The sequence below is a fragment of the Muscardinus avellanarius genome (assembly GCF_963383645.1).
Source record: "Muscardinus avellanarius genome assembly, chromosome: 17".
In the NCBI taxonomy this organism is placed as follows: domain Eukaryota; kingdom Metazoa; phylum Chordata; class Mammalia; order Rodentia; family Gliridae; genus Muscardinus; species Muscardinus avellanarius.
In genome coordinates, this window is record NC_137803.1 from 27,617,092 (window position 1) to 27,761,270 (window position 144,179).

The following is a 144,179-nucleotide window of genomic DNA, read 5'->3' on the forward strand; positions in this document are numbered from 1 at the left end:
CCTCTGGGGCTACACGCCCCCCCCCCCGACCTATTTTTTTATATTTTATTTTGAAAGTGGGTCTCACTAAGTTGCTGAGAGCTTCACTGAGAAGCTGAGGCTTTTTAGTTTGAACCTGTGCGATCCTCCTGTCCCAGTCTCCCAAGTACTGGGATTACAAGCGTGCACCACCACACCCAGCTAGAAAATGCCTGTTTCTAAACTGGTCTGTTTGGACCAGTTTCTTAAATATTTTGCAGATAGGTGGTGAGATTGTAGTTCATGTTAGCTGGTCAGTTAAGCTTTCTTTTTTAAATGTTTTAATATAAGGAGGGTCCAGCTTTGGTCTGAAGTTTGTGTTGGCCATTTCTGCTCTAAACCATTAAGTTTTGCACTTCAAGTGCAAGCATGTGCAAACACACACACACACACACACACACACACACACACACCCCTTTGCATATAGAAAAAAACCAGAAAGCCTTTAAGAAGAAAGAAAAATAGTGCAGAATTGCAAAATATGAAAAGAGTAAAGCTTTCTTTTTTGTGGTAATGGGGATGGAACCCAGGGGCATTCTATCTCTGAGCTATACCCCCAGCCCTATTTTTAATTCTTTATTTTGAAACAGGATCTCACTAAGTTGCAGAGGGCCTCACTAAGCACCTGAGACTGGCTGTGAACCTGCCATCCTTCTGTCTCAGCTCCCAAGTACTGAGATTAGAAGCGTGCACCATCATGCCTGGCCAAAGCCTTTTTTTTAGTGGAAATGCAGATATAGATGGGTAGTTGAGGCCCTGTATGATGAGTTTTCTTATTTAGCATTACTGGGGAGTGTAGGCCTTAAAGAAGTCTGTGCTGTATGAACCTGGAACTGCCAGCCACAAGTAGCTATTCAACATCTTGAAATGTGACTACTGTGACTCAGGAACTGAATGTTAAATTTTACTTAGTTATAATAAATTTTAATCTAAATTTACATAGTCATATGTAGCTAATGGTTGTTGTATTGGGTAGTACAGATAAAGGACATTTGTATCACTGTAAAAAGTTCTGTTGGACAGCGCTAGTCTAGACTTGGCTCTTGAACTTTTATAGCCTTAAGACCCTACTCACAGAATTTGACATGATGCTAGCTAGCTGCTGCTTCTGGAGAGGCAAGACCAGACTGGGAGTTCACATGGTTGTTGGGGTACTTAATACTGCTGATTTGAGTCTGGGTTTGTGTAGTCTTGGGTAATTTTTTCTGATCTGGGAATGATGAGCCAATATGTAAGTTATATGTGTATGAGCTCATTATAGAGCTACAGATTCCACAAGACTCATTAAAGGTGAAGGGAATAACTTGAATGTAGAAGCGGTGATCTGAACTAAAGACTTGCTTGTAGAGTTAAATCCAAACTCTTACATGAGGGCCTAAGTAGCTGAGGCTGGCCTTGAACCTGCAATCCTTCCTTCTGTCTCAGCCTCCCAAGTGCTAGGATTACAAGTGTGTACCACCACACCTGGCATAACATACTTTTGTTGGCACACATCATAATATAGTTGAAAGTGATAGTGATAGACACGCACACAGCACTTGGTGAGCTTCCCCCTGGCTCCCTCCCCACTCCTGCCCTTCCCCTTGTGTGATTGGCATTGGTACTCAAATATGTACTTAATATCAGTGGAAGTGTTTCCTTCATTAATTCTCTCATGCCACTGGGGTTTCTCCTCCATTATCTAAGGTCCCTCTTGTTGACATTCTGTAAAGGTAAATACATGAATGTTTTTTTGTTTGATTTTGTTAAAAGGTACATTGCCCATTATTCTATAGGCCAACTTATGTTTCTAGTTGATGTTTTTCTTACTAACTTACAACTTTGGGAAGAACATAATTACAGTGAGAATTGAGAAATTTATTTTTTAAAAATTAGTTTCTAAGTTGGGCGTGGTGGCGCATGTTTGTAATCCTTGCGCTTGGGAGGCGGAGACAGGAGGATCGTGCAGGTTCGAAGCCAGCTGTACTGGCTTAAGAGACCCTGTTTCTAAAAATAAAAAAGTATAAAATAGGTCTGGGAGTGTAGCCCGGAGGTAGAAGGGCTTCCAGGAACACCAGTACCACCGCCCCCCCCCCCCAAAAAAAAAATTAGTTTCTATATGTTTTGATTTTTTTTCCCCCCAGTACTGGGGATGGAACCCAGGGGCATTGTACTTCTGAGCTACACCTCCAAACCCCCCCCCCCCTTTTAAACTCTTTATTTTAAACAGGGTCTCACTGAGTTGCAAGGGACCTCACTAGGCTGTCTGTGAACCACGATCCTTGGGTCTCGAATGCTGGGATTACAAGCTTGCACCACTACACCTGGCTTTGATTTTTTTTTTTTTTTTTTTTTTTTTTTTTTGGTGGTACTGGGGTTCCTGGAAGCCCTTCTACCTCCGGGCTACACTCCCAGACCTATTTTTGCATTTTTATTTGGAAACAGGGTCTCCTAAGCCAGCGCGCGGGGCTGGCTTCGAACCTGCGCGATCCTCCTGTCTCTGCCTCCCAAGCACGGGGATTACAAGCGTGCGCCACCACACCCGGCTGATTTTTTTTTTTTAATGCTGCTTATTGTCCTGTTTATGAATGATTTCTTTGACAACCACAGTTGTGAAAGTCCAGGTCTTCTCTGATGCTGCTTTTTCTCTACTTTGTGTAATGTGTTTTAATGCAGATTATCTATAGTCTATACAGTGATTTCTGAATTATTTGTAGGTTTCCTATGAGGCAGTTCTGTCATATGTCAAGTATTTTATGTTGAATATGAAATACTTATCTTGGGCCTTGTTTTGAAATAGAAATTAATATGGTATTTGGGGAATCTTATGTATTTTTCTGCAATTTAAAGATACTTGAAACTTTTCTTCTCTCCATATCTTTAAAAAGAACAGTGTATTTGCCTTTTATATTTTAATTACTTTGTGATATTTAACTCTGTGAAGTACTTCTTGCAAGACTTTCTCATATTCCCTCTTCCACTGTCCTGCATGGACTTTCAAGTTTAGAAGTTTTCTCAATGACTATACAACTTTTATCAGTGTTTGTCATTATTACTTTCTTTATCTAAATTTCTTTAATACAAACTTAATAGAAAAGAGACAGATTAGGCCCATTCCTCTTATTGCAAACACATAGAAATGTTGGATAAAATATATGACAAGTTCTCTCATACCTATGTTTGAAAGAGAGAGAAAGTATATTTGGGAATTACTAGGGGGAAAAGATCAGTCAGTGTTAAGTAAAAGCTCCTTTGCCTGGCTAGGTGGAGGGTTAGGCCAGAGATTTGCAAGTTTGAGGCCCAGAGAGGGAGGGAGGGAAAGAGGGGGAAGGAGTAAGAATGAAGGAGAAAAGAATAGGGAAGAGCAAAGGAACTCACTCCAGGAAGCTATACAAAAACAAACATAACCTTTTTTGGCATCATTGAAATATGAGATGGTAACACCATTCAATAAAAGGAGACAGTACTTTAACAAAACCTTTTTTCTTTTTTTGATATCATTGAAACATCAGTTTTGGGGAGACAAGCTTGAAACATCTACAGTGGCATTAGAAAAACACTGGTGTTTAGATGGACTTAAATATCATGAAGGTGAAGTAGACAAAAAACAATAGATATGCTAGACATGAAATGGTAAATTTTTATATATGTAATATTGCAACTAGCATTTGGAATGGTAAATTTCTATGTGCAGTTAAATATCTCTGCCAGCTTGTCCCTTGCCACTTTTCCACAGACAAGCAATGTTACCAGGTTTTTGTGTATTCAAATATGTGTAACCTTGTATGAATATTGCTTTATTTATTTATTTATTTATTTAATATCAGTACAATATTGAGTGCCTTTTTTGGGGGTTGCATAGTATTCTTATGTCTATCTTTCCCCAGAACCCTACTGGTGGACAATTAGGTTTCTAGTCATATGATATTAAAAGCAAATTTTATTTTGTATCTGTGCAGTATGTCTCTTAGATTTATAGGACTAAGTCAGAGAACATGTGAATCTGTAGTTTATTTTAGGGAATATACTTTTTCACTTTTTGAATCGATACTCATGCACATAGTACAAAAATTCTAAAGTAAAAAAGTGGGAAATAATGAAAAGTAAATTTCCTCACATCTACCTGTCTGTAATTAAGTTTTTCAGAAACATAACCATTGTTACTATCTTCTTGTGTGTTCTAGAGCTGCTCTGTCCAGTTTGATAGTCACTAGCCACATACAGCTGTCACTTGAAATGTAGCTATTCTGAATTGAGGTGGGCTGCAAGTATAAAATACACCCCAGATTTCTAACATTTAATACAAAAATTAAAATGTAAAAAGCTCACCAATATTTCTGACACTCGATTGCACGTTGAAATGATAATTTGGGTATATTGGGATACATTTATTAAATTATTAAAAATAACAATTTTATCTTATCATGGACTGAATGTGTTCCCACAAAATTCACATGTTGAAATCCTGACTCAGAACTATGGTATTGGGAAGCGGGGAGTTTGGGAGGTAATTAGATCCTGAGGATGGATGGGGTTGGTCCCTTGTTAAGAGGCCACGGAGCTCTTGTCCTCTCTCTGCCTTGTGAGGATAGGACAAAAAGGCAGCAGTTGGCAACCCAGAAGAGTCTCTCCCCACAACACAGCCAAGCTTAATGCTCTGAGCTTTGATTTTTGGTTTTCAGAACTGTGAAAAACAAATTTTTGTTGTTTACAAGCCACCTAATCTGTGGACCTTCATTATAGCAGCCCAATCTGAGAAAAGCATAATTATTTTTTATTTTTTTAATATGACTAATAGAAAATTGATGATTACATATGTCGTTAGCATCCTATTTCTGTTGGATAGCACTGGTCTAAAGAAATTCCATGAATGTGTAACCATGTACAAATAAGAATTCCTCTTACTCAGACAAAACTTTTTTGCATTTTAATCTTAGGGATCAAATATGACTTTTTAAGATGTCGGTAAAAAGAGAGGTGTAAGACGGTACCTACTAACCTTCACACATTTACCATTACCTAGGTTCTCCTCCGTGAAAGTAATGCTTTCATTGATTTTATTTTTCAATGTTTGTTCACTTTGGAGAGAAGCATGATATTCGTGGCTCCATGTTTTTGAACCTGCTAATCTCCTAATCTTTCTTGTTTTACTCCTCTTTTCTTTTGGTGAAACATATCTTTGAGGATCTTCCTATTGAGAGAATATGAGTGGTAAATATTTGGATATATCACATGCTTTAAAATGACTTTATTCTTTCCTAGCTGGGTCATAGAAGTTTAGGTTGGGAGTTTTCCCCCAGAATTCTGAAGGCTTTGCTCTGTTGACCTCCATTACCATGTTACTGTTGAGAAAACCAAAGCCATTCTGATTCTTCTCTGTGACCAATGTTTTTCTTTCTGGAAGCTTAAGGCTCTTCTTTGTCCTCAGTGTGCTGAGGTGTCACTGCCACCTGCCTTTACATAGGTGAGTTTCCCCCCCTGTACTGGGTTTTAGATGGGCCCTTTCCATTTGGAAACTTCCATTCTTTTTTAGTTCAGGAGATTTTTCTTGACTCTCTGACTTCAATTTTCTCCATTTCTGATGTCTTTTTGGAACTCCCATTTGGATATTGGACCTCCATAATTGGTCTGTCAATTTTCTTCACCTCTCTCTACTATTTTCCTTTTTCTTTAGTGCTACCTTCGATCCACACCCTCAGCCCTATTTTTTGTTTTTTATTTTGAAATGGTCTTCACTGAGTTGCAAAGGGCATTACTACTTAGCTGAGGCTGTCTGCAAACCATGATCCTCCTGTTTCAGTCTTCCAAATCCTGGGATTACAAGCGTGCACCGCCATGCCTGACTCATTGTGGTTTTTAATAGGTTGTTCTTTTCACCTGCAACCCACTGATGAGTTAAGTGATGAGTTAATTGTCGTGAAGACAATTTTAAGAGTAGCCTTCTGAAGAATTGAAATAGGGATATATAACTCAAAGTCAGTGGGGATGAGGGACTGGAAACGAGAAAGCCAGGTGTGTAGCCCAGAGGTAGAAGGCTCCCTGGGTTCCATCCCTAGTACTACCAAAAAAAAAAAAATGATTGTGATAGGTACTTCAAAGCAAGTGTTGGCAATTTCTGTACCGTACAAATCATATCCTTGGACCCCAGTGCAATTAAGTTAGTAACATAGCAGGAGGATAGGAACAATAAGCCTCAAATTCATAGTTGTATAGTAAAATACATATTTTAAAATTTATGGAATGAGGAGTAACTCAATGAAAATTAGAACAGAATGTTGAAAACACTATCAAATTTGTGATAGGACTGAGAATGTAGCTCAGCGGTAAAGCACTTGCCTAGCATACACAAGGATTTATCCTTAGCACTGCAAAAAATTATTACGAGACGTCAGAAACAATACATTTGCCTGTATGAGAAATTTAGAACTGTAAATATTTGTTAGTAAATAACTAAAAAATGAATAACAATATAATGAGTTAAATTTAGAATGTAATGACTTTGAAAAAGGAAGGAAATAATTGCAAGTTAATAAAGAACAACTAAACCAAAAGTGCAGAGTTTAAAAGACTTTGTTTGCTAAGATTGATAAGGGAGAAAAAGAAGGTACAAATGTATGTGGTACTGGAGTTGAACCCAGGAGCATTCTACTGTGCTATACTCCTAGCCCCCTTTTTGTATTTTGAAACAGAGGCTTGCTAAGTTGCTGAGGCTGGCCTTGAACCTGTGATCCTTCTGTCTCAGCCTCCTAAGTACTGGGATTAGAGCCATGCACCAATACATGTGGTCAAATTGAGATCTTAAAATTCAAGAATACATCAGCAGCTCTATTCCTTTAAATTTAGAAACAGGTAAAGTGAACAATATCTAGCAAAATAATGATTTAATATGAATTAGAACTGGGCTACATGTATTTTAAGAGTTTAATAGTTAAAAATTGGGATTTCTGGGAAGATGGTGGCAGCCGTGGCAACAATAGCTGGCAGTGGCCATATAGGACACATTCATCTGAGAAACCCCAGACATTAGATTTTGGTTTAATATGTGATTGGGACAATATATAGAGACATTTATAGCCATGACTTCCTAACTAAAATATAAGAAAGAAGAGGCAGACCAAGATGGTGGGGACGGCGGTGGCAGCGGCGGCCAGTATTTGGGAGAGGTAGATAAAACTAATCTAATCCGCCTTGGATTGTTGGAGAAATCTCCTCAAAAAAAAAGACTGCTCTTGCCCCACATGCTCAGGAACTCAGGACAACATACGATGTAAGAAAAATGTTGGGGTGCATCAGATGAAGCCCTGCATAGTCTGGTTGGCTGGTTCTGTGGGTCCTGGGAGCCAAGGGCGCTCCTGGCCACCGTGCTCCTCTGCGCAATGCTGGGGCTGGGTGCGCTTGGAGCAACAGAACCCACTTTCCATGGTGAAGCTGTGGGCCTCTGCTCTTGGCCTGGAGATAAAACACATTGCTACTAAATACTTGGTCCCCCAACTCCTGCAAAAGACACTTACTGTTTTCTTTAATTAAAACCTATTGAAGAGGGAGGAAGATGGCGGCGGCTGCAGTTGCAGCTGCAGTGGCAACCAGGACCGCAGCGGTGATGGTTAGTAGCACCTGAATAGGATATACATCCCCCTGAGAAACCCTGGACAACAGATTTTGATTTAATAGCTGAATGGGACAACACACAGAAACATTTCCAGTCATCACATCTTATCTAAAATATAGGAGAGAGAGTGGAAAATGGCGGAATTAGAGGCAAGACTATAGCGTGACACCAGCCACTGCAAGAAAAGTGATTTTTGGAGGATCAGAAAGCAGATTGCGGCCGGGCGTGGTGGCGCACGCTTGTAATCCCCGCGCTTGGGAGGCGGAGACAGGAGGATCGCGCAGGTTCGAAGCCAGCCGCGCTGGCGTAAGAGACCCTGTTTCAAAAATATAAAATAGGTCTGGGAGTGTAGCCCGGAGGTAGAAGGGCTTCCAGGAACCCCAGTACCACAAAAAAAAAAAAAAAAAAAAAAAAAAAAAAAAAAAAAAAGAAAGCAGATTGCTCCTGCCACCCATGCACAGGAATACATAACAACAACATACTCTAGGAGAGACCAAAAAGGTGGCAGCAGCGGCCAGTATTCAAGAGAGGCAGACAGATCCAAACAAATCCACCTTGAATTTTTGAAGAAATCCCTCCAAAAGTAGACTGTTCCTGCCCCACATGCTCAGGAACTCCGAACAACATACTATGTAAGAAAAAGTTTTGCAGAGACGGACTAAAATGGTGGTAGTGGTGGCGGCCAGTATTTGGGAGAGGCAGACAGATCCAATCTAGTCCACCTTGAATTTTTGAAAATATCTCCCCAAAAGTAGACTGCTCTTGCTGCACATGTGCAGGAATTCTGGACAGCATACTATGTAAGAAAAATGTCCAGGGCAAGTCAGAGGGAGTCCCACCCATATTACTGGGCTGATTCGCTGCGCAGGAGGTCCTGGGAGACCTCAGCTCAAGGCTGCTGCGCTTTGTGCTGCGCTGGGGGTCAGGGTGTGCTTGGAGCAGCGGATTCCACTCTTCATGGTGAGGCTGTGAGCCTCCACTTTCAGTAGGGAGACAAAATCCATTGCTGCTAGGGAATTGGGCTCTCAGCTTCTGCAAATGACATGTGCTGTTTTCTCCTTAAAAAAAAAATATATATACACACACACACACACACACACACACACACACACACACACACATATAAGCATATATAGAGAGGGGGAAATAGGAACCTCTATAAACATCATGCCCACAGTGACAGTAACCAGAGCCTGCCATGGGGCGGGGCCAGGTTTGGAAGCCAGCGAGGCCAGGCCTGAAGCCTGTTGTGCGGCAGGCCTGGAACTGGGGCCTGCTTCACAGCAAAGGGGCAGTGGGTTTCTTCAACTGTGTGGCCAGGAAGCAATAGAAGCTGCCGCTGCCTCACCTAATCTCTCAGCCGATTTCCAGACCTAAGTGACCTCTATTTAAAAAAAAAAAAATTGGTTGTGAGTGGATCATCCTGTCAAAGTTACTCACCTTCTGGCTTTCAGGTTTTTAGTAAGTGGGAATAAGTGTGGAGAAATAGAAGCTCTAATACATTGTTGGTGGGATTGCAAGTTGGTGCAATCACTTTGGAGAAGAGTATAGAAGATCCTCAGAAGAAGGAAAACGAACTTACCATATGATCCAGCAATACCACCTCTGGGTATCTACCAAAAAAAAAAGAAAACCAAAATACCAAACTAATGCATGAACAACCATGTTCATAGCTGCACAGTTCATCATTGCCAAACTGTGGAACCAGCCAAGATGCCCTTCAACGAATGAGTGGATCTCAAAACTATGGGATATGAACACAATGGAATTTTGCTCAGCCATAAGAGAGAACAAAATTATGGGATTTACAGGGAAATGTCACAAAAAATAAGAAATCAGATGCTTTTCTAAATGTGCAAAATATTAGGGAGAAATGGGTTACAGGAGAAATTCTAGATGAAGGGACCCTATAGAGGAGCAATGAAAGTGACATATCTGAGGGGATAAGAGGAAGGATAAGGGAAACTCTTTAAAGCACATGATGTACTTAACATATTAAAGTCAATCAGGAAGCCAAGCATGGGTAGGTGGGAGGGGGAGTGAAGAGGTTAGAGATTGGGCAGGGGCTGATTGGGGGATGTGTGCATGTATATCTCCACAAGTTTTTTTTTTCTCCCATTGAGATGTGACTACAATGCACCAATAAAAATTTATTTAAAAAAAGATGAAAGACAAAAAAGTTAAAAATCTACTTACATTAAATAAAGTATAAAATTCCCCAAATAATATATCACACAGCAATTGAAAACCCCCAGGTGGATGAGAGCTATCAAATGTGAGAAAACAATCATTTTAGCCTTACACAGAATGTTATCAAATAAATCATTTTGCCAAGTTACAATGAACTCAGTACCCCATCACATAGTGTGAAAAGTTCTATCTCATGATGAACATGGCAATAAAAATTATAGCTAAAAGGCTTGCATTGATTAAAAACAAAAAATACCACGACTAATTAGGTGTTGTTTCAGGAAGATTAAGATGATTAAACATTAGAAAACCTGCATTGAAACTTTTAATACATTAAAGGAGAAAATAAAATCTTCATGGATGATATGGAAAAAGCATATGAGAAAATTCAGTACTTGATGACAGTAATAGAAAACTACAAGAGAATTAAGGATGTTATTTAAGAAAAACAGGAGTACATAAATGTAATTCCCCTTTCACAAATTTCTAGGACAGATAAAATTAAAGGTTGATATTAAAAATTAGTAGTTGCGTGGGATGGGAAATGAGGATTGACTGAAAAGGGACACAAGGGAACTTTCTGGAATGATGAAAATGTTGTGTTTTGATGGTTATGTGGATGTAAACACTTATTAGAATTCATCAGACTACTTACCATCTTTACATCTTATCATATGTAATTTATGCCTCAGTACAATTAAAAAATCAGTGTGTGAAAGTCTATGCATAATCTATACAAATTTAGGGTTAGGGTTAGGGGTTAGGGTTAGGGTTTTAACCTAAATTTGTATACCAGCAACAAATTTAAAGTGTATCGCCAGTTGAAATGGCAATACAAATGACAAAATACTTGGGAGAAAACAGAAACATGTATGTATGGGACCTTAATGGAGATTTTTTTTTGTGTGTGTGTGTGTGTGGTACCTGGGGTTCCTGGAAACCTTTCTACCTCCAGGCTATACTCCCAGACCTACTTTATACTTTTGAAACAGGGTCTCTTAAGCCAGCGAGGCTGGCTTTGAACCTGCGTGATCCTCCTGTCTCCGCCTTCCAAGCTCGGGGAGTACAAACGTGCGCCACCACGCCCGGCAATGGAGAAAATTTTAAGACTCATATAATTCAAATTATAAGAAGAGAGAGTTGGGTTTATTTTTTATTTTTTTTTTTATTTTTATTTTTTTGCGGGTCTGGGGGTGGAACCCAGGGGCATTTGACCTCCGAGCCACATCCCCTGCCCTATTTTTTTATTCTTTTATTTTGAAACAGGGTGTCACTAAGTTGCAGAGGGCCTCACTAAGTAGCTGAGGCTGTCCCCGAACCATGATTCTCCGGCTTCAGCCTCCTGAATGCTGGGATTACAAGCATGTGCCACCACGCCCGGCTGAGAGTTGGGTTTATAGGAAGACATAAAGATTCTGGAAATCTAAGTAGTCATCAAGAGGAGACTGGACCATGAGCTGTAATGGTCATAGTTGAATGCTATATATCAGTTAAAATGAATGACTAGGATTTAGGCTTATATATGGATCAGCATGGATTGTTATTTTACTGAGTAAAGAAATTGACATGAACATTAGTAAATGCTCATATAAATGAAAGTGTACAAAACTATAATTTGGTTATACTGTAGCAAAATCTTATATAACTATGGTAAAAAATCAGGATAGGATAGTATTATCTCTTAGAAGCAAGTGGGAGGGAAATAGGATCAGAAAAGTATACAGGGGATTTTAGCTATATCCATCATGTCTTATTCTTATATCCAGTTAAATGCTACAAGATTTGACAGATGGATAGAAGGACAAAGATGTTTAATGTAATACTCTTTATTGTTTATATGACTAAAATGTTTATTTTGGGTGTTGGGGATTGAATCTAGTGCCTCCTGTATACTAAATCACAGTTTACCACTGAGCTACACCTACCCCTTTAGTATAGCTATCCTGTTCACAGTGCAAACCATGATAACCTGGAGAAACAGATTCATTAAGATGTGTATAATTCATAAGGAGAAAATTATATACCTAATTAATACTAAGTCCAAAACAAATGGAAACACTATTTTCATTAATAGAAACATTTGTTGTCACAAATATTTTTAGTTAATCATAAATTAATAATAAGTTAATTGTACTTCGGGTGAAAAATTTATAAGAGATTTGTAGCTTTGTTACCATTCCATATTGTTCAGTCACGGTAGTTAGCTGCATTAGGTATTTTTGATTCCTCTCTCTCTAAACTGTCCACATCCAATTGGTCAGTAAGATGTGAATTATATCTCAAATAACTGAATACTCTCATGAGCACTAATTTATGTTTCAGCATAAATGGGTTCAGCATTTAAATTTGGGCTGGCCTTAGTCTCCTCTCATCTACCACATTGTTTCCTGTACTTTATTCTAGTGATAACCAAAATATTTAGTTCCTAAAATGTTTCTTTAGAAAATATGCTAAACTTTCTGTACTATTATCTCTACAAATTTCTTCTCTGGTGTCACTTTTTTGGTACTTTTCCCTTCCAAAGGTTGAGTTGCTCCCTGTGCTAGGCTAGGACTGTGGCACATACTATCTTGTTGGTTCCTTTAGAGCACACTTTGTGGTACACAGTGACCAAAGGTGTACATTTTGTGCTGGCTGATTCTAGGCTTCTGGTTAGTAGATTATCACATGCACCTGATGGAGTTTTGTGTGTTTTGTCAAGTCAAACCTTTGTATGCTGTTGTGCTTATGTGTGTGTTTTATGATAGTTAGCCACTGTTGCTGCTACTGTAATTGCTTTAAAATTCTCTAAGCAAACCTCACTCTTCCACCATTTTTGCTATGTTGCCAAGGACAGTCACAAAACTGTATTTATTGGTTCCTTTTACACTTTGGGTGCCTAAAATATAGCAGAGTTCTCAGTGATGCTAGCACAGCATTTTTACGTGGATTTACTTTGTCTCTAAAAGGGGGCCCATTGCCAAACTGATGAGATGCATCCTGTTTCTTCCCTTGAGACCTTTGGGAGGGGCCTCTGGATTGAGTTTGAGGACCTGTTAATTATTTTTCCCTTTTGAGGATAGTGAATATGGTAATTATTGATTTTGACTTTTCTTTTCTAGCCAGCTTCACCAAGGCCTGAGTATCTTTAGTTGGAAGATCATTTATTTTTATTTTTATTTTTTTAACAATTTTTTTATTGAACATAAATAGTTTACATTTAAACTATATTTGGTGCCCCCCCCATTTTCCCTTCCCCCCTCCCACCAATGGTTGTCCAGGTTAACCATGTCATATTCATAATTTTACACATATTCAGATGTAGACCCTCATTAATCAAGCTAAGCCTTCCTCCTCTCCTATCTTTCCATTCAAACTTTGCTGATATTTCCCCTCCATTATCTGGAGTCCCACTGGTATCCTCTGTGTTTCCTAGTTTGGGCATATTAGAGGAGGAAGATCATTTTTGAGAATGGTCTTTGGAGAATTCAAAGTTTTTTTTTAATGTGTGTGTTATGCTGGGGATTGAACCCAAGGGTCTGCCTCTGGGATACACTATTTTATTTTTTTATTTTGAAATAAGGTCTCACTAAATTACAGAAAGCCTTGCTAACATACTGAGGCTGACCATGAACCTGTGATCCTCCTCTCTTAGCCTCTCAAGTACTAGAATTATAGGTATACACCACCATGCCTGGCTCTCAAGATTATACTTATTTTAGTAAATGTGTAGCAACCATACTGTCAGTGCCAAATCAGTTTGTGGTAAGTTTTCATTTGGGACCATAAGTTGTGGGCAGATGCCTCTAGGCTTACATCTTTTGGAGAATTAATGACTTCCCTTCTGAAATTTGCATTGTACACTGGCATATTGAACCTTTTAAGTTTGTAAGTAAAGAAATTATTTAACTTAGAAACGTCTTCATGTATTTGTCTAGATACTTTTTACATTTTTTATTGTCATTTATATCTGATGAAATGCACAAACCTTTAATATTCAGTTCTATGAGTTTTAGTAATTATGTAATCACATGTAACTACCTCTTAAAACAAGGTTGAAAACAATATTATCAACCTAGGAAAGTACTTTTTGTCTCTGTTCAGGTATTCCCATTCTCTTCCCCAGTGTTTCTGGGACAATCATTTTGACTTCTGAGATTAGTTTTGCTTTTTGTGGGAACTCATAAGTGGTCTCAAACAGTTTGTATATCATGTGTAGCTTGATGTTTTTGAGATTATTCCATGTTGCATAGTGTATAAGTAGCCCACTCATTTTGTTTGAGCATTACTCCTTTGTATGAAGATAGCATGCATTTTTTAAAAGTTTTTTATATTTTAGTGGTTTCTAGTTTAGGGCTGTTATGAATATGGCTACTATGAACATTCTTGAACAAGTTATTTATTTATTTATTTATTTATTTATTCAATCCTGGGGATGGAACCCAGGGGCATTCTACTTCTGAGCTACACCCCCAGCCCCATTTTTTATTCTTCATTTTGAAACAGAGTCTCATAGAGTTGCAAAGGGCATCACTAAGTAGCTGAGGCTGGCTGCAAAACTGGATCCTCCTGTCTCAGCCTCCGAAATGTTGGGATTACGAGCGTGCACAACCACGCCTGTCATGTTTTGTAATTTTTGATTGAGTGTTGAATGTATATGTATATACACACAGAGAGATTGAAGTAAATATTATTTACTTTGAGAAAATATTCCATTATTTTTATGTTAATCTGATAGAATGTGGGGCTAACACAACTAAAATTTCAGTAAAGGAGATTGAGATTTCTTGTAGTCCTGTGAACTTGAGATAAAGATTCACTAGGGAAAGAACCTTGAGAACAGTAGTTGAGGAAGGGATGACTACACAGTAATGACTTTCATCATTACACCACTCTCTTCCCCCTCTAGACATCTGCCAGCTTCTGAAAGTGGTTAGGTAAGAGGTTGAAGATCTAAACCAACAATTTTTTTTTTTTAAAGCAAAGCAATTCTTACGATATCTAGGTAGTAAGAAGATAAGGACCAGTTTTCAAATAAAGTGTTGCAGAGCCTCACCCTAGAACAGGGACATCAGAGGTAGTGTTGTTCTTAAGAAAACTATAATCTAGCACTATTCTATGATTTTAGCATATAGAGGAAATAGTAAAAATATATGTATGAGATTATGTTTATTGAAGAATGAGTAAGGAAATATGTAGGGTAACCCTAGAAGATGAATGTATAATAAGAGAATAGATTAACAAACTGAATAATAGAATATATATGATAAACTCAAAAGGAGGCAAAAAGGGCATCATTAAACAGACATTCAAGTTAATAATTAAATTACACGCAAATGGGGTATTTCAAGTAAATAGCAAAAATTATCAGATTGGACAAATAATACCTCAACTATTTGCTTTTTGCGAAAGACACAGCTTTTATAAATATAAGAGCCCAGGAAGGTTGAGGGAAAATAGTGGGAAATGATACACTATGGGAATGATAACTAAAAGAAGTTACAGTTATACTCATCAGGTAAAAACTTTAATAAAATAAGCAGTAGTAGTAAAAGAGAACCACATTTTATAATATTATACGATTGACTCACTCGAATATCACAATTCTAAATGTGTTCCCAGGAACACAGTTTGAACATCTGTAAACCAGAATGCATATTTTTTTGCACTAAAGGGAGAAACAGATCCACAGTGATGTATGTGTGAGAGCTTTGAGTATATTTCTCAAAAATTGATATACTAAGCAGGTATATGTAGATTTATACATTTGCAGTTAGCAGACTTGATTTAAGTCATACATAGAATATTAGAACAGTGATGAAATTAACATTCTTTTCCATGTACCTGAAAGTTATATGAGAATTTCTGTGTGATGGGCGATAAACATATCTCAACAGAGTTCATTAGTTTTAATAGTTATGTTTTTTGACTTATTATAAACAGAAACCACCAACAAAAGATAAACAGAAAGATCCCAATTCCTGGAAATTAAATAGTATACTTATAAATAACCTGTGGCTAAAAGAAGAAATGACAGAAATTAGAAGGATATTTGAATTATTTGAAAATGAAGGTGAACTATACTAATTGTAATACTGCTTAAGTATAGTAATACTAGGATGAAATATGTAGCCTTAAGTTTATGCATTGGAAAAGAAAGCACTTTCTTAAAGCAGGTAGAAAAAGAATAGCATACCAAGCCTAAAGATAGTCGAAGTAAAAGAAGAACAAACACAGCAGAAATAGTAAATGGGAAGTAATCTTACCAGACTGGTGTTGTAGCATATATCTTTATTTCTAGCTCATGGGAGGCCAAGGCAGGAGGATTGCAAGGCTTAAGCCATCTTCGGGAACTTGGCAAGGCTCTTAGCACCTAGTGAGACTGTTTCCAATTTTTTTTTTTTTTTTTAAGGATTGGGCTAGCTGGGCGGAATCTCAGCATTTGGGAGGCTATGACCAGAGGATCCTGGTTTGCTGATATCCTCAGCTATTTAGGCCCTTTGCAACTCAGTGAGACAGTGTTTCAAAATAAAGAATGAAAAATAGGGCTGGAGGTGCAGTTTGGAGATAGAATGTCCCTGGGTTCCATCCCAAGTACCATTTTAAAAAAAGGGGGGGGGGGCTGGGGGGAGTGTTGCTCAAAAGTAGAATGCCCCTGAGTTCCATCCCCAGTACTGCAAAAAAAAAAAAAAAAAAAAAAAAAAAAAAATTGGGGGTATAGTTCAGAGATAGGGATAGCACCACAAAAAACAAAAATAACAGCAGTGAACAATGCTAACAGTGAATTCATTTTCTTAAAAGATCAATGAAATTGGTAACCAACTAATAACACTGACTAAAAGGGGAAGTAGAAGGGAGGAAGAACAAAAACAAATACATTCATTAAAAAGAGGAATTTATGCCGGGCATGGTGGTGCACACTTGTAATCCCTGCACTTGGGAGGCTGAGACAGGAGGATCACACAGGTTTGAAGCCAGCCTCAGCTACTTAGTGAGGCTCTCAGCAACTTAGTGTGACCCTGTTTACAAATAAAAATATAAAAAATAGTCTGGGAGTATAGCCTAGAGGTAGAAAGCCTCTGGGTTCTACCCCCAGTACCATAAACAAACAAACAAATAAACAAATAAGAGAGGAATTTAAGCTGCCTTGGTGGTGCAGGGTTTGTAATCCAGCACTTGGGAGGCTGAGACAGGAGGATTGCACAGGTTCGAAGTTGCCTCAGCTACTGAGTGAGGCTCTCAGCAACTTAGTGAGACCCTGTTTCCAAATAAAAATATAAAAAATAGTCTGGGAGTATAGCCTAGAGGTAGAAAGCCTCTGGGTTCTACCCCCAGTACCATAAACAAACAAACAAATAAACAAATAAGAGAGGAATTTAAGCTGGCTTGGTGGTGCAGGGTTTGTAATCCAGCACTTGGAAGGCTGAGACAGGAGGATTGCACAGGTTCGAAGTTGCCTCAGCTACTGAGTGAGGCTCTCAGCAACTTAGTGAGACCCTGTTTCCAAATAAAGTATAAAAATAAGTCTGGGAGTATAGCCCGGAGGTAGAAAAGCCCCTGGGTTCCACTCCCAGTACCACACACACACAAAAGAGGAATTTATGAGCAGTTTTATCAGTAAGGGATGGGGAGGTTGAAGCAGGAATATTAAATAGTTGGGGCTAGATCAACCAGTAGTAGCAGGCACTTGCAACTTGCTGTTGAGTACTTTGAAATGTATCTAGTCTAAATTGAGGTGTCCTATAAGTGTTAAATACTTAGCAGATTTTAGATTTTTGGATAATTTAGCTGAGAAAGGAATTGGAGCTAAGTGCATCATTCTAATCCTATCCACTGGATTTACTGTCAGGCACAGCTAGCCTTGATTTGTTGAGCTCTTATAGAAGGAGCTCAAGCTGTAATGGTGGTTCTTTTCAGGTCTCCACATCAGCTCTTAAATTCTGTGCAGTGCAGAATATTGCTGTGATTAAAAATGTGTCCTCTGACACCATGCTGCTTGATTCAAATCTTAGCATTGGTACTGAAGAGTTGTGTGAGCCTGATGTGTTAGATGAGCTGTGGTCTTCATTCAGGACGCTCCTCTCTCCCTGATCTCTTGTTGCTGCTTCCATTTCTTAGGTGACTCTTACATTTTTTTCCCAGTGAACTTGGCTCTCCCTGAATTGTCCTGCATGTTTTGTTACCATCCATTAGGTCTTTTTGTCCTCCCGTCTATTGGATACATTTATCTGAAAGTTTCACAGGTACATCAAATTTAGCTTGAATAAAACAACAATGTTCCTTTAGTACTTTATATTTTGCCCAGTTGTATTTTCATTCAGTTAGTTCAAGCATGAATCTATAATTTGTAACTTTGTCTTCATCATCAATTAAATTCTGACCATTCTCTCTCCCCAAAGGCTGTTTCTTTCCTTCTCTGTATTATTATTCTTTTAAGATTGGTTTCAGTCTCCCAGTGTCAATTTCTTTTTGACAGAGGGCTTCTCTTCCCACCCTTCCCAGCCAAAAGTTCCTGAGTGTAGTTCACAGGTGAAAAAGTAGTTGTGAGAGTAAACAGGTAACTACAGACATAATAGATGTCCAAAAAAAAAAAAAAAAAAAAAAGACTGCAAGAAGGAATGAATAAATGGCAAAAAGCTGTAATACCAATATCACTTCCAAAACCTTGAAATCAAGTGAAAGACCTAAGCGTCTAACCTGACTTAGCCCAAAGGAACTGTTCTTTAGAGTAAATAACATAGCCCTGGTTGATGGAAAAAGTTATTGGAAGAGGTACATCTACATGTGGGTAGAATAAAATTAGAACACAGCCCTAATAAAAATAATATATTCAGGCAGCAATAATTAATGGATGAAAATATTGAGTGAAAGGGTGATGTTTTTAGTGTACAAATGCATCACCAGCTGATCACCGTTAGCAGTGTTCACATGGCACCCAGACATTGTCCCTGTATGTGTGATATGAACTACATAATATCTGCTGTCAAAAGTTGAAATAAAAGTATATAGAATTAGCCTCCATCATACAGGGTGGAGGAATAAGTTAACACCATGAGGAAGACAATTCTAGAATGTAACATCATCTGGAGAGGAGTTGACTTTTCCTGAACCAGTTTCTTTTTTTTTTTAATTAATTTATTTTTTAAATTGGTGCATTGTAGTCATATATCAATCACATTGGAGTATAAGACTTGAGAGGATATACAAGCACACATCATCCAATTAGCCCTCCTCCAGCCCCCATCCCATTACCTCCCCCTCCCTCCATCCCACGCTTCTTTGGTGATTTACTTTGATACATTTGTTTATGTACCTCCTGCGTTTTAAAGAGGCTCTGTCCTCCAGTATTACATACCCTCTGATTGGTCACATTAGTTGCTTCACTATAGGGCCCTTTCTATAGCTCAACCTCTTCCTGTTGCCCTTTTCCTCCTAGTTATTGCTGATTAAGAGAAGCGTCTGATTTATATTTTCTGCGATATTTCTCTGTGCATGCTGCGTTGCAAGTACCGATCCCACTCTTGATGGTCCCAGTAGTGGCCTGGCTACTCAGTGGACTGATCCAGACCTCGCTGGCTCAAGCAGCGGCCTTGCCTCATGGGAGGCCCCAGTTCTGGTCTCGCTGGCCCCTGCACTGGTCTAACCCCTAAGCTGGCTTTGGTCCCAACCTTGGAGGCCGCTCCTGAACCAGTTTCATGTGGGGGTGGTGGAGGTAGAACCGCTCCATAGTAAGAGGTTTAGGAGGTGCACTATTCAGATGAACTGTGTAGACTTTGTTTTGAATCCTCACTCAAACCAAACAACTTTAAAGTGAAGTTGGTGCTATAGATGATTGCAGGCTATGATAATGGCTAGGGAAGAAAATCTCCATTTGTAATAGATACCAAATTGTACAGAGATGAAGTGACAATGTCTGAGATTTGCATTGTTTTAAGAAAAAAATATAGAAAACCACATTTCACTCATTTTAACATGTTAAAAAAGCAGTGCTATTTGAAAAAGTAAATAGCATGTGTAAAACTTATTTCCAACATAGTCTTCTTAAAGACTTTTACCTTTATTTTTTATACATCTTTATCAGTTATTCAAGAAAGGTGAAATATTAAGAAATGGGAGCTCCAGTCCAGAGAGAGGTGAAGGAAGTTCTAGGACAACAATAACGGGGCAGATCTTTGTTCATTTTGGAGTGGGAAGATACTGGGCTTTAGTATGCAAGGACTCCATTAATAAGAGAGAGTTGGTCGATTTCTGATGCTTATGACTTAGAAATTTAATTGAGCGACTGGTAGAGAGTGGGAAGAATTTGTGGTAGGTGCACCAAAAGCCATGCAAACAAAAAAAAACTTTTTTGGAGAACCCAAAAAAGTTGTACAAGAAACATGCTTATATATTAATTTACTGCTAATCAAGTAACAGTATTATATGCATACTCATTTAATTATAATTGAAAGATAATTATTTTCATAGTAGGAGGAAGGAAAGTGGAGTAACTAAATTCTTATTTTCCAAAGAAAAAATAAATAGATAATACCTAAAGTTGACTATTATAAGTCTGAGACTTAAATATAGACACCAAAAAATAAAAGTGAAAAGACTAAAAGAGAAACTATATTTGGCTTTACTCAGTGTGCACCTTTCTACTTAGATAAAAATGAAAACGCATGTTACAAAAAAAAGGGCCGAATTAAAGGTCTTCTCAAGAGCACAGGCGAGAGTGATGAGCCACGCCTTTTCTCCACAGACATTTTCTTGTAGTTTACTTCATACTCTATATTTCTCTTATACCTCTAGATTTGGCTTTATTGTACTTTCTCTTGTTATACCTTTAGATTTTGCTTTATAATACGTTATTTATAAAAATTTAGAACTTTGGGGAGAGTAAGAGTCTTTTTTTATATTTGCTATGTCCTTTAAATATAGGTTGAAGTTTCTTTTTGTTTTTGCGGGTCTGGGGATGGAACCCCAGGGGCATTTGACCTTGAGCTACACCCCCTGCCCTACTTTTTTTTTTTTTTTTTTTTGGTGGTACTGGGGTTCCTGGAAGCCCTTCTACCTCCGGGGCTACACTCCCAGACCTATTTTTACATTTTTTTAAATTTGGAAACAGGGTCTCCTAAGCCAGCGCGTGCGGCTGGCTTCGAACCGAACCTGCACCTGCATGATCCTCCTGTCTCTGCCTCCCAAGCATGGGGATTACAAGCATGCGCCACCACGCCCTGCATATTTTTATTCTTTAGTTTGAAACCGGGTCTCATTGAGTTGCAGAGGGCCTTGCTAAGTAGCCTGAGGCTGTCTGCGAACTGTGATCTGATCCAAGCGTGAGCCACCAAGCCTGGCTGAAAACTCTTGATTCTTGCAAAAATACTTTAATTTGGTTTGGAAACCAAACTACCAAACTAATGCATGTGTATCTATGTTCATAGCTGCACAATTCATCATTGCCAAACTATGAAACCAGCCAAGATGTCCATCAACAGATGGATTACAAAACTATGGGATATGTACATAATGGAATTTTACTCAGCCATAAAGAAAAACACAAGTCATTTACAGGGAAATGGATGGAACTGGAGGACATTATGCTAAGTGAGATTAGTCAGACACAAAAAATAAGAAATTGGATGCTCTCCCTAATATGTAGAAGCTAGGGAGAAAATGGGTCATAGGAGGAACTCTAGACGAAGAAGGAGATACTATAGATGAGCAAATAAAGCTACCTAACTGAGGGGATGGGAGGGTGGAAGAGAGAAATTCTTTAATGCATATGTACTTTAACAAATATATCAATATCAAGCACTATGCCAAACATGAGAAGGAGGGAAGGGGTGAGAACTGGGTAAGGGCTAATTGAGTTATATGTGCATGTATGTCTCCACCATCTTGTATCCCATTAAGATACATGACTACAGTGCACCAATAAAAAATTTAAAAAGAAAAAAAAGAGTTACTAATAAGTAATATGGTATTGATTGTGTGTGTGTGTGTGTGTGTGTGTGTGTGTGTGTGTGTGTGTGTGTATGTGTGGCACTGGGAATGGAACTCAGGAGCATTCTACCTCTGAGCTAAACCCAAAGCCCTATTTTTTATTCTTTATTTTGAAATAGGGTTTTACTAAGTTGCAGAGGGCCTCACTGTGTAGCTGAGGTTGGCTGCAAACCTGCGGTCCTTCTGTCTCAGCCTCCCAAGTACTGGGATTACAAGCATTTGCCACCTTGCCTGGCTTGCTAGTGATCAAATTGTTCAAAGCATTGATAGATTTTACTTGCAAACTGTCTTGTTTTTAGAAGGGTTTGTCACCAGGTTTATTTAAATTAGTAAAGACAACATTTTCATGGACAAAGAACTTAAGAAAATTCGTGGTTCAAATAATAATTTGAGTTTCTATCTTACTTGTAGTTTGCTTTCAATAATATATTGAAATCATGACTTGATTTCAAAGTTAAGATTTTAAATTATTCTTTCAATGTCTTTTTTAGGGTAGATTCACGAGGCTGCTGCCTTTGGTAAGAGCATGTCGTCCATCTTGCCTTTCACTCCACCAGTGGTGAAGAGACTACTGGGATGGAAGAAATCAGCTGGTGGATCTGGAGGAGCAGGCGGAGGAGAGCAGAATGGACAGGAAGAAAAGTGGTGTGAGAAAGCAGTCAAGAGTTTGGTGAAGAAGCTAAAGAAAACAGGACGATTAGATGAGCTTGAAAAGGCCATCACCACTCAAAATTGTAATACTAAGTGTGTTACCATACCAAGGTAAGTGCAAGGTCTGCATTTGATATTACTGTTGAACATTGCTTATGGGAACCTGAAGGAGAGGCACTGGTTTTTTGTTTCTTTTAAGTCACTTGTAAAACCTGGTTAGTAAAACATGAAAGCTTAACCTGTCTCATTAATTTTTGCTTGAGTTGCAGTATTATTTTCAAGAAAGGACAGTGTGTGAGGCACTTGTTTAATAGTAATTAGAATCTGCCTCAAAGATCAATCTCTTACATTGGAAGAACCTGCTATTTAGTAGGTTGAGGTTTTGGGTATAGATAATCATTTACAGAGAAGTACCACTGTTGAGGAATATATTTTTTAATCAAGTGGCAGTTGGTTTTTAAATATATTTCCATACTCTCTGTGTACATTGTAGCTTTTGAATGTCAAAAAGAAAGAATATTCTAAAATGATGGTTTGCAATGTCATACATGTAGTCTAGCTTACAATGTGTGAAATTATTCTGCTTGTTCCAGTGAGTTTTGAGAGTAGGTGATTGATGCCAGTAACAACAGCCTGTCTGCTTGCAAATGCTCACAGTAGACTACTTCCTCTCTTATTTGGTAGACTAATTTTCCACTTTTTCTACCTTACTTGTTTCTTGTGTATCTTAAATAAGTCACCTTTCATAGTTTATTCTTCTGTTTTATAAATGCTTATGGAGTGTCTGCTGGGCGCAAGGCAGTTTCTAGACACATTATTACAGTGATGAACTAAACACAAAGTTCCTGCTCTCCTAAAGGATAGATATACAACTAAGCAAAGTGACCAAGTTAATATAATTTGAAATGGTAATGAGTCAAGGCAGACAACAAGTGCAAGGATATGATAGAGAATGCCTGAGGGCTGAAAAAACTTTTGGCTTAGATTGTGATGCTTGAGCTGAGCCCTGAGGAGCAGAAGCTAGCAGAGGAAGTCTTCTGAGCAGGGTGGAGGTGGGGGAAGCCAATGTGAAGACTCTCTAGTGGGGAATAGCTTCTTGTATTAGAGTTAAAGATTTACAAGGAGAGGTGGAGTACAAAACTTGGAAGGTGTTCCATGATATAGGGCATTGTAAGGTGCTACGGGAGTTTGAATGTTTGTCTAAATATAATAGACCAATAAGGATTTTTTTAACATATTTTTTAAAAATTATTTTAGCCAGGCGTGGTTGCGCATGCTTGTAATCCCCATGCTTGGGAGGCTGAGACAGGAGGATCGCACAGGTTCAAAGCCAGCCTCAGCTACTTAATTAGGCTCTTAGCAACTTAGTGAGACACTGCTTCCAAATAAAATATAAAATAGGTCTAGGAGTAGAGCCTGTAAGTAGAAAGCCTCTGGGTTCCACCCCCAGTACCACACAAAAAATTATTTATTTATTTATTTATTTATTTATTTATTTATTTGCTGGTCTGGGGGTGGAATCCAGGGGCATTTAACCTCCGAGCTACACCCCCTGTCCTATTTTTTATTCTTTAGTTTGAAACCAGTTCTCACTGAGTTGCAGCGGGCCTCTCTAGGTAGCTGAGGCTGTCTGTGAACCGCGAGCCTCCGGTCTCAGCCTCCCGAATGCTGGGATTAAAAATATTATTTTTAAAGGATTAAAATGTTTTTCATTTTACTGAGATCATTCTTGCTGCTGGGGACAAATACTGGGGTGATTGTGTGTGTGTGTGTGTGTGTGTGTGTGTGTGTGTGTGTGTGTGTGTGTAGGTAGGTATTAGGGTCGATGGAAGCAGGAAATAGGATGGTGTGAAAGTGGTCTACTTGTGAAATGATAGAGACTGGACTGGCGTGGCTGTGCTAGCATAGGAAGTGAATGGATTTGGCATGAGTTTCAGAAGTGAAGCTGACAGGACTTGCTGGAAAATTGGCTAAGAATTAGTCAAGCTGTATTTGTTAATTTTTCATAGTGTAGGTGGTAGCATTTCAGTTCAGGAAACATTAAATGCCTGCTGCATGGCTGATATTGTTCTTCACTGGAGTTTGCTCTTGTTTTGTTTGCTTTCTAGTAAAGGAGATAAACCTTTAAAATTTTTTATAAGGTGTGATAGGTGTTGCAAAAGAAGTATGCTCAGGAAGCTATGTCCAGAGAACACTCGAGGAGCTTTCCTTATGGAAGAATATTGGTGCCTGAATTGAGTATATAGGCAGAGTTAGTCTGGAGAAATGTTTCATTTCAGCAAGAGTAGCACTGTGAATGAAGATTGTGGAGAGTAAGGGGTGATTGGTGAAGGGTTTCCAGCAAGTATGTCCGTAGGGTATAAAGTGAGGGGCAGAAGATGGCAAGGGTGACTCTAGCTATGCCAGGGAGTTCACACTCAACCTGCATGTGATCGGTAAAAGTGGAATCATTGAAGAGTCTTCAGTACAGAAGGCCCAGAAGTCCCATTACTTTTAAGTACGGCATCTGGCTACAGAGAAGTGGGTTGTGAGGCTGTCACAAGGGTACATAGGGAGACCAGTCAGTGAACTATTGCCTCATCTAGGAGCACTCTGGTCCAGGCTGAGATGAATATGGCTTTGCACAGCTTTATCCAAGGCTTGGATTGCCATTGCAGCGAGGTGCTGTAATAAGGAGCCAGAGGGTAGAGCTTTTTTTAAGAAGATGCAGCAGTTTGTGGCCTGGTGGTCACGAGTGACCTACAGAGGTATTTATACTACGGTGATCACCTTAGTTGCATTTCTTTTCCTTATTTTATGTTCTCTTTACACCCTATCCTAGGGATTTCTCTTCATATTCTATGGCTTCTTCATCATTAAAAATTTTTTCATAACCCTTTTACCTGATTGCTAGAAGGGAAGTGATAATTGCTTGTCACCTTGTTTTCCATTATTCAGAGTTTCTGGAAGCCAGGGCACACCTATAATCCCAGTACTTGGGAGGCTAAAAGGAGGGTCATAAATCGTAGGCCAGAGCCGGGCGTGGTGGCGCACGCTTGTAGTGCCTGCGCTTGGGAGGCGGAGACAGGATGATCACGCAGGTTCGAAGCCAGTCGTGCTGGCTTAAGAGACCCTGTTTCCAAATTAAAAAAAAATATAAAATAGGTCTGGAAGTGTAGCCCAGAGGTAGAAGGGCTTCCAGGAATCCCAGTACCACCCACCCACCCCCAAAATAATCATAGGCCAACACAGGATAACTTAGAAAACTGTTTCAAAATAAAATAAAAAGGGCTTGGGGTGTAGCTCAATCGTAGAATCCTCTGGATTCAATTCCCTGTACCATACATAAACAAAAAGTTCCTTGAAGCTTTTATGTTGCTTATATAATTTGGTGTTGTGTTCACGTGTGTGTGTGTGTATGTGTGTACATACATGTACATATGGGGGATTAAATCCAGAGGTGTTCCACCTCCAAGCCACACTCACAGACCTATTTTATTTTTTTATTTTTTTATTTTGAAACAAGGTCTTGCTAAATTGCTGAGGGCCTTGCTAATTTGTTGAGGTTGGCCTTGAACCTGCTATTTTTCTATCTTATTTGTTAGTGCTGATTATTGTGTATCTAAAAATGTTAGTTTTTCGGGCAAGATGGTAAATGGCTGTAATTCTACGTACTCTAGAGGCTGTGGCAAGAGGATCACAAGTCTGAAGTGGCAAGAGCCTGACTCAGAATAAAATGAAATGGGCTGGGGATATAGCTCAGAGGTAGAGTGCCCCTGAATTTAGTTCTCAGTAACCACACCCCCCCATAGAAAATTAGCTTCTTACCTGGTAGTTTGATTGCCATATTTCATGACTCTTTAGTAGAACAGTTATTCATATCTTAACCACTAAATATCCTAACATAAATTTTAGATGAAATTCAACTCATATATACAGAGAGAGTATAAAATGATGGAGAGAAGAAAATGTTTGTTATAAATAAAATAAAATCTCCATTTAAGCAGAATTATTTAAAATGTGATACAAAATAGATTTAATGATGCTCATTTAATTAAAGTTACAGGTATGGTATGAATACCTTGAGTATTCAGAAGCTTAAAAATATAGTTGATGGAGAATATGAGGAATAAATTAATGAATTTTTTTTTTAAACTAGAGTTTTCAGCTAAAAACCTGTTCTGTTGACTTTTAGTGGTTTCCTCCCTGGCCCCTGTACTCTCCGCTCCACTAATACTAGCCTGGGGTTAAGTTAGAGCAGGCATTGTCCTGGCTTTGTTTCTCTCCCACTCCCTCACCTAATGACTTCTGCTGCCTCTGAAAGTTTGGAAGCTGTAGTTAGAGATATATATCACGACTGCTTCCTTCCTCCCACTGTGTGGAGTGACACAAAATAATTCAGGGGTGGAACTTAACCTAGTAGCCATAAGAGACTAAATAATAGAAAGTTTAACCAAGTTTTTTCATCCTGACTTTTAAGACTAGAGAAAAGAGATTAATCAGAATGGCAATTGACACTTAGTAAAGAAGCAAGCATAAGAAGAAAAAAATGGCTTTCAATACATATTAGCTACAGTAAAGCAGAATGGAAACTGGTAAGGATAGATACCATAGTAGGGTCTAAAATGGCAATTTTATAATAATTTTATAATAATTTTATAATAATCATTATACATACATGTGTAGAGATATAGAATTTGTTACTTTCATAAGGGTAAATTACAAGGGCTTTTCTAAGGTGGTACTTTGATGATGTCATCACATTTTTTATTTTTATTTTTCAGCCTAAGGAAACAGACATAAGGTCAGAGATTTCCAATTTTTTTCAGTAATGTTTAAGTAGTAAAAAAAAAAATACAAAACAACCAATCCTAACCCATAGTTTCCTTAATTTAATCATAAAGAAAACAGTCCAACTCATAACACAATAAGAGGAAAATTTTTTACCAGTCTCACTTTTTGTGTGGGTGTAGAACACTGGGGATCAAACCCAAGGGCAGGGGCTTCTACCTCTGAGCTTCATCCCCAGCCTTACTTTATTTCTTATTTGAAAACAGTCTCACTAAGTTTCAGAAGGACTCACTAAGTTGCTGAGGCTGGCTGTAAACACAATCCTCCTATCTCAGACTCCCAAGTACTGGGTCTACAAGTGTGTGCCACCACACCCAGCTCCAATCTCACTTTTAAAAATATATGGAAAAATTATTAATATCAGAAACTATAGTTAAGTGCTCTATTTAAAAAAACAGGAAAACATGACTAGGTTAAGTTTATTATAGACATTCAAGGATGATTCAACTACAGGAAATCTCTTAATATAAGAACCACATATTCTTATTTAGGAATATAAGGATCATCTTGATGAATCTAGAATTCTAGAAAGAATCTAGAAATCTATTAGATTCATTATTCATTAACAAATTATAGGAATTTTCTTAGCTTGATAAAGCCTACATCTAAAAATCTTATTTTTAGCCGGGCGTGGTGGCGCACGCTTGTAATCCCAACATTCGGGAGGCTGAGACCTGGAGGATCGCGGTTCGCGGACAGCCTCAGCTACTTAGTGAGGCCCTCTGCAACTCAGTGAGACCCGGTTTCAAAATAAAGAATAAAAAATAGGGGAGGGGGTGTAGCTTGGAGGTAGAATGCCCCTGGGTTCCATCACCAGACCCGCAAAAAAAAAACAAAAAAACAAACAAAAAAAAATAAAAATCTTATTTTTAATCACGAATCTTTAGGAAAGAAATATATCAGATTGTTAATAGTGGTTATTTATAGTTGCCCTAAAATAGAGATCTCCTGTAATTTTTCCTAATACTTATATATAAAAGTATGTTTTAAGGCTGAGACAGGAGGATCACAGGTTTGCGGCCAGCCTCAGCTACTTAGTGAGGCCTCTACAACTTAGTGAGACCTATTTCAAAATAAATAATGAGTTCTATCCTAAGTACTGCCAAAAAAAAAAAAATATATATATATATATATATATATATATATACACACACACACACACACATACATATGTATATATACATATGTATGTATGTTTTACTTTTTGTGTGTGTGTGCTACTGGGGATTGAACCCAGGGAAATTCTGTCTCTGAGCTATACTTGTAGACCTATTTTATTTTATTTAAGTTTTTTTTTGAAAGAGGGTCTCACTAACTTTTGTAGGGCCTTGCTAAGTGGCTGAGGCTGGTTGTGAATCAGCGATCCTCTTCTCACCCTCCCAAGTACTAGGATTACAGGCATGTGCCACCAAGACCTGTGTTTTTCTTTTATAGCCAGTACAATTAAATGTTTTAAATAGAATTTTTGTTCATTTTAATTCTTATCTACTTAAGGTTATTTGCTTTTTGTATTATTTGAAGTCAGTTTTTCTGTTTGAAAAGGAATTGTTTTTGATTTTCTTTACATTCTTTTAAAATATATGTTTATAACTATTTTTGTCTTCAGAGGCATGTTACTTAAAATGTAGTAGTATGTGTACATGTTTGAAAAAATCAACCAGAGATTATACAATGAAAAATAAAGTTACCACCCACCCATGCCTAGACCCCTGTTCTCTTCTGCAGTTTTCCTTTTCACTGAAGCTATATTACTGATGTCATATGTCCTTCCAGGACAACATGTTTCTTTATAATACTGTTTTTGACATTGGATTTTTTTTTTTTTTTGTATCTTTTAAACTTTTTTTTGTGTGTGTGGTACTGGGGATTGAACCCAGGATTGTTCTACCTCCAATCTATATCCCTAGCCCTTTTTTATTTTTTTTATTTTGAAACAGCTTCGCTACGTTGCTGAGAGCCTTGCTCATGAAGCTGGTCTCAAGCCTGTGATCTTCCTTTCTCAGCCTCCAAAATATTGGAATTACAGGCGTATGTTACCATGCCAGCTTTTATTCTACCACCAGGCTATCATCTTGCTATTGCTGAGGCTGTTCTCAAACTTGAGATCCTCCTGTCTCAGGTGCCCAAGTACTGGGATTACAGGCATGAACCAACATACCTGGCAGTTATTCTTTAATTTTTCTTAAACTAGTGTCTTCATTACTTCAGAAGTGGTTAATTCTTTCTTCTTTTCTGTGTGTGTGTGGGGGGGGGGTGTTGGGGAGATAATATATGTATGGAACGTTATAATAGAGGAAGCTCTGAATTTGAAATTTGATAATGTTTTACGTCTGCTTCCTTAGCACTAATGGGGAGATTCTGGGGATGTATTGTGTACTTTTTACTGTTTTTTCATATGTAAAAGACAGTAGTGCTATGTGAGTACTTTTTAGCAGTTAGATTTTTTGGTGCATTGAAATATTGTGAGGTTTGTAAGCTATAAAGCATTGTAGTCATGTTTAGGATCTATTTAAATAAATATTCAGATACTCCTTCATTTTCCTTTTTTTTCTCTTTTCTTTTTCTTTTCTTGAAGAGAATACACATTAAGTAAGCATTAAATTGTATTGTCTACTTTGCTTAGAAAATGTTTCTGCCTGGCAACTTGTATTATGTATAGTATAGTGTAGTGAAGTGTGTATAACATTATTTGTAAAGTTAATTAGTCAGAACGACGAAACTTTTTTTTGTTTTTTTTTTTTTTTTTTGGTGGTACTGGGGTTCCTGGAAGCCCTTCTACCTCCGGGCTACACTCCCAGACCTATTTTATATTTTTATTTGGAAACAGGGTCTCCTAAGCCAGCGCACACAGCTGGCTTCGAACCTGCGTGATCCTCCTGTCTCCACCTCCCAAGCGCGGGGATTACAAGCGTGCACCACCACGCCCGGTGTAACAACGAAACTTGTAACAAATGCAAGTTAGAACTTGGAGGTTATCTGTAACAGGTACCTTTTATCCACCTTGGCATCCATTTTTAAAGTTGTGTAACTTAAAAAACAACAAGGGACCTGTGAAGCACACTATGAAAGGTACTTTGTGAGAGCCTTGACCTTTGCCTGGTGGCTACATTTTCAGTAATTAGGTTTTTTTGAGAGGGCTTCTGTGTAAGGACCCTAATGCTCAAAGCCCTTTTGTGTGTATGTTGCATTCTTATGTGGTATTTTTATGATTCACCTTATCAGGGAAAGGCACTTACCTGCCCTAGGACCTTTGTCCCTTCATAAAATTACTGGATTATACCCAGATTAACAACAGTCTCTTGTAATTTTAATTTTTAACACTTGATGTAAAAAGCTGTATCTCTTTCTTGTCCAATTAATTTAAGGTATTGGCTAAACCCTAAAGGGAAGAGGCTCAAATTAGTTAAAATAAGTCACAACCATTTTTGTTTGTTTTCTCAATACCCTTTGTCAGTTTTTAGCCTTCACTGGAACCATTCCAGCCTGCCCACACTATTCATTTGTGGCTAACTACATTCTTATTTGGGACAACATTTACTCGGGTTGTGTTCCTTCCTCCTCCCATCTTGTAATAGTGTACTTCTAGGCCCATGTGGTCTGATTGGGCTACTGACAGCACAAGTAACTGTGCCAGTATCCAAAGCCCCTGAGACAGAACCACATTGAACTGTAGTTAACACCAATTTATGATGTCTTATAATCTTATTTTAAATCTTCTTTTGTACTTGGGCTAAAATTAAAATTGTTTCTTTTACTGTTTTGTGTTTCCCCCCATTTAAAAATTGGATATTCTTATTGGCCTACCTTTGAGTTTACTGATTATATTTTTGTCTATTGATACTTTTACTGATTATTTTTTATGTATATTCTGTCTACTGTTAAGTCCATATGGTGCATATAGTGAGGTTTTTTTTTTTTTCTTCTTCTTCTTCTTTTTTTTGTGGTGCTGGGGATTGAATCTTGGGGCATTCTACCTCCAAGCTACAGCCCCAGCCCGATGTTTTAAATTTTTTATTTTGAAACAGGGTCTCACCAAGTTGCAGAGGGCCTCACTTAGTAGCTGAGGCTGACTGCAAGCCAGGATCCTTCTGTCTCAGGCTCCTGAGTGCTGGGATTACAAGTATATGTCACCATGTCTAGTGTGAGTTCTTAATTTTAGATTTTTAAAAATTTTACTTTGTTTTTTTGACAAGATTCCACGTCTCTATTGAACTTCTCTATCCATTTTATCTATTTTCCTGAATTTTCTGGTATAGTTAGTATATTGGTATATTTAGTCTGTCTGCCAGCTCTAATATCTGATTGTCTCTTGGTCTTCTTCTGTTATTGTTGGTTCATTCTTTTGATGATCAAATTTGTCTACCTCTTCTCATGTCTTACAAGTTTGTATGTAATATGTTCCTTACAACATAAAAAATTCAGGCCAGGCATGGTCATGCACTCATGTAATCCCAGTACTTGGGAGGCAGAGACAGCAATTTAGCAGAACTCCTCAGCAACTTATCCTGTTTCAAAATTTAAAAAAAGGGTGAGGGGACTGGGACTGTAGCTCAGAGGTAGAATGCTTGTGGGTCCAATTCTGAGTATTCCTTCAAATATAAATATAATTACAAATAATATTCATATATAAAAGTATGGTAAGCTGTATACAGTGGTTACATGTCTATAATTCTAGCACTTGGGAGGTTTAGACAGGTTTGAGGTCAGCCTCAGCAATCTAACAAAACCCACAATAACTTAGTGAGACCTTGTTTTAAAAGCGGGGGAGGGGCCTACAGGTATCACTTGGAGGTAGAATGCCTGGGGATTTATTCTCTGGTACCTGTCCAAAAACTTTAAATAGGAAATTCACATATAAAAGAAGGGCAAGCTGGGCAACAGTGGCATGGTAGAATGCCTGTGCCTGTGGGTTCAGTCCCTGGTACCAGAATTAAAAAAAAAAAAAAAGAATGATAGTTGCTGTAAATGGTGCTTCTGGAAGAATATTTGATTTTACTTAAGTCATGTAGATAGTAAGAGAGGCCAGTCACGTTAATCTAATTAGGGGTCAAACTGGGTTGGGGCAGAGTTGCCATTTTAATTTGAGGTAGTCTAGCATTGGCTTATACCTCTTCTTCAAACAGGGCTTTCCTGTGATTTCGATTGAAAACCTGGCATGTCCTCACCTAATCCCTCAAACTCTGTGGGAGAGTGTCTTCTACCCTTTCATAATCTGAGTTTTGCTCTAAATCCTCAGCTTTAAAATCTGATAATCGTCTTGAGGGAGGAGACTCATGTGATTGTTCACAGTTCTGTTATGTTCTTTTCTTCAGTAGGGTTTCTTTCCCAGACCTAACCCGATTCTCAGCCTATACCTAGAATCTGCAGATGACTCCCTGGGAGGAAATGGCAAGTGTAACCTGTTCACCTGAAAGTGTTTTCTTTTCAGTTTTAGTTCATCTGGATCTTGTTGCTTCCATAGTTTTCCACTGTCTTATAAACTTTTATTATTCTTCTTTCACTCTGTTTGTTAGAACAAGAACATTGTCCTGTTGTGACCTGCTGATATCTTACTAGGAAGTAGAACTGTAACAATTAAAGTGGGAATTCTTCTGCTATTTATTCAGAGACTAAATCTGAGAACAATAGTTTGTAAGTAAACCTACTTGAAAAATTGAGGTAATGTACTTCCTCAGGACTCGCAGAAAGGATTTTATAGTTAAATCCATAGCTCACATTTAGAGTCTATAAATAAAATAGAAAATTAGGAGGACTCTAGTTGAAAACTACTCTCTAAAGAGAGTAGTATATGTGATGACATTTCCCTTTTTCTTCATCCAAATTGAAGGTCTTCAGAAGAATTGCTCAATTTGACGTGTGTTTGCTGAGGTTTGAGAGGTACCTGACTTTGGTCCCCCCTAAAATGAGAGACCTGCTGAAACTGCCCCTGTAGTAGTCAAGAAGGGGCATGATGGGCATGGCCTGCCTTAGAGCTTATGGGTCAGATGTGCAAGAGCGAGCCCATAGACTGAGTAGATGTTAGTATGCTAGTTGAAGTTACCATATCTTGAAAGAATCAAGAGACCAGCTTGGTGGGCAGATCAGAATGATCCAGGCAGAGCAGCCTTTTCATCAGGAGCCAATAGAGGACAGAGAATCAGTGGCAGGACCCACCACATGTTGCTGTCACATCAGACCCCTCTTCCAGCTGGCCTAGAACCTAGAGCCTTAGAAATAACACCTGGGAGACATGGAGTAGAGTCATTACATGAGATTTTATTGGGGAAAAGAGTGTGTGACCAGTGTGTGTTGGAGAAGAATGATATGGGGTAGAGGAGGAGAGAGCTCATTAAGTGCAGCTTGTTTCATGTATTGTCTACATCCTCCATTTGAAAACTTAGGATTCCAGATTTAGTGGTTGCCAGGACTGGGAGTATATGAGGAGAATGGGGAGGGATGTGATGTGGGCAAATCCACATCATGAAATCTGTGCCATTTTAACAAAGCAAAAGCACTTTCTTTACCCATAATATTTGACCATGATACCTGTTAAATTATCCAGTTTCTTTTATTTTCAAAGAGACTATTTTGTTATAACTAGGATTTTCTCCTATTACTATCTTATTTTTCCCCCCCTCTAAATATGTTAGGTTAGTCTTTATTCTCAAAATGCAGCACTACTTTTAGCTCTGCCTTTGGGTTATTATGGGAAGCACTGTGGAATGGTCATTTTTGTTCTTAGGAAGCTATGATCATTAATGCTTAAATTAGATCTGGAATTTGTAAGATTTCTGATTAAATCTCTTACCCAGCTTTTTTTTTCTTTTTAGAATTTTGCTTATCTATATGACTTTGTCTGTCTGTAAGAGGATATCATTTCTCCCAAGTTTGCTAGGCAAAGAGGGATAAGTTTGTGAAGAAAGATTATTTTTATGTTGAAGAGGATATGAAAGTCTAGAGTTAGATACTGAACAAAAAGTATAATAATTTAAGTAATTTACAGGGTTTTTTTATATAAAAATGATGGCTTATGTAATTTGCATTAACAAGTATAAATAATAGGTTAGTCTATGCACATTACCTAAATAATTTAACTTTTATATACAAAGTACTTCATTAACTTAAAAGTACTATACAGTGTGGGTTGATTCCTGTTCTGTGGAATTCTAATTAAAGAAAATGATCAGATTATGAAATCATTACAACCAAATTCAGGAATTACAAAAACATATGACTTAAATGTTGAAGGGCAACTGGGCAAGGTGACACAAAGTGCCTATAATCCCAGTACTTGGTAGGATAATAAAGGAGATTGTAGATTTGAGGACAGCCTCAGCAAGTAGTGAGATTCTCATCAACCTAGTGAGACTCTTTCAAAATAAAAATAAAATAGGGCTGGGAGTGTAGCTTGGAGGTAGAATGCCCCTGAGTTCAATTCCCAGTACCACCAAAAATAGAAAACTAAGTTAAGGAGCTGGGGATCTCTTAGTGTGTACAAGGCCCAGAGTTTAATCCCTACCACTTCAAGAAAGAAAGAAAAAAAAGTTAGTCGGGCATGGTGGCTCACATTTGTAATTTCTGTATTTGGGAGGCTGAGACAGGAGGATCACACAGGTTCGAAGCCAGCCTCAGCTACTTAGTGAGGCTATCAACAACTTAGTGAGACCCCGTTTCCAAATAAAATATAAAATGGGTCTGGGAGTGTAGCCCAGAGGTAGAAGGCCTCTGGGTTTCACCCCCAATACCACAAACAAAGTTGAATTTCAAAGGATCCCTTTCTGTATTACAGTCTTTATGTTAGATATACATCCCAGATCTTATTCAGTTAATTTGAAAGATTAAAATGATATGTACTCATATTTTCTAGCAGGATTTATTTTATAATTTAGGATACTAATTTTTAATTATTAAAAATATATGTGAGCTGGGTGTGGTGGTACTCACCTATAATTCCAGTACTAGGAGTATCCCAGTACTTGGAAGGCTGAGACCAGGAGGATTGCAGGTTCAAGGCTAGCCTCATTAATGTAGGCTTTCAGCTACTGAGAGAGACCCTGTTTCAAAATAAAAAATAAGCCGGGCGTGGTGCCCACGCTTTAATCCCAGTGCTTGGGAGACTGAGACAGGAGGATCGCACAGGTTCGAAGCCAGCCTCAACTACTGAGTGAGGTTCTCAGAACTTAGTGAGACCCTGTTTCCAAATAAAGTATAAAAATAGGTCTGGGAGTATAGTCCGGAGATAGAAAAGCCCCTGGGTTCCACTCCCAGTACTACAAAATACGAAAATAAAAAATGAAATAGGACTGAAGTGTAGCTTGGAGGTAGAATGTCCCCGGGTTTAATCTCCAGAACCGTAAAAACAAAACAAGTATGTAATCTGTAAATTACATTATTAAAGTAAATATCCTTGTTAGTGTTAGCTTTTTTTTTTTTTTTTTGGTGGTACTGGGGATGGGACCCTTCTATCTCCGGGCTATACTCCCAGACCTTTTTCTTTTTTCTTTTTTTTTGTGTTACTGGGGTTCCTGGAAGCCCTTCTGCCTCTGGGCTACTCTCCCAGACCTATTTTTAATATTTTTATTTGGAAACAGGGTCTCTTAAGCCAGCGCGGCTGGCTTCGAACCTGCACGATCCTCCTGTCTCCGCCTCCCAAGCGTGGGGATTACAAGCGTGCGCCACCACGCTCGGCTCCCAGACCTATTTTATATTTTATTTGGAAACAGGATCTTTTAAGCCAGCGAGGCTGGTTTCGAACCTGTGCAATTCTCCTGCCTCAGTCTCCCAAGTTGGGGATTACAAGCGTGTGCCACCACGCCCAGCTAGCTCTATTTTTTTTAAAGTAAAAAGTTTCTTTTTTTTTTTAAGAGCTTGAAATACTCCAACTAATAACTTTTTTAGAATCTATATTTAAATCTTTTCAATGGTAGCAAATACTTTGTTACTTTTAAAGACAGAAGCATCTCGCATGATCTCAGTAGTGTTTTCAACATAACACTTAATGGTAGAGGTGAAAAATACTGGAAAAGCTTTCTTAATTATCTCCTGGCCCATCCGTCCTGCTTCTGAAAAAGGCTATAACCAAAGAAGAGTGAGCATGTCAATTTTATTCTAATAGGACTATGACTGTGGAATTTATATTTTCGTTTTATAGTTTGGAGGCTTTATCCACTAAATTGTTTAAAGAAATTTTCTGGTGTGAGAAAATACCTTGTTTAAGTGAACTCTTTAGTTTTTATAATTAATCACATTCTATAAATGTTTTATGTATTTGGGATGCCTTATCAACATAATTGTTTTGGATTTGACTTGCTATATTTATATTATCTCTATCTTTTTAGTAACTACGTAAGGAGCAGAATACTGTTAGTATTTCAGAACGCAGTCTCTGTCCTTGACACTTGTGGCATTATGACCTTCCATCTCTGTGCTTCCAGTACTACATTTGTCAAGGTGGGATAACCATGCTTGATTCTTGGCATTGTTGGAGGATTGGCTCAATACTGTGTCTACTACATTAGTGCCTTGTAAGTGTGAACTATATGTGGGATGATTTCCCACATCCAAATGTGATTTTGATGTAAGACTGCTGTTGCCATCACACATGTAGAAAAAGGGCATGAAAAGGTTTATTATGTAATAAATGTGATCGTAATGATAATGAATACATGTTTGATAATGTTTTGGGGAGAGTAGGCTCTCTCCCAATTTGGTCCAGAAATGACTTGAGAGAGTAGTAATAGACTGGATTGGGGTTTCATATTGATTAGGGATTGGGCTAGAGTCTGGGGTAACTGTTGTTGACTTGTGTGAGTGAGACTTGACTAGTTAGAAATTGCTCCAGCACCAGAGAAGGTAGCACCTTCTTTTTCTTATCAGATTGCTCAGATTTGAGGCAAGAGGAAATTGTATGACTTGAAAGCTATGAGCAGTCAAATATCAAAAATGTAGTCAGATTTCTTATTAAACCCAAGCAAGATAAATAAGAAGTACATCATAGTCTAACTGATGAAGAGAAAATCTTACAGCAGCCAGTTTAAAAAAAAAAATGCATATAACATTTAGAACAATGAAATAAATGCTGGTGATCTCATTAGAAGCAATGGAGCCAGATTTTCGTAGAATGACGTTTTGAATGCTGACTTTGCGAAGTCATCACAATTAATGTGTATCTTCTTAATAAAGACCTTTAGAATACATGCAGTAAAACTTGATAAAATTTAGTAGGATATAATCACGAATTCATAATTACAGTTGGAGAATTCAGTTGGACCAAAAAATCCCCATAAAAACATAGAAGCCATACGATACATTATTAACCATGCCTTTGATTGCTTTTTATAGAATACTAAATCAAACACAGTCTTTTCAAGTGTTGATGGTAACCAAAATATGTTCTCTACCAACAATAGAATGAAATAAATTAATGCCAATAAAACATTTGTAACAAATCAGGAAAATAAAACAGTTGTTTAACTCATGAGTTACTTAGGAAAAATATCATTAGAGCTGGGCGTGGTAGCGCAGGTTTGTAATCCCAGCATTTGGGAGGCTGAGACAGGAGAATTGCAGTTCGCGGACAGCCTCAGTTATTTAGTGAGGCCTTCCGCAACTTAGTGAGACCCTGTTCCAAAATAAGGAATAAGAAGTAGGGCAAGGGGTGTAACTTGGAGGTCATATGCCCCTGGGTTCCATCTCCAAGACCTGCCCCCTCCAAAATCATTAAGTAAATTAGAATATATTCCAAACTAAATGATAATAAAAATACAACATGGTAAATATGTGGAATATAGCTAAAATAGTGGTTAGTAGGAAATTTATACCTATAAGTAATTATACTAGAAAGAAAAAATTTACCTATGATTTCATTTAAGTAGTAAAAAAAGATAAAATAGAAACTAAGTAGAAAGAATAATAAAAATAACAGCAAAAATTGATGGATAGAAAAGAGATAGTAAAGATAGTTAACAAAGCCAAAAAAGTGGTTCTTTGGAAGGTAAACTCTATTAGACTGATCAATAAAAAGAGAGTTCACAATCACAAATTACTTGTATCACCCATAAAAGAAAGATTTTTTTGTGTGTGTGGGTCTGGGGATGGAACCAGGGTCATTTGACCTCTGAGCTACATCCCCTGCCCTATTTTTTATTCTTTATTTTGAAACAGGGTCTCACTAAGTTGCAGAGGCCTCACTAAGTAGCTGAGGCAAACCGCGATCCTCCAGTCTCAGCCCCCCTGGGACTACAAGCATGAGCCACCACACCCGCCTAGAAAGGTTTTTAATGCTAGATCCTACAGGCATCAAAAGAATGACAAGTGTCTGGACATGGTGGAAGACTCTTTTAATTCTAGTATTTGAGAAGCTGAGACTAGGTGTATTGCAAGTTAGAGGGCAGTTTCAGCAATTTAACAAGACCTTTTTTCAAAATAAAAAGCAAAAGGTGCCGAGAATTTCAGAGGTAAAATTCCCTGGGTTCAATCTCTAGTAACAAAAACAAAACAAAAAGAATTATAAATGATTATTATATAAAACAACTATATCATGAACTCTGCTGAATATATGTAATGCTGAAATTTAGGTTAAATTATATAAGAAGAAAGGAAAATCTGCATAGCTCAATAACAGTTGAAGAAGTGGAATTTATAATCAAATTCTTTTCCACAAAGAAAACCCCAGGCTCAAGTATTTTTACTGGTAGTGCCAAACATTTGAGGGTCAGTGGTAGAGCATTTGCTTAACATGTAGGAGTCTCTGGGCTCAATACCCAGTACCACAGATTAGAAAAAGATGTGTTCTTCTGGTATATTGATGCACAGGGACACATTTGCCCCATATGGTGGCTTGTGTTTTGTAGTCCCTGCTACCCAAGAGGCTGAGGCAGGAGGATTGCTATTGCCTAGGAGTATGAGGCCGGTTCAGGCAACATATTAAGGTGCAGTCACCAGTAAAAACTAATAAAACAGACATTTGAGCAAGAAACAATAGAAATCTTACAGAAACTCAGGGAAAATTTAAAAGTTGTTTTGAGGTCAGCATAACTTGGTAGTAAAACTTGACAATGATGCATTCAAAAAGAAAAAATTACAGATTAATATTTATCATGAATATAGATGAAAAACTTGTTAAAATAATACTCTAGTGACATACAAAAAGAACAGTTAATCATGATTGAGGTTTATTTCAACAATGCAAAATTTGTTTTTAACTAAAAAACCAATTGGTGTAATTCATTGGATTAACAAAGGAGAAAAACTGTAAGATCATGGAAGGTAAAAGCATTTGACAAAATTTACTATCCATTCATGATAAATACTCCCAGCAAATGATTAATGTAGAGACTTTTTGCTCTGACAAAGGACTTATAAGAAAAATCAACAAATATGAATCTGTTTAATGATAATATATATTGTTTTCCTTAAGATCTAGAATAAGACAAGGATCCAACTGGTCTCAGTAATGCACACCTGTAATCCTAGTACTTGGGAAGCTGAAACGGGGGATCACAAGTTTGAGGCCAACCTCAGATCAAAATAAAAGGAGTTTCAAAATAAAAGGAGTGGGGATGTAGCTCAGAGGTAGAGCACCTCTGGATTTAATCCAAACCACTACCACCTAAAACAAAAGATCCATCTTCGTATCTTCAGTTCAGTTTTTAGTGGAGACCTATTCAGCGCACAGAGTAAAAGATGGCATGTAGAAAGCTTAAAGATCTAAAAGAATGGATCAAAATTCTACTTGTAGATGACATGATCATTTATGTAGGAAATTCTAAGGATCTATTTATATAGTCACTAGAGCAGATGCGTAAATTTAGCAAGACTCTACTAATTCAGTATCTAAAAATCTATTTTTATAAGTACTAGTAAATAAATGGAAGTGATACTAAGAAAATAATTATGTAAATAGAGCATAATAAAAACTGACATACCGAGCTGGGCATGGTGGCACACGCTTTTAATCCCCGTGCTTGGGAGGTGGAGATAGGAGGATTGCCATGGTTCAAAGCCAGCCTTGCTGGCTTTTAAGAGACTCTGTTTCCAAATAAAAAATATAAAATGGGTCTGGAAATGTAGCCCGGAGGTAGAAGGGTTTCCAGGAACCCCAGTACCACCAACAAAACAAAACAAAAAAACTAACATACCTAAGAATACATCTTTTTAAAAGACACAAGATCTCAATATGAAATTCCAAAATTTTACTAAGATAAATTTAAAAAGACAAGGTATAAGGTAGCTGGGAGTGATGGCACATGCCTGTAATACCGTCAGCTTGGGAGGCTGAGGCAGGAGAATTACATACTCAAGGCCATCCCTGACAATTTAGTAATACTCTAACATTTTTTTTAAAAAGGGAGGGAGGTTGAGGAATATAGCTCAGTGATAGGACACTCCCCCAGGACACACACCCAAAATTAAAAAGGCTTTAAGGTACTAGAGAAACAAAAACGTAGGTATATTTTAGAGGTGATTCAGCAGTTGGAATAAGGAAATTAAATGAGTAAATTTTGTGTTTATAGCTTTTACCCACACAAAATGTGCAGAGTATCTAAAAGTCCCATATGAAATCCACTGGCTAATAGGCTTGAAAAACCAGATTTTTGGACAGTCACAGCTACTAAAGGGAATCTTAACCAGGAACAAGCTAAAGGAGAGCTTAGCTTCTACCTAGAACATTTGTTGGGAGTCACTGGCTGACTCGTAAAGCCTCACATGGTGGGTAGGTAGACTTAGGGCAGACCTAAGGATAAAAAAGTTATTTGAATTACTCAAAGACAAGTTTGTGGTTTGAAGCCAACCAAGTTAATTGCCTGCTAAATTCAAAGTTAACACTTACTGGAAGAATGTAACAAAACCTTCAGTCTTCTCAAAATTCAATCCTAATTTCAATGCTGGATTACTTAGCATATGAAGAACAAAGAAAATTGAACCTTTCGCATGAGACTAATGGAGACCAACCATGGGACAACCCACATGTTGAAATGATCAAACAATAAATTAACAGATAAATCATGTTTCTAAATTGGAAATCTCAATATTATTAAATTAAGGGTGCTTAAGTACCTGACTTCAAGACATACAGTGTGATACGAGTGTAATAACAGATAAAACTTATATGGTTAGTATTATTATTTTTTTTAAACAGAGATGCCAGTGCAATTTAGTTGGGAAAGGAAAGTTTTTTGACAGAGTATTGAAGCAGCTGGGTATCTGTATGGAAAAATGAGCCAATTCTCACCTTAAACCATTCAGAAGAGTTAATTCCAAATGAATTAGTTCTTATCCAGAAGCTAAACTATAAAACTTGTATGAGAAAATACACGGAAATATATTTATAACCTGGAAATAAGCAGTTCTTTTTATATGATACTGACAGATAATCATGAGAGAAAGTCGATTAGACTTCATTGGTATTTAAAAACATGTCAAAAGACATTGTTTAGGAGCCAGGCATGGAGGTGCATGGTTGTAATATCAGCATTCAGGAGACTGAAATTACAGGAGAGTAGCAGTTTGTGGACAGCCTCAGCTACTTAGTAACACTCTGCAACTCAGTGAGACTCCAAGCTGTAGCTCAGAGTCTAGTAGAATGCCCCTGGGTTCCATCCCCAGTACTGCCAAAAAAGAAAAAAAGAAAGAAAAAAAAAAAAGACATTGTTTAGAAAAATGAGCTAGCAAGTTACAGAGTAAGAGAAAATAATTGCAAAACCCGACAGAGGGTTATATCCAGAGTTTATAAGGAATGTCTGTAATTCATTAGTGAAAGATAAATGCCCAGTTTTAAGATTTGACAACAATTTGGATACTTGAAAAGATGATGTACAAAGGTCCAGTAAAGAAATGGGAAAGTATGCAGTATCATTAGTCACCAGAAAAATACACACTGAAACCACAAGGAAATAACCTCAGCACACAGCCCTCGGAATATAATTAAATAGACTGACTATACCAAATGTTGGTGAGGCAGCAAGAAACTAGGAGGGAATATAAAATAGTACTTCTACTCTGAAAAAAGGCCTGCTAGCTTATAAAACTAAACCTGTATCTATCCAGTGTCTCAAGAATTTTACTTCTCAGTGTTTATCCAAGAGAAATAAAAGTGTATGTTCACAAGAAGACATATTTTTACTTGAAAGTTTATAGCAACTTTTCTCACAATAGTTGGAGGTTGACAAGAAGATGTCCATCAATAAAAGAATTACTAAACAAATTGTAGTGTATTCATATAATGGAAAACTTAGCACTAAAAAGGAACTATCATTATATACATTAATATAGATGAATTTCAAAATCATGATACTGAGTTAAGGACAACCCCCACCCCCCCAATATTCTATATGATGCCATTCTAGAAGACATTAAACCTATCGTGGAAAAGCAAATCAGTAGGTATTTCTGGGTATGGGGGAATGGATAGTAGGAATTGACTTAGAAAGGGATGTGATCAAGAGTTACACAATTTTTACATTTGATAAAACAAAAAAATGTTAAGATTTGTTTCACACTGTGTAAATGATACCTTAAATGAACAATTAACTAGTTCACTGAAGAGTCTAGATGTCATTTTTAATATATCAAAAAAGATTGGACTTCCGGGAAGATGGCGACCGAGAAAAGCGGGGCTTAAGAGCCCTGCTAACAACCAATTTCCATTACCACAAAACCAGCGCCTTTCATAGCCAGAAAACACCATCAACAGAAAAACAAAAAAACCACCAGGCTCCAGAGAGAAAGCTGACTGAGAACAGAGCTCAGGGCCACAGAGGAGACACACGCGCCCGAGGACGTGGCAGCAGCGCCATACTGCCGGCGGCAGCGGCGAACTCATCGGACGGCTACAGCAAGCCGAGGTGAGCCGCTGCGGAACAGCCAGGCGGGATCTTTCGGTGCAGAGAGGATTTAAAGCTCCCAGTGGCTGAGCTCAGCCCACGCTGCAGGGATTCAGAGTGGAAATAAAAACCAGAGAAGAAAAAATACGCCAGCCTCATGGCCGAGGGCGTGGCCGCGGCGCCATATTGCCACCGGCGGCGGAAGCAGCAGTGAATTCGCCGAATCCAGCACAGCTACATCTGCGTACTCAAGAACAGTGAGTCAAATTGTGGGCCACAGAGGAGAAATCCCAGTACTGTACCTCACTGAGGTACTCACTGTACCCAGTGAGGGAGTGGTGGTGGCAGAGATACCACACCATAGGAGAACGTGCAACCTGGCACCCCCCATAGTTTAAAGCAGCCTCTATTGACTCCCTGGGTCAGAGACTCTGTGATAAAACCCAGTAAAGGAGTAGTGAGGTCTGAGATACTACTGACTCGAGATCCAGAACACCTTAAGTGAAGTTATAGTGACCCAAGGGAAGAACCCAGAGAAGGCACAAACATCCGAAATCATGGGAAAGAGGAATAATACTGGAGCAATGAATGCCGCCCACAACCCCACAACATCAGAACCTGATAAAACAGAAAATCAGAGATTTCTAGAAGATCAAATCAGGAAAATAACTGTAGAAATAATAGAGGTGCTTCGAAAAGAACTCAGAGAGAGCCAAAAAGAGATAAAGGATGCAATTAATGAAGTAAAGGCCTCAATTCAAAGCACAAACAACCGATTAGACCACATGGAGAACAGAATCTCGCTCTTAGAAGATGAGCAATCCAAAAATGAACGCATGGTTTCTAATCTCGGAAAAAATATCCGACAGCAGGAATCTGACATTGAAGAAATATGGGCCCATCTTAAGAGAGCTAACCTAAGAATAATTGGAATAGAGGAGGGAAAAGAAAGTGATACCAAAGGGATCAACAATCTCTTCAAGGAAGTAATAGCAGAAAATTTTCCAAACGTAAAGCAAGAGGTTGATACACAGGTCCAGGAAACTTATAGAACTCCCTTTAGACAGGATCAGAGAAGAGGATCCCCACGCCACATAATTGTCAAAATGACCAATGTGGAAGCCAAGCAGAGAATCTTAAAGGCAACAAAAACAAAGGGCCAAGTGACATTCAGAGGGAAACCAATTAGAATCACTCCAGACTTCCCAAACCAAGTCATGAGAGCCAGAAGGGCTTGGAGTAACATATTCCAAACTCTGAAAGAAAACAACTTCCAGCCAAAAATTTCCTATCCAGCAAAACTTTCTATCAAATTAGATGGAGAAATAAGAAGCTTCCATGAAAAACAGAAACTGAAGGAATTTATGTCTTCAAAACCAGCGCTAGAGAAAATACTCAAAGAGATTAACTACAAAGAAGAAATAGGTAACACTCACCAGAACCAGAGAAACAAGATTTTCCATCCAACAGACAACTAAGATTGGTTATCTGTGGAGATTCATTATTTATGTTAGTCTTTTACCTATCTCTAAATTGTATTGTTTGCCTTTATTGTTGTTAATTTTTAGGATTTCTAGTTAGAATATTAATATACCTTCAGATATAGCATTTGGAAATATTTAATCCAATTCTATTAGTAACTTTTAACTCTGTTTACATTGTCTTTGGATATACAATATTTTTTTTTATTTTTTAGGGAGTTTGTATATTCTTCTGTTTCCTGTGCCATTGAAATCATATCCAAGAAATCACTGCCAATTTCAATGTTGTGAGGTTTTATGACCCAGATTTTCTTCTAAAAGTTTATAGTCTTAAGATTTATATTTAGGTCTTTTATCTATTTTGAGTTAATACTTGTATATGGGATTAGGTAAGGGTCCAATTTTATTCTTTTCCATGTAATTATTATTTTTCAACAATATTTAGTTAAAAGATTATTATTTCCACCACCAAATGTTCGTGGAAACCTTGTCAAAAATAACTTGACAATATAGGGAAGAATTTAGCTCTAGGCTTGTATTTAACTCCAATGGTTTATATATCTGCCTTTAGAACAGTACTACACTGTTTCAATTATTGTAGCTTTATATGGTTTGAAATCAGAAAATATATATCTGCTAGCTTTGTTCTTTTTCAAGATCGTTTTGGGTATCTAGAATTCATATTCCATATTAGGATAGATTTTTTTCTGAAAAATGAATATATAAATATATGATAGTTTCACCAAAAAAACAGAAAAAAATATGCTCTGGTAAGAAAGAAAGCAAAAAGTAATATTGAAATGTTATCTTTAAATCATCAAAAGCTTGGCATCAGACAAATGAAACTGTTATGTGAGATTATCATTTTTAATTTTGGATAAATTGCTATAATACTAGATGTCAACCACTAAGCCAAGCATGGGAAGGAGGGATGGGGAGGGAATGGGGTGGGGATCGGGTGGGGGCTGACTGGGCGATGTGTGCATGTATGTCTACAAAAGTTTGTATCCCACTATGATGTATGAATACAGTGCACCAATAAAATAAAAAAAATAAATTAAAAAAAAAAAAAAAAAAAAAAAAAAAAGATTGATGGCTAGAAGGAAAGTTCGGTATGGCAGAGCAAATAAAAAGCAAATGTTAATTATAGAATCTAGGCGATGAATGTGTGTGTGTGTGTGTGTGTGTGTGTGTGCGCGCGCGCACGCGCGCGTGCGCTTACTTTAACTTCAGCAGATGCTTGGAAATTTCTGTAATACCAAAAGGGAGGTGGGATACATGTTTATTGAAGTATCCATGAAATTGACAAAAGTACTTTGAGATGGTTGGCATTTTTTTCTGACCTTTTTCCATAAAAAAGTTTGCTTGATTCCTATAAATCAGCTTTACAGAGTTTTGCTCAGACTTTCATAATAGAATGGATTGAGCTGGGCAGATGAAGGAAATCTTTGAAGGAAAGGAAGGAAGGAAATCTTGAAGAAAAAGAAGATTCTGTTTTGTAATCTCAGTACTTGGGAGGCTGAGATACGAGGGTTGCAGCTTCACAGCCAGCATCAACAACTTAGTGAGGCCTCTCTGAAACCTTGTGAGACCCTGTTTCAAAATAAAAGAACAAGATAGGGCTAAGGGGGTAACTCAGAGGTAAAATGCCTCTGTGTTCCATCCCTAGTAAAAACAGACATATACAATAGAATGGGTTGTTAAAATTTGTTCATAGGCGTCTTTTATTTCCTGAAAATTGAAGACCTTGGAAAAGCTCCTCTTGATATCTTAGGACATAGATTGAACTTTTTTTTTTCACTGTTACTGATTAGGAAAATTTAGCATCTTTAAAATTCAGCATTCTTTAAAATACTGTTCTGTATATGTTCTTGTAAAATAAGGTAAGAAAAGTACCATAGTGTAGTGTAGTGAGCTCCACTGAAAGGTTAGGTATAGCTCAAGTATTGAGAAACTTTGTACATAAAGTGAAGGTTTAAGCCAGTTAAGGACCCTGTTAAACTGTCTCTGGATTTAATTATTGCTAAATTATGCCTTAATTATGAAGGAATGTAAATCTCTCTAGCTATTATTGGTGATTCAGTGTTTTTTTGTTTGTTTGTTTTTTTGTGGTCCTGGGGATGGAACCTAGGGGCATTCTACCCTGAGCAATACCCTCAGCCTTTTTATTTTTATTATTATTATTCTTTATTTGGAACAGGGTCTCACTGAGTAAGTAGTTGAGGCTGTCGGCGAACTGTGATCCTCCTGTCTCAACATTCCAAATGCTGAGATTACAAACATGTGCCACCACACCCTGCTGATTCAGTGTTTTGAAACAGTTTTTCTGCTACTTAAACATTTCTCAGTCATTTAAAAATATTCTAAGTTTTTAAGAGAAAGTATTAGAATGTGTAGAAATTGTATTTGCAACTACTTGTTTCTCAGAATTGTCTACATCTTGCAAACAAAACAAAATATAGAAAAAATTAGATTTTTAAGGCAAATAAGGTATCATTCTTGGTTGTATTTAATCAATATTCATGTTGTTTTCAATAATGTGATAAGTGAATTACACCAAACATATTTATAGTTAGATACTACTTTAATTTATTTATCTTTAAATAATATTTGTATTTTCTTAAGAAGACATTTCTATTGTAGAAGTTTGGAACCACTGATTTAAGCCATCTTTCTCCAAAAGTGTCCCCTAAAGAACTTAGGTTTTAAAAAAGCCATCCAGAAATAGGTGTCAGCCTTGGTTCGGACCACATTAACTCTAGTGATGTTCAAGTTATTTTAACAGCTTAGCCTTCTCCCCCCCCCCCCTTTTTTTGGTGGTACTGGGGTTCCTGGAAACCCTTCTACCTCCAGGCTACACTCCCAGACCTATTTCATATTTTTATTTGGAAACAGGGTCTCTTAAGTCAGCAAGGCTGGCTTCGAACCTGTGCAATCCTCCTGTCTCCGCTTCTCAAGCACGGGGATTGCAAGCCTGCACCACCACGCCCGGCTCCCTTTTTTGAAAAATAATGATAGTGTTAATTCATGTTAGGATTGATAATGAGTATAAATTAGAGAGGTCATGTAAAGTACTTTGAATAATTCCAGGTACATAGCAAATGCTTAAACAAGTATGGGCAACTTTGGGACAAGTTTTCTGTAGTATATGAAAACTTAGTTGTTCCCTCAGTCCTTTGCTGATTTGCAAGTACAAGGTTATTCCTAAAGCTTTTTCCTTGGTGGTGAAGGTTAGGCAACACTATAGAACTAGACATTTTTTGTCCATTCTTCATGCTCATGTGTAGTGATGACGACACACAGAGTAAGTACATTTGTAGACACTCCTTTTTGTTATAATTATCATAGTTTGATTTCTGAGTTATTTGAAATATAAACTCTTGGTCTTACAAAAGAATGAAAGGATTATTTTGTTGTAAGTAGAAGTAATTATGAATGCATAATTAATGACATTATTCTCTAGAAGTTTGTATTATATTAGTGTATCTGTCATCAAGAGCTTGAGCCTCAGGTAAAGTTTCTTTTGTTGATGTTATTCTAATTTATTAACCCTTTTAGTTTTATTCAGTGGTAAGCATGCTTTAATATTTTTATGTGACTAGCCTAAACTCTTGAAAAAATTAGTAAGACAGTAAGGTCTATTACTTTTTACTCTAACTGTTGCAGTATGTCATACACATGTGACAGGAATAGTCAAACTAGTTTAAAGGTTTATCACATTCTGTCATACGTGCCTTCTCTGCCCAGTCAGTATTTTCTTGAATTTGGTTCTTAATTGTTTTTCTTTTATCTACCGATAAGAAATATATGAAGAAATATACATGTCCATAATGTAAAAAGTATATTATACAAACGTACAATGTCTGTGGCTGATTAAATCAGTGAATAAATATGCATGTCCTTAATGTAAAAAGTAAACATAGAATGTCTGTGTTTAATTGAACCAAAGTGAAAAATGCTAGCCAGGCATGGTGGCGCATGCTTGTAATCCCAGCATTTGGGAGGCTGAAACCGGAGGATTGTGGTTCACAGACAGCCTCAGCTACTTAGTGAGGCCCTCTGCAACTTAGTGAGACCCTGTTTCAAAATAAAGAATAAAAATAGGGCAGGGGGTGTGGCTCAGAGGTCAAATGCCCCTGGTTCCATCCCTAGAGTCGTTAAAAAAAAAAAAGAAAAATGCTAATTTAGATGGATATATAAAATGTATATACTAGGATGTATTTTCTAAGTTGTATACTAGAAACTAAATTTTAACTTTAGTTTTTAAAGATTTTATGCTTAGATGAAAGAAATCTTTAATATGTTAATTTTATTGATACTTGGTATAAATACTGTTAGCAGGGAAATTAGATAAGGATTTCTTGCAGGTTTACTACCAAATGATTTAGTTAATCCAGTGATCAACTCCTACTTTATATGCCAACAAATAATCATTGGTAATTAGTGCCCTTATGATTTTAACAGTGGTTCTATCTTTCTTCTCCACATCTCTTTTTACTCAAGGTAGGCACATAAACAATGAAGTACATTATTGATAGGAGATAACTTAACCTTGAGAAATTATATTCCATACAAAGAATTGTGGGACTTTTCATGAGATACTAACATAAACGTGCTTGCCTTTCTGAATATTTATGCAGGAACAGCATTGTGGATAGTTTATGGCCTGTTACATCTTCTTTCAACATATTGTAATATTCTTTGTTAATTACATTGGTAAATAAATTTTGATCAGGCAGAATTTGTAAGACCAGTTTTTGCATGATATTTTTCAATAGTAACCAATATTCTGAAGCTAGATGGCTAGATAAACTTAGAAAATGTGGAGCTAATGTGTTTGGAATATTACTCTCATTGTTAAAATCGTAAAAGTTTTTAGCCTCCAGCACCATAAAACAAACAAAAATGCTTAATCTCTTCAAGATACATTGTTGTTTTCACATAGAAAGTACTTTTATTAGCTCATCAGACCTATTTTTCTCTATATGTAGTACTTATAAATAGTTTTCTATTCTATAAGTTAATTCTTTTTTTGTGTGTGGTCCTGGGGATGGAACCCAGGGGCCTTTACCTCCAGGCTATATCCCCAACCTGTTTTATATTTTATTTTGAAACAGGGTCTCACTAAGTTGCTGAGAGCCTCACTAAGCAGCTGAGACTGGCTTTGAACTTGTGAGATCCTCCTGTCTCAGCCTCCCAAGCTCTGGGATTACAAATGTGTGCCACTATGCCCGGCTAAGTGTATGCTTTTATTTATTTTTTATTTTTTATTTTTTGTGGTACTGGGACTGGAACCCAGGGGCTTTTCTATCTCTAGGCTACACTCCCAGACCTATTTTATACTTTATTTGTAAACAGGGTCTCACTAAGTTGCTGAGAGCCTCACTAAACAGCTGAGGCTGGCTTCCAACCTGTGCGATCCTCCTGTCTCAGCCTCCCAAGCGCTGGGATTATAAGCGTGCGCCACCATGCCCGGCTAAGTGCATGCTTTTAATATTTGAGTATTGTACAGACATTTTTTGTACATGTCCCTTAATATTTTTTAAATGTATAGAAACAAAATATAACATAAAATTAAACTTATCAAAAGACTAATTTAGGCTGGATTTGGTGGCATATGCCTATAATTCCAGTACTTGTGAGGCTGAGATAGGATTGCAGAATTGAGGTTAGCTTCAGCAAAAGGGCTAGAAGTGTAGCTTAGAGGTAGAATGCCCCTGGATTCAATACCCAGTATTCCCTACCCCTCAAAACTTATTTATATCAGTTATATAATGGACTAAATCCTAACATCAACTTAATGAATGATGTATGCTGCGTTTACATAGTTTTCAGGTTATTGTGAGTTACATAATATATTTAAAGTCTTTTCTCAGTGCTTGACTTGTTGTAGCTAACTTATGAATGCAATTGTTATTAAATATTTCACTGATTCTTAGGTTTATATTTTTTCACCCTGTGGTAACTCGTAAATAAAATTGAAAGTGGTTTTTTCCTTTTAAATGTTATACAAAATAATATTGTATGTTAGAATACATAGTAATATCTTATATTTATTGAAAGTGAATGTATAAGAGGTTTTTATATTGTTATAATCAGTGTTAATAAAATTTTTCACTAATTTAATTTAATATTTCTTAGGAAATAGCTGTAATGGAAGTTATAGCTCACATTCCTTATTAGCAAACTTGGAAACCTGAGACATCTATTCCTCCCCCACCAGTGATTTTAAATTGTTAGGATTTTAAGTGTGTGACTAGGAATATTGTATTCTAGTTTTTGTTATGAAAATACTAATTTAATCACCAAATACAATGTTTGCTTGTTGGTAGATGTATGAAAACCTTTGAGAGCTCAGCGTCTTGTAGGGATTTACAGTATATTTAGACAGGAGCAATCTTTAAGGATTACTAGGCAGTTAAAAATGATGTAAACTCTTCAGTCTTAAAAAATGACTAGTTTGCTTAGGTATACTGAAGAATTAGTAATGAAGTCAAAAGATAGTTAGGAAGGGGCATTTGACATAAATAAATGTAGATGAGCTTGAAGTAATACAGAATAGGAATAAAAAAATCTGTCCTCTTGGTAAGTTTTCTAAGGTGAGAGTCATATCTTAATGCAGTTGTCATGATGACATTTACTTGCATTAAATTCTGTGGCAACATATTCTTTTTCTCCCTTCCTCCTTTACCCTTTTCATTCTTTTTTTCCTTTTTCTCCTTTATTTTTTATGTTACTGGAGATTGAATCCAGGGCTTTACACAGAACAAAAAACAAATGGAACATAGCATACTGTACATATTGGTCTGGACTTGCTTTTTAATGATATTTTAGACACAGGCATGTTCATATCAGTTCACAGAGAGCCTTCTTTATCATATGTTAAATTTTCATATGAAACTTTTTGTTGATACTTGCTGTTCTGATTCTTCTTTGAGGTATTTTGTACTCCCTCCCTTTTGGGATTATTTTCATATGGTAAGTATACAAAATCAGGTGGTCAGCTGAACTAGATTTGGCATTGTATCTGCCAGTATATTATAGAACATTTTAGTTGACTCTAAAGTTCTTTCATGTGGTTCTAAATGCAAATAAGGTTTAGTTTTCTTAAAATTTATTTCCAGTGTGTTTTGCCTCTTTTAGATGGTCTTATTCGGTATCTAGTCTTTAGTGGTCAGCCTCTTTTGATCAACAGTATTTCTGAAGTTCATCAGTGTATCAACACTTCTTTTCAAGATTGTTTATGTTTAAGATCCTTTGCATTTCCCTATACATTTTGAATTAGTTTGTTAATTCCTACAAAATAATTTGCTAGAATCATGACTGTAATAGATCATGACTATATATGATCAAATATATCATAATTTTTATAAAAAGTAGACACCTTAACTTTAATCTGTGAATATATCTGTCTCTATATATCTCTCAGCAAAGTTATAAAAAGTTTTCTCATTTTAAATATTATTTGACCCAGCCGGGCGTGGTGGTGCACACTTGTAATCCCTGCTCTTGGGAGGCTGAGACAGGAGGATCGCACAGGTTCGAAGCCAGCCTCAGCTACTTAGTGAGGCTCTCAGCAACTTAGTGAGACCCTGTTTCCAAATAAAATAAAAAATTGGTTTGGGAATATAGCCCGGAGGTAGAAAGCCTCTGGGTTCCACCTCCAGTACCACACAAAATGAATGAATGAATGAATGAATGAATGAATGAATGAATGAAATAAAATAACAAAATTATTTGACCCAGAAAGTTTTTAGTGTATGGGTCCTATATATCTTGTGTTGAACCCGTTTCTAAGTATTTTATGTGTTTTGACACATATGTAATTTTAAATTATTGCTAGAATAATGGAAATACAGTGGAATTTTAAGACAAATTGCTCTGATGTTATTATTAGTAAATCTACTAGTGAGTTCTAGAGGTTGCTTCAAAGTCATTCGTTCCTCTCCAAAAGCACACTTATTCTTTCCTTTTCTATTTTGTCATTACTTTTTCTTGCTTTATTGCACTGAGAAGGACCACCAGTACAATGTTGATTGGTATTATATCATATTTATTAAAATTATTAATTTGAAAATAATTATTTTTGTGTTGTGGAGTCAGACTTGAGGTCTTAATGCAGGTTGGCAAGTACTTGTCTCTGTCTTTGAACTACATTTTCAGCCTAAAACATTTTAAAAATATAAGTATTTACACTGTAACTTTTTCTTTAAGAACTAATTTAGCTTAGCCCCCTATCCATACATGCCTTTTTATGTTTTGGGGTCAGTTTTTTAAAGTATTTTCTAATTCTATGATTTATTTTCTGACTCATGGGTTACTTAGATATTTATTCTAAAATGTATTGACTTTTTATGGCCCCTGCATGTGGTATGTTTTTTAATATTTCATATACACTTAACGTGAGGATTCTATAAACATCTGTTAAATCGGGGTAGTCAGTAGTATTGTATAGCTCTTCTATTGCATTTAAATATGTATGAGTGTGATCTCTCACACTGAGATTACTGTGGTTGCCTATTTGTCCATGGTTTCTAGACCTATCAAATTTTGCTTTTTTATTGTGTTTCTGGGGATAAAATCCAGGACCTCACTCATGCCAGGCAAACACTTTTGCATTGAGGGTTTCTTTTCTATTACCATCTGTCAATTATTTTTTTCTTTCATGACTTCTTTGCAATTATTTTCTTAATTTTTTTTTTTTTCGGGTTTGGGGATGGAACCCAGAGGCATTCGACCTCTGAGCTACACCCCTGCCCTATTTTTTATTCTTTATGCAACTGGGTCTCATTGAATTGCAAAGGGCCTCACTAAGTAGCTGAGGCTGTCCACGAACCGCGATCTTCTGGTCTCAGCCTCCTAAATGCTAGGATTACAAGTGTGTGCCACCACACCTGGCTTTAATATTTCATTTAATGTCTGTATGCTTTTCAGTTAATATCTCTTGGAATTGTAATTTTTTTTTCTTTCGCGGTACTGGGGATGAAACCCAGGAACATTCTGCCTCCAAGCTACACCCCCAGCCCTACTTTTTTTTCTTCATTTTAAAACAAAGTCTCACTAAGTTACGAAGGGCGTCACTAAGCTGAGGCTGGCCTCAAACTGTGATCCTCCTGTCTCAGCCTCCCAAGTAATGGGCTCACAGGCAAGAACCACCATGCTTGCCTGTCTTTTTAAATTTTGATTGCTTTCCAGATCACAACATGTGTCCTTGGTTTTGTAATAGTGTAGTTGCTTTTAACAACTTTTGTTGTTTGTGCTATTATTGTTGTGGAAGTTATATCCACATACTTATTGAGTTAAAATATTTGCTATGATCAGAAGACCGTTTATCTGTGACTTAACATTTTCCACTTCTTTTAATTTTTTTCCTGTGATTTTGAATTTCCATGTCTTGTCATTTCTCTTCATCCTAAAGAGCTGTGTGTGTGTGTGTGTGTGTGTGTGTGTGTGTGTGTGTGTGTGTGTGTGTTACTGGGGATGGAACCCTTCTACCTCTGGGCTACACTCCCAGGCTTATTTTATATTTTATTTGGAAACGGTCTTTTAAGCCAGCAAGGCTGGTTTCCAACCTGCGTGATCCTCCTGTAATCCAAGCACGGGGATTACAAGCGTGCGCCACCACGCCTGGCTAAAGAGCTTTCTATTAACATTTATTTTAGGCAGAGTTTGTTGGAAAAAGGGTCTCTTAGTTTTTTTCATCTGAATATGTTTTTGTTTTGACTTTTACCAAGGATACTTTTGCTGGTCAGAGACTTCTCTAGGCTGGGAGGTTATTTTCCTTTTCAGTTCTGTAAGGATGTGTCACTGTCTATTAACTTCTATTGTTTCTGATGCAAAATAAAAAGTAGTTGGTATTTGTGCTTCTGAATGTGATGGATTGTTCTACTTTGGCTGCTGCCAAAGATAACAAAGCAGATATGATTTTATTTAGTAACTACTATAGTAGAGGGGCTGAGTTCAATTCTGATTAATGTAGAGTTGACTGGGTATTAAAAAGAGAATGAAGAAATAGAGAGGGAACATGAACAGGAGCAGACTCAGGTAGAGTTAGTGAAGTAAATTTAAAAAGCAGTAGAAGGGCTGTTTAAAAAGGATGCTATTAGCCGGGTGTGGTGGTGCATGCTTGTAATCCCAGCATTTGGGAGGCTGAGACCAGAGGATCGCGGTTCATGGACAGCCTCAGCTACTTATGAGTTCATTTTGGAGTTTGTTTCTATTTTCTTTTTTTTTTTTTCCTTTTCTTTCACGTTATTTTTGATCATCATATTAGTCACTTTTTGCCGATGTGACCAAATTACTACCTGGCAAGAACACCTTAGAGGAGGAAGGATTTATTTCAGCTCATAGTTGCAGAGATTTCAATCCATGGTCAGTCACACTGTTGCTGACTGAGGTAAGGAAGAACATCTGGTGGATGAGTATGAAAGAGGAAAGCTGCTCAGCTTATGGCAGCCAGGAGCATAGAGGAAGAGGCCAGAGACAAGACACCAGCCCTTCTAGGTCACAGCCCCAGTGACCTCCTTCACCAGGTAGGCCCCACTCCCAGGAGTCCATTCAGCATCAGTGGATTAATCCACGATGAGGTCAGAGCCCTCGTGATCTAGGCATTTGCCCAAAGCCCTGCCTCTGAGCACATTTCAGATCCTAACTGGAAGAGTTGTATACCGGCTATCTCCTCTAAAAAGTGTTATTTTTGTTGTCACAAGTAGTCTGTAGTAACCTCAATCCAAACTGTTCTCTTGGATGTAGGGTAGGCAACCACTGAAATTTTCTTTCAGCTTTTCAAGTGCTGCTCTCAGCTGACTCCCCCAGCCTTTCCATATGGGTAGTTCAGAGCTTATCAACCCCCTAACACCCCGTGATTTCATTATAGTAAAACTGTAGGTTTTTTCCTGAATTCTAGTTGTCCCACCTAGCTCAGACTGGTAGTACCCTTGAGCCTAAAGCCACTGAAGTGTAACTCTTATCCAGTATAATGTTAATCTTCCAGAGGTTTTTGTTCCTTTAATTTTTTTCTATTTCTGATCTCTCTCCACTTTGGTTATTACTTTATAGTGTATTATTGTTATTTGAAGACAGTTTAACCTCTGAGACTACTATTAATGGAAGTAGAACCTTTCTTTTGTTAATTACATACTTTTTTATTTATCAAGAATTTATTATGTATTTTAGATTTTAGGATCTGGTAGGTCCAGTCTTTACTTTCTTAGAGTTTTCCTGGTCATCTCTCTTTTTATTTTTTTTATTTTTAATTTTGGTGTGTTATGTTTGGAATAATCTTGTTTAGATCTTAATGATTATTTTCATTGATGTCTTTGCATCAAACATAATTTGATGGAATTGGTAACTACATTACTATTTTGTCTAGGGGGATACATGTTTTTCTCTTACAGTATTTTTAAGTTTTCTAGTTTGTTTATAATGTTGGTTTCATATAGTTTTGGCATGTAATTACATTATATTTGCTTTATATAGTTTGTTATAAATTCTTTTTAAAAATACTTTTTTACATGAAGAAAAAATTTTGCTAGCTAAAGCAAATTTAATGTTTTAAATAAACCTTCCAATTTTGAGGTTGGTGAATAGGTGTTAAAACTGAGGTGTAAATACCTATGATGGCGGTCAGAGAGTAGCTAAATTAGATTTGGCATCTGGGTCTTCTGCTTTTAGATTGATTGTTCTTTTTTAAGACTTATTGATGGAATAGAATTACACATCCTAGGAGATTCAGAACAGCATGTTCATATATGCACATAATATCTCTAGGTGTGAAGATTGCATGGCCATAAGAACTGCTAATTTGATTCTTTTCAAGGCTTATATAAAGCTAAGCTTAAGCTCTCATGCTCTGTTTTATATTCTAGTTCTCATAAAAGTCCCAGAGTAATTTGAGTGAAAAGTTCTTTCTAGTATTGTAATAACAGAATAGCTTCTGATATATACTGTTGTTAATTCCTTCCTTAAATATAGAATTACAATACTAGAATTTAGGTGGTTTTGTTGTGACTTGAACTATACTGCACTATGTGTTACCAGTAGATATTTGATAAATATCTTTTAAATAAAGGAACCATTTATGTCATGATTTAAAATCAGTGTATCTTTTGGATAAAGAGAAGGTCTTTTGTAACCTGGTAAATTTTGCACACTGAAAAAACAAGAGGATCTAAAATACCTGAAGGTAGTGTGGGGAAATTTCTGCACTTTTTTTGTTTTTGTTTTGTTTTACAGTCCCAGGAATTGAACCTAGGGATACTCAACCACTGAGATATAGTCTCAGCTGGCCCCTTGCCTTTTTGAGAAGGGTCTCCCTATACCCAGACTGGTCTTCAATTTGCAATTATCTTGCCTCAACCTCCTGAATCACTGGGATTACAGGCATGCACCACCATCTAAGGCTTTTTCTCTCCCCTTAATGAACTACCAGTTGCTATAGTCCCTAAGCAGGGCATGGCCTCCTGCAGACCAGTGTCTGTTGAAGGGGACTTATATAGCCCTTCGTACTTGTGATTGTGTTACCTAGCCACAGGAAGTCAGTACCATTGCTTGCCATCTGAAATGTTTATTTAGCTCACTAACTGTCTAAGTTTGGGATTTAATCAGTTATTTGGTGTATTTTTTAACATGGTTTTGAAATGTATTTTCTGTCTCCTTGAAATTTTGGTAATTTTTTTGTAGTATTTGAGAATGGGACTTGAGTTTCAAAACTACCTTGTGACTGATTTAAAAAGTATAATTTAGAGCCAGGCATGGTAGCATACACTTGTAATCCCAGCAGTTTGGGAGACTGAGACAGGAGGACCACAGTTCACGGACAGCCTCAGCTACTTAGTGAGGTCCTTTGCAACTCAGTGAGACCCTGTTTCAAAATAAAGAATAAAAAATAGGGCTAGGAGTATAGCTTGAAGGTAGAATGCCCCTGGGTTCCATCCCCAGTACTGGGGGGGTGGGGGGGGGAGTATAACTTAGGACCTGAGAGACATTGGCAGTCAAATGTTTCACTCCAAAACTTTGTATTAAACTCTTCCCTTCTCCCACAGACCAGAAGTTACTTTGAAATGAACTAGTAAAAGAGAAAATAGACAGTGGTATCTCTGGGCTGCCAATATCTGAAAAGAAGGAAGAAAAATTTTAAGGTGGTATTTAGATTAGAATGACTTAAAACCTACTTTGTCTTTTATAAGAAAGCAATGATGATTTTAGTAAAATGATATATAAGTATTGCGGTCAAGTAACCTGAAAACCTTAACTGTAAATATAAGGTTTAATTGGAATTTTTCTATATTAAAAACATTAGTTAACATCTATTTTAAGATAAAGATTTTTTCCTAAAAATACTAATTAAACTAATTATTGTTAGTAAGGTTAATGAGTAGGTGTTAGATCTTTTGTTTTGAGTAGAGGAAATTGGAAAGGACATTATAAATGTAATTTCATTGACGCTAAAGAACATTGGTGTTCACATTTTTAAAACATAATCATAACTTATCTGGAGTCACATGTTCCATTTTATTGGCTTCCTTCATATAGAAAATATAGTAACCATCCCTAAATGCCTGTAAAAAGTGAAGTAGTATATATTTTCTGGGTGAAGGAAGTATTCTGTACATTCTCCATGTTTTACATCATGGTATTTTGAATAACCACGCTTCCATGTTCACATCAATTTTTTGTTTTTCAATTTATGCACAGCACTTGCTCTGAAATTTGGGGACTGAGTACACCAAATGCGATAGATCAGTGGGATACAACAGGCCTTTACAGCTTCTCTGAACAAACCAGGTGAATATTCTGCCCTCTGTCGAATCCTAGAGATCTTGTGGGAGGGGGGTGTTTTGGAAGACCTCTACTGGGTTGCTTAGTGTAATTTTGCCTAGGATGTTTCCTTAATGTAAAATAAGGCATAGCATTTAAAATATCTGCTTGCCAGTATTAAAAATATATTAAATGTTTTAGCTAATGTTTTGATCAATGCAATTCTAGTTTTGAATCCTCTTTAAATTATTGTATCCCCTAAAGATAAGAACTTTGATAATTATATACTCATTTTAATTCAAGATTAATCTGTTGTTGGCCTAATTTTTAAGCAGATACATGACCCGTTTTTGCTAAATTTCTTGTTATCATCTAAAATCTCATCTTTATACTAATACTTAGTTATTTACTGAACCCCTTAAATCACAATTAATAGTAGGCTAACCTGTTTTTGTTTTTTTAATCACCTCATTCTCTTTTTTAAGTATATTGGTATTTTCCATTTCATCTCATATTCATCACCATCTGCATTTATGTGTGAGCTATACAAATATACCTCAGTTATCAAGCAGTTACAACTGAATGAGTTACATTAGTCTGAGTAAGTTACTGTCACATCATTGTTGGTATTTATCATTCTTCACACTACTTTCTTTGTTTGATGTTAAGTTACCTACAGAATTAATGCCTTTTGTAGCATTTCTAAATAAGAGCTTGACCTATCAAAGAGTTGTTGACAAAAAGTTTTTCAAGTATAGCTAGCTATATGATATTCTTTTAAAGGATATTTTTTCCCAAATGATTAGCCTTTCATTGGCATTTGAGTCTTGACATTGCATATTTATAGGAAATACCTGCTAGTGCTGCTGCTTACTTTGTCAGATCCATTAAAGTACACTTTTCTTCCTGGTTCTCACCAAAACTAACTAAATGGCTGTCATTTCTTTCTTTCTGCTCTTAGATTATTAATTTAGCCCATTAAACTATACGTATTTTTTTTTTTAAAGTTCCCTCCTTTCTTTCCCCTTTCTTCCCATTAGGTCTCTTGATGGTCGTCTTCAGGTTTCACATCGAAAAGGTTTGCCACATGTTATATATTGTCGGTTATGGCGCTGGCCTGATCTTCATAGTCACCATGAACTCAAGGCAATTGAAAACTGCGAGTATGCTTTTAATCTGAAAAAGGATGAAGTATGTGTAAACCCTTACCACTATCAGAGAGTTGAGACACCAGGTAGGAAAATTACAGGGACTCCCCCACCCCAATTTTAAAATAAATGTCTGAACCTAAGTACACAGGGACTGTTGTGACCCAGGGAAATTTTACTGTAAATTTTTAGTAAGTTATCTTAAACTTGATATATCTTATTAATGGTTGGAAATGCTTTCTTATTTTTACAATTTTAATGTGAAAATACGTTAGAAAGAAAAATTAGTTTAATGGAATAGTGTACTATTTGACATCAAAGTAGATATCCAGGAAGTTCCACAGATTTGCTATCTGCTCAGAGTGAAACTGACATATTTTTCCACCTCTGTGCTGCAGTATCTGTTTTCAAGCATATTGCTCTTTGAGTGTTTTCAAAAGTACTGTAATGATAATATTTATATATAAACAATTTTTTTTTTTTTTGGTGGTACTGGGGTTCCTGGAAGCCCTTCTACCTCCGGGCTACACTTACAGACCTATTTTATATTTTTTTTATTTGGAAACAGGGTCTCCTAAGCCAGCGAGGCTGGCTCTGAAACAGCACGATTCTCCTGTCTCCACCTCCCAAGTGCGGGGATTACAAGCGTGCGCCACCACACCTGGTTATATATAAGGAATTTAATAAAGCTTGTAGCAAGACTTTCCTTTTAGTTGAGTATGTGCTTTAAACTTGAAAAAATTAAAAAGCTATGCTTTTAGTAAATTCTCTTAATCTGACTTTACAAATCAAGAAATCTTTCTTCAACTTTTCAATGGAGGAAACTTTCTGAAATGTTATGGTGACCTCATATTATGAGAGTCACATTGTACCCCAAAGTATAAGATAAAGTTAAATTTGGAAATTAATATGGTGGCCTGTATAAGTTAATGCCATAATCAGATCTGTTAATTCCTCAGTCACTAATATAATATTAAATATGTGAACTCTTTAATTTTAAAAATTAAACTGCTGCTTTCTCCTTCCTTGTGAAGACTTTTAGTAAATCCTCTTTCCACTTTGCTTCATGCCACTAACTCAGGTTTCTTTAATTCTTGCAGTTTTGCCTCCGGTATTAGTGCCCCGGCACACTGAAATTCTAACAGAACTACCACCTCTGGATGATTACACCCACTCCATTCCAGAAAACACTAATTTCCCAGCAGGAATTGAGCCACAGAGTAATTACATCCCAGGTATTTTTTTGCCTTCTCAATCTCCTAAAGTTAAGTTAAACATTCAAGTATTAGTAAATTATAATTTTACTTCTTGAATTTTAGATATTTAAATCTGTGTAGATGAGTGACTATTTTGTGGAATGTATGAGCTTAGTACATAAAACAATTTTCTTTTGGGGAAAAGTTTTATATTTAATATATATATTTTTTACAGTAGCCCTAATCAAAGAAAAGATTGTAGTAAGTTTGTCTTAGTTGTTGAAGCTTGAAAGAGATGGAGAATATAAATAAAGCAAAGGTGCAGGAAAAAATATTCTCGACACAAATGTAACTAAAAAAATCTATCAGATAAATTTTTTTCTTAATTTGATATTCTTTAAGGTAAATGTAATCTTTAAGGTAAACATTTCTATACAAGATACAATATTTTAGTTCTATAGATATAGGAACACTTACTGAAAATAAGATCTATCAGTTTTATTTCTTGTGAACCTCAGTAATTGTTGATGGAAAAATGAATGAATTTAACCACATTCTCATACCACTCTAATTCTTTTAATATGTAATTATTAATATTTCATAATACAGTACTTGCCTTTTTAGTTTTTACTATTTTTTAAAGAGAACAACTAATACTTTCTTACTTTTCTTTTATATTTTCTTGTTTTTCCTCTAGCATAAACAAATATCAGGATAAGGTATTTCTTTAAGATACCTCATCATGGAAAAAGTGCTTGTTCATTGAAGACAATTTAAAAAAATATCAGAGGAAACAAAAGTATTTTTTATTTTTTATTTATTTATTTTTATTTTTTATTTTTGGTGGTACTGGGGGTGGAACCCAGAGGCCTTCTACCTCTGGGCTATATTCCCAGACCTATTTTATATTTTTATTTGGAAACAGGGTCTCACTAAGTTGCTGAGAGCCTCAGTAAGTAGCTGAGGCTGGCTTCGAACCTGTGCGATCCTCCTGTCTCAGCCTCCCAAGTGCGGGGATTACAAGCGTGTGCCACCACGCCTGGCTATCAAAAGTATTTTTTAAAATAGCTAGGTTTGGGCTGGGATGTAGCTTGCGCTTGCCTGGAAAGTGCACCACCCTGGATTCGATCCCCAGTCCAAAAAGACAAAAAAAAAAGACCCCCCCCCCCTTTACAGATAGAAAGTGGTTTATAATTGTTTTAATGTATTTTTTTTTGATTAGTGTCTTATTCCAAAAGAGGACTTAAGGCTGCTTTTTAGGTTGCTGGCAAATGTAAACTCTTTTTGAGAAGGTTCCAGGAGGTAAGAGGAAAGGGTGGGGTGCAGTATGAAGGAGTAGGATGAGAGGGAAAGAAGAGAAGCTGTTTAAGGGCATTATTCCTAGGTAGGATAAGTCATTCTTTTTCTTTTTTTTTCTTTTTTCTTTTTTGGTGGTACTGGGGTGGAACCCAGAGGCTTTTTACCTCCAGGTTATACTCCCAGACCCATTTTATATTATATTTGGAAACAGGGTCTCACTAAGTTGCTGAGAGCCTCACTAAGTAGCTGAGGCTGGCTTTGAACCTGCGCGATCCTCCTGTCTCAGCCTCCCAAGCCCTGGGATTACAAGCGTGCGCCACCATGCCCGGCTCCTCCTCAATATCTTTTTCTCCTCAAAATTAAAAATGATGGAATTATATAAATGTTTTAATTTTCTGTGACGCTTATTAAACTATTCAGAAACCTTCTGACTGTAAATAGTTTGTTCAGAAAACATGGTGGAAGTGATGTATTAGAAACTTAATATTTTCATAGTGTTTTACTTCTTTTTATGTGGTAATATAGTCTATATTTGAATTGAATTTTCTCCTTCACTTAGAATTTACCAGTTAGAAACTCTAGTGAAAATAGTTTTTATGTAGAATTCAGGCTAGAGCAGTCCTGAATCATGTTACCATAATTTGCCTCATGACATGCTTAGTACAAGATGTAAACCTGCAACACTTCTTGTAATCTGAAATCTGCATGTGTGTGTTCTGATGTTCATTAATCCTCTTCTAAGTATGAATTCTGATATTTGTTAGTTTTAAAAACAAAAAAAAAATGTAGCTACTACTGTCTTTGAAGCATAGTGGTTCAGAACTAAGGCCTCTTTGAAGTTAGTTTTTTGACTCTTGCCTCATATCATGTACATAATGAAAGTTAACCAGGTAGGTAAGAAACATCTAAGAAAGTGTACCAGGAGAGCCAGATCGTATTACAAATAGGTTTTAAGAATTTGTAAGATTTAGCCAGGCATGGTGGTGCACGCTTGTAATCCCCCACGCTTGGGGGTGAAGATGGGAGGACTGCACAGGTTCAAAGCCAGCCGCGCTGGCTTAAGAGACCCTGTTTCCAAATAAAAATATAAAAAATAGGTCTGGGAGTGTAGCCTGGAGGTAGAAGGGCTTCCAGGAACCACACACACACACAAATAATTTGTAAGATTTAAATAAAAATCTGAATCATAAGTTATTAGTATCCAATATTGCATTTTATAAAAATGTATAAATTCTTATTTGTTATTTGGTGTAATTCATGGGTTAAATTTGTTAGCTTGGAGGAAATGTGGTGAGATTACCTTGGAGCAATACTTGATTTGTTCTAAACTTTTATAGAAACACCACCTCCTGGATATATCAGTGAAGATGGAGAAACAAGTGATCAACAGTTGAACCAAAGTATGGACACAGGTAAAAAAAAAAGTCTTTGAAAATTCATAAATAGTCATATGTGTGTTATGTGTGTGTGTGTGTGTGTGTAGTCAGTTTTCTGAATCCATAGCATCCAACTCCCTGGATTCACCAACCACAGACCAAAAATATTTGAGGGGACGAATTGTGTCTGCACTGAACCTGTACAGCCTTTTATTTCTTGTTGCTGTTCAGTACAGTAAAGGACCATTTCCATAGCATTTACTATGTCTTTCTTTATAAGAAATTTTGGTATCCATGGGGGGGGGGGTCCTGAAGTTAATATCCTACAGATACGCAGGGATGATCATACATTTTTGTATTGTTTGAAACTCACAAGAGATAGCCCTGTTAAATTAACATAAACTGTCATGCAGAATAATTGGTAGAATTTTGTCTTACTGGAATGAAGATTTGAGACTATTCACATGCTTTTTGTTCTTTTTACATATTCTATGCTTCTCTTTAAAGTCTTACTCTAAATTTTTCAGAGAGATTAGGGGTAAGGGATGGAGATGAGCTTTTAGTGCTTTAATAGTAAGTTGTGAATTATAGCTCATTATTTACTCAAAATATATTTTACCTGACCTAATTTTATTAATTTATTGGGCTTAGCTATCATAATCAAACATAATGGAGAAAACTTTAAACATATAAAAAATACTGCACACATCAAAATTTTAAAGTAGTTGTTATATAATGGAATGTATAACCTAGCAGAATTAGTAGGTTACCAGTTAAATCCCATTGATGACATAGTGATGGTCCAGTTTGATCCACCCTGTCTGTAATTTAGACATTTTACTATCACACCTTGGAAACTTTAATACCAAAACCCCACAAATTGTACCATCAACCTTTCCGTACATCTTATGCTAACACATTGTGCAGTTGCGATATCCTAAATTATATTAAAATGGATCAACATTGGCAGGGGGAGGTAGGCCTTTAGAATAATCCTGTTATTTGAATCCTTTCATTTTGTGGATGCCCAGGTAAAGGAGATTCTGCTGCAGCTAATCATATTCATGTCTATTAGGAGTGCAGATAGAAAGGTAGATAATCTTATGATTGTTAGAAATAATATGTTGTGTATCTTGATGCAAGTGATATTTGGCTTTCCAAGTGTCTTTTTAGCATGCTTGAATACCAGTGAGCTCCATTCTTGTATTAGCAATGTTCTTTTTTTCCCTGCAATTGGATAGTGCTGTTGGGGCATTTAAAAATGAATAGCACAGCCGGGTGTGGTAGTGCACACTTGTAATCCCAGTACTTGGGAAGCCGAGATAGGAGGATCACAGGTTTAAGACCAGCCTCAGCTATTTAGTGAGCCCATCCACAATTTGGTTTTAAAATAAAGAATAAAAAATAGGGCTGTGGCTGTGGCTAGGAGGTAGAATGCCCTGGGTTCTTTTCCCAGTACTGCAAAAAAAGGAAAAAAAAAAAAAAAGGAGTGGCACAAAAAGGAGCTAAACATTATAAAGAATAGTGAAACAATGAAATGTCACTTCACCCTCACTAGAAGTCTGTAATTAGAAAATAACACTAATAAGCATCGTTGAGGCTACAGAAAAACTGGAATCCTCATGTATTGCTGATAGGGTTGTAAAAATGTTTCAGTAGCTTTGGAAAACTTTGTTTCTCAAAAAGTTAAATATATTATTAACTATATAGCCCAACAATTTTACTTGAAGATCTTTGTCCAAATAAATTTAAATATGTTCACCCAAAGATTTATATACAAATATTTATGTAAACATTATTTTAAAAGTAGAAACAACCCAACCTTCCATCAATTGGTAGATGAATAAAATGGTACTGCTCTACAGTAGACTGTTAATTCAACCAAATACAAAAGTGATAGTACAGCATGTTTAAGATTGCTTCTTGTAATGATGATTCAACTGTCTCATTCATGAAACGCTAAAAGCTGCTTTAACTACCATTCTTTTAGCCATTGTCAATTCTTCTCTCAATGACACGGCAAGAAAAACAGTTCAAATCGGATACCGAGTCTGAAGGATTGCTTGAGCCCAGGAGTTGAAGGCCACCTTAGGCAGTATAGTAAACACACACACACACACACACACACACACACACACGCCGGATGGCCGCACCAAACTTGGTACACACACACACACACACACACACACACACACACACACACACACACACACACAGATGGCCGCACCAAACTTGGTCTCCCCTCTGACCCTGGATTGCATCTACTATGGGGACAGCAAAAGATTATTTTCATGCTCTACTGGAATAGAATGGATGAATGATTTTTTTTTTTTTTTTTTTTTCCCCCAGTACTGGGGATGGAACCCAGGGGCATTTTACCTTCAAGTTACACTCCCAGCCCTACTTTTTATTCTTTATTTTGAAACAGGGTCTCACTGAGTTGCAAAGGGCACTCAGCAAGTCGCTGAGGCTGTCTGCAAACCACCATCTTCCTGTCTCAAACTCCCAAATGCTGGGATTACAAGTGTGTGCCACCACACCCAGCTTAGAATGAATGAATTTTAATATTTTTAAAAGTCAAGCAGAGGACAAATTAGTATAAAGAGCTACATGGGCCATCATCCTCTTTTCTTTTTACCCTTTAAAATATATATTTTTTTTGGTCTTCATTTTTTCATTGGATCCTTAATGGATTAGAAATCAAACTAAATAATCACAAGAAATCTCTAAATTTGATTAACCTTTGTAGTATTCTGTAGTAAGTTTCTTATCAAGTCCGGTTGAGTTTTTATAAATTTATTTGTTCACACAGGTATAGAGAAATAGATGCATCCTAAAATATAAATTCCATAACTCACAATTCATCTTTATATCTTCTAAGTGTACATGGCACAAGATATACAAAGATATAGGCTTGAAAGGTTTTTGAATCAGCATATGTCATTGGATTGAATTGGGTCTTCCAAAAGATATGTTGAAGTTTTAACCTCCTGTACTATAGGAATTAAGATAAAGTCAAATGGGAGTAGGCTGGGCTCCGAATCCTACAGGACTAGTGTCCTTATAAGAGAAGTGACATGCAGGAAAAGAATGAGGTGGGAAGAATGAGGTAGGAAGGAGGCATTCATTTACTGGAGGTAGCACTTGGAAGAAAAGCAATGCCAACGATTGTTAAACTAGAAGCATCCAGGCATGGTGGCACATGCTTGGTAATCCCAGGTCCCAGGATTTAAGAGGCTGAGACAGAATTGTAGGTTCTTTACCAGCCTCAGCAATTTGCTAAGACCCTGTTTAAAAAAAATAAAAAAAATAGGACTGGGGGTGTAGCTGAGAGAGAGAATGCCCGTGGATTCAGTCCCCAATCCCCTCCCCCCTTATTCACACACACAAGAAAAAAGAAACTAGAAATGCAAAAGGCATTAAACAGATTATCCCATAAATTTGAGAGCATTATCATGCTGACACCTTGAGTTTAGACTTCTCCAAAACTGAAATACTGAAGTACTGTTTTTATTATTGTTGGGTTTTTTTTTTTTTTTGTGTGTGTGGTACTGGGGATAGAACCCAGGGGCATTCTAATTCTAAGCTACACCCCCAGCCCTACTTTTTATTCTTTATTTTTGAAACAGGGTCTCACTAAGTTGTGGAAGGCCTCACTAAGTAGCTGAGGCTGTCCGTGAATCACGATCCTTCAGTCTCAGCCTCCCAAATGCTGGGATTTCAAGCAAGTGCCACCAGGCCCAGTGAAACACTGTTGTTTTAAGTCATCCAGTTTTGTGGAACTTTGTTAAATCAGGTCCAAGGAGGCTAATAGAATAAGTAATCAAATTTAGAGAGGATTGTTAATAGTATATGTATGTATAATTCTTTGTAAATTACATATAAGTACTTAACATCATGTATATAACATCATGTATATTTGAAGGCATGCACAAAAGTTAGGTTAAAGTATAAAATTTTACTATTTATAATAAAGCTACATAAAATTTATAATTATTTACTTTAAATTATAAAGCTTAAAATTTTATTAAAGTATAAAAAACTAGAAAATAAGTTATAAGTTTTTCTTGTAAGTTATTTATTTTATATAATAGTAGGTAGAGCTCACAGACCCCACTTAAAAGACCATTTCTCTAACAAAAACATGTAATCAGGATAGTGTAGTTAGACTAAGTTTGACTGCCTGAGTTTGAATTGTTCTCCTACCATATAGTAGCTAGGTTATCTAGGTACACTGAGTACCTAATTTATAAGGTATTAACAGGGTTAATATTTTTTAAGCAAAAGTGCTACCAAATCGTAATAAGCACTATAGGAATGTATTTAAAGAAAGAATTAAAGAAGTTAACCATTAAGAAAAAGTAAGTTTTGGTTGTATAAAATTTGGGGGGGAAATGGGGAATTGAAATCCAGAGACACAAGAAGTTCACCTGCATGGGTAGGGTCTTCTGTGTAAAATAGAAAGTAAGGTTGTTTGTCAAGACTGAGGGATCAGAATCAGGCATGGTGGTGATACATGCCTGTAATCCCAGTACTTGGGAGGCTGAAACAGGAGAATCACAGGTTTGAGGACAGTCTCAGCAATATAGCGTGAGACTCAGCAACCTAGTGAGATTGTTTGGGGAAACAAAAAAGTAAAAACTGGTCTGGAGGGGGATGTTGCTCAGAGGTAGAATGCTCCTGGATTCAATCCCCAGCTCTGCCAATTTTCCTTTAATGTTTTATAGGCTTTATTGGAGATGAACATCTTTTATTACATACATTTCTCGATGGTCTTTTTAGTCCTGTTATAATAATGGATTGTTTTTAAAATTTGAAATTTTCCAATTATTTCTTTCTAGGATATAGAAAAATATTTGGGTCTTATATTTTGATCTTTTTAAAAAAATCCTTGCTAAATTCACCTTTTGGTTCTAGAATTCTATAGATTCTTGAAGTTTCCTATATACACAACCATGTCATCTATTGAGTAAAGATCTATTCATTTATTCATTCATCTATCTGCACTTTTTTTATATATCCTAAGACCAAGTAAAATCTTGAATGAAAATGATAAGAATGAACATTTGGGTTTTTTTTTTTTTTTTTTTTTTTTGGTGGTACTGGGGTTCCTGGAAGCCCTTCTACCTCTGGGCTACACTCCCAGACCTATTTTATATTTTTGAAACAGGGTCTCTTACGCCAGGGCGGCTGGCTTCGAACCTGCGCGATCCTCCTATCTCCACCTCCCAAGCGCGGGGATTACAAGCGTGCGCCTCCACGCCCGGCCCATTTGGGTATTTTTGCTGGTCATAGAAGGAATATATTCTATAATTTCCTGTTAAGTAGATGTCAGTGGTGGATACCTATAGTTTTTTTTTTTTTTTTTCTTGCTCTGATTGAGAGAATGCACTTTTTTGTTGTTTTGTTGTTGTTGTTTTTGTGGTGCTGGGGATGGAACCCAAGGGCATTCTACCTCCAAGCTACACTCCCAGCCTGATTTTTTATTCTTTAATTTTGAAATAGAGTCTTACTAAGTTGCAGATGGCCTCACTGAGTACCTGAGGCTGGCTGTGAACCTGCGATCCCACAGTCTCAGCTTCCCAAGTACTAAGATTACAAGTGTGCACCACCATTCCTGGCTTGTGCTATCTGTTTTTAATGTTTGAAGTGTTGTTTTGAATTAATGACTGAATTTTGTCTCTTTTTTTTCTGCAAACATTAAGGCGATCATATAGTTTTTCTCCTTTATACTTATTTATTTTTGTGGTGGTGGGGATTGAATCCAAGGCCTAATGTGCTAGGTAAGCATTGTACCACAGAGCTAAATCATATTTTTCAGTAGGAGAATTCTAAGTGATTTTCTAATGACAAACCAATCTTGGCCTTATTTTGTTTTCATGAACAAACTCTTGAAAATGTGTGTGTGTGTGTGTGTGTGTGTGTGTGTGTGTGTGTGTGTGTATCCTCACTAAGTAGCTGAGGCTGGCTGGGAACCTCTGGTCCTCCTCTCTCAGCCTCCCAAGTACTGGGATTCTAAGCAAGCACCACCACATCCACATTCAGCAGGTCTATTTGGTATTTTGTAACAAATTAATTTCACCTAAATTGCAAAATTTATTGCTGGAATGTTACTTTTAATATTTATTATTCCATAATGTCAATAAGACTTGTAGTAATGTCCAGTTTTTTTAATTTGATAATTTGACTTTTACTTAAAGTCTTGGAAGGGACTCAAAAATTAGTAGTTTCAACTACTATTAACTTGTCTTTATCTTCTATTTCATTTGTTTTGATTCTATATTTTTATCAATCTACTGTGCAATTTTTTTCTAATCTCATGTGATATACATTTAGGTTATTGATTTCTAATGTAAACATTTATTTTTTATTTTATTATTTTTTGGGGTGGTACTGGGAAGCCCTTCTAACTCCGAGCTACACTCCCAGACCTATTTTTTATATTTTTTTATTTGGAAACAGGGTCTCTTAAGCCAGCACGGCTGGCTTCCAACCTGCCAACCCTTCATCATCCTGTCTCCCTCCATCTCCCAAGAGCGGATTACAAGTGTGCCCCACCACACCCGGCTAATGTAAACATTTAAATCTCTTTACTACAAGTTTTTATACATTGCTTTTTATTGTCATTTACTTGTTTTCTAATTCATTTCAAAATTTCTTCTTTGACCCCTTAGTTATTTCGAAATTTAAAAAATGTTTTTAGAGCAGTACGGTGATTAAAAAAAAAAAATCCTCATTGGTTTCTAGTTTACTTTTGTTGTGGTCCAAAATGTACTATGTATGATTTTAGTCCTTTGAAATTATCTAAAAATTATTTTATGTCATAATGTGTAGCTTACCTTAGTGAGAGTTTTATATGTAATTGAAAAACTGTATTATGCAATTATAATGTTCTCTAAACATTATTTAAGTCAGTGTAGTTGATGATGTTTAAATCCTCTTAGTTCTTTCTGAAATTTTTAACCTGGTTTTCGGTCAGTTTTGGAGAAGAATGTACTCCATATTGGATTTTAATTTGCTATTTCAGCATTATTCCTATCAAGTTTTGTTTCATGTATTTTTAATATCTGTAATTGGACGGTATACCTTTAGAATTCTTATATCTTCCTGACAAATCTAATTATAAAATCCATCTCATTAACATCACTATATCTTTTTATCTCTGTAGTTGCATTATACATTTTGTGCCCTTTTACTTTCACTCTACCTTCCTCTTTATACTTAGGATATATTTCTTGTGGACAGCATTTTCTGCCTTTTTCATCCTAATAATCTTTGACTTTTCATTTGAAAGTTTAGTTCATTTGTATTTCAAGTGGTTATTGTTATCATTGGAATTTAAGATACCATTTTGCTATTTACTGTCTATTTGTCTTATCTGGTTTTTGTTCTTTGTTCCTGTTTCCTACTTTTTAGACTAATAAAATAGGTTTTATTTCATTCTATTCTTTTTTTCCTTGTTATCAATAGCAGTGTTATTTCTAAGTAGGTATTCTAGTGATTACATTATGTATAGCACCTTTTATACAGAAACTTACTTAAATTATATTTTTACAAATTATTGAAAATGTAAGAACTTTATAACACTAATTTCATCTGTGTATTTCCAGTTTGTGCTGTTGTCATATATATTACTTAATAAATATATTTAACTCCCCCCCTCACCCAAGTGATTAAAAACATTTTTTTTTTTTATGGTACTGGGGTTCCTGGAAGCCCTTTTACCTCTGGGCTACACTCCCAGACCTTTTTTAAATATATTTTTTATTTGGAAACAGGGTCTCTTAAACCTGCGCGGCTGGATTCGAACCTGCGCGATCCTCCTGTCTCTGCCTCCCAAGCACGGGATTACAAGCGTGCGCCACGGCGTGATTTAATTTAAAAACATTTTTAAAGGGAAAAGAATAATGCTTTGAATTTACCATTTCTGCTTTTTATTCTTGGTCCTTCTCTCCTATAGACATGTGTTTGTTCTAGCATTATTTATTGAGGAGACTTTTCTTGTTCCATTGATTTGTCTTGAGTTTTTGTCTAATGATTATATGACAGAGAAATGGTAATGTATATGTGGGTCTGATTTTTGGTTTGCGGCTAAACCATTTAAAGCCTTATTTCTGATATTTTGTTTTTTAGTTTTACAGTTTTCATGTTAGAGTCTTTAGCTTATAGTTCTAATGTCTGGTTAATATCTGGTATCTGCTTCTGTCTATGTGGTGTGTCTTTGATTATGGATTAGATTTTTCTGCTTTGTATGACTCATGTTTTCTAAACAGATACTTGATGATGTTTGTAAAAAAAAAAAATACTAGGGAGCAACATAGATATTTTCCTTTGGAACGACCCATCGTTTTCTCTTTGTAGTCGCTGAGTGGAGGAACTGATCTAAGAGGAGTTGAGTTGGATGGCGATTTGGTGTCTTATTATAAGTTCATCTCAGGTTTTAGAGAGGGTGAGTCCCCTCCTTGGCTTTCAGGTCTAAGTATGTCCAGTTTACAGCAAATTCCAGTGCTTTGTAGCCTTGCCCAGAATTTCCTGTGTCACCGTGTACTCAGCTAATGACATTTATTAAAACTTTATTACATATTATATATTAGGAGTATATGGAAGAGAACTATCTTTGTCCTTGGTGCTTCTCAATTCCAGGTGCTCACACATGACCATTAAAGTTTTAGCTGGTTTCTTCTTTATCCAGCTCCATCCAGCATCTGTCCTGACTTGGAACATGCCACTTTGGAATACAGTGTGGTGGTTTCTTACAAAGCTAACAGTACTCTTAACATACAGTCTTAAAGATTTGCTTATTGGTGTTTACCCATATGAATTGAAAGCTTATAACTACATAAAAAACTGAATATGGATGTTTATAGAAATTTTATTTATAGTTGCTAAAAAATTGGGTGCACCCAGATGTTTTTAAAAATAGGTGAATAAATAAACTGTGGTGTATCCAGACAGTATAATACTAGGTGCTGAGAAGAAATGAATTAACAAATCATGAAAAGACATGGAAAAACCTCAGAAGCATATTGTTAAGTGAAAGAAGCTCATCTGTAAAGGCTTTATACTGTATGATTTCAACTATAATATATTACATTTTGGAAAATGCAAAGCCATGGAGACAGTAAAAAGTCGAGGTGATAGAGAAGGGAATATTGACTAAGAAGCAGTGTCGGAGGACATTTTAGGGCAGTGTTCTGGTCAGTATTCTTGCAGCTGTTAACCACGTAACTTAGCATAATGAAGATTTATTTTCTTATGGTTTCAGGTTCAGTCTGTGTGAGGCTGGGGACTGGAACTCAGGGCATAGTGGTAGGAAGCTGAGAGGAAGGAGAGCACGTGAGCTGTGCTCACATCATGGAGGCAGGAAGCCAGAGAGTGAGTGGGGGGAGGATATTTATTACCCGTTCTACATGGAAATTATTTATATATGAATAATTCATAGGCTAATTATCATTTAAATATGATAAAACCAACTTGCCTTGGTTTTAAAACAGTGTTTTTTTTTAATTTTATTTTATTTTATTGGTGCACTGTATTCATACATCATAGTGGGATACAAACTTTTGTAGACATACATGCTCACATCGCCTAGTCAGCCCCCACCCGATCCCCACCCCATTCTCTCCCCATCCCTCCCTCCCATGCTTGGCTTAGTGGTTGACATCTAGTATTATAGCAATTTATCCAAAATTAAAAATGATAATCTCACATAACAGTTTCATTTGTCTGATACCAAGCTTTTGATGACTTAAAGATAACATTTCAATGTTTCTTTTTACTTTCTTTCTTACCAGAGAATATTTTTTTTTCTATTTTTTTTAGGTGAAACTATCATATATTTATATATTTATTTTTCAGAAAAAAACTCTATCCTAATATGGAATATGAACTCTAGATACCCAAAATGATCTTGAAAAAGAACAAAGCTAGAAGATATATATTTTCTGATTTCAAACCATATAAAGCTACAATAATTGAAACAGTGTAGTACTGTTCTAAAGGCAGATATATAAACCATTGGAGTTAAATAAAAGCCTAGAGCTAAATTCTTCCCTATATTGTCAAGTTATTTTTAACAAGGTTTCCACGAACATTTGGTGGTGGGAATAATAATCTTTTAACTAAATATTGTTGAAACATAATAATTACAAGGAAAAGAGTAAAGTTGGACCCTTACCTAATCCCATATACAAATATTAACTCAAAATAGATAAAAGACCTAAATATAAATCTTAAGACTATAAACTTTAAGAGAAAATCTGGGTCATAAAACCTCACAACATTGAAATTGGCAGTGATTTCTTGGATATGATTTCAATGGCACAGGCAACAGAAGAGTATATAAACTCCCTAAAAAAAAAAAATATTGTATATCCAAAGACAATGTAAACAGATAACAGTTACTAATAGAATGGGATAAAATATTTCCAAATGCTATATCTGAAGGTATATTACTATTCCAACTAGAAATCCTAAAAATTAACAACAATAAAGGCAAACAATACCATTTAAAGATAGGTAAAAGACTAACATAAATAATGAATCTCCACAGATAACCAATCTTAGTTGACTGTTGGATGGAAACTCTTGTTTCTCTGGTTCTGGTGTGTGTTACCTATTTCTTCTTTGTAGTTAATCTCTTTGAGTATTTTCTCTAATGCTTGTTTTGAAGACATAAATTCCTTCAGTTTCTGTTTGTCATGGAAGCTTCTTATTTCTCCATCTAATTTGATAGAAAGTTTTGCTGGGTAGGAAATTTTTGGCTGGAAGTTGTTTTCTTTCAGAGTTTGGAATATGTTACTCCAAGCCCTTCTGGCTCTCATGACTTGGTTTGGGAAGTCTGGAGTGATTCTAATTGGTTTGCCTCTGAAGGTCACTTGGCCCTTTGTTTTTGTTGCCTTTAAGATTCTCTGCTTGGCTTCCACATTGGTCATTTTGACAATTATGTGGCGTGGGGATCCTCTTCTCTGATCCTGTCTAAAGGGAGTTCTATAAGTTTCCTGGACCTGTGTATCAACCTCTTGCTCTATGTTTGGAAAATTTTCTGCTATTACTTCCTTGAAGAGATTGTTAATCCCTTTGGTTTCACTTTCTTTTCCCTCCTCTATTCCAATAATTCTTAGGTTAGCTCTCTTAAAATGGGCCCATATTTCTTCAATATCAGATTCCTGCTGTCGGATATTTTTTTCTAGATTAGAAACTATGCGTTCATTTTTGGAATGATCATCTTCTAAGAGCGAGATTCTGTTCTCCATGTGGTCTAATAGGTTGTTTGTGCTTTGAATTGAGGCCTTTACTTCATTAATTGCATCCTTTATCTCTTTTTGGCTGTCTCTGAGTTCTTTTCGAAGCACCTCTATTATTTCTACAGTTATTTTCCTGATTTGATCTTCTAGAAATCTCTGATTTTCTGTTTTATCGGGTTTTGATGTTGTGGGGTTGTGGGCATTTATTGCTCCAGTATTATTCCTCTTTCCCATGATTTCGGAAGTTTGTGCCTTCTCTGGGTTCTTCCCTTGGGTCACTATGACTTCTCTTAAGGTGGTCTGGATCTCGAGTCAGTAGTATCTCAGACCCCACTACTTCTTTACTGGGTTGTATCACAGAGTCTCCGACCCAGAGAGTCGATAGAGACTGCTTTAGACTGTGGGGGGTGCCAGGTTGGGCATTCTCCTATGGTGTGATATCTGCCACCGCCCCTCCCCCACTGGGTCAAGTCCCAGGGAGTACAGTACTGGGATTTCTCCTCTGTTGCCCGCAATTTGACTCACTATTGTTGAGTATGCAGATGTAGCTGTACTGGATTCAGTGAATTCCCTGCTGCTGCCGCTGGTGGCAATATGGCGCCGCTGCCCCGCCCTCGGCCGTGAGGCTGTCGTGTTTCTTCTTGGTTTTGCTTTCCACTCTGAATCCCTGCGGCGTGTGCTGAGCTCAGCCACTGGGAGCTTTAGATTTTACCTGCCGCGAGAAATCCTGCCTGGCTGTTCCGCAAGGGCTCACCTCGGCTTGCTGTAGCCGTTCGGTGAATTTGCCGCTGCCGCTGGCAGTATGGCGCTTCTGCCGCGGTCTCGGGCGTGAGGCCGGTGTATCTCCTCTGTGGCTCTGAGCTCTGTTCTCAGTTCGCTTTCTCTTTGGAGCCTGGTGATTTTTTTGTGTCTCTGGTGATGGTGTTTTCTGGCTATGAAAGGCGCTGATTTTGTGGTAATGGAGATTGGTTGTTAGCGGGGCTCTTAAGCCCTGCTTTTCTCAGTCGCCATCTTCCTAAAACAGTGTTTTTTAAAAGCTCTGGTTAACTAATAAATTGTTCCTATACTTTTATTGGCGAATTGTAATTATATATCATAATGAGATTCAGAGAGATATTTTATAAATACATGCACACATCATCGATTTTTCATGGATTTTTCTCTATATCCCACCCTGCTTCCCCTTTTAAACAGTGAACATTCCTTTATGTAACTTTTTTTTTTTTTTTTTTGGTGGTACTGGGGTTCCTGGAAACCCTTCTACCTCCAGGCTATGCTCCCAGACCTATTTTTTAATATTTTTATTTGGAAACAGGGTCTCTTAATCCAGCGAGGCTGGCTTCGAACCTGTGGGATCCTCTTGTCTCCCAAGCGTGGGGATTACAAGTGTGCGCCACCACGCCAGGCTCTTTGTAACATTTTAAAGGACTCCCTTAGTCAAATTAATGTACTGTGCCCCTATTGATCACTTCTGATGAATATCTAATAGAAGAGTAAACAGTTAAAGCTAGGAATTTGAATTGGACAGTTTCCTCTATTTCTAATAGTATCTTTGTTTATCTTATATCTGCTTCAGGAAACAGCAGTGAATTTTTGTTCATTGTTCTAAATATATTTTGACCTTTCTTAGTTGTACCTGGTATGACTTGCCAATGGATTTTCAAACTGAGGAACAGAAAAATATAACTTGTGTTAGGAAGGCTGTTTTGGGTTATAAAAAATAGTCACTCTTCTCTTTTTCTATGTCTGTTTATCTGTGGGCACCATTTAACCTTTTTTATGTGCCATTCAATATTTTTATTATACTGGTCTATGGAGGAGAGGGCTGCATACAGCCATCTGACCACCCTTATTTTATATCTGTGCCATAGTGCATGCTTGAAGCTTGAAGGCCTATAAAGGTCATATTCTTGTAGACCACTCCCTAAGTGCATAGCAAATAATGATTATAAACAAAATTTATCTTGTATTTACAATTGCAATAGGATTTTTTAGTCATTTACAACAAATGCATTTTAAAATTTAGCTGCATGTAGCTAGGTGTGGTGGGTGGTACATGCCTATAATCCAAGTACTTGGGAGGCTAAGACAAGATCACACAGGTCTAAGTCCAGCCTCAGCAATTTTCCAAGACTCAAGAAGTTATAAAAAATAAAATGGAGCCAGGTCTGGTGGTGTGTACCTGTAATCCCAGTACTTATAATGTGATACCCTGTTTCAAAATAATAAATGGTATAGGGTTAGGGCTATCGCTCAGAGGTAGAATGCCCCTGGGTTCAATCCCCAAGTGCCACAAAAATTAAATAATAAATAGTAAGTAAACAGGTCTGGAGGTGTATCTCAGTTGTAGAACATCCCTGGGTTCAATTCCCAGTACCATCAAAAACAAAAGAAAGTTTCATGAAATTGAGTAGTCTGAATAATATTTTTCTTTTTATAGTTTGTTGTTTTTTATTTTATTCATTAGATTTAACTTGTTTTACTTAAAATAGGAAGAACTGGATAATATTCTGAGAGAATATAACTTAACAAACCTGGTTCCAAGAAACAAATCTATATCAAGTCAATTTTTATGGAAGAAATAGAGAAATGTCTCAGAGTAAACCCCAGAAAATTGTTAACTGCAAAGAGTTTCACTGGAGAATTCTTTCAAACATTTAAAGAACGTGCTGTTACAGTATAACCTGAACTGTTACAGAACATAGGAAAAGACAGGGTTTCTAGATTGACCTCAGAATCTTACAAACAAAGCTATCATGTACATCTACTTATCAATATTTTTTGGTTTTTTTTTGCCTGAGACTATTAATGCAAAACTCTTGAAGTCATATTACCTCTGTCAGTGTCAAGGCAAATATTACGCTTAATGGAAAATACTGGAAGCATTACCTTTAAGTCAAGAGTAATGCAAGAATATTCACTGTCGTCAGTGTTTTTATTAAACTGATACAAACCTTAAAATGGTAAGTCAAGTAATGTGAAAGTTCTTTGATTATCAAAATTAGAATTGTTAAAAGAGATGACAGAACATTTGCAACCTTACCATGAAGGGACTAATATCCCTAGTACATAAAGAGTCTTCTTCAAATCAGTAAGAAATTTTATTGATATCACAAGAGGAAAAAAAGCCTATTGACACAAAGGAAATTCAATAAATAAGCATTAAGTGTCTCTATGTAATGAGAGACCTGTGAATTGTAACTGTACTTGATGAGACCATGTTTTCACCTACCAGTCATAATAACCACGGGTATCATTTTACCTTGCATGTGTGCACACGCGCGTGTCTGCATGGGTGGAGGGGGTGATGTAAATTGCTATAGCCTCTGAATAATAATTCTAGCAAAATCTTATAAAAATGCGCAAACCCGTTGATCTGATAGTTTCTCTATTAAGGAGAGTATCCTTCAGGTCGTTTGTGGTAGCACACACCTGGAATTCTAGTACTTAAGAGGTTGAGACAGGAGGGTCACACAGGCTTGAGGCCAACAGCATTGAAATTTAGTAGATCCTGTTTCAGAAAAATTTTAAAAATGGCCGGGCATGGTGGTGCATGCTTGTAATCCCCACGCTTGGGAGGCGGAGACAAGAGGATCGGGCTGGTTCAAAGCCAGCCTTGCCGGCTTAAGAGACCCTGTTTCCAAATAAAAAATAAAATAGTTCTGGGAGTGTAGCTCGGAGGTAGAAGGTTTCCAGGAATCCCAGTACCACCAATATATATATATATATTTTTAAGTGTGCTAGGGGTAAAATGCCCCTGAGTTTAAACTCCAGTACCACCAAAAGAAGAAAAAAGTATTCTTAAGATATGATTGGAAGTATCCAAAATGTACAAGATTAGTTAATGTAGTCTTGCTTAAAGCAAAAGATTAAAAGTAGCCTGACCATCTACCAGTATGGGATCATAATATAATGCTAGCTGCTGACTGATACGTAGGTAGACAAGTAATAAGGAAACATCAACACAATTTCTCATGGAGTAAGTAGTATAGAAGTTCAAAACTAGGTTACATTTGTATGTGAAAAGGAGGCACAGAAGTATATTACTGATATGGATTATAAAATATTTCTGGAAAGATAAACAAGGAACTGTCAGTAGTATTCCTTTGAGAGAGGGAACAACATGGTAAATAGCCAACGCTGTTTGTACCCTTTGTATTTTTTTTTATCTTAAAGTAGTTAATGGATTTTGAATTATTGGGGTTGAATTATCTGTGTATTATTGGTGATAATTATAACCAGATACAACTGTTTATATTATTATTATTATTTGGTGGTACTAGGATTCCTGGAAACCCTTCTACTTCCGGGCTATGCTCCCAGACCTACTTTTTATATTTTTATTTGGAAAAAGGGTCTATGAAGCCAGTGTGACTGGCTTTGAACCTGTGTGATCCTCCTGTCTCCGCCTCCCAAGCGCGGAGATTACAAGCGTACGCCACCACACCCGGCAAACTGTTTATATTATTTGATCAGAAGTTCTGGGAATGCTTCAACATCTATTTTAAATCTGCTTCTTTTGTTTTAGGCTCTCCAGCAGAACTGTCTCCTACTACACTCTCCCCTGTTAATCATAGCTTGGGTAAGTTGCCAGTAGTTTCTCCCAATGTGTTTACTTAGGATTTACTTAAGAAAAATTCTCTGTGAAAATTATTTTTCATGTGTATAAAAGGAATGCCAATGAATAATCAAATAATTATGCAAATGATTTGAAATATGGCTTAAAAGATTGATAAGGTGCTTCAACATTACTAGATGTTTTTTGCTGGCATATAAGATTGTATGAAACAACTTTGTTCATTTAAGTCATGTTCTTTACTCATGGAAAATTTTATGACCTATTGGTAGATTTCTGTTGGTATGTTTATTTGTATGTCTTAGCGTAACAATAAGAGGTATGTATGTATACATATCAGTGAATATGTGCATGTGGGATGGGGCTATATATATAAATGAGTATATGTACATATATGTGTACTTGTATATATTTATGTCATTTATTTTTTACTTTCATTTGACCTTGGTCTTTCACAATTTTTCTTCAGCTTCTACACGTTTGGAATTTATTTTACAAAATTATCAGGTCATTCTTATGTTTTAGTCAAATTTTGGAAGTACATGTAATCCTTGTTTTCCCATGAAAAAAGTGGTCTATTGACTCCATATTGTTTCCATTTGCATATTCTTTGTGTTTTATTACTTTCTGCCTCTTACATACACTACGTGAGTTTTCTGTTTTTTGTTAGTAACTCAAGAATTTTTGATGAAAGAGTAATGTAAAAAAAAAGGTGTATTTTCTATCCTTTTTTATGATACTTCTTGTGGCTTTTATTGATATTTGCTCCAGCTTTATTCTACTTGTACTTTAAAAAATTATTTTATTGTATATTTTCAAACTGCACCAAGTATGGCAAGTTTACTTGTTTTTGCCTATGGTTATTTTGTTTTTGGACAAAAACTAGACTTAAAACAAATAACCCAATATAAACTGACCTAATGAGATTTGGAAAAACTAAAAATCTGGTTATGACTTGTAGAAGCCAGTATAGATGCTATGTCTACTTCCTGAGCTGTTTCTTACCAGCTTATGCTGGCATAAGAGCATGTGAAGATGATGATGCTCAATCTGTATTAGGCTTGAAATCTTTATAAATTTCTTTATTTTACTTTACTCATTTATTTTTCAGATTTGCAGCCAGTTACTTAGAACCTGCATTTTGGTGTTGAATAGCATATTATGAAAATTACTTTACTTATTTATTTTTCAGATTTGCAGCCAGTTACTTACTCAGAACCTGCATTTTGGTGTTCAATAGCATATTATGAATTAAACCAAAGGGTTGGAGAGACCTTCCATGCATCACAGCCCTCGCTCACTGTAGACGGCTTCACAGATCCCTCAAATTCAGAGAGGTTCTGCTTAGGTTTACTCTCCAATGTTAACCGAAATGCTACGGTAGAAATGACAAGAAGGCATATAGGTATGCTTTATTTTCCTTGTGTGAAAAGCCAGTGCTCTATGCTCATAATGTGGCTGTCTCCATGAGCTCAAGTGCATAGGCCTTACCATACTGATCCTGGTGATTTTTCATTCTTTAAACTCTCTTCTTCAACACCTCTTTGACAACTTTAGTACTGGAGAGTCCTTCAATAAACACATCTTAAAATAATTTTAGCTTTCTGAGTTTCTACCAGTCATAATACTACCATGTTCAGATTTTGGGTGCCATGATTCTTTTAAAATCCTAATTTTTTTCATTTTTTTTTTTTATCTCCTAGGTCCCCCTCTTCAGTAAGCTCGTATGTTAAACCAAATCTATTAATCTGAGGTTAGATACATAAGATAAGAACTATCATTTAATAGTTTAAAATGTAATTCAGAGGGTCTCAAAATATTATCTGGGAATCTCTGGCAATCCCAGAAACCCTTTAGCAAGTTTGTGAGATTGAAACTGTTTTAATAGTGCTAAGATTCTATTTGCCATTTTCATTCATTTTTTCAGAAATGAATAGTGGAGTATCCCAGGCCTTGTAGCATACAATTTTATAAGAGATGAAATATATATCTGATAGGAGAATCCAGCTGTCCTGTATGCCTCACGTAGAAGAAATTTGCAAAACCGAAACATTGCCACTTTCCTAGTAGTTTTTTCTCCTCCTCCTCCTCCTCTTCCTCCTCCTCCTCCTCCTCCTCCTCCTCCTCCTCCTCCTCCTCTTCTTCTTCTTCTTCTTCTTCTTCTTCTTCTTCTTCTTCTTCTTCTTCTTCTTCTTCTTCTTCTTCTTCTTCTTCTTCTTCTTCTTCTTCTTCTTTTTGTGGTACTGGGTATGAAACTCAGGGGTTTTCTACCTCCGGGCTACACTCCTACACCTGTTTTATTTTTTATTTGGAAACAGGGTCTCACTACATTGCTGAGAGCCTCACTAAGTAGCTCAGGCTACCTTTAAACCTGCTCGAGCCTCCTGTCTCCACCTCCCAAGAACTGAGTCCTAATAGTTTTTACTTTGAAATATAGCTCTTTTTCATAAATATTTTATTTACACAATGTTTTGGTTTTATTTTTAAGTGAATTCATGTGTTTTTTAAATCTTGGTTTTAATACCTAATATGCTTTTTCCATAAATATAATCCACATATACAAAAACCCTTTGAGGTCCTCAGTACTTTTTTTACTTCTGGGCTATCCTCCCAGACCTATTTTATGTTTTATTTGGAAACAAGGTCTCACTAAGTTGCTGAGAACCTCACTAAGTAGCTGAGGCTGGCTTCAAATCTGTGCAATCCTCCTGTCTTAGCCTTCCAAGCATGGGGTTACAAGTGTGCGCCAACACGCCCGGCAGTACTTTTTTTATTTTTTATTTTTGCAGGTCTGGAGATGACATTTGACCTCTGAGCTACACCCCCTGCCCTATTTTTTATTTATTTTTAAACAAGGTCTCACTAAATTGCAGAGGGTTTCACTAAGTAGCCGAGGCTGTCCGCGAACTGCGATCCTTTGGTCTCAGCCTCCCGAATGCTGGAATTACAAGCGTGCGCCACTACACCTGGCTTTTAGAGCCATTAATAATTGAGCATTGCCGGGCGTGGTGGTGTACACTTGTAATCCCCGCGCTTGGGAGGCGGAGACAGGAGGATCGCGCAGGTTCGAAGCCAGCCGCGCGCGCTGGCTTAGGAGACCCTGTTTCCAAAAATGAAAATGTAAAAATAGGTCTGGGAGTGTAGCCCGGAGGTAGAAGGGCTTCCAGGAACCCCAGTACCACCAAAAAAAAAAAAAAAGAGCATCATTCTCATCACTTTAAGATAGCTTCTTTTGATAATAGTGTGCTTATGTTTTCTTCGGATTAGCTATCACTTGTGAGAAATAATGCCAATTACCAAAGAGGGATTGATACTGTAAAATGATAGTGACTAAGAGGTTCTCAACTCTTGCTTGACATATAAATATGTATAATCTTGTTAGAGTACACAGGTATCATTTTAGGTGAGGGCCTCTGAATTATCCATCTCTGCTTTACTTACACATTGTGGGCCCTTTTCCCAGTGTTTTAATGTTTTAATTGGGATTTTGAATCAAAATAACAGTTTCTTCTGCCCTATTCACTTTTCCCAACAAAATTTTAGATCATATTTTTACTTATGATTTCTAGTTTAGCACGTGGTTTTGATCAGAGAAAATACAGCCTGAAAAATCTCTTTTTTGGATTTAATGATTCCTGAGAGTCAAGTACATGGTTTATTATTTTATAAATACCCCTAACATTGTCTATTTACTTATTTGTTTTGTGTTACTGGGTATTGAACTCAGAGATTGGCCTCTGAACTACACATCCATCTCTGTTTTACTTTTTTTAAAACAGGGTCTCAGTAAGTTGCTGAGGCTGGCTATCCATCTGTGATCCTCATGCCTCAGTCTCCTAAGTACTAACATAACAACCATGTGCCACTACACCCAGCTTCCCATAGTTTTAAGAGAACAAAGTTTGGCTTTAAGTCTGAATTTTTGGTTGTTCTTTTATTTTCTTTTGCTGAATAACAAAGATAATCTCCCCTTCTTAAGGCCAGATGATTTGCTACTTCACCCATTTCTGAAAAATCCCCTAACAACAAACTAGACGTGGTGGCAGGCACACACTTGTAATCCCAGTACTTGAGAGGCTAAGACAGGAGAATCTAAAGTTCACAGCCAGCCTCAGCTACTTAGTGAGGCCCTCTGCAACTTAGTGAGATACTGTTTCAAAATAAAGAATAAAAAAATAGGGCTGGAGGTATAGCTCAGAGGTAGAATGCCCCTAGGTTCCATCCCAGTACTGAAAAAAAAAAAAAAGAAGAAGCTCTTAATGGCTACTGATTTCTGAAATTCAGAAGTATTAAAAATACTCAGTATAGGCCAGGCGTTGGTGGCGCACGCTTGTAATCTCCGCACTTGGGAGGCAGAGACAGGAGGATCGCGCAGGTTCGAAGCCAGCCGCGCGCACTGGATTAGGAGACCCTGTTTCCAAATAAAAATGTAAAAATAGGTCTGGGAGTGTAGCCTGGAGGTAGAAGGGCTTCCAGGAACCCCAGTACCACCAAAAAAAAAAAAAAAAAACTATAATTTATTCAACCTAATTCTGCTTATATATACAGGGATTTGATTGCCACAAAAATGTATACTTTTTGAACCTCTTGATTTTTTTTTTTTTCTTAACTATAGTGGAGTCTTTAAGGAAAGACTTAGTAAAATGAATGTATATTTGTCCATATATTTGTAATACCTGAAATTAAGTAAAATCTTTTTTACTAATTTAAAAATGCATAATTTGTGTAAAATTTTAGTATCCTTGTACTTTTTTACATTGTGTAAATATTTTGATAAGCAAGTATTTAAAAATAATCATTGTTAAAAAGTACTTGAAAAAATATCAGTGTTTGCAAAGTTCAACTTCAGAAAAGCATGGCTATGAAAAATGTCATGGGAGGAATATCTTATATCATATTAGAATTCCTCCAAGAAGATTCTCCCAAAGTGACACTGAAGTCAGTGTTATAAAACTAACCCCATTATGTATTTTGTTTTAGGACGAGGAGTGCGCTTATATTACATAGGTGGGGAAGTTTTTGCTGAGTGCCTGAGTGATAGTGCAATCTTTGTGCAGAGTCCCAATTGTAATCAGAGATACGGCTGGCACCCTGCAACAGTGTGTAAAATCCCACCAGGTATGGACTTAACAATGTAAATAAACCTGTCACGTCAACTTGCTTAGTTTTTCTAGTTGTTTATAATTTTAGGGATCAGGAGATTCTTTGCATGCTCATGTTCTCAAGCCTGTAGCCCTTTTTAAATTATTTTCTAAGAATGATACTGTTTTTATACAATTTTCTTTACTTTTTCTCAATCTTAGGCTGTAACCTGAAGATCTTCAACAACCAGGAATTTGCTGCTCTTCTGGCTCAGTCTGTTAATCAGGGCTTTGAAGCCGTGTATCAGCTAACCAGAATGTGCACCATCAGAATGAGTTTTGTGAAAGGGTGGGGAGCAGAATACCGGTATGAAATGTGTATTTGGTTCTTAAATTTTTACAGTGTAATTATTTGTTATTTTGCATTTTCTGGAGTTCATTTATACCTGTTATCATTGAGGATGTGGAATCACCAGATCTTTATGTGAAATTAGGGAAAGAAAGCTGGAAGACTTCTAGATTCAAAACTTGTAAATTGCTGTGCTGGCATTATAGAAGATATGATTAAAACGTGTATAGGCATGCATTTTAACATACTATAGTCTTAAGTACTATAAAGGGGGTGTGGGATGTATTTGAAGGATTATGTCATTTCAGAAGAGGAAAAATATTTCCACTTGGGACTCATGGAAATCTTTCTTGTAGAGATGGCCATGATCTATATTGACAGAACAGGATTTCAGTAGCGCTGGGCATGGTGGCGCACTCTTGTAATCCCCATGCTTGGGAGGCGGAGACAGGAAAATCACGCTGGTTCGGAGCCAGCCTTTCTGGCTTAAGAAACCCTGTTTCCAAATAAAAAAATATAAAATAGGTCTGAGAGTGTAGCCTGGAAGTAGAAGGGCTTCCAGGAACCCCAGTACCACCAAAAAAAAAGGATTTCAGTAGATGGGGATGGGCAAAGTGGGACATTATAATTCTGACAATAGAATAGAAATTTTATTTGGAGTATAGAAAGAAGAGAAAAGAGCCCAGCAGAGTGGCGCATGCCTGTAATCCTAGTGGGGGAGAGGCCGAGACAGCAGGATTCACAGATTTTTTTGAGACCAGCCTTAGCAACCTAGCAAGACTTTGTTTCAAAAACAAAATAAGACAGGGTTGGAGTTATATCTTAGAAATAGAATAGGAAAGGAGGGAGGGAGGGGAAGGGGAAGAAAACTGGACAAGTAAGTTGAGACCAGTTGAAGAACTAGTCCCTTTTATCCTCAGTTTTGCTTTTAATTATCTACAGTCAGCTGATGGTAATTTCCTGGTACTTCCATCTTGCTACATGTAAAGGCTAGCAGAGAGGCTCTCAGACATAGAAAATCAGATATTTGCAATTGGAAGTTGGGTCTAGTACATTGACTATCTTAAGGGTATAGTAGGGGCACTGACACCATCTGCTATAGAAAATCATATTCTTTGAAATAGAGTTTGAAGAGTTTATGAAGTCATTTAGAGATCAAGAGTTGTTAATAGACTTTTTTTGTGTTTGTAGAGCTGTCCTATTGAAGAAGGAAAAGCATATTTATTGACTTACTCTACCTAGCAAATACGACAGAACTAAAATGAGTGTATTGGAAATGACAAGGGGTCATTGAATACTTTGTGATTTTCAGGGAGTAGCTCTTTTTGTTAAAGATGTTTTTTCATTGAAAGCTTAACTCTAAAAGAGATTTTTTTTACATCTCTCTCTCTTTTTTCTTTTTTCTTTTTCTTTTTTTTTTTTTTTGATGGTACTGGGGATGGAACCCAGGGGCCTTCTACCTGTGAGCTACACTCCCAGACCTATTTTATATTTTTATTTGGAAACAGGATCTCTTAAGCCAGCCTCCTTCCTGTCTCCGCCTCCCAAGCGCGGGGATTACAAGTGTGCGCCACCACGCCCGTCTTTTTTACATCTCTTGAAAAGAGAACTCTCATTGAAGTACTCTGGAGATCACCCATTTTTTCAAAATAATAATCAGAAGCAGGGCGTAGTGATGCACACTAGTAATCCAGCATTTGGGAGGCTGAGACAGGAGGATTGCAGTTGGCAGACAGCCTCAGTTACTTAGTGAGGTCTTCTGCAACTTAGTGAGGCTCTGTTTCAAAAATAAAGAATAAAAACTAGGGCTGGGAGTGTGGCTCGGAGGTAGAATTCCCCTGGGTTCCATCCCCAGTACCTAAAAAAAACCCCAAAAAGTCAGATACCCAAAAGTAATAATTGTTTAAAAGAAATTAGATTTTTAGTATATACAGTGGGGTTATTTTTGTTGTTGTTATTTTGAAACAAGGTCTCATTATGTTACCCAGGCTGGTCCTGAAGTCCTGGGCTCAAGTGATCCTCTGGCCTTAGGCTCCTACAGAGCTGGCACTACATGTATCCCACTGAACCCACTGAATCTGGCTTATGCAGTCTTTTCCTTTTCTAAATTTGTAATGCATGTACTAAAACATAGCTATGTTACTCTTTTTCATTTCATATTTTTTTTTATATTTTTTCAAACAGAAGGCAGACAGTAACAAGTACTCCTTGCTGGATTGAACTTCATCTGAATGGACCTCTACAGTGGTTGGACAAAGTATTAACTCAGATGGGATCCCCTTCAGTGCGTTGCTCAAGCATGTCATAAAACTTTTCACTGAGTCCCATCAAAAGACTTCATGTAACAACTCTTCTGTCATAGTATTTGTGTATGGTCCGGATGGACTGTTTGCTATCCAAAAATTCCAGAGAGAAAACAGCACTTGAGGTCTCATCAGTTAAAGCACCTTGTGGAATCTGTTTCCTATATTGAATATTAGATGGGAAAATTAGTGTCTAGAAATGCCTTCCCATTAAGGGGGGGAAGAGATGATTAAAAGACTTAATGATACCTTGTTGGGCATAAGACTGAGTGTTCCAAAGGCTTATTAGTAACAGTAGTAGTTATGTGTACAGGTAATGTATCATGACCCAGTATCGCAGTATTGTGCTGTTTATATACATTTTTAGTTTGCATAAATGAGGTGTGTGTGTGTGCTGCTTCTTGATCTAGGCAAGCCTTTATAAAGTTACAGTTCCTAATCTGTTATTCCCACTTCTCCATTATTTTTGTGTCTTTTTTAATATATAATATATATCAAGATTTTCAAATGATCGTTTAGAAGCAGATTTTTCTTGTGGAAAAACTAATTTTTCTGCCTTTTACCAAAAATAAACTCTTGGGGGAAGAAAAGTGGATTAATTTTTTTAAGTCTTGACCTTAATATGTTTAGTGAGGCTTAACACTCATCTTTTTGTGTGTGTGTTTAATTACTGCTAAGTCTCATTATAAGGAAACCATACTGAAAACCTTTCCAAGCCTCTTTTCTTCATCCCACTTTTTTTTGTTTGTTTTTGTTTTTTGTTTTGATACCAAAACAGTGCAGTGTGATGTCATTGCCAATAATAGTTTCCCTGATACTTCTGGCACTAGTTAATTCTGGGCCCAGTAAAAGTTCATATGGAATAAGTCCCCTTGTCTTACAATCAGATTTCAACATAATAATTGACTTGTATAACCTATTCTTAATTGATTTAACCTTCCACTTCATAAGAATGCACAAGTAGCAATCTAATTATTTTCAGGGGTATTTTTAAAAAAGCAAATCTATAAATATAAATGCCCTTTTTAAAAGGTATTGTAAAATATTTCAGCAACAGGCCTTCTCTTTAATTTGAATAGCTTCATTTGACTTAGTTACCAGATTGTATTATGAAATGGACCTTTTGTAAATGTAATTGCTTCTGTGAAATACCTAGAAAAGTGATGGTTAGGTATGATCAGCAGATAAAGGCCATCTGTTTTTAAAGTTGTATTCAATTTATAAATTGAATGTTATTTTACATAATTATGAATTCAGAATTTTAAAAACTGGGTGAGAAGCCATTTAGCAAGTTTTTTAGCATATGATTACCTGCCTTCTGAGCTGTTCTTATCCTGGATATGTGGTTGACTATATATTATGCTCTGCAGTGAGAGGAGAGTTCAGAAGCTCTGTTGGTAGTGCATTCTGTAACAAATAACTACTATGTCTAATGTTGACTCATTGCAGTGTAAACATTTCTTCTTGTTTGCATCTTATGGAAATGGAACTAACCACTCCTGATGCTGGTCCCCTTTTCCTAAATTTTCATATTTTTGAAGATAGATACCTTTGGTACTTGTTCTTTGAAACCATAATCACCTGTATGTGCAGGTATCATTTTCGATACTTTAAGCATTGGGTTTTTTTCTACTGGATATTCCCCCAGTGTGTGTGTGCGTGTGTGTGTGTGTGTGTGTGTGTGTGTGCGCGCGCGCGCGCGCGTGTGCACGCGTGCGTTCATGTAAATTTGGTATAGTAATTTTTTATTCATTCAACAAATATTTATTGTTCACCTGTTATGTGCCAGGAACTTTCTTAGCCTTTGGGTAAAGGTGAACAGACAGCTACAGTTCCTGCCTTTGCTGAGACAGCAGTCATGCTAACCTGTAATTATCTGTCTGAAGGAGATAAGCAGGGTACTGTACTAGAGAATAACAAGATGGGATGCTTGTTAGGACATCGGGACAGGCCTCTAAGGAAGTGATGCTTGCGCTAACACCTGACCTAGAAGGAGCAAGCCATGTGAAGAGCCAAGGGAGATAAGCACTTCTGGCGAAGAGAACAGCATCAAGTGCAAAGGCTCATGCTAAAGGAAACTTACTATTAGGTGTTAATGCTTTATACAGAAACCTCTACACAAATCCAAACTTGAAGAATGGTTCTACAGTTTATAATATGTTGAAGGTGGCCTTATTTTGTGATAGACTGTTTCGTGTCATTATACTAATATCTTCCTCGAACCTTTGAGTAAAAAAATTCTTATTTGTGCCAGGTCAATACCACTTAATTTACAATCCTTTCTTAACAAATTTTACCAGTGTAGTGACCTGCTGCTTGCCTCCAGACTTCCTGCTGCCCATTGCTCATGACTTCTGCCCATGTTGGGATTAATGTCCCAGGTAGTATCATTGTTGGGCTTGCTGGAGATGATCAGTGGAGCACCTGCCCCTCACTGGAAGTTTTTACATACTAGGAAACTTGTATTGATGTTAGGGAACAGGTCAAAAGGTAGACAGGCCTGGCAGTTACTCTTGAATTGGCATGTGAAAGGAAGTAGTGCCGACTGTGGCATTTCCACAGTGGAGCAGATCTCCATGATTCAGTTGGGGTTTTTCTGTACAATATGAAACTGGACTGAACTCTTTGGGAACACCTGTTATATTGAGCAGTTTTACTTTTGAACAGTGATCACTTTTGTGTGAATATGTTTAATGATCATATTTGCTTTTAATGAGATACTGGTTTTTTCCATTATATTTTGTCTACTGTGCCTAATTTTTGTTGACTTTTTTTTTCCTTTCTAGGGGTGGTTTTTATTCCAAGTGATAGGGTCTCCTCGCTGTCAAATTGTCTTTATTTAAATAAGTGGCATTATTTAGATTTGTCCTCCACAGTACTAGTGGTACCTCATTGTTGATACCCTGAGAACTGTGTGGCTGTGCTGCTATCCCAGTTCAAGTGTAATGGGGGCTTCCCCAGTGGCTCCACAGCCACTGTGGGGCTGGCTTAGGGTTTGGAGGCTGATACTGTTCCCACCGACTTTGGTCCAACCAGTGGCAGCTTATTTTATTTTATATTGGAAGTCTGAATGAAATTTATTTGGAAAAAGTTTTGTTACTTTTTAAAAAATAAAGTTTGTAAAGTCTTTATACCCAGATTTAGAATATATAACTGGATTTAAGCCAAACTTCTTCAATACCACTAAATTGTACTCCTTTCATCATATTTAAAGAAGCATTCCTGGTAAGGTCTGAACCATCCCAATTATAATGACTTTACAATATGGTATGCATTCAGTCAGTGAACACTTATTGTTGCCTATTGTTTACCCAGCCACTGTGACAGATACTGCATAATAGAGTTAATACAACATGATTCTGGCCCTCGAGCTGGGCTTAGTCTTGGGAGGTTACTGTTGATCTCAGGACCTGCCACTTAGTCAGAAGAAAGTCTGCCTAAGTTTTCTTAAAAACTAAGTATTCTAATTCTGTATTCCTACTCTGTATTCTAAGTATATACTTGCAGATTATTTAATAGCTAGTTATGTTTATCTTAGTGCAGTTTTGTTTAATTCATCTTTCTTTGAAACATCAGGTTTTCTCCTTTGTTAAAATTATTTTAATTTCACTTTATTTATGCCTTTGTTGTCAATTTCTTCAAGACTAAGACTTTGGAAAGTGAAAAACAATCTAATCTCTTGATAGTTGAAATCAAATAAAAGAAAGTATATACCCAGTTGATTTCTCTACCTCTTCCAAAAGTTGCTCATATATGACTTTAAAATGTATCTTTTTTAAAAAAAAATTATTAAGTATTTTGAGCATTTTTTCTATATTAGGCACCCTCTTGGGTAGATGGTGGGATATAAAGTAAGACAATCTTTGCTGTACTTCAGATCTTTTTTGTAGCCTTTGCTTTAAAAGCTGAACCATTTCTATTTGCCTTCTTCCTTGCTATCTCCCCCAAGTATCTCTTTCTTGCTTGCTTTTTCTTTTTTTAGTGCTGGGGATCGAACCCGGGGCCTTTTGCACTCAGAGCAAGTGCTGCACCACTGAGCTACATCCCCAACTTTCCCAGGTACCTCTCTAGATAACTTAGTAATCTGTGGACATGAGCAACCAGGGATCTTTTCTCTTACTTGGAACTAAGGCATTGCTGTTGAGATATATCAAATTATTGCCCATTTTCATTTGCTTTATTTTATTCTTTATATTTATCATCTGAATTTTATTTTTCCTCTCTTTCTGACAACATGTATCCAAGTGGTACTCACTGATTGACCATACCCTTGTCAGCCATATTTTATCTGCATACATTAAAATGTCTCTCTTCTTTGTATGTTATTTCCCAAAATAAGAAAGGTGTTTCCAAACACAAAGTCACTGCTTCTGTACCAGGAAGGTTAATATTGTTCAAATTGATATGCCACTTTAGTCTTAAAAATGCCTCTGAAATTGTATCCAGTTAAATGCATTTGGGGCTGGCAAGTAGTAAATTATAAAATTCTGTTATATTTAAGATTATGAGCTTTTCTGATAACATAGAGCCAGTGTTATCCCTTTAATACCAGCCTTGTTCCATCTTGGAGCATGGAGTTGTTGTATTTAGTATAAGTGAGATGATAATGGTGTGTTGTGTGGTCTGTAGAGCATGAATTCCAATATTGAATTATTTCTCTACCTTTTCAAGTTTCCATGAGTGTGTTGTTTGTTCGGATTACCTTTTTCGTGTAAGGATTGAGGGACAAATTATCTCTTGGAGCAAAATTCTATGTTTTGATTTTCACAACCAGGAAATTGAGCTATACTGTAATTGCCTTTATGATAAGAACTTGTGTTCATGTAATTTCTTGAGTAGGAACTGTTTTATCTTGAATATTATAGTTAACTTTATATATAGCAAAACTGCCTCAAGCTTTTTAATGGATAAAATTTATGTAGACGTTACACTCATAGAAAAATTAACAGCTGGGGTCATTTTTAACAGTAGTAAGTGATTTCATTGTTTCAATATTATATATCAGCAAAAAGTCAATTAAAGACATACTACTTTCATGGACAGACCATCAGTGTAATAATAAAAATTCTGCCAGAGGCCTAATTTTGCAGTTTTTTTTCGTATGCCATTTTTAGGCAGCTTGGAACAAGACTCCTAAGTGGAATTCATTAACAATAGATAAAGCTGTGCTATGTACCCCTTCACATTGGTCTCTGGAATATACTAATTCAGAGTTACTTTTTTTTTTTTTTTTGTGGTACTGGGGTTCCTGGAAGCCCTTCTACCTCCGGGCTACACTCCCAGACACCTATTTTGTATTTTTATTTGGAAACAGGGTCTCTTAAGCCAGCACACGCGCCTGGCTTCAAACCTGCGAGATCCTCCTGTCTCTGCCTCCCAAGCGCGGGGATTACAAGCGTGCGCCTCCACGCCCGGCTCAGAGTTACTTTTTTTAAAAAAATGTTAAATAATTCTCCATTTGTTCCTCTCTGTCCCTCCCTCCCTCACCAATAAGATTACTGCTTAAGATACCTGGGAAGTACCAGTACAGGGCCAAGTTCTTATGTATCTAATGAGAGCCTCAGGTGGTTCTGATCAGATATTCTTAGCTCTGCTGAGCAAAAATGGATTTTCCAAGGTTCTTTGGGCCATCCCCAACTCAAAGGGGACCTAGCCAAAGTATATTAACCTAAATTAACAGTGTCACTGGGCTTGCTGCCATGAGGTCCATAATGGACCTAAAATTTCACTATTATTTGAGATGTAAGAATCCTTTGGGAGAATAGTGCCACTGATGATAGAGGTTAAAAAAAAAAAAAGGCTCATTAACTACACACAGAGGACTCTGAGATTTTTTTCTTAGTATTTTCTAAAGAAAAATGACATCTTTCTGTCCTCCAGAAAAATAAGAGCTCTTACTCTAATTTTCTCATTTGCTCTTTTTGGGTGGGAAATTGAAATCTTTATTTCTAATTAAAGATAAGTTATTGATCAATGAAATCTATAATAAATTTAAGGTCAAAGGTAAAAGTTTCAGAATTGGGAAAATACTTAAATAGTATATACTTTGCATTTCACATCCGTTCTTCTTTCTTCCTGTGACTAAAGTTTTGGGCTATTTTACATTGTTAGTCACTAGGTAACTTGCCATATTTCTAGTTCTATATTAAGTTCTGCCCTTTACAGTGCTGTTGCATAAAGTTGGTTCTTAGCATTTGTCTGTAGGAATAGGAATCTTACTAAAAGGCTTTGTTCTTCCAGTGAAATTTTTCTTTTCTCATTAAGTTCCTGAGAAAATAATCTGTTTGTCTTGTTCACATTTTTGGGTTGTTCAAATTGAAAAGAAATTTAGTGAGAAAGGATAGGGTTTTATGGTTAATATGTCATTGCCTTAAATATGTAATTATTTTTTTGTTTATGTAGCTTATGTACACATGGATTTAGTTAAACCAGGAGATATACTTACATGTAGCGATTAGGTAACGTGCATAAATTTTTATTTAAAGAAAAGATTTCTTGGCAAAATGCAGAAGCCTAATTGGGGCATTTCTTAGACCAACATTACCTCAGCTTTGTGTTTGCTTCTCTGACCCTGACTTTTAAGGTATTAAGATTTGTATCTTTTTTTAGTGATAGTGATGCTATGATACTAAGCATTTTATACAGAGGATAAAACAAGAAAAAATGTAGAGATAAAGTTGAAAGCAGCTCTGCAGCCACAGCCTTATAGGCAAAATAAAAATGTTCATATCTGGGAATATTCTTATCATTTTTTTCCCCAGGCCAGACTTTTTGGTTCAGCACAGTAAAAAGTAATGTAATTCTAGGCTTTTGAAAATATCTCCAAGTTGGCAGTCGTCTTTTCAATCTATGAAGCAAGAATGTGGGCAATAGTTGGCATTGAATGTTTTCACCTAAAAAAAGAATATAAAGACATAAACTGGATTATTCATTTTGCTCTGGAGATTTTAAAAACATACCTGTAAAATCCTGCATAACTGAACAAAGCCTGAAGAACCTTTGGAAGATCTGTTTGAAAAGAGATTTCAAGAGTGAATTTTGACATACTTCTCACTAAATTTGCTTGGCACAATTATTCTTAAAGTTAATACCATTAAGTAAGGTATTTTTTTTGGACTTTGTAGCCAAGTTTGAGGAACTAAGCAATAGCAAGTGAGCTTAATATTTTGGGAGCTAATGTCCTTAAAAGTAGACTTATACTTTTATAAATGCTTAGCCTTTCACTGGTAGGAGTGCGTGGTGTTCTTAGGGCCTGTGGTGCCTGGGTCTGAAAGGTTTTTGGACATGGGACCCTCGGTGCAGTGCTCAGGTGAGTCCCAGGTCACCCAGGAAGAATTAACCACCTCAGGTGCGCTCATGATGTATGTACCTTCACTCCCAGAAGTGGTCACAGGTGCTGCCATGTTCAGTGGCACCCTGGCTATCAAACTTCAGATACTGAGATAGGTATCCTTCAATCACTACTGGGGATGGAACTTGAGATTGACAGCCAGCAGTAGCTAAAAGCACCAACGTGATGAGAACAGCAGTGATCAAGTCAAGATAACTGGTCTAATGGAACAGGAACACTAGATAGCTGAGTTCTTGAGAATCTGTTTATTGTAAATGGCAATCATGTGTCCTTATACATTTAATATGAAATTTAAATTTTTTACAGTAAAAATTGAAGTGGTTATAGATTTCTTCTCTTAGAGGAAAAATATGGCCTTTGATGATTTTGCCATTTATGTTTTCTAGTCTGGCCTGCTCAAGAAGCCAGAATGGAGTTTATTTCTTTTTGATGGGTGTTGTATTGAAATTAGTAACCATGGTCAGCCAGTAGAATGACCATTTGCTGTCAAGTCTTAAGTCACCTTCCTTCCTCCTAAGGTGCTTCCTCGCTAAAGCACCGGCATGAGTGGAGGGCTGCGGCAGCATGAGCTTCGTAATACTCTACGACGGGTGTGGGCTCTGTTCTTGTTCCCCTCTGGTGGTCCTCTGCACACTGTGATGGAGACGTTAAATGTGTTCTTTGTGCTTTCCTCCTGTGACTGTCAGAAGAATAATGTGGTTCCTTAAGATATTTTTTAAAACAATGAGCTAAAACTCTATTACAGCTGGTTTTCAAGTTAAAATTGTGAAATACTGACTTCCTTCCCCCACCCACACCAAATATTTTAGTCTATTTAAAGTATTAAAATATAGTTCTACTTGAGAAAACATTGCTAAATGTCCTGCGGTTTCCGGTCAGTTTATATATATATATATATATTTGTGTGCATATGTATGTGCTTTCACTTTTTACCTCGTTTGCTCTCTACCTGTGTTAACAGTATTGTTGCCGTTGAAAGGTGGACCGTTTTCCTAGCATTAAAAAAAGCCATTTGAGATGTTTACGATATTATGGAACTGGTTTTTAATTGTTTTACTTTTTATTTAAACTGATCTTTAAATTTTCAATTACATTTTTGTCCACTTATATGGATACAAACTTTTATTTGTTGAGAATACTTCATAAATGTATGCTCATAAGTGCATCTTGTTATTTTTTTTAAGTTTGACAAAAAGACTATTTTACCCCTCAGTAAGTACAGCTTATTTAACAAACAAAACACAATGCTAGTTATGCATTTTTATTTCAGAGCTTGTCTATGCCAAATTAGTGATCTAATAGAGATAATCTCCATTGCAAACAAAACAAATTAGAAGGTGAAATTCAGGCTTACTCTCTACATGCACTGTCAGCAAAAAACTTTTTTAGAGGCCCCACTGAAAAATGTTAGACAAAATATAATCTCATAATTTTATCATTACTATGAAAAAAGTTAAGAAACTTTTAAAGCCTGTACTTCCTTTATGCCTTGTAGAAGCTCAGTTTTGTGGGTGAATATCTATCTTTTAGGTTAGTAGGCTGCTTTCTTCAAGCCACTTTAAAACATGTTTTAGGAGACCTCAAGAGCTAATGTACACTATTCTATTTGGCATTGAACAGCCCAGGGACTGACATAATTTCACCAGATATTTTTATTGGTAGAAAACCTTAAACAGATTTGCTACTTAAATTGCTATGACATATAACTTAATAAACATCTTAAGTTGACAGATGACTGCAAGAGATTCTTCTTAATTGTCATGTCATCCTGGGAACATTTCCTGCTGAAATGACCCTGGTGGTAATGGAAGATTATAATGGCCCTGGTGTCCACATGTTTATCAAGTAGCTAAAGAGAGGAGAGAACCACTAAGGTAGATGCTTGGGTTCTGTCCCCTCTTAGTATACTTAGTATGCTTTTTTATTTTTTCTATTAAGACTTGAACCCAGGAGCATTCCGCCTCTGAGCTATACCTCAGCCCTATTTTATTCTTTAATTTGAAACAGGATCTTGCTAGTTTGCTGATTCTGTCCTCAAATGTATAGTCCTCCTGCCTCAGACTCCCAAGTACTGAAATTACAGTTGTGTGCCATTACACCCAGGTTGGCATATCTTTTTTTTCTTTTTCTATTTGCTTTGAAATAAGTTGAAAGGCTTGAGTGCAGGAAGCAGGCATATTGATAAACTGATGTAACTCAGTATGATAATTTTAAATACCAGGTATGTCCACGAGCTAGGGTGAGAATCTTGTTCACTTTCTACTGAAGAACATACTTGAATCATGCACTTGTCTAGCTTTTATGGGGAAGGTGGGGGGCAAGGTCCTGAGGATGGGATCCAAGAACATTCTTCCACTGAGCTAGACCCTCAGCCCTTCTTACTCTTTATTGTGAAACAGGTTCTCATTAAGTTGACCAGGCTGACCTTGATCTCGGAATCCTGTCTTACCCTTCCGAGTACTAATATTATAGATGTACATCACCACACCTGGCCAGCTTTCTTTTTGACAGATCTAGTCATCAAAATATACAGAGGCCAACCTAAGAATTATGAGTTCACAAATGGGGAGACAAAAAATGTTCACACATAAAGATAATGCTGCAACAGATGAGTATGAAAAAATCAGCTTAACTGGTGATTTTGTGTAAAGTTTCATATAGTTTTTCATATAGTTATATTCTTTTCTTCTTTCTTTCTTTTTTTTTTTTTGTGGTGGTACTGGGGTTCCTGGAAACCCTTCTATTTCCGGGCTACCTTTCCAGACCTATTTTATTATATTTTTATTTGGAAACAGGGTCTCTCAAGCCAGTGTGGCTGGCTTCGAACCCGCGCGATCCTTCTGTCTCTGCCTCCCAAATGCGGGGATTACAAGCGTGCCCCACCACGCCCAGGTATAATCGTTACATTCTTAAAATCTAATTAATAGAGGGGAAGAACATTGAGTCATACTTAGAAAAATGAATTCAGGGCTGGGTCAGCAGTAGACCAAACGTGCTGTTTTGGGAGCTTTGTCAGTGTATTCTAGCATTACCATGCTCCAGGACAGGCTAGATGACCTTACTAGTACAATGTAAATGGAATTTGAGAAAGTAATTTGCCAGTTTTTACAACCTTCAGTATATGTTGTCTCCTTCTGTCCTTAATGCCATATGAGATTACTATGTAATCTTTAAAAAAGATAGGAAAGAGATGTAATCATGAAGGAAGGAAAAGGTACTTCTAAACTGGTCAAAGAAGAGGATAATGAAGTACAGTACAAGTACCCCATTCAAGGATGCATTCAATTTGGAGATGCCAACATCTTAAAACAGGCCAAAGTGAGGTCTTAGAACAAGTCTTGTGGATCTGTTCATGAAAACATTACTGAGCTGCTGCCATTGTGGCAAGCAGGAAATAGGCACCCATAAGCCCATCAGGTGCAGTTGTGAAGCCCACATATAGTAGAGCTAGGTGTCTGGGAGGTAAGTCATAGATCCCAGTGAACCTTGGATACCATAATCTACAATGAGAGTGTGCTGCCGAGCAGTCATTTGGCAGCAAGGCTGTGGGCATGCCAGCAGTGACCTAGCCAAAGATGGGCTGCACAGGTGAGCGGGGGTGGAGAAGCCGCACATAAACAGTAATTGCAGTGTATGTGTGTGTATTAAATGGGACTATCATGAATTTTTCCCCCTTCTTTGGACAACTGAAATCTGTTAATCTAGATAGCTCCCTGAAATTTTAGAGTTTGTTACATGTGTGGACTTTTCTGATAGTAGCAAATCACCTGAGGCCATAACCCCTGCCCAGCAGTGACTTGAGACCACCCATCTTAAACTTCAGCTGGAAAGTCATTTACTCTGATTTAAAATTTTAGGGTTCTTTGTTTGAGAGATCTTCCCTAAATTTACTTTTTGACAGTATTTGGTCACATCAGTGCCATGTAAATAGCATTTTAATATAAATGATGATTCACTTATTGTGAATAATCGTGAGCACACTTTTCTAAGGAATATTTATTTATTAATTTGCAGGTTTGGGGATGGAAACCAGAGGCATTTGACCTCCGAGCTACACCCCCTGCCCAATTTTTTATTCTTTATTTTAAAGCAGGGTCTCACTGAATTGTGGAGGGCCTCACTATTTAGATGAGGCTGTCTGCAAACGTCCGGTCTCAGCCTCCCGAATGCTGGGATTACAGGCGTGCGCCACCACGCCTGGCTAGGAATTGAATTTTATAGAGATAATGCTTTCATCTGTTAAAAAAAAAAAAAATGTCCTATGAAGCATTGTGGTTTCCTGCTATGCCCTGAAATTGTTAAAGGGAAAGTTTTCTCCTACAAGCTATATGCATAAAGGCAGTAAGAGCCACAAATTTTCAATTCTAAAATGAAAACTATGACAGAAGTCTTAAAAACTTTAAAAGTTTAATTTTTGAATAAAGTACTATTTTTCTGTCCTTTGTCATTCCAGTATTTAGATACTTGAGTATAACTTAATAAAGTCAAAAGATTTGGCAAATTAAATTTTGGTGTTCAGAGTTCCTGACAATTACTATATAACATGGTGCAATTTTTATTTACCAGAAGAATGTTAACCTTAATAGCCCCTGCAATTGAAGAAACCCTTAGGAAACTCCTTTAAAATATTTGATTGGTTTGTTCCTTTTTTTTTCTTTTAAAGAAGTGAAATCACAAAAGATGTCTAAGAATCTGACATGCCTGTATTTCATTCTTTAAAGTTTATTTTTGAAAATGGATGTATGCTTTGTGAATCTACCATTTTACAATTTATATCTGACTTAAAACTGTGGGCATGTCTTTTTTCTAACCAATATTGCCTTCAAGGAATAACTAATCTTAGGTTCACAATTAAAGATTGGTTAGAGAGAGGTTTTGAACATTAAAACTCTTACGATTAACCTGGAAAGTGGGGGAGGAGATGTGACAGTCTGCTTGGTCGCCTGGGTATTTCTCAGCAGAGAATAGCAGTATCTTAAAGACTTTTAAACCAAGGATGCTGAGGAAGGAATGCTTGAAGAAAAAATTGCTGTAACCAAATACTTCTTTTATCTTGGATGATGGGCTAAAATCTCAGTTGGACAAAAGAACATTCTGCTTGTGTTAAGTCTTGGTTTTCATTCCAAGTGTAATGGAAATACAGATGGACTTAGAATCAGAGGTGGGTCTGGGGTTTGGACCCTGACTGTGCTAAGTTTTGTGAATGAATAAAACATTCATCAGCCTTAAAGTTCCAAAATGAGGAAGTTAGTTTCAGGGTGGTAAAGAGGGTGAAATGAGATCACTTGAAAAAGCCTTTAGCACAAAGTAGATTCTCAGCATTATTAGGTGGCAGGATCTGCACAGTCTACAAAATACCAGGAGATGATAACTGAAGGTGGTCACTACCAAATCCTCTCAGAAAAGTTGCAAAAGAAATTCAGACTTGGAAATGTCAAATTAAAACCTAAGGGAGTAGTTATCTGTTGCCACAAAACCACAGAAACCTCATGGCACGATGTTTCTTGTGCAACAGTAAACATTTAGTTTGCGAGGTAGGTCAGGGCTTCCAGATGGGTGCCTTCAGGGCATCTCTAGTCTTGCATGGTTCACTGGGTAGTCATTCTCAACTGGAGGGACTCAGAAGTTTTCTACGTGCTTAATCTCCATCAGACTAGCCCAGCTTTTATAGAGGTGGCAAAGGGCAACAGCAACTGTGCCCCCTCCTGGGATGCCTCCCAAGTCTGCACACTTCGTGCTGACCAGCATTTACCAGAAACAAGCCACTGGCCAGGCAAAGTACAAAACACTAGAGCAGAGGCAGACGGTGGAGGAAGTGGATCTGTGACATCCATACTTTGCCCTGCCAGCTACTGTATTGTAGTACACTACCTGCACTGTTTGCCAGGACAGAGAAAGATGGAGAGAAACCCAAGAGATCTTTATCTTAGTCCTTACAGAGTAGCCACTTGGTTCCGTATATTTAAATTCATTGAGCATTAAGTAGATGCCTCTTTTTAACATACCCCAGAAAGGGGAGTTTAAGCAGAACATTTTCTAGCCAAGAGTTGCTCATTGCTTGTCTCTGCTCCTGGCCATTGTCACATGACTGGAAGTTAATACCCTATTACCTCTGCAGAGCTAGAAGACAGAAGGAAGCATTCATGGTGAACACTCAATAATGCCACTTCTAACCTCTTTCTGGAATTTGTTGATGCCCTCTCATCTCTCATCTCTTGCTGGCCACTTTCAGAAGAAGCCTGATGTGCTTTGGGCAGCTTTTCCTGTATTTATTTAGCAATAATTTGATCAAGGTATGTTTTGACTCTTGACACTGAAAAAAACTTTTATTTTTTTCCGGTAGAAACCAGGAGCATTCTACCTTTGAGCTACACCCTCAGCCCTATTTTATTTTTATTCTGAAACCAGGTCTCACTAAATTGTAGAGGGCTTGACAAATTACTGAGGTTGGTTGTGAATCTGTGATCCTCCTCTGTCGGCCTTCCAAGTACTGGGTTTACAAGTTTGTTCCACCATGCCTAGCTTGACACGGAAATTTTTTAATGATTATAATTATCTGTGTCCTATTTTTATATAACCAGTATCCAAAATAATTTGTAGAAGGAAGCTGCTTTTCCCAAGGATATTATAAGGACTCACTTTAGAATTGCCAGGTGCATGGTTGCCCCACAACATGGAGTCTCTGTGGGCCTTCAACTTTGACATGCCCAGCATTTCTTTACCAGACTGTTCAGAGGACAGTATAGTTCTTGGATGGATGTTTAAATAGGATCTTCTGTTCCACACTTACCTTGTACAGTCCCACAACTTCCCAAGATCACATTCCTGTAAATATACACACAAGAAATGTTTGTTGATCTTTTGCTGGCAACTAATGGAAGGGGCTTTCCCATCCTTCCCATTCCAAACTTTTTTATATACTCTTTATTTTTTTATTTATTTTTTATTTTTTGGTGGTACTGGGGTTCCTGGAAGCCCTTCTACCTCCGGGCTACACTCCCAGACCTATTTTTACATTTTTTTAAATTTGGAAACAGGGTCTTCTAAGACAGCGCGCGCGGCTGGCTTCGAACCTGCGCGATCCTCCTGTCTCTGCCTCCCAAGCGCGGGGATTACAAGCGTGCGCCACCACGCCCGGCTATACTCTTTATTTTTATAAAATATAATAGTGTTATCTTTTTTTCAAATCTTCAAATGTATATGCTCATCTGGAAATGTTTGAAGCTTCCCTCTCAGCATATTCATCTAGATAAAATTATAATGAATCATAAATATCTAAAGTGCAGTAGGCCAGTCAAAAAACAACTGGATATATAAAAATATAATTTATAAACTTGAAGACTGAAAGATCTGCGTTGATCTATTTAAATTTGGCACTTGAAGCTAAATATAAAAATTTCAAGCATACTTTTCATGTGTGATCTTTTTTATACACAACCTAAATTGAGTATTCTTTGATTAATGTATTTGAAACCAAAAGCCCATTGCAAGTATCCTGAAATAAGAGTATACAATAAACCAAAAAATTTTATTGGTCAGCTAGCATTAGTGTTTATATATAATAAACATAGGTGTGTGTATGTGTTATACTGCAGATTAAACCCAGGGGTATTCTACGTCTGAGCTATACACCCAACCCTATTATTTATTTATTTGATTTTGAAGCATCTTACTAGGTAGCTGAGGCTGTTAGTGAACCTGTGATCTTCCTGTCTCAGCCTTTCAGTACTCAGTAGTATAGGTGTGAGCCACCATACCTGGCTAATACAAAGTTCTTGGAAAATGGATAATACTAAACATGCTAAATTAATCTATTAGTAATGTTATATTAACCTCTGATACATTAAAACATTTGTGTACCAGGCGTGGTGACACAAGCTTGTAATCCCAGTTCTTGGGAGGCTGAGACAGGAGGGTTGCAGGTTCAAGGTCAGCCTTAGCAACTTAGTGAGACCCTCTGAAACTTATCAAGATCTTGTATCAAAATGAAATAGGGCTGAAGGTGTAGCTCAGAGGTAGAACACCTTGGTTCAATCCCCAGTACCAAAAAATATATATATTTGTGATTACTTTCTTGTTAATGTTCTGACTGTTTAGACAATCATTAGTCTAGAATCTATCTTTAAAATTTTTCCAATTATAAGTATTGTCCAGAAAGTATTTTTTGCATAGTCATTGTACACACACACACACACACACACACACACATATTTTTTTTTATTTTTTTTTGGTGGTACTGGGGGTGGAACCCAGAGGCTTTCTACTTACGAGCTATACTCCCAGACCTTTTTTATATTTTATTTGGAAACAGGGTCTCACTAAGTTGCTGAGAGCCTCACTAAGTAGCTGAGGCTGGCTTCGAATCCGTGCGATCCTCCTGTCTCAGCCTCCCAAGCACGGGGATTACAAGCGTGCGCTACCACGCCTGGCCATTTTTGATATTTTTAAAGCTCTACATGGTTATGTAATATAATTTTCCCCCACTTTCCCACCAGGCTTGAGATTTATAATTTTTATTGGTGTATTGTAGTCATACATCTTACTGAGGTACAAGTTGGTAAAGGCATACATGCACACATCACTCATTTAGCCCTTCCTCAATTCCCCCCATCCCCCCCTTGTCCCCCTCCATCTTATTTGCTTATCTCTGATTTCTCCTTCATCTAGAGTTCCTCCTGTAACCTTTTCTCTCCCTATCTTCTGCATATTGGGGAGAGGAACCAATTTTTTGCTTTTTGTAACTGACTAATCTCACTTAGCATAAAGTTCTCCAGTTCTGTCCATTTCTCTAAAAATATCTGATTTTGCTCCTCTTTATGGCTGAGTAAAATTCCATTGTGTACATATCCCATAGTTTTGTAATTCATTCATTTATTGATGGACATCTTGACTGGTTCCATAGTTTGGCAATTGTGAATGGTGCAGCTATAAACATAGAAATACATGCATTAATTTGGTAATTTGGTTTTCTTTCTTTTGGGTAGATATCCAGAAGTGATATTGCTGGATCATATGGTAAGTTTGTTCCCATTTTTCTGAGGATCCTCCATACTATTTTCCAAAGTAGTTGCACTAATTGTAATCCCACCAATGTATTAGACTTCCCACTTCTCCACATCCTTGTCAGTATTTATTTGTATTTTGAATGATTGCCATTGTAATTGGAGTTAGGTAAAATCTCAGGGTAGTTTTGATGTATATCTTTCTTATTGCTAATGGTGTTGAACATTGCTTCATATGTTTATTGGCCTTTTGAACTTTTTCTAAAGTGTCTATTTAGTTCACTTGTCCATTTTTTTTATTGGATTACTTGTTTTCTTAACACTTAAGTTTCCTGAATTCTCTGTGTATTCTAGGTATTAGTCCTCTATCAGAGGAATAGTTGGCAAAATTTTTCTCCCATTTTGTTGGTTCTCTGTTGAGGTTCTTGATAGTTTTCTTTGCTTTACAGAAGTTCTTCAGTTTAATGCAATCCCGTATATGATCTTCCTTTTAATTTCTTGTGCTTTTGCTGTTTTTATTACTATGGCTTTGTAATATAGTTTGAAGTCAGATATGTGGTGCCACCTGCATAGTTCTTGTTGCTGAGAACTATGGTTATTCTGGGATTTTTTGTTGTTCAAAATGAACTTAAGGACTTATTTTTCTATATAGGTCTGTGAGGAATGACCTTGTTAATATAATGGATATTGTGTTGAATTTGTAGGTCACTTTTGGAAGAATGGCCATTTTGATTATATTTATTCTGCCTATCCAAGACATGGAATATCTTTCTATCTCCTAAGGTCTTCTTCAGTTTCTTTTTTCAGTGTTTTATAATTTTCTTTATAGAGGCCTTTTACCTCCTTGATTAGGTTTATTCCGAAGTATTTTATTTTTTTGTGGGATATCCTGAGTGGAAATGTTTTCTGGATTTCTTTTTTAGTGGATTTGTGGTTGGCATACCGGAAACCTTCTGATTTTTTAATACTGATTTTGTATCCAGACACCATGTTGAAATTGTTGATCAGTTTTATCAGCTTTTTGGCTGAGTTTGTTGAGTCTTCTAAGTAAACTATCATGTCATTTCCAAATAGAGATAGTCTTGGTTTTTTTTTTATTTCTATTTGCACTCCTTTGATTTCCTTCTCTTGCCTTTTTTCTCTGGTTAGAGTCTGAGGTACTATATTGAAAAGAAGTGGTGATAATGGAGATCTTTGTCTTGTTCCTCTTTTTAGGGGGAATTGTTGCAGTTTTCCCTTGTTTAATATGATGTTGGCTGTGGCTATTGTATACTGCCTTCATGATGTTGAGGTATTTTCCTTCTATTTTGATTCTCTGCAGTGCTTTTAGCATAAATGGGTGTTGGATTTTGTCAAATGCTTTTTCAGCATCTTTTGAAATGATCGTGTGATTTTTGTTTTTGGTTCTGTATATATGATAAATTACATGGATTATTTTTCATATGTTGAGCCAGCTTTACTTTCTTAGGATGAACCTACTTGATCACGGCATATGATTTTCTTGATGTGGTTTTGAATGTGTGTTGCTATCATTTTGTTTAGCAGTCTTATGTCTAAGTTCATCAATAATGTAGGCCTGTAATTTTCTTTCCTTGAACTGTCGCTACTTGGTTTTGGCATTAATGTGATGTTGGCTTCATAGAATGTATTTGGGAGAGTCTCATTTCTACTTCATGGAATAGGTCAATTGGGATTAGCTCTTCTCTAAAGGTTTTGTAGAATTCACTTTGGAAATCATCTGGTCCTGGGCTTTTGTTTAATGGTAAACTTTTGCTGCCTCAATCTCTTTGATTGTTATTGGTCAGTTTAAATTTTCTGTATCTTGGTTCAATTTAGAAAGGTGGTACGTGTCTAGAAAATTGTCAGTTTCTTCTCAGTTTACTATTTTGTTGGAGTAAAGTTGTTAAAAGTAGTTTCTGTTAATTCTCTGGATTTTTACACTGTTGGTCATAATATCTCCTTTTTCATCTCTTATTTTAGAAATTTGAATTGATTCTTTTTTTCGCATAGATTGTCTAGTAGTTCATCTATCTTGTAAATATTTTCGAGAAACCAACTTTTGGTTTTCTTGATTTTCTATTTTCATTTGTTCACCATTGACTTCTGCTCTGATTTTAATAATTTCCTGTCTTCCATTGGCTTTGGGGTTAGACTGTTCCTGTTTTTCAAGGGCTTTGAGGTGTGTCATTAAGTTATTTAATTGGTGGTGTGTGTGTGTGTGTGTGTGTGTGTGTGTGTGTGTGTGTGCGTGCACGTGCGTGCGCTACTGGGGGCTTTTCTACCTCCGGGCTATACTCCCAGACCTATTTATACTTTATTTGAAAACAGGGTCTCACTAAGTTGTTGAGAGCCTCACTAAGTAGCTAAGGCTGGCTTTGAACCTGTATGATCCTCCTGTCTCAGCCTGCCAAGTGCTTGGATTACAAGCATACGCCACCACTCCTGGCTCTATTTGGTGACTTTCTCTTCTTATGTGGGCACTCCATGCTATGATTTTTTCTCTTAATATTGCCTTCACGGTGTCCCAGAGGTTTTGATATGTTGTGTCTCTATTTTAATTTTTTCTAGGAATTTCTTAAATTCACCGCTTACTTCTTCTATGACTCATTTCTCATTCAGCAGTGTGGTGTTCAGTCTCTACATGTTTATGTGATTATTCTGGATCTTATAATTGATGTCTAGTTTCATTTTATTGTGATCTGGAAAGACGTAGGGGAGTGTGTCACATTTTAAAAAATTTGCTTGTGCTCACTTTGTGGCCCAGAATGTGATCTATTTTGGAGAAAGTTTCATGAACAACTGAGAAAATATGAACTCTGCTGTAGTTGGGTGTAATATTTTGTATGTGTCTAAAAGGTCCATTTGACTTAGGATGTTCTTTAGATCTGAAGAATTTTTGCTGATCTTCTGTGTAGAAGATCATTCTAGCTATGAAAGAGGAGTGCTGAAGTCTCCTAGTGTTATCTGTTGGGACCTATGTGTGACTTAATGTCACAAAGAGTTTGTTTTATGAAAGTAGCTTCACCTATGTTTGGAGCATAAATGTTGGCTATCATTATATCTTCTTCCTGGATTATTGCTTTTTCCAGTTTTAACTTCTGTTTGAGGTAGTGTTGTTCTTCTTTGCTTAGTTGTTTGATTGAAATTATTGTTTCTGTGGTTCTGGCATGTATTACTTATTTCTTCTTTGCAGTTAATCTCTTTGAGTATTTTCTCTAGTTCCAGTTTGGAAGAAATGAATTCTTTTAGCTTCTGTTTGTTGTGGAAGATTTTTATTTCCCTGCTGAATTTGAGAGTTAGTTTTGTTGGGTAGAAAATCTTTGGCTGCAAGTTGTTTTCTTTCAGAGTTTGGAATATGTTACTCCAGGCCCTCCTGGCTTTCCTGACTTGGTTTGGGAAGTCTGGAGTGATTCTAATTGGTTTGCCTCTGAATGTCAATTGGCCTTTTGCTTTTGTTGCCTTTAAGATTCTATTCTTGGCTTCTACATTAGTCAGTTTGACTATTATGTGATATGGTGAGCCTTTTCTCCGATTTTGTCTAAAGATGGCTCTATAAGTTTCCTGCACATGTGCATCAACCTCTTTTTCTTTGTTTGGAACATTTTCTGATATTACTTCTTTGAAGAGATTGTTGATCCCTTTGGTTTCATCTTCCACTCCCTCTTCTATGCCTATTATTCTTAGATTAACTCTTTTCAGATGGGCCCGTATCTCTTTGATGTCCAATTAATGTTGTCCAATTGTTTTTTCCTAAATTATATACTATACATTCATTTTTTGAATGATCATATTCTAAGAGCGAGATTCTATTTTCTATGTAGTCTAATCTATTGTTTATAATCTGCCTTCATTTCAATGATTGCATCCTTCCTTCAGAGCTTCTTTCTGATTTTTTTTCAGGGTGTCAGATTTTTTGTTTATTTGTTTCTTTATTTCTTTCAGGCTCTCTCTAAATTCTTTTAGAAAATCCTGTATCATTTCAACTATTTCTGATTTGTTCTTCTGGCGCTCTCTACAATTCTATGTTGTTGGGTTCTGTTATTGTGGGTTTATGGGAGCTTGTTGCTGCCTTGCTTTTACTTCTCATGATTTCAGATTTCTTTCCCTTTTTTTTTTTTTTTTTTTTTTTTGTGGTACTGTGGATGGAACCCAGGAGCATTCGACCTCAGAGCTACACTCCCTGCCCTATTTTTTATTCTTTATTGAAACAGGGTCAAACTAAGTTGTGGAGGGCCTCACTAAGTAGCTCAGGCTGCCCGTGAACCATGATCCTCCTGTCTCAGCCTCCCAAATGCTGGGATTACAAGCCTGCACCACCACACCCAGCTATGGTTTCCAATTTCTTATATTTGTATCCTTATTAAATTTGTATTATTACTTTTAATAGCGTCCTTTCACTTTGTAGGTATCAACTGGTATACACAAGGGCAATCGGTTGTATTCAGTGGTGAAGGTTGATTGAGGAGGAAGGTGATGAATTAAATGCAAGAATAGGGTAAAGTAGCAGATAGGATCAAATAGTATGAGAGTTTGAGTTTGTTAAGGTGATACATAGTAGAGATTAGAGATAGTGAATATGTAGTAAGATTCTGATTTCTGGCCAGCCAGTGAATGAACGTTTTCTTTCATCTGGCAGGTCTCTTTTTAGCAAGCTTCCCCAAAAACATGGAGCTTCTTTTGCAGATGTGCTGCTGCTCAGATAATAAGCTAATTAGAACTTAGTTGAAGTTTTGTTTCAGTACCACAATGAATCTCCAAGCCATGGTGATATAGGATAAAAACAAAAGGCCCATTATAAGAACATTTTCTCATAGAAACTTCTAAAGAATACATAGTTGTAGTTAAAAAAAAAAAATGAACACCTGGTGTGGTCACACACACTTGTAATTCTAGTGCTTGGGAGGCTGAGACAGGAGAATCGCAGATTCCAGGACAGCCTCAGCAATGTAGAGAGACTCGCAGCAACCTAGTCAGACCCTGCTTCAATAGCAAAAAATAAAGCCAGGTGTGGTGGCATATGCTTGTAATTTTAGCATTTGGGAGTCTGAGACAGGAAGATTGTGGTTCGCAGACAGCCTTAGCGACTTACTGAGGGCCCTTTGCAACTCTAAAAAAATAGGGCTGGGGGTGTATCTCGGATGTAGAATGCCCCTGGGTTCTATCCCCACTACTGCAAAACAAAACAAAAAAGCAAAAATAAAAAGGGCTGGAGGTATAGCTTGAAGGTAGAATGCCCCTGGGTTTAATCCCTAGTACCCCCCTAAGAAGAAAAAAATGCTTCCATCTTTACCAATTTTTACTGCACCCCCCAACCCGAAAGAAAACCTTGAGTAGTGTCTGATAAATGTGGAATGGGAACTTAGATTTTCAAGGGAAGCTATGTCCTAAGCAGCCAGTGGTGAGATGTCCCACAGGTGACTCCTCTGCTGTCCCCACTGTCCCAACACCTTCAATCATTAAGCCCCTTCCTCACCCAATTCCTTAACCCAGTGGCAAACAAAGTTCTCTGAACCCTAGCTGGTTCTGCAAGGCTTCTCCAGAGCTCTGTCAATTACTCTGAGTTTCAGTTCTGGGTCACCTCTGGCTCCTTCCTATAGCCTCTGTAGGCTTCCCCTGTTTTCAGACAACTTCCCTTTGGTTCCTATCACTACCTCCTATCTCTGCTGTTCACAGCCACAGCTGTTGAGACCACTTCATGCCAACGAGGTCAGCTTTCTGTCCCACTGTCCTTACCACTGTCACCGCTCCAATTGCAGCTGTTGCCTCTGGGTGCTTCTTTGCCCTTTTCCTCTGACTTGAAGGAAGCTGTTTCCAAGGCTAGCTGGAGCCACACGGAAAGCTTTTAAAATGCAGCCTTCCTGACCCAGTTATGGTCTTCTAATTCAGCAGGCCTAGAGTTGGGGTGTGGGGATCTGCATTTTTAGAAACTTAAGCCACTACAGAGGACCACATTCTCTATGGGCTTCCAGACCGTGCCCACCAGTGTTTTTTCCCCTTTTCCTATTTCACTCATTAAAATTCAGACCATGCAGAGGAAAGTTGCTGTGTCTTCATTGCATAATATTAATTCAAAATTCCTCAGGAGCCCCATCTGGCTTTGGGAAGGTGTCAAAAGGCACGTGGCCTTAAACTTGCCAAAGATAACATTCTTTTCTGATTTCGGCTTCAAACTGTGTCTTTAAATAAATGCGAAGCTTTTTCAAAGCTTCTTCCTATTTTCCTCCCAAGATGGCATCTAGTGGATTGGGAAGGGGGGGTGGGAGTCGTGTGTGGGTGACCTCAGGAAGCAGGTCCTCAGTGCATTCTGCTACTAGTCTATCATCATCGCTGTTCCTGCTGAATCTTCCCACTGATGTCCATGGATCCCTGGCTTTGTTATGTTAGCATCCCCCTGCTGGCCACAGCTCTGCCATTGCCTTGGTCCCCAGGTCTCCTCTTCCACAGCCGCCATTTTCCAAGACTATCAATATATGCAGGGGGGGGAGAGGATAAAACTTTGGAATGGCTTGAATACCTTGCTTAATCTTGGGGAAGCCAACAGTGTTTTCTCAGACTAGCTAGGCACCTCTCTTCACTAATGCTGAGTCAGTGCTTCCATAACACACTGGGTTTGCCCCTGAATCATAAGTAGGCTCTCTGTGAGTGGCTGGCATGTGGCCTTACCCATGTTCTATCTGGGCAAGTAGCTCACTAACCTTGATGCTCCAAGACTCCCACATTCCTGTCCTGCAGTTTTCTGCCTGTTTCCTACCTAGACAATTTCTGTCCAGTTCTCCCCTTCCCTGCCCCATACACGTGCGTGTGTGTGTGCACACACATGGGCATACATACATACATCACACACACCATGCACACATGTATGAGGATTGACCCTGAGAGGGGAGAAAGGCACAGTTACAGTTGTCCTTACTTTACCTCCCAGTCTTCCTTTCTGAGCCTTTCTCCCTGTTTAGGAATCATTCATCATGAGTCCCTTGTATCTATGGCTTGGAGCTTGTTGTATTTAAGTGTCTAAGCTTTGCTTTTGGTGCATGAAGGTCTTAGAATTTACCGCTCCCTTTTCATTCTCAACAAAGCCTGACTTTAAAAACTACTTAGGCTGGAAATGTGGCTCAGTGCTTGCCTGGCATGTGTGAGGCCCTCCCTGGGCTCCAGCCCTGGCACTGCAAAACAAAACAACCAAAACAGACTTCCTAGAGATGCCAAAGAATAGTCCAACAAAATAATAAAGGTTTTGAAGGTCACAGCTAAGTAGTGGCCATGCTATTATTCTAGTGTACACCCTCTCCTTTCCTGTGGCTTTCAGCTTCATAGAGTGACTTTACTGGAAAGACCACTGGGAACATATACAAGAAAAGTGAAACCTTTATTATTGTAAAAGTACTAACCCAACTAAGACATTCTTGTTCTAACTTTTTCTGGTGTCAGTGCCTTTGCCTATTCTGGTCATAAGTATCTCGAATCTCCTTTTTCTGAATGCCTGAAATAACCCTGTTCATTCCTCAAAGCCCAGATCAGTTATCCACTCAGTCATGAGCCTTTCCCATTCTCCCTTGACTTCAGCGCCCCGTCACAGCAGTCATTGGTGTATACTGGTGAGAGAGCATCCATCATCTTACAATTGGGATCATGTAGCCCACCTCCCTTGCTAAATCACAGGCTCCTTCAACCCTGGGAATCTCTCTGGCCTTTGTTCTGCATTTCAGGTGAACACATCTTCAAGCCCAAGTGTAAGTTTCCATCTCTGCAAAGTCTTCTGTAACCACCCCGCCTGAAAATTACCCCCCTTCCTACAGCAATAGCTGGCAGCAGCACTTGGATATTCAAAAAAATACATTCACAACACCTCCCGGGGCAGGCGGAGCTGGTGAAACCGTGCCGGGCACATGAAGGAAACCTTGGTATGGCAAGTCGAGTGTTGCACAGTGGTTTCCTAGGTGCACGGCCATCAGGAGAAGGGCTTTAGATTTGAGCAGCACCAATCGCTTTTTTTCCCAAACTTTTTTTCCCCTGGAGCTGGAGATCAAACCCAGAGCCTGGCACATGCTAAGCATGGAATCTACCACTGAGCAGCATCCCCAGCGCTGTTTGTTTTTCATTTTTATATAGGCCCCACCTTTGTGTCTACTTCAACTTTTTTTTTTTTTTTTTTTTTTTTTGCAGTACTGGGAATGGAACCCAGGGCATTCTACCTCTGAGCTACAACACCAGCCCTATTATTTATTTATTTATTTTAAACAGGTTTCACTGTGTTGCAACGTGCCTCACTAAGTAGCTGCTGAGGTTGTCCACAAACCTGTGATCCTCCTGTCTCAGCTTCCCAAATGCTGAGATTACAAGCATGCGGCACCACTCCCGGCTCTGCTTCAACGTCTGTACCAGTGTCTTACACACAGTAGGCATGCCAGAACTGCTTCTTTTCTTTTCTTTTCTTTTCTTTTCTTTTCTTTTCTTTTCAGTACTAGGGATAGAACCCAGGGCCATTATACCTCCGAGCTATACCCCCAGCCCTGTTGTTTTGTTTTGTTTTTTTTTTTTTAGTCTTTTTATTTTTGAAGCAGGGTCTCACTGAGTTGTGAAGGGCCTTGCAACTCAGTGAGCTGAGTTAGTAGCTGAGGCTGTCCACGAACCGCGATCCTCTGGTCTCAGCCTCCCGAATGCTGGAATTACAAGCGTGTGCCACCACGCCCGGCTCACCAGAACTACTTCTTGAGCCAGTCAGAAGTCCTGGCTTGGTTAATTCTCTTGGGATGCCTTCCTTTTCTTAATATTCATTTATTTTTCAGTTGTTTTCCTCAAAATGCTTGGCATGTCTCCCCTCCCTTTTCTTTCCATAGTTCCATCTTATCCTGTGATTGCCATTTTTCTCTGTGATTGAAGGTTCTGACAAGTTTTGGACTGCGTGAACACATGTTTGGAGTGGAGGTGGGAAGGGGGCAGAGACAGGGTCGGGGACTAACCCACCCAGTCCAGAGCACAGTAGACATGAAGTTGCTTAGAGGATTTCAGAGTTTACTTCTTGCAAAGCAGCATTGGCCTTAGCTGTGGGAGATCATAAGCTCTGAGGTTCTCACCCTGTCCCTGGAAGCCAAGTGACAGCAACTAGTTCTTGCCTTCTTTATTGCACCTGGGGGCCGGAGGCTAGAGGTCACATTGGTCTTGGTTGAAACTGTAGCTACTGCAGTGTGGTCCTAATGATGCCCCACGCTCCACCCCTTGGAGTACGGTTGTTCTCACTCCAACAGGAAAACCTCTAGGTCAGTAATTACTTTCTTTAGAGACCTAGACACGCACAGAAGTTGTTTTGGCATGAGAAGACCATGGTTTGCATCCCATGGCGTAAGAAAAGTAACGCTGAATTCAGAAGATGGAACAAGCATGTGAGAATTCAGCCACAGCTACTCTTGCTGATACATGGGGCCGGTCTATTTATGTTTCTCAGACAAATATGTTAGTTGATCAGTCAGCCCTTTTAAGCAACAATAAGCACTCTGGGCACTGTAGGCGAAAGGCCCTCTATTGGGAGGACCCTGATTTACTGTCATGGGTACAAACAATGCTGATCACAGGCTGTGTGAGATCACGGAATGCAAAGCAGTCTGTGGCCCAAGGGTCATGGGGGAGCAATTAGAGTGGGCAGAGGGGTCCAGTGTTTGGCACAGCCTGGGCAGAGGAAGCGCGGGGTGGGGGGATGATGAGCAGGAGGGTAGGTAGGGGAGCGAGAGGGCAGGGGAGGAAAGGTGGGAGAGGAAAAAATCCCAGGAGGTTCTAAAATAGGGAAATGACTGGTGGGCAAATGCTTAGCTTATTCGCACATACGTACAATCTGGAATTTTCTTTGTTCTTAGTATCCCTGGGTCAGGAGATTTCTTTCCAAGACAAGAGGCCAGTCACAGGCCTGTTTACCTGGGCTGTGGTATTATCTAGGGCTGCTCTGTGTTTGTGTTCAGGTCAGCTGGTCTGGGTAGCAGGATGGCAGAGCCCTCTGACTTCATGTCTGAAGGGATATGCGTTTCCACTCTATAATTACCAGCATTTGCAAGCAGACCATATCAGCCCTCTTTGGGAGGACTTCTGGCAAATGAGGCAGAAATCTATGATGCCTTTAAGCCCTGCTCCATCTTCTCTTTAAAAGGTGTCCTCAGCAAGTCCGAACTCCATGCCCAAGTATGGCTCAGAGCTCAGACCATGAGTCAAAAGGAAGTGGGTAGTTTGTTCTTTTTGGTTGGAGAATTAAAGAGAAATCTCCTCCCAAGTAGCAGGTACGTGATGGGAAAAAATGACATCTCCCTACAAACTTAATCATCCAGCAAGGAGAACGGCGGGCAAGTGCTCAGTGACGGGGAAACCTTGGAAGATTCAAAGAGATTCTCAGACAGGGCCGAACATTGGCTGTCATCCAACAAAGCTCTTAAAAGATTGGAGTCACTGCCCGTTCTCGGGCTCTGGCCTGGAGGGAAGAGGAGTCTGGGCGCCTTGGCACAGACTCAAGAGTGCTTAATTGTCTTTCTGGGTCCTCCTTAGGTGGCTGGGTAGGGAGTGGGTGGGGGCGGGCAGGCCATTCTTCCTGAGTGCACACATCCAGACCGGCCAGTCTACTTTCCAGTCCCCCTGTGGGTTTCCTTAACCTCCACCTGGCTCAGTTTCCAGATCAGAGGGATATAGAGTGCTGCTCACCTCCCACCTCACCCTGCCTGCTTCTGGCCTGGAAAACTGACATTCCTTTACCACCAACTGCCTCTTGCCACAGGCTTTAAGGAACTAAATAAAGAGCAAGCAGTGGGGGAGAAACGAGGGCTAAGGCCGAACCCCAAAGTACAGAGTCTGCCTGTTTCCCTAGCAGCACGGCTGACCTCCATCTTCACACTGATCACCCGGAGCACTGGGCTTGCTCCCATGATGCCATTGTTAAGAGTGTTACTGGAGCCCGCAGTGGGCACTTGAGTCCTTTACTAGGTCAGTGGGCAGATTGTTGGAAGCAGCTATGAATTACTCAGCTAATTACCATATAAGGTACCGTTTGGTGTTGGCAATAAAGGTGGAAATGAAGCAATGCGACTGCTGTTTCTATGTGGTTCATAAATTAACTCTTAAGATCAGTCTTCACAGGGAAGTCCAGAAATATTTTGAGCACAGAAATGCTTGCCAAGATATGTAGGTGGCCTTCGGTGCAGCCAAAGTGCCAGGTACCATGTTAAGACCTGTTTAGTAAAATTTATGAGAGGCCATTGCTTTGGACAGAGCCCCCTTCTGGTTTCAACAATGGAACTAAAATGGACTCATTCACGCCCAGTCACTTGACACTAAACCCAAACTAAGTTGTTTTTGTGACCTTCCAGGGAATCAGGAGAGAGATGATGGAGACTGGTCACGGTTTTGTACAGAGGAGAAGAAAGCAATGTTAGCATGGTTAGCATGGTTTCTAATCTTTGGACAGAACAGCCCCTTGCGGTTTTTTTTGTTGTTTTGGGTTTTTTTTTTTTTTTTTGGTTGTTTTGTTTTGTTTTGTGTGTAGCATCGGGGATTGAACCCAGAGGCATTTCCATCTGAGCTAAACTCCCAGCCCTATTTTATTTCTTATTTGGAAACAGGGTCTCACTTTGCAGAGGGCCTCGCTAAGTTGTCAAGATCCTCCTGTCTCAGCCTCCCAAGTATTGGGATTAAAAGCATGTGGCACCATGCCTGGGTTGGACTGGTGTTTTTAGAGAACTCTATGGCAAGTCTTGGGTTCTCTTCCTGGGTTGTAGCTTATAAGAGCAGAATACCAGGAGCAACAGGGAGTGATCCCAAATGTGCTTCCCAAATTAGAGGGTTATAATGTCTAAAAGTGTGGATAATGTTTATTCGTTCATTTGTTTTTCTAGATTGAGCCCTCTTTTTTGTTTGTTTATTTTTTGCAGTACTGGGGATGGAACCCAGGGGCATTCTACCTCTGAGCGATAACCCCAGCCCTATTTTTTGTCTTCTTTATTTTTGAAATAGGGTCTCACTAAGTTGCGGAGGGCCTCACTAAGTAGCTGAGGCTGTCCACGAACCGCGATTCTCAGTTCTCTGCCTTCCGAGTGCTGGGATTACAAGTGTGCACCACCACGCCCGGCAAGCCCTCTTATAAGTAACTCTTCTGGGATATGCCTTTGGACAGGTTTATTCAATAAAATCCAGTCATACAGATTACTTAAGGCAGCACACCTCTAAGGCGTTACGAATGGATGGAAATGTTGTGTTAGCGCTCCATGTTGGGTGCAATTTTGCACAGAACACTGAGCTATAGGCCGCTCATGAAGTACAACACATTAATCATATGAGATGTCACTGAGTAATCAATAAAGTGTTTATTATATCCCTTTGCCTGTATTACTTCATGGCCCATCTCTATAATGGGACTAAACCAGAGAAGGTGACATTAAGGCTGGAGTCCACATCCCCCTCGACAGCTCACGCGAGTCATTTTCACATAGGCTCTTGGTTTCTTTTTTTTTGGTGGTACTGGGGTTCCTGGAAGCCCTTCTACCTCCGGGCTACACTCCCAGAACTATTTTTACATTTTTATTTGGAAACAGGGTCTCCTAAGCCAGCGCACACAGCTGGCTTCGAACCTGCGCGATCCTCCTGTCTCTGCCTCCCAAGCGCGGGGATTACAAGCGTGCGCCACCACGCCTGGCAGGCTCTTGGTTTCTTACTGCAGACACTGAGCCCATCCCACTATTTTTCTTCATGGAGTGTGCATAGGAGTCAAAGTGTGGTCGGTGCATGTGCAAGCCCGAGTCTACACAGGAAGCCTTCCAGAGAGCACGCCTGAACCACTTGAGCAAACCTGAACCACTTGAGCCTTCTAGCCCTGCATCACGCCAGGCAAGAAGCAAGAAGATGCTGAACTCATTATCCTTGGAATTAAGTGAAAGCTTGTCCCAGGAAATCATCCTGGTCTGCCTGGGAAGCCACAGTCATTCCCATAGCTGGTTGCTCTCATTATGCCTCCCAAAGCCTCTGGGTCATATGTCATGGTACAGATGGGTTGTCCCCTTGACTTCATAGCTTGGATGTCAGAGCAGACATGGACAGAATGGGGATCGTGGCTGGCACAGGGCTCAGGAGGCCTGGGCTCCATTCTGGGCAACTAGAGGGGAAGCAGTGGTGCAGCCTGGAGCACTAGGCCCCTTACTCAGTGGATCTCAAAGATGGCAGCTTGTACCATTCACACAGGCAATGGTGAGATGGCACCTGCTGCAGATGAGGTAGGAAGATTATTATTAATTAGTTAACAGGAAGGACTCAAAGAAATGGGGACATAGCACGGGCAAGTTTTGAGCCTGGCGACCAGGAGAGGATGCTAGTGGCTGCTTGAGACAGAGGCTGGGCATCTGAGGGCCACCCTGGTAGAGCATTTGGGTTGAGGCACTATATTGGTGGTCCTTGACAGAGCTTAGCCCTCTGTGTGCATACATGTGCAAGCATGTGTGGAGTGAGATCACAGAGGATGGGAGGGATGGGTAATTAGATTCCCCCGCAGAGCTGGGCAGCAGGCAAGGATGGCTGAAGAGGAGAAAGACCCCAGGCAGCAGCCCCTGGGCTGCCTCTTCTCCTGTGGGCTTGCAGGGGGGACAGTGGAGAGGCGGAGCAGGAGGCAGGTGGGATTTGGTCTCAGGACTCTAAGATTAGAACTGGGTCAGACTTGGTTTTAGGACTGTGAGATTAGAACTGGATCAGCACCAGGTCAGGATTTAGAAAGCCCAGAGGTCTCCTGCCCACTCATCAACCTAGCAAGGCCCTTCCCTGTGGAACACAAGAGGATTTATCAGGATATTTCATCTTTGGGCAGTGACACTCGGTATCTGGATCAGAGAGGGCTTCCTGGCCACGGAGGACACATACCTCTCCCTCTATTTCCATCAGCCCTGAGTAAGACCACACCAGCCCCAAGTGGTCTCCAATTTCTGCTCTTTCACACATAGGTAACAAGTGTTTTAGTTTCCATCCTACTTTTGAAGGAAATAAATTGGTGTGGTATAAACTCGATCAAGTCTAAGAGAGGGACCATTAAAATCTCTCTTTTCCTTCTCAGAGACATTACCCATTTCCTTTATATCCTTCCAGGATAGTTGTGACCATATTAGCAAACACACACACACACACATTTCATCTTCTTTTTTTTTTTTTTTTGGTGGTACTGGGGTTGAAACCCAGAGGCTTTCTACCTCTGAGCTATACTCCCAGACCTATTTTATATTTTATTTGGAAACAGGGTCTCACTAAGTAGCTGAGAGCCTCACTAATTAGCTGAGGCTGGCTTTGAACCTGTGCGATCTTCCTGTCTCAGCCTCCCAAGCGCGGTGATTACAAGCGTGCGCCACCACGCCCGGCTCACATTTCATCTTAAATATTAGGATACTAGCTCTACTGGTCTACTGTTCTGTACCTTAGTTTGGGCATTTATTATTTTTTGGAAATTATTTCATGTCAGTAAGTAAAGAACATTCTCATTTCTTTTTTTAACTGCGTAGTATTTCACTGGATGAATGGACTATAATATATTTGACATATTTAATCCTTGCTAGTGAGTACTTATCCTGTTCCAGGATTTTACTTCTGTAATGTTGTATTGAGTAACACTGTACTTGGGTCATTTTTCACACATGGAAGTAAGATAAATCCTCAGTTGTAGAATTTCTGGACCAGATGAAGTTTGCAATTTTGTGTAATTATAAAATTACCTCCTCTAAAGTTTGTGCCAGTGTATACTACCTCTATTTATGACAAGTACATCTTTGCTGCATGCCCTCTTTAACTCCACGTATTATCAAGTCTGTTTAACTTTTTCAGTCAGAGAGGGGAAAAATGGTAAGAGAACTTAATTTTTTGTGTGCATGTGTGGTGCTGGAAATTGAACCCGGGGTCATTCTACCTTTGAGCTATATCCCCAGCCCTTTTTATTTATTTATTTTTATTTTGAAATAGGGTCTTGCTAAGTTTCTGAGGCTGGCTTCAAATCTGCAATCCTCCTATCTCAGCCTCCCAAGCACTGGGGTTACAGGCATCCTGTACTTTTTTTTTTTTTTTCAGTACTGGGGATTGAACCCACAGCCACTGAGCTATACCCCCAACCCTCGTTTTTGTTTTTTATTTTGAAACAGGGTCTCCCTTAGTTACAGAGGGCCTCACTAAGAGCTAAGGTGGGCCACAAATCTTCAATTCTCCTGTCTCAACCTCCCAAGTACTGGGGTTACAAGTGTGCGCCACCATGCCTGGTGAGAATTAAATCATCTAATAGGGCAAATTGGGTCATGTCACTCTTGTGCTCCAATCTTCATCGTTTTCCTGTTGTTCTCAGTATGAAGCCCAACTCCCCCAGCAAGGCCCAGAAGGTCCTCATGACTTGGACCAGCCGCCTCTCCAACTTTACCTCCCACCCTCCTCCGCAGGTCCCATCTGCTCTAGTCTCCCTGGCCATCTCGCTTGTCCTTGAACGCACCAGCCTTGATCTGTCTCCAGTTCCTCTCTCATCTTCTTTGATCTTGGTGTTGCTGGTTTCATTTCTCATGTGTTTCAGTCTCTGCCCCAAACTCCTTAACTTGGGTCTCAGAAAAACCGACATTAACCTTAATCCCTAGAATCATCCCCGCCAGTGACATCATGTGACCAGTAAACAGGCTATCGCAACAATCCAGACAAGATGGCGACCACTTGGACTAGAGTAGGGAGCAAGTTTTGATTTGATATATATTATATACATAAATAAACACATACATGCACACACACGTGTTCGCATATAATTTATTTCAGACATAAAAACAGAATACCACAACCATATAGTCATTATCTAGCTGCAGTGATTATTATTATCTCCTGATTCTTTTTTAGATAGGAAGTTCATGGTTTATTTCTTCAATGACATATTTACAGTTGAAAATAAATCAAAGGCTTTAGTGTATACCCAAGGCAGGTCTTCCGGGTAATTCAAAGAGGTAAGACCTCCAGCTGGAATTTTGCCAGTGTTGAGTTCATCACTCATTTCTATGATATTCTTAAATATCAGATCTTCGTCATAGTTGTCACCTGCTTGAACCATGGGTGCATTTACACAGGTTCCTAAACATCCCATCTTTATAAGAGAGAAAAGTTTGTCAGGTACAGTCTCCCCAACTATTATCCTCAGCCTTTCCGAATGGCCTCCAAGGGGCAGTAGTGCAGACCTGAATGTTAGGCTTTGCAACTGGCTTTCCACTGTACACTGTACAAAAATTGCTACTTCATATACTCTCCTTGGAGTTACTTTATTTATTATTTATTTATTTATTTATTTATTTATTTTTGGTGGTACTGGGGTTCCTGTGAGCCCTTCTACCTCCGGGCTACACTCCCAGACCTATTTTATATTTTTTTATTTGGAAACAGGGTCTCTTAAGCCAGCAAGGCTGGCTCTGAACCAGTGCAATACTCCTGTCTCTGCCTCCCAAGCGCGGGGACTACAAGCGTGCGCCAGCACGCCTGGCTTGGAGTTACTTCTAAACGTCTGCAGCCATGTTCACAGCGAAGATGGGTTACAACCTGTTCTGCCTACGAGCTGAATCTAGGGTTGGAAGCACGGCTGCTGCTTTATGCCCTTCTGGATAATTTCTCCCTCCCTCCCTTCCTCCCTCCCTCCCTTTCTCTCTCTCTCTTTTTCTTTCTTTCTTCTTAAAATTGCTTCTATCCCCTTATAGTTTTCTGGTGTAAAACTAAATGGAGAGTCGGGGTTATTCTCAGGAGTGTCTCTGTGTACAGGCGAGGCTCCCCCAGTGCCATTTTGCACAACAGTCTCAGGTGGATTCCTTCAATGTCTGACCTACTGCCCAGTGAAGCCAGAAGCCTTGGGGCCCCATGGAGATCCGTGATCAATCTTGTTATATTTATACCCCTATCCATTTTCTTCAACTGTTTTGTTTTTATGCGCATGTCTTTAACAATTTGTGAAGAAAGGAAGGATGTCCTCAAAATTTGCTGCTCAGGTGTGGAGATTCCTCAGAAAACTAGAAATGGATTCTCCAGATGATGCAGCTATACCGCTCCTAGGTATCTTTTCAAAAGGACTGAAATCAGAATATTAAGTGATACATGCATATCCATGTTCATAGCAGCACAATTCACAGATTACAAAATTACGGGATATATGCACAACGGAATTCTACTCAGCAATAAAGAAGAACAACATTATGTCATTTTCAGGAAAATTGACAGACCTAGAGAACATTGAGGTTATCCAGTTACAGAAAGTGAGGGGTTATATGTTTCTCTCGTGCAGAAGCTGAAGAGTAATGGGGATACAGACGGACTTCAGATAAAGGAGGAGAGATGCCAGTGGAACACGGGGGGTAGTCCAGGGGAGGCTTGTGGTGGGGGGGGGAGAATTATCAAAGGAGGCACTTCCACTGACATCATATATTTAATGAGAATACCAATGCCAATCTCAGTATCATGTCAGGGGAAGAAAGGGAGTGGGGACAGTTCGGCGTGGGAGGAAGCTTACCAAGCGCTGTGTGCATGGATGTCACTGCATCACTATGAACTACATTATGACATGTGGATACTATATATGTACATATATTTTTTATATATGTGTAAAAGTAAAATAAAACTTTCTGTGAAGGATGGAGAAGACTTTAGCTGGAATAATTTTGTGAGAAAACTGTTAGGGAGGTTACTTCTGTTCGCACAGAGTTTGAAATACCTGTTTGAAATTCTAGAAGCCATTGGATTCTACAGGTCTGGCTGTCAGGGAGACGGGGGCCGTAGCTATGAATTTAGGAGTTGTCAGATTATAGATAGAATCTAAAACCAAAAGATGAAACTGCAGCTTCTGGTAATCATAGAGTAACTTTTATCAGACCAACTCTTCTGCTGATAATAATTATAAGCTATGGAGACACAGAAGAGTGGCCCAAAGCAGAGATACATGGGAGGACAGCCAGTTGCTGAGAGAAAGGAACCACCCGGGTGAGAGATCTGTATTTATACAGCCGTCTTCCCCCTGAGGGTCCTTTCTGGGCTGTGAGAGGCATAGTGAACAGAACTCAGGCCAAAGTGGCAGTCCTGTGCGGAGGCTTCAGAGAAGCTAGACGTGGAAGGAGAGAGGAGGAGGCAGACAGCACGGAGTGCCCTGAGCTGTGTCTAAACTCTCCTTATATCCTCAGCTGTGCACGGGAGGGGTCAAAACTCCTGGTACCCAGGGAAGAGCAACACCTGGAAGCTGACAGGGCCGAGCAGAGGTTCCGGCTTCCCATGGCAGCTCAGGTCCTTCCGAGCTGGAAGGGCTTAGTAAGAACCTCAAGCTTTCCCCTGGACCTTCAGAAAGAAAGGACGTATCCCTAAGACGAAGAGCCAGATTGAAAGAGACTCACCATAATAGAACCGAAAATCAAATCATCGCAGGATCAAATGATCTGCCCGTATTTAATAGCTTACGCGGTAGAACAATCCTTAGAAGAAGAAGATAACGGGATCTGGAGTCTCTACAGTAAATCTTCTATAGTATCCAATGTGTGATCAAAATGAAAAGAAATGGGAAGCAGCAGGAAGATGTGACCTGAAGTAAAAAAAAAAAAAAAATTTAGCTGGGTGCGGTGGCCCACCTTTATAATCCCCGCGTTTGGGAGGCAGAGACAATAGGATCGTGCAGGATCGAAGCCAGCTGCGCTGGCTTAAGAGACCCTATTTCCAAATTACAAAAATATATAAAATAGGTCCGGGAGTGTAGCCTGGAGATAGAAGGGTTTCCAGAAACCCCAGTACCACCAAAAAAATAAAAATAAAAAACAGTCAACAGAAGCAAGCACAAAGAAAATGGACAGGTTGGGAATTTTGCAGACAAGGATTTTCAAACAAATTGGATACACATTTTGAAGAGCCAATAGAAATAATGGATTAATTAGTGAAGACAGAGATAATTTCAGCATAAATGTGGAAACTAAAAGAAAAGAATTAAAACTAGAATTGGAATAGGCGATACATGCAATAAAAAAATTCCATATATCGGATACAAATCAGACAAAGGATCAGTAAACTTAAGTCCTCATCCAAATGAAGAGCTTGGAAAACAAACATTGAAGGAAATGAAGGGAGCCCCAGTGAATTCTCCCTCTTCCCCCTGGGCACCTGAGAGCCCTAATACCCCTAATACTGGGCTCATTCTATTTCAGAGACCAGGTCAGCGTCAGCCCCCATCTGGGGAAAGATGGGGAAATAATAATTGCTGTTGCTATATGCCAAGCACTTTAGCGCTGAATCCCACACCCCATTCCGGGAGAGTGGCAGGCTAACTCCCAACACCCATAGTTCTTTTTGCATTGTTGCACTTTTCTCTGCTCACTCGGATCAGGCTTTCTCCCCCTTCACTCCACCAGCTAAGGGCCTGTCGTGGTCACAGGCAGCCTCCACGTTGCTAACCCCAGCGATGCTTTTTCAGTCTTCATTGAATGATCTGTCAGTGGTAGTCATCAGTAGTCAACAGGTTGGCTATGTGCTTCCCCAAACACCATGCTTGCTGGGCTTGCCTCCTCCCTCATGGGTGCCTTAGGCTCCTTGGCTGGTTCCTCCTCTCCTTCCTAACCTCTTGCCATAGAGCTATCCAGAAGTTTGGGCCCTGCACCTCTTTTTTCTCTACCCATAACTAATTCCTTGCAAATTTCACCCATCCTGGTCCTTGTATTTACTCACATACTTACCAGTTCTGTGTACCATGGAAAGCACACTGGATTTTACTTTGCAATTGCAAGCCCTTAGAAGATTTTGAGAAGAGCAGTGCCTTTTTTTTTTTTTTTTTTTTTTTTTTTTTTTAGTTTTAAGACAGGTGCAGTGGTGAGAAAAACTATAATCCCAGTACTTGGAAGGCTGAGATAGGAGGATTGCAAGTTTGTGGCTAGCCTCAGCAACTTAGTAATACTCTGTTAAAAAAAAAAAAAAAGAAAAGAAAAAACAAAAAAAGAAAAGATGCCGGGTGTGGTGGCACAAGCTTGTAATCCCAGCATTTGGGAGGCTGAGACAGAAAGATCAATTTTTTCTGACAGCCTCAACTACTCAGTGAGGCCCTTTGCAACTCAGTGAAACCCTGTTTCAAAATAAAGAATAAAATAATAAGGCTGGGGTATAGCTTGGAAGAAAAAAGAAAGAAAAAGAAAGAGGCTGGTGTAGCCCAGTGGTAGAATGTCCCTAGGTTCAATCACCAGCACCACAATAAGTAAATAAATAAATAAATAAATAAATAAATAAATAATAAATATTTCAAAGAACCATTGCATCCCGGGGAGGAGAAAGACTGAAGCAGGGATCTCAGCCAACAGGCTCTTTTGCAATAATAAAGGATGAAGAATCGTGGTTGCTTTTCACCAGGGAAGTAGGAGTAGACGTAGTGAGGAGTAGTCAGATTCTGGATATATTTTGAAGAGGGGGCAATTAGGATTCACCAGTAGAATGGATGAATGGGAAACTCCACGTTTTTTACCTGAATGACTCAAAGTCTGGAGTTGCCAACAATGGAGTCAGAGAGACTGAGGGGGAGCAGGAGGCAGGAGGTTTGGGGTGAAGACCAAGAGTTGAGTTTTGAACAAGTTTACTGTGTCCACAAGGGAGCTGTTGACTCGGCGACTGAGCGTGCAAGTCTGCAGTGCAGGGGAGCTGACGGGGCTGGACACGCAGGACTGGAGCCACCGAGTGGCGCTCCGGGCATGTGACTGGGGTAGTTTGAAGAGAGGAAAGGAAGGATAGATGTTAAGCCGGAGACTCTCCCAAGTTAGATGGAAAAGATGAGTGTTGAAAAGAAGTATTGAAACCATGAGTGGGAAGTAGTGAGGAGATCAAGGGAGTATGACCAGTGAACTATGTGGAGAAAAAAGATATGTTGTCCCTAAGGCTGTGTGTCGAGGAAAAAAGATTGACTGTTTGCAAGGTGCTAGTGGTGAGTAAGAAAGATGAGATGTGCTGGACCAGTAGCTTAACAACTTGGAGGTCACTGGCGACTAGACCAGGCCTGCTTCTGTGGGTGGCGGACACGATTCCTGAAGGGTCCAGGCCAATAAGGAAGTTCTCCTGGGGTCGCCTCTGCTTCCTCGGTGCCATAAGAAGTCATTAGTTGGCTGGAGAGAAAATGCAGGAGGATGCGTTGGACAGAGATGAGTGGAGAAGGTGGGAGGCAGCGATGGAAGAGGAAACCAAGTGGCCTAGGAGACAGTTGCTGGAGGCCTCAAGACCCCGTCCATGGGCGTGGCTGTGGCCCTGAAGGTTGACCATGAGCCCGTTGGGTCGGCTCTTATTATTTTGTAAAACCATTCAGCCCTCTCGGGAGGCAGGGTGGGAGCAGAACTGTATTTTCTATCCTAATGACAACAGGCTTGGGTGTGGAATTTGTGTCCATCAGTGAAATATGAATGGAAGTGACGTGTGTCACCTCTAAGCAGAAGCTTTATAAGACAAGCTGTGTTCATCCTGGTTTTTGCCCTCTGCCCAAGGCTGGCCATGTCCAAGGAGAGGCTGCTCTACCAGCCTGGGAGCTAAGTGAGGATTAGGAGGAGCAGAGCCACAGCCCACCTGCTCTGGACATGGTCTAGAGGGAAAAAATCATCCTTGACCATTTGACCGCTGTCTTCCCCTGCCTCCGTGCAGGCGCTGAGAGGATGGGCTCTTGATTTAAGGGGGCTAAAGGGGCAGGACAGAGGCATCAGAAGACAAGGAAATTCAGGGTGCATTTACCAGGGCCTGCACTGGGAAGGAAGAAGGAAATGCTAGATTAATCCTGGGGTTCACTGCCTTATAGCTATGACTTCCAGAGACAACCAGGTCTAGACATTTTCTTCTCATGTCTCTGAGAAGACTGTGTCCCTGTGTCTAGTTGGGACTTCTGAACACAGAGTCACCAAGCTTCCATTTTATTTTATTTTATTTACTTACTTTTTGTGCTACTGGGGATGGAACCCAGGGGCATTCTTCCTCTGAGCTACACCCCCAGTCCTAGTTTTTATTCTTTATTTTGAAATAGGGTCTCACTGAGTTGCAAAGGGCCTCACTAAGTAGTTGAGGCTGTCCGTGAACCTGGATCCTCCTGTCTCAGCCTCCCAAATGCTGGGATTACAAGCATGCACCATCATGCCTGGCTCAAGCTTTTATTTTATTTTATTTTATTTATTTTATTTATTTATTTTTTTGTGGTACTGGGGTTCCTGGAAGCCCTTCTACCTCTGGGCTACACTCCCAGACCTATTTTATATTTTTATTTGGAAACAAGGTCTCCTAAGCCAGCGCACATGGCTGGCTTCGAACCTGTGCGATCCTTCTGTCTCCTATGTGATCCACGCCCGGCTTCAAGCTTTTATTTTATTTTATTTTATTTTATTTTATTTTTTTTTAGCTTCACCAATTCTTTTTTTTTTTTAATTAATTTATTTTTTAAATTGGTGCATTGTAGTCATATATCAATCACATTGGAGTACAAGACTTGAGAGGATATACAAGCACACATCATCCAATTAGCCCTCCTGCAGCCCCCGTCCCATTCCCTCCCCCTCCCTCCATCCCACACTTCTTTGGTGATTTACTTTGATACATTTGTTTATGTACCTCCTGCATTTTAAAGAGGCTCCGTCCTCCAGTATTACATACCCTCTGATTGGTCACATTAGTTGCTTCACTATAGGGCCCTTTCTATAGCTCAACCTCTTCCTGTTGCCCGTTTCCTCCTAGTTATTGCTGATTAAGGGAAGCGTCTGATTTATATTTTCTGCGATATTTCTCTGTGCATGCTGCGTTGCAAGTACCAATCCCACTCTTGATGGTCCCAGTAGTGCCCTGGCTACTCAGTGGACTGATCCAGACCTCGCTGGCTCACGCAGCGGCCTTGCCTCATGGGAGGACCCAGTTCTGGTCTCGCTGGCCCCTGAACCGGTCAAACCCCTAAGCTGGCTTTTGTCCCGACCTTGGAGGCCGCAGGAGTGAACTTGCCTCACGCCAGGCTCCGATGCTGGCCATTGGCCCCTGCACCAGTCTAACCCCTTGGCAGGATTCCAGTCCCGGCCTCGGAGGCCCCAACACTGGTAATGCCTCACGGCAGGCTCCGATGCCGGCCTCACTGGCCCCAGCACCGGCCTAACCCCTCGGCAGGCTCTTATCCTGGCCTCGAGGCCCCAGTACCGGCCTTGCCTCAAGGCAGGCTCCGATGCCGGCCTCGCTGGCCCCAGCACCAGCCTAACCCCTCAGCAGGCTCTTATCCTGGCCTCGGAGGCCCCAGTACCGGCCTTGCCTCACGGCAGGCTCCGATGCCGGCCTCACTGGCCCCAGCAGTGGCCTAACCCCTCGGCAGGCTCCGATCCCGGCCTCAGAGGCCCCAGTACCGGCCTTGCCTCAAGGCAGGCTCCGATGCCGGCCTCGCTGGCCCCAGCACCGGCCTAACCCCTCGGCAGGCTCTTGTCCTGGCCTCGGAGGCCCCAGTACCGGCCTTGCCTCACGGCAGGCTCCGATGCCGGCCTCGCTGGCCCCAGCAGCGGCCTAACCCCTCGGCCGGCTCCGATCCCGGCCTCGGAGGCCCCAGCACTGGTCATGCCTCAAGGCAGGCTCCGATGCCGGCCTCGCTGGCCCCAGCACCGGCCTAACCCCTTGGCAGACTCTTATCCTGGCCTCGGAGGCCCCAGTACCGGCCTTGCCTCACGGCAGGCTCCGATGCCGGCCTCGCTGGCCCCAGCACCGGCCTAACCCCTCGGCATGCTCCGATCCCGGCCTCGGAGGCCCCAGCACTGGTCATGCCTCACGGCAGGCTCCGCTGCCGGCCTCGTTGGCCCCAGCACCGGCCTAACCCCTCGGCAAGCTCTTATCCTGGCCTCGGAGGCCCCAGTACCGGCCTTGCCTCATGGCAGGCTCCGATGCCGGCCTCGCTGGCCCCAGCACCGGCCTAATCCCTCGGCAGGCTCTTATCCTGGCCTCGAGGCCCCAGTACCGGCCTTGCCTCAAGGCAGGCTCCGATGCCGGCCTCACTGGCCCCAGAACTGGCCTGACCCCTCGGCAGGCTCTTATCCTGGCCTCGGAGGCCCCAGTACCGGCCTTGCCTCACGGCAGGCTCCGATGCTGGCCTCGCTGGACGCAGCAGCGGCCTAACCCCTCGGCAGGCTCCGATCCCGGCCTCAGAGGCCCCAGCACTGGTCATGCCTTAAGGCAGGCTCCGATGCCGGCCTCGCTGGCCCCAGCACCGGCCTAACCCCTTGGCAGGCTCTTATCCTGGCCTCGGAGGCCCCAGTACCGGCCTTGCCTCACGGCAGGCTCCGATGCCGGCCTCGCTGGCCCCAGCACCGGCCTAACCCCTCGGCATGCTCCGATCCCGGCCTCGGAGGCCCTAGCACTGGTCATGCCTCACGGAAGGCTCCGCTGCCGGCCTTGTTGGCCCCAGCACCGGCCTAACCCCTCGGCAAGCTCTTATCCTGGCCTCGGAGGCCCCAGTACCGGCCTTGCCTCAAGGCAGGCTCCGATGCCGGCCTCACTGGCCCCAGAACTGGCCTGACCCCTCGGCAGGCTCATATCCTGGCCTCGGAGGCCCCAGTACCGGCCTTGCCTCACGGCAGGCTCCGATGCTGGCCTCGCTGGACGCAGCAGCGGCCTAACCCCTCGGCAGGCTCCGATCCCGGCCTCAGAGGCCCCAGCACTGGTCATGCCTTAAGGCAGGCTCCGATGCCGGCCTCGCTGGCCCCAGCACCGGCCTAACCCCTTGGCAGGCTCTTATCCTGGCCTCGGAGGCCCCAGTACCGGCCTTGCCTCACGGCAGGCTCCGATGCCGGCCTCGCTGGCCCCAGCACCGGCCTAACCCCTCGGCATGCTCCGATCCCGGCCTCGGAGGCCCTAGCACTGGTCATGCCTCACGGAAGGCTCCGCTGCCGGCCTTGTTGGCCCCAGCACCGGCCTAACCCCTCGGCAAGCTCTTATCCTGGCCTCGGAGGCCCCAGTACCGGCCTTGCCTCACAGCAGGCTCCGATGCCGGCCTCGCTGGCCCCAGCACCGGCCTAACCCCTCGGCAGGCTCTTATCCTGGCCTAGAGGCCCCAGTACCGGCCTTGCCTCACGGCAGGCTCCGATGCCGGCCTCACTGGCCCCAGCAGCGGCCTAACCCCTCGGCAGGCTCCGATCCCGGCCTCAGAGGCCCCAGTACCGGCCTTGCCTCACGGCAGGCTCCGATGCCGGCCTCGCTGGCCCCAGCAGCGGCCTAATCCCTCGGCAGGCTCCGATCCCGGCCTCGGAGGCCCCAGCACTGGTCATGCCTCAAGGCAGGCTCCGATGCCGGCCTCGCTGGCCCCAGCACCGGCCTAACCCCTTGGCAGACTCTTATCCTGGCCTCGGAGGCCCCAGTACCGGCCTTTCCTCACGGCAGGCTCTGATGCCGGCCTCGCTGGCCCCAGCACCGGCCTAACCCCGCGGCATGCTCCGATCCCGGCCTCGGAGGCCCCAGCACTGGTCATGCCTCACGGCAGGCTCCGCTGCCGGCCTCGTTGGCCCCAGCAGCGGCCTAACCCCTCGGCAAGCTCTTATCCTGGCCTCGGAGGCCCCAGTACCGGCCTTGCCTCACGGCAGGCTCCGATGCCGGCCTCGCTGGCCCCAGCACCGGCCTAACCCCTCAGCAGGCTCTTATCCTGGCCTCGGAGGCCCCAGTACCGGCCTTGCCTCACGGCAGGCTCCGATGCCGGCCTCACTGGCCCCAGCACCGGCCTAACCCCTTGGCAGGCTCCGATCCCGGCCTCAGAGGCCCCAGTACCGGCCTTGCCTCAAGGCAGGCTCCGATGCCGGCCTCGCTGGCCCCAGCAGCGGCCTAACCCCTCGGCAGGCTCCAATCCCGGCCTCAGAGGCCCCAGCACTGGTCATGCCTCACGGCAGGCTCCGATGCCGGCCTCGCTGGCCCCAGCACCGGCCTAACCCCTCGGCAGGCTCTTATCCTGGCCTCGGAGGCCCCAGTACCGGCCTTGCCTCACGGCAGGCTCCGATGCCGGCCTCGCTGGCCCCAGCAGCGGCCTAACCCCTTGGCAGGCTCCGATCCCGGCCTCAGAGGCCCCAGTACCGGCCTTGCCTCACGGCAGGCTCCGATGCCGGCCTCGCTGGCCCCAGCAGCGGCCTAACCCCTCGGCAGGCTCCGATCCCGGCCTCAGCGGCCCCAGCACTGGTCATGCCTCACGGCAGGCTCCGATGCCGGCCTCGCTGGCCCCAGCACCGGCCTAACCCCTCGGCAAGCTCTTGTCCTGGCCTCGGAGGCCCCAGTACCGGCCTTGCCTCAAGGCAGGCTCCGATGCCGGCCTCACTGGCCCCAGCAGCGGCCTAACCCCTCGGCAGGCTCCGATCCCGGCCTCGGAGGCCCCAGCACTGGTCATGCCTCAAGGCAGGCTCCAATGCCGGCCTCGCTGGCCCCAGCACCGGCCTAATCCCTCAGCAGGCTCTTATCCTGGCCTCGGAGGCCCCAGCACCGGCCTAACCCCTCGGCAGGCTCTTATCCTGGCCTCGGAGGCCCAAGTACCGGCCTTGCCTCATGGCAGGCTCTGATGCCAGCCTCGCTGGCCCCAGCACCGGCCTAACCCCTCAGCAGGCTCCGGTCCCGTCCTCGGGGGCCCCAACACCGGCCTTGCCTCACGGCAGGCTCCGATGCCGGCCTCGCTGACCCCAGCACCGGCCTAACCCCTCAGCAAGTTCCGGACCCGACCTCGGAGGCCCTAGCACAAGCTTTGCATCATGGCAGGCTCCAATGCCGGCCTCGCTGGCCCCAGCATCGGTCTAACCCCTCTGCAGGTTCCAATCCCGGCCACGGAGGCCTCAGTAGTGGCCTTGCCTCACAGCAAGCTCAGATGTCGGCCACTGGCCCCAGCGCCCGCCTAACCCCTCAGCAGGTTCCGATCACTGTCTCTGTGGTTATTATTTCAAAGGTTCCAGTTGTAATGTATCAGATCTCTGCCTCCCCCGAATATTGGGCACTGGCATTGTCACTGCCTCCACCGTTTCAAATCCTTCCCAGGCTCTTTTTCCACTCTGAAAGTTGTCCAGTGTTCCTAAGCATGCGTGATGGTAGCATTCGACATTTAGTGTAATTTCTCCAAAAAAATAAAGTTGGTAAGATCCGGTTTCTGCTTCTCCTGAATACAAGTCTCCACCACCATCGCGAAGAACTCTTTCAACACCGCATTTCTCCTTGGTCTCCGCTAAGCTCTCTCCTTATATGTGATGTCTGAGATTCTTAACAATATAGAGAAATAGCAGTCCTCTTTCACGGCGAATTTTTCCATAAGTTCCAGTGCATTTAGATAAGTTTTGTCTGCATCTCCAGTGTCCTGGCATCCATAACGGCTTTCTTACCACCTCTCCGATATTTTTCTTTATCTTTTTCTGTTCTGAGCCCGGTTTCTCCAGGGGTCTGGCGTGCTACTCGCAGTTCGGCTGGGACCCAGAGTCCCGCGACCCGGGCCCCATCTGGCATGCCCAGCCCGCGACCCCCGCCCAGAACCCAGCGTCTTACTGGGTCCGGTTTCTCCAGGGGTCTGGCGTGCTACGCGCAGTTCGGCAGGGGTCCAGAGTCCCGCGACCCGGGCCCCATCTGGCGTGCCCAGCCCGCGACCCCCGCCCAGAACCCAGCGTCTTACTGGGTCCGGTTTCTCCAGGGGTCTGGCGTGCTATGCGCAGTTCGGCAGGGGCCCAGAGTCCCGCGACCCGGGCCCCATCTGGCGTGCCCAGCCCGCGACCCCCGCCCAGAACCCAGCGTCTTACTGGGTCCGGTTTCTCCAGGGGTCTGGCGTGCTACGCGCAGTTCGGCAGGGGCCCAGAGTCCCGCGACCCGGGCCCCATTAGGCGTGCCCCGCCCGCGACCCCCACCCAGAACCCAGCGTCTTACTGGGCCTGGTTTCTCCAGGGGTCTGGCGTGCTACGCGCAGTTCGGCCCGGGGCCCAGGGTCCCGCGACCCAGGCCCCGGCTTTTGTGCGCCGCGCGCAACCCCTGCCCAGAACCCAGCGTCTTACTGGGCCTGGTTTCTCCAGGGGTCTGGCGTGCTACGCGCAGTTCTGCCTGGGGCCCAGAGTCCCGCGACCCGGGCCCCATCTGGCATGCCCAGCCCGCGACCCCTGCCCAGAACCCAGCGTCTTACTGGGTCTGGTTTCTCCAGGGGTCTGGCGTGCTACGCGCAGTTCGGCAGGGGCCCAGAGTCCCGCGACCCGGGCCCCATCTCCAAGCTTTTATTTTAAAAGGACTTTTTTTTTTTTTTTCATATTGAGACGGGGTCTCACTATGTTGCTCAGAGTGATCTGAAACTCTAGGGCTCAAACAATCCGCCTGCCTTCACCTCCTGGATAGCTGCGACTAGAGGTGTGCACTCCTACACTTGGGGCTTATTATTTTTTTTAAATCACATTTCCAGTAAAGCCTCTGCCCCAGCCATCCAAGGAATCTTGAGAAAGAAAGAGACCCCTTGACTGATAAAGGAATGTCTATTCTTTATAGGCCCTAAATGTGCTTGGGTGAGGATGGTCCTATGCGGTCTACAGCACCTTCCAAGCGCACTCAGACAGGGACAGGGTCCAAGTGACACACTGGGGGAGCTGGGCAGGCTGGGAGCTGCTCTGTCCAATATTACCCCCAATCTTCCTCTACCCTCCTGCATGTCCCCCTTTCTCTTATTGAGGAAGCCAGCTGGCAGCCCTACACCATGGTGGGCCCTGTTCTCAGACTATCTGCGGGTCCTGGTTAGGCCTGCGGGCCTTACACCCAGCCAGGCTCAGAGGCAGCCTGAAGTCCTGCCTAGATACCTCTCCCAGCTGCCCCACACTTCTGCCAAAAACATTGGATGAGAGCCCATGTGTTTCTTCCGCCCCTAGGCTGTGCAGGACACTTCATGATGAAGGTTTGGAAGGTCCAGACAGGCCCTGTTTCTCAAAACTTCAGGGCTGGGCCAGACCCAGCCTGGGTCCTTCTTCCACAGGAGGCCGGTCTTGCTTCAGGCTGGTTCTGCAGCTGCCTGGTCCCCAGTCAGTCCAAGGTTGGGCTCACACTGAAGTCAAGTAAGGGGCACGTGTGAGGCGACTTCCAGGGGCCATGGAGGGCTGGCCCATCCCTCGAGATGCCTGAGATGATGCAGCCCTCTGATGTGTGTGTAAGGGATCCTTACAAAGGTACGGTGAGGCAGCAGGGGCCAGGGTGTTTAAAGCAGGGAGCTGTGGGAATGAATGCCCTTATGGCCACATGGCTGGGGGGTGGGGCTTCCTGGGCCTCGTGACACCGAGCCCTTACCCTATCCCACACTACCACGCACAGCCACCATGTGTTCAGTGTGATGCCAGCCAGGCCACCTGCCCGGGGTGGCCGCAGAGCCCCAGGCCTTCACTGCTCTGGCCTGGCTACCTGGAAAAGCTCATTCAAGGCTCCAGGCTGATCCTGCTTGCTCGGGGAGTGCTAAGAGACTCAGGAAGGCCTGGCCTGTGGGGTGACGGAGGGGCCCTGCCAGGCTTCTATAGGGGTTTGCGGGCTTTCCAACAGGGATTGCTGGCTTTTGAATATTATAGCAACTGAATGTGTTATTAGCTCAATGACCCCCACGTCGAACCTCAGGTCCCTTGGAGTGAGCTCTGGGCTCTTGGGCAAATTGCTTCTCTGCCTCAGTCTCCCTGCAGGTTCGGTGGTTGACCACAGCAGTTCTGAGAAGACACCGCCTGCTATGGTTCCTGGCACTGCCAGGATACAGGCACCGCCTGGCCTGGTTCCTGGGTTTCCTCCTGCCGAGGGAGGAGGGTTGCAGGGAATCTGGCTGGACGGAAGAGCAAGCCGGCAACAATGTCTACCGAGGCACTGACTCACTGCCCCGGGGGTTTGGGGGCAAGCCAGTCTCAGTTTTCCCAGATGGGAAATGGATCTAGGCCTTTGCCTGCCGTGGGAGGGCACAGAGGGCTATAATTATGGAGGGCGTGTGAAGCCTAGGAGCCCTTGGACGGGGCAGGCTGAGGAGGCCAGCAGACACACATGACTTTTAACTGCTTTGGAGAGTTATGAAATGCCTTTAGAAGAAAGCGCTTTGGAGGTGGGGGGTGCTGGAATGGTGACAGGAAGAGGGCCTGGCGCCCTCGCGGAGCCATCTTAGCACACACCAAAGCCCGCTCACAATTCAATCTCATTGCTTCTGTTCATACCAAAAGGGCCTTTTTAAAACACAATTAGGTTCTGTTTTATTACGTGTGACAGACGAGGCCATTAACCATTCCGACTATTAAATCAGACTTCATTAAAAAAAATGGAAGTAACTGTAAATTGCCTTGGGTCACGATCATTTAGAGCCGAGACATTTCAAAGAAAAACATTAGGGCGCTCACCACCATGATGAAGTTAATCAATTTGACATCCCACTGTGGGCGGGCGTGCGCACCCAGAGCCGCCCTCGGCCCTCCACAAGGCTGGGCTCCTGGGGCGGGCGGTTGGGGCTCAGGCCTCACCTCCCTCCAAATGGGAGCCAGGAGGGCACTGAGAGTAACCTGCTAATTCTGGGGGAAAGCAATCACTTTTTTCCAGACAGGTTTTGTTGGTTTTCTTTTCTGAAAAATTATTTGAATACATCAAATGTGATACCAAGCCATACATAATACATTGTAGGTTTTTGTACCAAGACGTGACTTTAGAGCTCCTTAAAGGAGCTGTCCTGTGGAAAAATGATGAACCTTTCCCTCCCCCCTCAAAGAATGGCAGGCTAGCTTCTATGGAGTTCCTAATTTCTGACAGCTTATGTGCTTCTGTGAGGGGCATAAAGCTGGCTCCTTGGCGGGCACTCTGAGGGGAAGGCCCCCACGCTGGGGTGAGCGTAGTCCTCCTGTCCTGTGGGATGGGGAGAATGAAGAGAGCAATTCAGTTGGGGGACAGTGAAAAGACAAGAGGCCCAGCCTCTGCACCCTCTTCTCTGCCAGAGAAAGCCAGACCTGAGCTCTTCTAGGTGGCAGGAGCGGGGCCAGGCCCGAGCAGGGGCTGAGGAGGGAGGGCTGAGACTGAGTTGAGTCTGGGGCACGTCTTGGCCTTGAGATGGCACCAGGCAGAGTGTGTGTGTGGGTTGGGGAGGGTGGTCAGAAAACCCCTGAGGCTGATCCAGGCAAGTCATTTCAGGGTGGGGGCAGGGCAGGTCCTAAACTGCTGGGAGATAGGGCCTTGTCTAAGCATGAGGTTCCCCCAGTGGGATGGAAAGGTTCCTCCAGAGGGAGAAGTTGGCCCCTGGGCCCACTGGAACCCCAGTTCGCCTTCCTTCTTGGGCTGGGGTCAACTCCTCTACGAATCCTCCAGGCTACACTCCAGGATTCCCTCTGTGCTCAGGGACTTCGGTCACCCACCTCGCCTCCCTGTTCCAGTGGGAGTGTTGGAAAGCTGCTCCATCAAGTGGTCCCTTGTCGACCGCAAGCGCCCTTGCTTCTCCAGCTCCCTGCCTCCCAGGCCCAGTCCCACTGGACTGCTCTAATGATTTCCTGTAGAGCCCAAGGACAATGTCCTGATGCTTCCGAAGGCCTGAAGGCCCTCCCCAAGCCATCTCTACCTGCCTTTCTTGGCCTCACCTGCTCTAAACCCTTAGCACAAAACACCCACCGTGCCTTCCTCCAGCCTCCTGGATTTTGCAGCTCCTTTTTTACCTAAACTGTTTGGTCCCCTCTTCTCTGCCCAGGCAAATCCTATTCCTGTTACAAGACCCAGCCCAAGGCCACTTCCACCAGCAAGCCCTCAAGTCGGCCAGGGCCCGTGAGCTGCAGCATCTTCTCACTCTCCTCCTTCCTTTCCTCCTTCCCTCCCTTCCTCTCTTCCTTCCTCTTCCTTTCTGCATTCCTTCCTCTTCCCTCTTCCCCTTTCTTTGATCTCTCCCTACCTTTTGTCCTCCCCTTCCTCAATGTGCAGGTCCTGAGAACCAACGGCACCAAGTCCTCTAATAGCTGAGAGCTCAGCAGTGGACTCCAAGTCCCCGCTTTCCTGGAACTTCAAGACAGTGAACAAAGGAACCGCTGGGTGATGGTGGTGCAAGGAAGAGAAGAGAGAGCAATAGGAAACTCTCAGGGAAGGCCTCTGTGAAACAAGGAAATTGGAGCAGAGGCAGAAGGGAGCGAGGGACAGAGCCCAGGGAGAGGCACCTGGAGGAGGCGGCGGGTGCCCCCGCGGCGCACCCTGGGAGGGGGACAGCACCCGGAGCCTGTAACGCTCCACATTATCTCAGCTTCTCTTTCCTCTGGCCTCTCCAGCCCCTCCTGGGCAAGGACGTGTCTCATTGTGTTGTGTGTCTGTGCTGGAGCCCAGCACAGGCAGCTGAGGGAGAGGCGCCTGCGGGTGGAGTGGAAGAGTGCGTGAGCTGGCATGCAGAGGGAGGCGGGAGTAGACCTCGGCACTGCCAGGCAGCAGGCAGGGGAGGAACGAGGAAAGATGCCTATGGTTTTTGTATTCAAGGAATTTTTCAACCAATTAGGAGAAAAGACATACATTCGCATAAAATGACTTTTTTTTCTTTTTTTGGTGGTACTGGGGGTGGAACCCAGAGGCTTTCTACCTCCGGGCTATACTCCCAGATATTTTTTTTTTTAAAATTTTATTTGGAAACAGGGTCTCACTAAGTTGCTGAAAGCCTCACTAAGTAGCTGAGGCTGGCTTCGAACCTGTGCTATCCTCCTGTCTCAGCCTCCCAAGCACGGGGATTGCAAGCATGCGCCACCACGCCTGGCCTAAAATTAAATTTTAAAAATCAAATTTTTTATTTTTTTGTGGTACTGGGGATGGAACTTAGGGGTCCATCCTGTTTTATATTTTATTTGGAAACAGGATCTCTCTAAGTTGCTGAGGCTGGCTTCGAACCTGTGATACTCCCGTCTCAGCCTCCCAAGTACTGGGATTACAAGTGTGCATCACCACGCCCGGCTAAAACCATATTTTAGACATCTAAATGCTTCATTAGATGGTATTTTTAAAGTTTTTTTAAAAAATTGTTGCATAATAATTATATAGAATAGTGGGGTTCATTGTGCTGTGTTTGTACATATACAACACAATCTAATCAATATTATCTCCCAATATCTGCCCGTGTACTTTATTTCTCTCTCTTCTAGTTCCCTTCCTCTACCTTACTGGATTCCCTTCTGTTTTTCTGGTTCCCCCCTCCCCTTTTTTTCCCTCTCGCTTCCACATATGAGAGAAACCATGTGACCCTTGGCTTTCTGAGCCTGGCTTATTTTACTTAATATAATGCTGTCCAGTTCCATCCATTTGCCCGCAAATGACATAATTTCATTCTCCTTTATGGCTGAATAAAACTCCATGGTGTATATAAACTACATTTTTATCCATTCATCTGTTGATGGAGACCTAGGCTGATTCTATAAGCTGGCTATCATGAAATTCACAGCTACAGACATGGGTATGCACGTATTGCTATAATTGGCTGGATTTAGTTCTTTTGGATAAATTCGGAGGCCTGGTATAGCTGGATCATATGGTGGTTCCATTCCCGGTCCTTTGAGGAAGCGCCACATTGATTTCCATAGTGTCTGTACTAATTCACATCCTCACCAGTGGTGTGTAAGAGTCCTTTTTTTCTCACATCCTCACCAGCATTTATTGCTATCTGCATTCTTGATGGTCGTCATTCTAACTGGATTCAGATAAAATTTCACTGTGGTTTTGATTTGCATTTCTCCCGAACTGTTAAAGATGTTAAACATGTTTTTCTTTTTGAACATTTTTTTATTGACTTCTTGGCCATTTGTACTTCATTAGGAGGCATCTTAGAATAAGTTAATTTCAGTTTTCATCTGGGGTGAGGGTCAAACTTTTCCAAGTCTTTAGATGCCCTTTCATTTGCTCTGAGAATACTGCAGAACACGTCTCTGTCCCAAGCTGCTTCAGATTCATGGCTTACTCCCTCCACCTTTCCTTTGTTTTAACCCTGAACTCTATCCACGTGTGATATCACTCCCTCACTCAACAGCCACTGCCCATGACTGTAGGGTTATTTTTTGTTTGTTTGTTTTTTAGGGACACTACACAAAGAAATTCTCTTTGTCTCTGTCACTCTCAATCTGCTTACTTATAGCAAATAAGCTAATTTTTAATTGTCTATCTCCCCCCACCCCAATGTCAGTGACTTGAAGGCAGGGGCCAGCCCATGTGTTGGGTGCTGGAGGTTCTCCCAGAGTGCCATGTGCTGGGAGCTTGGTCCCTGGGTGGCAGTACTGGGAGGTGCTGTGGGCTTCCCTAGTGGGGGTCCTTAGGTTACTGGGAGTGTGTCCTTGGCAGGGACCGTGGGGCTTCTGTCTCTTTGATGTGAGCACGTTTGCACATACAGGAAGTGAAAGGGCCCTCGCCAGAGCTGAGCAATGCCAACACTGTGCCTCAACCTGCAGAACTGTGAACTAAATAAAGTCTCTTTTCTTGATAAAGTTGGCTTGTCTCATGCATTTCATCATAGTGACCAAAAGCTGACTAATACACCACACTTACTACAGCGCTGGCTCTCAAGCAGTGCACAGTGGATGAATGGATATGTATTAGTCACTCAAGAAAGTCTCTATGGAGTTCCTAAGGCTTAGTCTGTTTTCAAACAATGGAGATCGTTAGGGCCACTCTAGGGAGGTCTTGACATGGGGCCGTGCCCCCTTTGTCTCTGGATCCCATCTTGGCATGGTGCTCAGCATGGGCAACACATTTCTCAACACAATGAGAAAGGGCAAAAGAGAGCTGTTGACAGCGCGTGACAGCGACTGGCAAACTGTTGCCAGTGTAGCACCAGACACAGAAGCAATCGGCAGGTGCCTATAGAATGGCCAAATGGATGCCCGTGTGGACAGACGAGGGGGTGATCAATCTCTGGACTTGTGCGAGGAATTGAACAGTGTCTGTTGCCAGGTGTCAGCGAATGCTCCCTTGTCCCAGGAGAGCTGGACAGAGCCTTTAAGTTCTAGTCTCGTGCTCTATGATTCCTCTGTCCACCATCAACAGACCCCTGGAAGCTTTTGGGAGCCCCATGCCACCACCATTGTCATCCTTTCTTGACCATGCCAATGCTAAGAAGCAAATCGTGTGTTTAGATAAAATTTTTGAGGGCCTGGGACTCAGGTTTGAAGGGCTCTGGCATTAAGAGCATGGCTTTAAATGTCTGTATTGGGCTGGGCGTGGTGGTGCACGATTGAAATCCCTGTGCCTGGGAGGCTGAGACAGGAGGATCACACAGGTTCAAAGCCAGCCTCAGCTACTTATTGAGGCTGTCAGCAACTTAGTGAGACATTGTTTCCAAATAAAATATTAAAAAATAGGTCTAGGAGTATAGCCCAGAGGTAGAAAGCCTCTGAGTTCCATCCCCAGTACCACCAAAATAAATAAATAAATAAAAATAAAAATGTCTGTTTTAGTCCTGGTTTGGGTCATTAGTGTACATGTGACATTTTTTTTGTGTGTTTGTGATGGTACTGGGGATTGAACTCAGGGCCATTCTACCACTGAGCCACCACCACAACCCTCTTTATTATTTATTTTGAAACAGGTCTCACTAAGTTGCAAAGGGCCTTGCTAAATTGCGGAGGCTGGCCATGAACCTGGGATCCTCCTTCTCAGCCTCTCAGTACAAGGCGTACACCACCCACCATGCCCTGCTGCATGTGTGACTTTCTATGGAGATGGCCTCGGTCTTCTCTTTTGGTAGAAAGTCATTGCAGATGTGAGCCGAGAGCAGCGGTCTCTAAGTTATTCTACCCACGTATATTCGTACCTCCAGATGTGATGCTGTTTACCACCTCTGGCCAGCTGGCTGCATGATCTGGCTCTTGTAGAAGCAGACAGGTCCACTGGACCTGTCCCACCCTCATCCCCACCACCAGAGCAGAGCGGAGGAGGTGTCCCAGCATGGCCAGGGGAGAGCAAGCACCCTCCCTTCTCTGTGCTCCAGCAAGTCACTCACTGGGCGCCCATGTGCCCTGGACACTACCCTTGTTGCCAACTGAAGTGATTTTAATCCAGACTCTGTTTTTCCTTCCTGGAGACCAGGTAACTTACTCCCTGAGGATCACCAGCACGAATCTCCTCCTGTGTGTGCTCCATGGCTATTTCCTCCCACGGCCGCTCCCTCTGGAGGACAGAGTCACCAGGGCTGGTCGCAGCCCATCTGGGGGGTGAGGGCTGGGGGCAGCGGGCTGGCTGCTTGGGGCTGGGGGTCCCACTATTGTTTTCTGTGGCTCTCTGCTGGTGGCTCAGTCTAGCCAAGTTCTTTATGTCCTGGAGCACTTCTAAGCGCTGATCTGACTTGGCAGGCCCCTGGTATTCTCTGGCAGTGACGGTGCTTTTCACAGCTTTCTGCCCTGAGAGAGGCTGCTGTCTGCACAGGAAAGAGACCTCTGCTCATACCCAATACGACCACTGACAACGCCTGATGCCAGCGGTGGTCACACAAGGACTTGCCACATGTCCTGGACCCAGCTGGCATCTCTGGGTCTTGCTGGCCACCACTGGACTGCTCACGCCCACTTCTGCATCCAAGACCCCAACCCTGGACTCTTGGGACTTGACCTGGGAGCCCGAGATGAGGATTCTGACTGAAACTCTGCCTTTCATGAACTGGGTGGTCTTTGCAAAGCACATTTCCCTGGTGCCTGGCTTCTTTGTTGACTAAATGGAGCTGGGCATGGTGGTGCATGCTTGTAATCCCAGTACTTGGGAGGCTGAGACAGGAGGATCTCAGGTTTGAGATCAGCCTCAGTTACTTAGTGAGGCCTTCTGCAATTTAGTGAGACCCTGTTTCAAAATAAATAAAGAAATAGGGCTGGAGGTTTGGCGTGGAGGTAGAATGCCCCTGGGTTCAATCCCCAGTACTGCTAGTGAATGAATCAATGAATGAATCAATGAATGAATGAATGAATAAATAATAAAACCAAATAAATGGAGATTAAAATGAAAAAAATTTAAAAACACCACCAAGTGTGGTGGCACATGTTTGCAATACCAGTACTTGGGAGGCAGAGACAGGAGGGCTGCAGGTTGGAGGTTAACTTCAGTAAGTAGTCAGACTCTCATCAATCTAATAAGACCCTGTTTCCAAAAAAGAAATAAAATCGGGCTCAAAGGTAGAATGCCTCTGGGTTCAATTCCCAGTAACACACACACACACACACACACACACACACACACACACACACACTCCAAACAAAAATCCACCATGCTGTCCCTTCAGGCTCATGGAGGAGCCTGTTGAGAGGCTCTGAGTAGTCAAGGCAGAAGCACGGATGCCAGGGCGCGGCTCATTTATGTTGCCCTGTGGAGTTTCTCTGGGCGGAGCCAGTCCAGGGAAGGCGAAGCCGGTCAGGGGGCGTGTCAGCCCTTATATGGGGAGGTAATGAAAAATAGTGAGGCCAAGATGAAGTTTCTTAAACAATCAAGAAAAAGCAAGAGATGTGTACTGATAGTCAACAAAAGTATTGCCCAGGTTTCAACTGATGCCATATATAAATACACACAGTTTATGGATAAAGAGAGGGTGGTAAAAATGCTTGTTCATAAAATAAGCAGAAAACAAACCATGAAATGATGGAGTCAGGCCCGTCCTCGCTGGCTCTGTTCTGCTCTGCCGTCTTTACCATGGAATCACGGCATGTCCACCCCTTTGTCCAGCTCTTGGACTTCCTCCCTCTGGGCGCATGGTCTTAGGTCCTTCTGATCATATTCTTTGCTCAGAGGTGGCCTCTGGCTCTAAAGGAGATGGGTCCCCTCTCTTCCGCGTCACTGAGATTTCCAACTTGATTCCAAAGACTCGTCCTCCTGTTCCTCCCTCTGGTCCTCCTGCCCTGCCCCTCTGGCCACTTTCCAGTTTTCTTGGCAGGCTTTCCCCCTCGTCCACCTTTAAATCTTTTTTAGTATTGAAAAATTTGAACATATATGAAAGTAGGAAGAAAATATGAAACTATGATGAACTCCTACATAGTGATCACCCGTCTTCAACAATCGCCAGCTTATGGCCTAAATGTTATCATCTTCATGCACTTTTTATCTGTCTCCTTCAGACTCCACAAGGTCAGTTTCCCCAGGCTATTCAGGTAACTGTGAAGTTTCCAGGGGTTCAGAGAGTTTTAGGAGTTACTGAGAACCAGGACAGACTCATCCACAGCCTGTCTGCACTCCCTGACTCTTACCAGCGGGATCCCCAAGGACGGAGGCCATGCAAATAAAGCCACGAAAAGATGCTTAACTCCACTTGCTGGAAAGGGAACATGCAAACTTCTTATCAACAGACCGATTTATATCCATTAATTTGGCCAAAAAAGTGTTTAAGGGTCTGATAATACCAATTGTAGTCAGGGATGTGGTGAGCTCACATTTATACAGGTGGGAGTGTAAGTGAGTAGAAACCACTTTGGAGAGAAGTTTGGCAACAGCCAGAGAGATGAAGATGCTTCCGCCCGTGTCCACTGTCTCACTTCTAGGTCTATGCTGCGGAGAATAAGGAGCTCGTCTGTATAAGAATCCTTTTGCAAAGACCATCAGCAACATAAAAAAAATTGGAAACAACCAGGAACTAAATTAAAAACTGCTCTATCCATATAGCAGTTAAAGTGAATGGACTACAGCCATCTGTGTCAACATGTATATATCTCAAAGACATAATGTTGAATGGGAAAAAAAGTTGCAGAAGAAATCTCCAGTGGGATACCATTTGTATACAGTTTTTAAAATATGCAAATTAATATAAAATGTGTATGGATAGTCTCAGTATATTTTCTGCTGCTGTAACAGACTATCACAGACTGAGTAATTTATAAAGAAGAGAAATGTATGTGGGTCACAGTCCTGGAGGCTGGGCAGTCCAAGACGTAGGTCCTATATCTAACAAGGGGCCATTGGCAGATGAGTCAGTGAGCATGTCTGAGACCTAGACAATGGCAACTACTTTTTCTTTTATCAGGAGCCCACTCTTATGATAATTTACCCACTCCTTCGATAATAAAAGCATTGATCCACTCCCTCATCTATTCATCTATTCATCCACTTCTCAGTACAGTAATGAGAACAATTAAATTCCAACAAGAGGCTGGGTGTGGTGGCACACACCTGTAATCCCCGTACTTGGGAGGCAGAAACAGGAGGATCATGGGTTTGAGGTGAGGTCCTCAGCCACTTGGTGAGACCCTATTTCAAAATAAAAAATACAATAGAGTTGGAGGTGTAGCTCAGAGGCAGAATGCCCCTGTGTCCAATTCCATAAAATAAAATAAAATAAATAAAATAAAATAAAAATTGAGTTTTGAAGGGGGTCGTGAAATAAAAACAAATACATACATTTGTATTTAAACTGTAAAACTCTGCATGAGAATGATAAACACCCAAATAATGGGTGTTTTTATTTTTGTTTTTTTGGGGGAGAAGGGGAATAATGGCAGGAGTGATATTTAAGGGGCTTCAAATCTCATTGTTCTATTTCCTTTGTTCTTTTTTTCTTGGCACTGGGGATGGAACCTAGGGACACTTTACCTTTGAACTACACCCCCAGCCATTAAAAAAATTTTTTTGTGGGTCAGGGGATGGAGCCCAGGGGCATTCGACCTCAGAGCTATACCCCCTGCCCTATTTTTTATTCTTTATTTTGAAACAGGGTCTCACTAAGTTATGGAGTGCCTCACTAAGTAGCTGAGGCTGTCTTGATCTGCGATCTTCCAGTCTCAGCCTCCCAAATTCTGGGATTACAAGTGTGTGCCACCACCCCTGGCTAGTTTTTAATTTTGAAATAGGGTTTTGTTAAGTTGCTGTGGCTAGCTTTAAACCTGGGATCTTAGCTGGGCGTGGTGGCACATGCTTGTAATCCCCGCACTTGGGAGGCAGAGACAGGAGGATCATGCAGGTTCGAAGCCAGCCGCGCGCGCTGGCTTAGGAGACCCTGTTTCCAAATTTTAAAAATGTAAAAATAGGTCTGGGAGTGAAGCCCGGAGGTAGAAGGGCTTCCAGGAACCCCAGTACCAATAATAATAATAATAATAATAATAATAATAATAATAATAAAATAAAAAAATAAACCTGGGATCTTTCTGTCTCAGTCTCCCAAGTACTGGTATTATAGGCGTGTGCCGCCATACCTAAGATCGTGTTTAATTTCATAAAAGTAAACACCTAAAGCAAATAAGCACATGGTTGTAATCCCAGTACTTGGGAGGCTGATACAGGAGGATCAAAGGTTCAAGACCAGCCTCAGCTACTTAGTGAGGCCCTCTGCAACTTAGTGAGATCCTGTTCCAAAATAAAGAATAAAAATTAGAGCTGTGGGTGTAGTTCAGGGGCAAAATGACCCTGGGCTCAATCCTCAGTACTGCAAAAAGAAAAAAAATAGCAAATAAGCCTTTATGTTAAATTTAATAAACCCAGGTTGGGATTAGAGCTTTATGTTCTATCCTTGTCTATATGTTTGAAAACTTCTCCAGTTAGATAATCAAGTACTGTAAAAAGCTACAAAGTAGGTCTAAGGGATTCCGCCCACTCAGAGGGCCATCTGTCCCGGGTTCTAGTTGCTGCCCAGAACAGCTGTCCTTTCTTCCAGGCACCGAATTAGAAAGCGCAGAGGTTTATCAGTGGGAAACTCCGCCCTTCCCCAGGCGGGGCCTGGTTCCAGAGCCCTTCTTTCAACACCACGGCCCACATCCTCCCCTTTGGTCTGGGTCCCACTGACACAAGAGAGCATGATGCTTCAGAGCCAGCCTGGCAAGGTGCACATGCTGTTCTGCCACCCAATCTCACGGCCTCGGGCGCCTTCCTCCAGCTCCGTGCCCAGAATGGAGAGAGCCCGGGCAGAGGAGAGGGCATCACGCGTCTAGGGAGCTTGTGGTCGTATCCTTTTCAGAGCCAGGTGCTTTGCAGTGGCCAGGTCCTCTTTATATATGACAGCCGGAAACATCAACCCTCTGTCTACTCGTTCTAAACCACCTCTGGGTTGAAATAGAAGCACTGATGCCAAACAGGCCAAGTCCCCGGTGCAGGTAACCAA

At 40.2% G+C, this 144,179-nt stretch overlaps 1 protein-coding gene across 2 annotated transcripts; it reads left to right on the forward strand.

Moving 5' to 3' along the window:
• Positions 1–22,286: 22,286 nt before the first annotated feature.
• On the forward strand, positions 22,287–86,862 carry SMAD2 (SMAD family member 2; the record flags this gene model as incomplete). Of its 2 annotated transcripts, XM_080714406.1 has the most annotated exons (10): positions 22,287–22,522; positions 58,221–58,310; positions 59,324–59,517; positions 60,532–60,666; positions 63,264–63,338; positions 79,077–79,130; positions 80,317–80,529; positions 84,105–84,242; positions 84,428–84,572; positions 86,739–86,862. In XM_080714406.1, 10 exons carry the CDS (start codon positions 22,287–22,289, stop codon positions 86,860–86,862), a joined length of 1,404 nt encoding a protein of 467 aa, XP_080570532.1. The 2 variants fall into 2 exon arrangements, with proteins under 2 accessions (XP_080570532.1, XP_080570533.1); XM_080714407.1 differs by lacking the exon at positions 58,221–58,310.
• Positions 86,863–144,179: the final 57,317 nt, after the last annotated feature.